The 127819-nt window shown below is 44.1% G+C and overlaps 3 protein-coding genes across 4 annotated transcripts; 2 read left to right on the plus strand and 1 right to left on the minus strand.

Annotated features, from left to right (window-relative positions):
- The first annotated feature begins 323 nt into the window (after positions 1-323).
- PHYH (phytanoyl-CoA 2-hydroxylase) lies at positions 324-21346 on the plus strand. The gene is made up of 9 exons (XM_066592036.1): positions 324-607; positions 5928-5983; positions 9334-9444; positions 10933-11101; positions 12391-12472; positions 14539-14720; positions 16237-16386; positions 16511-16642; positions 20461-21346. Exons 1-9 carry the CDS (start codon positions 539-541, stop codon positions 20512-20514), a joined length of 1005 nt encoding a protein of 334 aa, XP_066448133.1. The 5' UTR covers positions 324-538; the 3' UTR covers positions 20515-21346.
- A 12826-nt stretch (positions 21347-34172) lies between these two features.
- UCMA (upper zone of growth plate and cartilage matrix associated) lies at positions 34173-69250 on the plus strand. Its single transcript, XM_066589911.1, has 5 exons — positions 34173-34281; positions 35096-35161; positions 37960-38052; positions 64218-64316; positions 68826-69250. The coding sequence occupies exons 1-5, from the start codon at positions 34224-34226 to the stop codon at positions 68921-68923; spliced, it is 414 nt and encodes a 137-aa protein (XP_066446008.1). The 5' UTR covers positions 34173-34223; the 3' UTR covers positions 68924-69250.
- Positions 69251-79527: 10277 nt separating this feature from the next.
- On the minus strand, positions 79528-114667 carry MCM10 (minichromosome maintenance 10 replication initiation factor). 2 transcript variants are annotated; one of them, XM_066592038.1, is made up of 20 exons: positions 114556-114667; positions 113038-113078; positions 110009-110305; positions 109011-109136; positions 103029-103172; positions 102382-102535; positions 101816-101981; positions 101510-101677; positions 98979-99095; positions 98032-98228; positions 97359-97459; positions 97145-97258; positions 96931-97045; positions 94877-95096; positions 94665-94806; positions 91758-91876; positions 89357-89470; positions 87372-87517; positions 80413-80455; positions 79528-80108 (listed from the first exon to the last, which is right to left on the minus strand). In XM_066592038.1, exons 2-20 carry the CDS (start codon positions 113042-113044, stop codon positions 80031-80033), a joined length of 2568 nt encoding a protein of 855 aa, XP_066448135.1. In that variant the 5' UTR covers positions 113045-113078; positions 114556-114667; the 3' UTR covers positions 79528-80030. The 2 variants fall into 2 exon arrangements, with proteins under 2 accessions (XP_066448135.1, XP_066448134.1); XM_066592037.1 differs by having other exon boundaries at positions 110009-110308.
- Between the last annotated feature and the right edge of the window lie 13152 nt (positions 114668-127819).

Genomic DNA, 127819 nt, shown 5'->3' on the forward strand with positions numbered 1-127819 from the left:
TGAGGGCACTTGGACTGTGGGTTGTGCCCGCCTAGGGTGTTGCAGGATGGGGAGTGAGGTTACACTGACCCCCTGCATGTACCAGTGTGGCACCTGGGTCGTGGGTTGTGCCCGCTTAGGGTGTTGCCGGACGGGGTGTGAGGAGGTAACACTGACCCCCCGTATGTACAGGTATGGCAACCAGCCTGTGGGTTGTGCCCTTAGGGTGTTGCTGGACGGGGTGTGAGGTAACACTGACACCCTGTATGTACCCAGTGAGGGCACTAGGGCTGTGGGTTGTGCCTGCTTAGGGTGCTGCAGGACGGGGTGTGAGGTAACACTGCAGCCCTGCCCCGTGACTCCCGCCAGCTGACCCGGCAGGCACGCAGGCCGCACACCCTATCCCTGGCGGCCCAGTCGCTGTACTGCGCTCCTAGGACTTTGCCCGGGGGGCGGCGCACACTGCGGTCGGGAGGCGGCGGCTGCGGGACCGGGGATTTATCAGACGAGACGGGAGGCTCACGCAGTTCCACCCTGCCGAGCCGCGGACCCTGGAAGTATGCAGGCCCGGAGCCCCACTACCGCTCCCGGAGGAGGAGGCCGCCTGTCCGTCCTCCAGAGACATCTCGTATCCTTCTGTCAGCGGCGAGACATGGCAGGAAGAGCGCCGCGCGGGGCTGCTAGTACCGGGGGCGGCCGCGGGCACCTACCGCACAGTGTACTCTGTAGAGCCGTGCGGGGCTGCTAGTACCGGGGGCGGCCGCGGGCACCTACCGCACAGTGTACTCTGTAGAGCCGCATGCACCTCGGACATTGCTGTGTGCATAGGGACTGATCAACGGAACCATTAGTGCGGCTTCTGGGCTGATGCTGCTGGCCGTGTTGCCGGCCTGCTGCTTCTAGGGGCAGATCTGTGTTGTAGGGTGGTGTCATATCTGTATTCGGGGTTCCCCTTTCCTGCTCCGTTTGTGGAGTAGGAAAGGGGAATCCCCAGGGCCAAACAGAACTGACCAGCGTGAAGCAGACCCCATTAAGTATAATGTGGTCTCCACGCTTTCCGCCCGGCTGGCCTTCGGAAGGAAGATGAAGCGCAGCATGCCGCACTCTGTCTTCTGGTATTCTGAGCCGGATCTGCGTCAAAGTGGCTCCGGCGCCGATGTGCAGCGCCGTCACACAACCAGATTTCCATTTCGGAATCTGCTGACGGCCGGAGGAGCCGCAGCAAATGGCATGCATTGAAGGTATGGAAAAACTGCTTTTGCCTTCACACGCATGGAAACGAATTGCGATTCCCGCGAGCCGAGGGACTCCACGCAGACAGACGGCATTGAAGCCAATGGAGGCGTTTGGCCCATCTGCTATTGACATTGTGGATAGGCTGTGGGACCAGCATCATCGCCTAGTGACGGCGCAGGAATTACTGAACGTAGATCACCATTGGGTTCTGTGGGGACTCAGGTCTGCTTCCATAGAACCACAAAGAGTCAGGGCTGGAATATAATGTGGGCACCTTACAAATACATGGCACCCGTTTGTAGGAGATGGGCAGGGTCTTTTCACTAGTCTGGCATACAGCTGGGCCATTTGGCTGAAAACTAAAATCTCTACTTTTATTTTTTAATCTCTGATTTCTCTTGTGTTTTTGTTGCTAAAGAAGCTTGAATTACTAAGACACCTGTTTGTTTTTTTTTTTACATATGCAGAAATTCCTTAAAGAGGTTCTGTCAATAAAAAAAAAAATCAATACTCACCTATTCCTCCCCCATCAGTCTTCTTACCGCATCTTCTCCTCGCTGATCTTCTCCTGGCTCCCCGGGTCACCTCACCTCCAGCCGGTCGGATTCTCTTCCTCCTGTTTTGAAGCGTCCATTGGCTTGGCATTCTTCTTTGTTCATTGCCTAGGAAGGAATGCCGCTGTATTACTGAGACTGTGCATGCACGCTGTCTCACCGCGAGTGTTCATATACTATGGCAGAGAGGCGGTGCGCATGCGCAGTCTCTGCAATAGCTCGGCACTGCCTGTTAGGCTATGAACGCTACGTTACTAGTGACATAACATGCATTGCCCTGCAGGAAGGAGACTGCAGAGAATGGACGCTTCGTCATCGGAAGACGAAGAATCTGCCTACTGGAGGTAATGTGACCCAGGGGACTGCAGGAGCTAGGAGAAAATCAGCGAGGAGAAGATGCAGTAAGCAGTCTGACGGGAGAGGAATAGGTAAGTAAAGAATTTTTGTTTTCTAATGACAAAACCCGTTAAATGTATACTGATCAGAATTGAATGGTACAGTTATGATAATCCGTACTTATCAAGGAATTTCTGTGTATGCAATTCCCACATCTAAAAGAATGGGGTATTAACTTTATCTACACATGACGGATGGGACTCCACAACCCAAAGACATCCCAGCACCCAATGTATTATGCACACACCCCATCATAGCTTCTATATACTGTCATCACAACCCTGCTTCCCGACATCCTGTATACCAGAATTGAGCTTACTGCATAGATATGTTACCAATTTCACTACATACATACGATACCAGAACCAAGCTGAAAAACATATCCACTAGCAATTTTAAATAAATGCTTCCAACAGGCTGAACTACGGTAGATGGACACAGGCTGAATTAGTTGGACATCGTCTTCATTCAGCCTAACATACTATATTTCTATGTAATAGTGCAATTCACACATATCTTACTAAGTCCCGGTAGAGAAATAATAATGCAAAAAAAATAAATAAATGAATAAGTGCATCGAGTTTTCCTTCTCATGTATTTAGAAAGCCACATACTTGGTTTTCAGTATCAACTACATTCAAGTTGAAGGGGGGGGGGGGAGGGGGGCAGCACTGGTCAGCTGGTTTCTCTCATGAAGGTGCACAAGCTCAGCTCCTCCTCTCCTTTCAGAGGCTGTGTAGCATAAACACACCCACTCAGTACTACACAGCTATCTCATCCTCTCTCTGAATATCTACTTTCCTCTCCGTGCTCATAAGTGCAGAAAATTCACCCAGTGTGAATTACAGCCCTCTGTAATAGTAACTTTCTCTGCTCTCTGTTCTGATCTCCGCTATCACCTGGCACTGTCATACAGCCCTCTGTAATAGCCAGTGGAAAAGCAGTGATCCCACCTTCACAAAGGGGAGCAAACTAGAGTAGAAGCTGTCAGTTTACTCTGACTGATAGAATTTACTAAGATTTCTATCCTCCGGGCTGCAGTGCCTTGGAAAATAGTAGAAGCATAGAAAGCAAGGAAACTAAAATTTTAATGAAAATCGATTACAAGAATTCTTCATTTCCAAAAACATTGATTAAAAGAAAAAGGTGCAAAGGTGTACATAGCCTTTTAACCGCTTAACGACACAGGACGTAAGGTTATGTTCTACATGTTTGGGGTGTATATGGAGGGAGATCGCAGGATGATCTCCCTCCATACAATGTGGGCGCTGGCTGTTTCTTAGTCGTCACCTGCCTGCGACAGCGGTTCACACGGCTCATCAGAGCTGTTAGCCTTTTAAATGCCGCCGTCAATTCTGACAGGGGTATTTAAATCCCCTGACCAATGTTCCAGGATCCCATGTAGGTGTCATGGCAGCCAGGGGTCTATTGAAAGGCCCAGGGGCTGTCTTAGCAGAATGCCTATCAAGCCATGCCCGAGGCATAGCTTGATAGAGTGCCTGTTAGAATGTGTTATAATGTAATGCTGTGACATTACATCATATTGCAGGAGCGATCAAGGTATCACAAATTGTTGTCCCCCCGGGGAATAAAACAGAAGAAGTAAAAATTAAGTTTAAAAAAGTTCTACTAATTATTAAAAAAGAAAAAGGGAATAAAAGTTTAACCCCCCACCCACTGAAACAGTCACGGGTTTTGGAGCGTCTTACCCGCATGCTTTAACCCTTTCCAATCCACTGTCTGACCCCTGAAGACATTATGATTTAAGACTGTACAGCTCCGATGTTGGAAGACGTCCGTCGGGGTTCTCTTACTGTATATTGCCAGCCTCTCTGCTGTTGGAGCCTATCTAACGTGTCACCTCATGCAGTACTGGCTTTAGCCAGCAGATAGCGCCGTTGTATAATGGCCGAAAAAGAGTAAGCCCCCCCCCCCCCCTAGGAAAACCAGAATACAAATTGGATTGGAAAGGGTTAAGGTTGCGCCCAGTGCCTCCCATAGAGAGGAGCATGTCCGCAACAGAAAAAAAAATGCTGCCAGGGAATCTGTGCTGCAGCGCAAACTTTACCGCGATGGATTGGCCGCTAAAAACATCCCCTAAAAAGGCTGTACTGAGCCTCCACTTATTTCAACGGGGCTTGTCAGACGAGCTTTTTAGCATTTCTAACGCCGTGCTAATTGAACGCTGTTTGTTCTATTTTAGACCCAGCGTAATGCTGAGGTGCATTAAAAACGCTGTCAAATGCATTTAAAAATGTTGTAAAACGCCACGTTTGAAAACCGCCTGTGTGAGACCGGCCTTACTGGCCTTTTGGAGCGTTCTTCTAATCTTTTTATCACTGTTGTGTTACTAAAGTTAAACCATGAACTTCAGTCTCTACATGTTCGCTTGTACTTTACACAGCGCAGGCCGCTGATTTCAATGTGCAGAGAGAAATTGATTTGATATTGTAGCGCATCAATCCTGACTCAGGGCTCATTCATATGACTGTATCCGTAAAACGCGGCATGCTTTACCGGTCTGTGTATGGCGGCGGAGACTGCGTATGGCAGTGCGTTCACTGCGCATGACCGCGAATCTCAGTGGGACTCTGTCTATTTCTGTTACATTCCCCACTCTACTTCATAACTGAGTTGCGTATAAAACCGCTGCCCGTATGCAATGTATTGTGTATGAACAGCATTGCATATAATTTATAGGGCTAACGCTGCGTGGTATACAGAAAAATAGAGCATGCTGCGATCTATTTCCGAGGGTGTCTACACACTAATGTGCGCGGATCAATTAAAGTCCATTTACTTGCATTGATTCCATTCACCGCGGCCATGCATCATTGCTCTAATATGCGCCGATATCACAGCGTGTGAATGAGCCCTAAGGGCCCACAGAGGTGTATGTGTCCCACGTATTAGGCGGTGCTAAAATCCCATTGATTTCTATTAGACCACTCGCACCTTTTTTTTTTTTTCACATGCGTGAAAAACAACAGCATGTTGTATTTTGATGCGTGTTATATGCACCACTATAGGCTACTGGGATTTAACATATGCAATAAATACGCTTCTTACCCCACAGTGACATCAGAATGATTTGGGTGCTGGCCAAGCATGCATGGTTGGCACTCCAGTCATATCTATGGTGCTAAGGTAAATATTTGAGTGCTTGCCGCTGCAGATTTTGGAGCGGAACTCCGGGAAGAACGTTCTGCTGCAGCATTTTCCGCCTTGTGAAAAATCCACATTGAAAGCTGCATGTCTACCATGTGGATGCTGATGTGGAGTCGAGAAGGGAAGCATTCTGCCAGGTGTTCTGCATCAAAACCTACGTTTAGTCCTGTGGATTTCGGTGCAGATTTTGATAGCAGAATGTTCCGCATCATTTTACAGACTATTCTGGGGGTGCGGACGCACCCTAGCATGCTATGACAGTTCACCTAACCTTATTAGTGGATTACAATTGCCTCTACATGTAAGGACATCTAGGTTTGAGGTGTGCTGAACATTGTGATCATAATGCTGTTTGTAAATACAGTCGCTCAGGTGTTGTGTTATACCTCTCTGTCATGGCTGTGTGGAGCACTGAAGTATACACTTTATTTAGTGTAGAGCCAGTGTTTATACACGGCCATCTGTTAACCCCGCACCTTTCAAGTCCTGTTAGTGCTGCGTCTGGGCACATATATATTTTGGAATTTTTTTTTCTCCACTTATTTCTTTCTTTAATGTGAAAAAGAATTGTATTCACCTTACATAGAGATTCAGACTGCGGTTCCCTTATCAGGACAGGTTTCAAGTGCCACTTATGCACCAAACTTTTGGTAAGTTTATTTTTTATTTTTCCACTTTGCAGCATTTTATATTTGGAAGGGGAAAAAAAGCGGTAAGCCTGGGAAGCTCCCTTGGAATAATTAGTTGAAGTATGATGGAAGTAAAATAACTATTACTACACAGCAGCAGAAATAATGGCATTTACTTATTTTAAAGTCTGTCCGCCAATTATGCCTCATAAATACAGATGAGCGAGCACCGAAATGCTCAGGTGTTCGTCACTCGAGCCGAGCTTTTTGTAATGCTCGAGAGCTCGTTTCAAGTAATGAACCCCATTGAAGCCAATGGGAGCCTCGAGCATTTTTTAATAGACCTGCGGCTGCTGCCGGCGACTCCATTGAAGACAATGGTCTGCCGGCACCCCTGAATTGTTTTTCATGGAAGGGCTGTACATATAAGCCCTTCCCTGAAAAAGAATTTTAGTGTAAAAAAAATAATAAAAAAACATACCTGTCCGCTGCTGCCGTGACACCCGCGGGGATGCAGAACACATCTGCCACATGCGGCAGATGTTTCCTTCATCCCCGCTAGTAAAAAGAATTCCCTGCTGCTGCACCTGCCACATCTGTGACAGATGCAGCAGAGGAATTCTTCAGTTCCCTACCGCAGCTGTCACACATGACAGCTGCAGTAGAGGATCCTGTTGCCGGTTCCCTGTCATTGGATTTCAGGGAAGGGCTTTAAATATATGCCCTTCCCTGAAAAAACTGTAAAAGTAGTGTAAAAAACAAAAAAAATACATACTCTCCTCCCTTCCGCTGCCGGGGCTCAGCCGTGTCTTCTCTGCACTGTCCCCGTCTCTGTAGTGCTGTTCTATCAGCAGGTGGGGATTTAAAATCCCCGCCTGCTGAAATAGTTGATTTTGATTGGCTGAGGCGCTCAGCCAATCACAGGCAGCAGCCGCGGCTCCATTGAAAACTATTTAGGGTGTGTCCTGTTCATCCGCACTATATAACAAGACTGTACTCATTTTGCACAGTTTTTTTTTTTTTTTGCTAAAGTGTATGCAAAATACTATTTTGCATACACTTTAGCAAAAAATAAACATGTGGGGAGGAGAGTGTTAAATTTTCTCGAGCACCATTTGGTGGTCGCTCGAGTAATGAGTACTTTCGAGTATGCTAATGCTCGAATGAGCATCAAGCTCGGACAAGCATGCTCGCTCATCTCTACTCATAAAGTACTGCCAAAACTAGTTAGCCACCATGAAGAGATCCTCCCTCTAAATTATGTTTCCCTGAAAAAAGCAGGCATGAAGGAGATAGCGGCGCCTTCATGCCCCATGTGCTCTAACTCAATAAACTGCAATCCATCTGATGGGCTGTCTTGTAGTGGTCTAAGCTGTCTCCAAAGTATTACACAGCTCCTTCCATTGAAGGGAGCTATAGATGTTAATCACTAGGTATGGGGAGAGGATGTGTATTACTGACAACAAATACTGTTTCCCCGAAAATAAGACAGTGTTTTATATTAATTTTTACTCCAAACGATTTAACTTTTTTTACGTGTATAGCTGCCTGGATGCTATTTACATTGACTTTTTTATTAACTGTAACTAGGACTTAATTTTGAAGTAGGGTTTATAGTTCAAGCATCCTCAAAAATCATTCTGCATCCTCAAAAATCATGCTAGCTCTTATTTTTGGGGTAGGTCTTACTCTCAGGGAAACTGGGTAGTTTGGCCCACCATGAGCTGCAAAGCTGCAGACTGGACTTAAGGCCCATTTACACGCAAAGATGATCACTCAAAATTCCTTCAAAAGATAGGAAGATTGACAGTTTGAGCGATCATTTTGCATAAGCTGCTAATGGGCACTAATGCCTATTAGCAGCTTATTACCTTCATTTGCATGTAAATAAGCCTCCGGAGCTGTATCCATAGAACAGTAGGTGGTCTGTTCTCTGCATACAGCTCCTTTTGTTCTGCTGTGGGGCTGCCTGCTTAATACAATGTAATCAGCGCTCCCGTGGAAAAACGCAGCATGCGGTCCCTGCTATCAGCTCTCCGACTGAACTATGGATTTTATGCTCACCTAAACATCATCCTTCAGCTCAAGCGTGAAAGATGGGAGCATTTGCACACAACGATTATCGCTCAAACTATGGCTTTTGAGCGATAATCGTTCACTGTAAATTGGGCTTTATTGCATCTTATTTACATACAGCATATTGGGCATATAAACGCCGCTAACTAAGGTATGATTGAGCTTCTCTTCACAGTCACTAACTAGTTTTGGCAGTATCTTATGGGGCATATTTGGCTTGCAGACTTCCTTTAAACTTAAAGCAGTTTTCCAAGTTATATTGTTTTAAAAAACACAGCTGCCCATAGCCAAAATTAATAAGTAGTCTATACTCGCCCATCCCGGCTCCCTACGGTTTCAGTGCCACACCTCCGTCTTTCACACCGTGTCTGTAGTCAGCCTGTATGTATAAATGATATCAGAGGCTTCTGCAGCCAATCACAGGCCTCAGTGGTCAAACACAGAAGTCTCCGATTGGCTGCAGCAGCCTGTGATGTCTCATCAAAGGGCTAACTACAGCCTTTAAAAAGCACTGGAGTGGAGAACGGAGCAGAAGCTGCAGGTAGCGGGGATGGGGAGCGGGGACGGGTGAGTATGAGCTGTTTTTATTATTTTTGTCCATGGGCAGCTATTTTTAAAAAGAATAAACTATAACTTGGATGAAGCCTTCTTCATTGGTAACATCAGCTACAAGCTAGGGGGCAACAGTCATTAGAGGCAGAAAACATGAGGCTACATGCCTCCACAACACCATAACCTATGTACAAAGATCATCGTTAGGCCTGTTTCACACGAGCATTTTAGGGGTGTACATGTGTGTCAATAATATGGATGTTTGTCCTATCTTGACTGCAGGTCGACTGCTCCGCGCTTAAAGCACCGTAGATTCTTGTGATGCTCGGAGTTCGGATCAGGAGACCCCGTGGTCAGGATACTCCATCTATGTTATAGATGTATAAATGCATGTATGACATGCTCATGGGAACCTGGCCTTAGGGTGTGTTCACACAAAACAGAAAGTGGGGCAACATTTCCATAATGGAAAGTCCACACCAAAATCCGCATCAAAAATCTCTGCAAAATGTGTACTAGTAGCATGGATGTTGACACAGCTGTTGGTAGCATGGATGTTGACACAGCTGTTGGTAGCATGGATGTTGACACAGCTGTTGATGCAGATGTGCTGCAGATTTCACCCTTTCAGTTCACTGTGTGAATACAGCAGTAGACAACCTGTTACCTTTAGGTCCTTCTCTTGCCATTTGCATTTAACAACCGTCTGATGTTGGTTCTGCTACTTTGCTTCCTCCCAACAGCTACACCTTGGACAATGACCTCCTGACCACCGAGCAGAGACAGTTCTATGAGGAGAATGGATTCCTTGTAATAAAAAACCTGGTGTCACACAAGGACATAGATAAGTTTAGGTGGGAACATACATTTTATATAACTCTTCTTCTACAAGATACGTATGTGATTTAGTAGCTTGTGCTGTGGCTTAAAACTAGCTTGGCATCTATAGAAAAATATACTGTCTTTGTTTGATTTGGTTTTTTCCTTTGCAGTGGGGAAGGGTAGGAATAATATGGAATGAAGAAGTGATCCTCCATTGTTTTCAATGGGGAAACCACGCATCGTATCTAGCACGTGATGCGATGCTGCCGCCGGCCCCAATTGCACACAATGGGAGATAGAATGCGCCACGATGCAGGAAAACATCGTTCATGCATATGACCCCATTCCGAAAAATGGGGTTCATATTTGAGAATCTCGCCCGTGTGAAGCCGGCCTAATTGTAGATTGTAGGCTTTTATGAAGAGGTTGGTTTTCAGGTTGTTTTTGAAGCTTCCCAAGCTGGTGGAGAGTCTGATCTGTTGGGGTAGCGCATTCCACACCATAGGTGATACACTGAAAAAACCTTGAAAACAATTGTGTGGGGAACAGACCAGAGGGGAGCAGAGGAGGAGGTCTTGTGAGGACCAGAGATTATGTTTGGGGAGTTATCAGAATATTAGGTCAGAGATGTAAGGAGTGGATAGGTTGTGAACAGACGTGTGTTATTTATAATGTCTTAGGCTGGGTTTTCTAGATGATGTGTAGCCAGTGAAGGAATTGGCAGAGGAGAGAGGCAGGAGAGTACTGGGGGAGAGGTGGATTACCCAGGTAGGTAGAGTTGAAGATAGATTTGGGGTGGGAAGGGGGCCAGCATTGGATATGAGGCCGCAGAGAACGATGTTGTAGTAGTCTAGATGGGAAATGATGAGGGCATGGATGATAATGCATACTTTGGGATTCTGGATGGAAGAGAGGTAACACCGGGGCCAGAGATGGATTTGATTGTAGTCTGCATAAATGTGGTACTGAAAATCATGGGATTATATGAGCTGTCCTAGGCCAGAGGTGTAGATTGAGAAGAGTAGGGGTCCTTGGGTAGAGCCTTGAGTAACATTAACAGAGAGGCCGAAACGAAGATATGTTGTGTGAGTGGGGGACACAAGAGTTCGCTCAGTGAGATACAAGAAGATCTGTGAGAGGGACACGTTTGCAAGGGTTACAGGGACTGTAGGTTGAAGCTTATCTGATGATGTTGATTTTGTGTTTGCAGCAGTTAGTGAAGTCTTTGACCGAAATGAGAGACGTGGGAGTGTAGGGGGGGAGCATAGAAGGGAATTGAAGTTGTAAACTAATGATGTTCAACAGAGGCGAGTGCAGATTTGAAATCGAGGATGGGTTGTTTGTACGTTGTCAAGCCTTCTTTGGAGTGGATTTTCTTCCAATAGCTCTCTGCAACCCTGAAGGCAGATCTCAGTTTTTTTGTCAGTTCAGTGTGCTGAGATTGTCTGAATTATGATCTGTTTGTAGTTTTCATTATGCAAATTTTAAAAAAATTCACTGGAGATTACTATTCTTTCCAGGGAAGTATTTGAGAGAGTTTGCAAGAAAGAATTGACAGCACCTGGAATGGTTGTAATGCGAGATGTGGCCATTGCTAAGTCAGAGTTTGTTCCAGACCAAAAAGCCATTACAAAAGTCCAGGACTTCCAAGAGCTACCTGAGCTGTTCGAATACTGCAGCCTACCACAGGTATATTTCTAGAGACATGTGGATTAGGTCCCCTATTAATTTCAGACTATATCAGTTAATTGAGGTTATCTCAGCACATTAAAGATGAAATTTGTGTAAATGTACTTCCAACACTTTAAAGGCCATGGACACCTTGCACTGAATTTCTGTTTATTGTTCGTTTAGTTCATAGATGTAAAATTCCTACCGTTTTGTTGTTGTAGAGCCTGTGCAACGTCTTCACACATTTAGCGGTTGCTGCTGCTTTTGACATACACCGGATAGAATACGGCTCCTAGTTTTATTGGCTCTCTTCTTTCCCCTCCCTCCTTAGAAATAGCCACAGGGAGGGGTAGTAGGTTTTACTACTCAGTGTGAAGAGTGGAAAGCATCCATGTCTTTGGGATGGGAGGGAGCAGACTATAGATGGGTATGTAAGCACACACAATGCAGTCTATAGAAGGAGGAGGAGGGCGAATCATAGAGGCTGTGTAGAGCAGAGCACTAATGGAATCCCTCAGCATCAGTGTCTAGCAGCATGAGGGAGAAGAGATCCCTCATGGGCTCTAGTAGAAGAAATAAATCCTGGAATCTGACTGTGCTGATACATAAGAGCTAGTGAAGTCAGTAGCATCCTGGACACACAGAATTCACATCCAGCATGTATTGCTGAGAATACCACATCCTTTGGAAAAGCCTGAAACTAGGAGCAGGTTGCAAACTGTACATTAGGGAGTCTGAAAATAAGTGAAGGAATGAAAATTGCAGCCTGTAACTTAAGGGCCATTTACACGGGACGGGTTCTCTACACACACTGTACAAGCGCTAACGACTTTAGCAGTGACGTCAGCGCTCATTCAGTCGTTTAGACAACTCTCGTCCCATCTAAATGGGACATTAGTACAGCTTTTTAACTCAGCGTAACCTATAACGTATCTATAGCTTATTTCATGGTCTTAAAACTTGACGGGAGTTTGCATAATACGCTGAGGGTACAGTCCCACAGGGCTCATACTGTGCTTTGCTTCTTGGAGAGTATGCAGCACCTAACCTTTGATGCAGTGGAAACCTGAGTGTCTGTAGGTCTTTAGTATATTGAAATTTAGGTCGTTCCCAGCAGAAAAAGACCACTTGTTCCATCTAGTCTGCCCTTGCATCTTGTCATTTTTCCTCTTATATTAGAATAGGTATATCTTTAAAGCAATCTGTGCCCTTTTCATCGTTGCACGCTCAATATTTTCTTTAAATATTTGTATTTAAGAGATTGGCATGAAATATCTCTATTTTGAAATCTTGTTCTTTCCTCTTAGATTGTGCAGTATGTGAAGTGTTTCACCGGCCCCAACATCATGTCCATGCACACCATGCTGATAAATAAGCCTCCAGACGCAGGTAAGTGGCTTCTCAAATGCAGATATAATGGGAGTCATAGCAGATGGTTTTTTTGTTAAATCACGGAAGTTCTTATTTCTATTCCTTGTATTTGTTGCAAAATATTCAGTAATAGAACAAGAGAAAACAAATAAAAACTGATTGGCAGGTTTTTAGTATAATTTTCATATCTAACTGCAATTCCTGATTATTCACTGCATATAAATGCTATTTATTTCCTCTTATAAACGGCAAGTTAAGGTCATATCTCTTCTAAAATATGTCCCTTCTACTAAGGACTATATGTCAAGCGGTACTGTGTACAAAGTCCACTGCTACTATTAGACTTCCCCATAGCTCATCCCCCCGGTACTATACATTAAAAATGGAACCTGACAGGGCTGCCCATTATCTCTTTTATTTGTACTATGTATAGAACCACTAGTTTCATTGGTTCGGAGGAATCCAGATATACGTGGCATGATGGTAGAAACACTGAATTTAAGTGTTCTCTCTTGCCGACTATATTTTATTAACTTTAATCCACCTACATGTTAAACTTCCAAATCTACAGGCTTTGTCCACAGAGTTTGGTCATCTTTCAGGCTATAAGGTAAATACAGCGAAGACCGAGGCCTTGGCTCTTCACATCCTACAGAGCACTTGTTTTTTCTGAAAAGTAATTTTCATTACCAGAAGCAAGATTTGCCTTTGAGATATCTAGGTGTTAACCTAACTACAAGCCAAACCTCTGTATGCCAAAAACAATCTTATGAACTTTACAGACATCCGCAATATGCTTAATATAGGTCATAGTCTTCTATTATCCCTGTTTGGGAGAATCACAGCAGGAAAAGTAACTATTTTACCCAAATTGAGGCATCTATTTGAAGCACGTCCTATTCCAATCCATGGAGGAACTGAAATCTATACAGGCCTCAATGCTCCACTTTATCTGCAGGTAGAAGAGGCATAGCATCCCTAGACAGGGTATATAGCAGATAATCCACTGGAGGCCTGCAGTCCCTGATATACAAAAGTATTGTTATTGAAATCACAGTGTCCGTTTAAGGCTCATTTCATAGCACAGGTTTATAAAACAGGGAGATAATCAGTGGTTTAAGAAGACTTTCCAATGGATCTGATGAACAAGCCAATCAGGAGAATCCCTGCAGCTGGTGGGGTAGAAAATCTCCTTGCCAGGCCAAAATAATAGGTGATGGCTGTCAGAAGAGCTGTGGGGTAAACAGCAATGCCTTCTGTAAGCCTCTCTACGGGGTTTATCAAATTATTATTTACACTGGCTAGTTGTACACTTCTAATACTTGGTCTCATAGATCTTCTTAAGATGGAACATCAGTGTGATACCCTAATAGGGTATACCCACTTGTAAGTTTATTTGCTTCTTCTAAACAGTCATTGAAAATGCTGCTCAAGACCCCCTTTCCCTGTATGCCCCAGGGTAGAGTGCCACCTAACACAACCATGTATTACATAGTCACCTACTCTTTTGAATGGTCACTACTTGGGAGATGTGATATTACATGGTGTCAACTGGCTGCTTCCCTTGATAACTGCTGATGGTTGGGGACTGAGGAAACCAAACCTATGGCAATCAGCTATTCACTTAGGCAGTTTCATTCTATGGATGCTTTCACACTGGCAGAATTATGAGGTTCTAGGATTCCGCACCCAAATCTGCAGGGATAAATACAGATTTTAATGCAGAATTGCCAACATATTCTACTATTTTCAATTCTGCATCAAAATTTAATTTTGATGAATATTCTAAAATGTTGTCATGGAATAATTCCACCCGTGTGAAAGCGCCCTAAGAATGTACTGTCCAGTTGGGAAAACCCCTTTAGGTAAGTTGGTAAATATTTTGCCCTTACTAGCTGCTTGATGAGCAGAGAAAATTGGGTAAGTAACAAAATACGTCATATCCATTTCTCTAGATTTCAGTTTTTTATACAACTTGAATTTTTTGGTGTTCATATTCTCCAAAGTAAGAAATCCAGTGAACATTTAAGTAGACAGACTGATCAATGTAATTTCCATTTTTCTGTATATCCCTTTTATTCCAGGTAAAAAGACCTCTCGGCACCCGATGCATCAGGATCTGCACTACTTCCCATTCAGGCCTGCAGACCGCATTGTTTGTGCGTGGACAGCAATGGAGCGTATTGACCGAAGTAATGGATGTCTTGTGGTTCTTCCAGGAACTCACACGGGGGAACTCAAACAGCATGACTATCCAGAGTGGGAGGTACAGACCATTTATTTGGTTAATGAATATAGCAGAGTTTACCATTAGGGGAAATGTTGATGACTGTTCTCCTGCATGCTTTTTTTCCTACTTCAATATGTACACTTCCTCAAAAGTAGAAATTCTGAAATCTGTCTAAAAACCTCACTGCACTGAAATTCATTCCACTTTTCTGGACACTTTTGAAAAGTGGAGTGAGAGGTGTAACATCTGTTCTTTTTGGCACAAATCAATAGTAAATTCATTGAAATTGAATGGAGACCATAACAGTAAATGTGCCCGATGTGTATAAAACATCTAGTGATTGTTTTGATGAAACCTTTATAGACCGTAGGGCACATTTGGTGGATTAGGAGAGCCATGTACTGCACCAGGGAGAAAGGACATTGTAAGCTGCTGCCGGGCAGTCAAACAGTACTGCCCGTGGGGCATCTGATGGGTAAGGTTCTACTCACAATGGGGCAGATTTACTATTGCAAATACACATGTTATTTGATGCAGATTGTGCCATACAAATGTCTTACGTGCCTTCCACCAAATTTATTATGTTTTAGACACTTTTTATATCTCATGAAAATACAGGTGTTGCTTTGTTAGAAGGAGGCGTGGCTCAGCAGAAAAGAGGCGTGGCTTAAATATATCATCATGCTTTAAAAAAAAAAAAAATTTTGGTGCAAAAAGTGCTCTAATCTGAGCCAGCTAGTAGTTGATATAAGGATAGACAGAGGTGACTAAATATGGATTTGATTTATCGTCCATCGTTACTGTTTGTGTGCTTTTACATAGAGCGATTGCTGTTCGTGTCTGGGGGCATTAAAGCGCGCACACCCTGCAAAGTTAATGGGCGAGTTGTTGAAAAACAAATGATTGCCTGTTTACACCAGACGATGATAACCAATGACTATTTTTTTGGTGAGCTGAAATGAATCGACTAGTGAATGAATTCTCGCTCCTCACACTGTTGGCGGACATGTTTACATGCAACAACTATTACTTACATTTGCTTGGTTGAGCAATCATTTGGATGACAGTTGTCCCTTAACCAGTGGGACACATTTGGTGCATTTTACGACTGTGTAGTCTGGGTTTGCTCTGTCGAACTACTAGACAACTTTATACTTAAAGGTCCACAGCAATTCTGAATCTTGGAGTGCTGTGGACTTCTGAGCGGATTGAGGACTGTTTCGAAGTCCTCTTCTGGCACCCTATATTGTGGATTGCGGGAGCATTTATTATAACCGTGTTAGTAAATCTCCTACATGACTTTCTGAGTTGGGCGTGAGGCATGATCTGCAGCTCTTCCAAGTTATTGGGCTCAAATCTGTATAGGGGGAGCCCATGGCATTCTCTAGTAATATTTTAGGAGCATCTTATAAACGTTTATGTTTAATAAGCTCTTCCCTTATGACCAAAGCACTTCAAAGCCTTATTCATTTAAAGTAGCTAGGTGCATAGATGTATGATTTTAAACTTTCACTTGCAGTAATATGAATGAATTTCCTTTTTTTTTTTTTAGGGTGGGGTCAATAAGATGTACCACGGAGTTCGTGATTATGATCCAAGCCTTCCTAGAGTGCACCTGACCATGGAAAAGGGAGATACTGTGTTCTTTCACCCCATCCTTATACATGGATCTGGAATGAACAGGACAGCTGGGTTCAGGAAGGTAAAAAGACCGCACCACATAAATAATAACCACAATTGTTGATTAGTGGAGCTTTATATTTCATTATATTTGTATTCTCCATATGAAAATAGACAACTGCTTTTGTGTTTTCTTGTTATCACAGGCAATTTCCTGCCATTATGCCAGTTCAGATTGCTACTATATAGATGTCAAGGGAACAACTCAGGAAAATATTGAGAAAGAGGTTATAGAACTTGCATTGAAACGCTATGGAGTGGAGGAGATTCTCTTGAAGGTATGGTATTGCCATGTTGTATGAATTACACATCAGTTGTTTGTTTAAATGAGTTGATACTCTTAACCCTTTTCAAGCCACTGTCTGACATCTGAAGACATTCTGATTGAAGGCTGTACAGCTCCGACGTCGGAAGACGTCCGGCAGGGAATTCTTACTGTAGATTACTGGCCGCTCTGTTGTCGGGGGCCTCTCCAGCATGTCCCATACTGCAGTACTGGCTCTAGCCAGCAGATGGAGTCATTGTATAATGGCAGAAAGAGAAAGCCCCCTAGGAAACCCTGAATCGAAAATTGGATTGCAAAGGGTTAAGGAAGCACAAAAAGTATTTACAGTTTGTAAATATCATCCTGCCATAATGTAGTCCCTAAGGAATAAGCTCAGGGATCATCACAAGACTACTGTATTTGTACACTACAAGAGGCACTGTTTAGCAAGACAAAATCTTGCTAAAAAGTGTGTGTGTCCTATAGTGCAAAGTCAGACCCCCACCAACACCACCACCACTTCCTTACTGATCAGTCAGACCACTGATAAACCACCTACCAGATCATTCTTGTGTGCTGGATCTGTGTTGGTACCCCCGAACGGAGTCTACAGCACAGATGTGTTCTAGGTTTACCCAAAAAATAATAAAGCAGGACAAGCAGATGCTATAGAGCAATATGGAGGAATCACATGACACGAGAAACCTTTATGTACATAACTAAATGTAATGCGGTATCTACCTAAACCATTGCAATTTGTTACCATTGTCAAAAAATAAGGTCACATTAGTTTAACAGGGGTGGACTCTAAGACATTTAACCCTCTCATCTACCATAGAATATAAACCAAGGAGGAGCTACCTTAGATCACTACGGTTAGTGACAACACCTCCACTTTTTTAGATCACCAAGGAGGTTTTAATTTTATATAAAAATTTTTTGCTTCTAGCTTTTGTTGTCTATAGCAGGGGTGCGTCTTTTAGTCTGATGCATCTTATAGTCCAAAACATATGGTATGTTTTTTCCATGTGTTCTTATAGCTGCCTCTGGAGGTATTGTTAGAATTGGATTTGGATATAGGACCACAAACTTTTCTCATTTTTCACACACTTCACATATTTTGTCATTCATTTTCTAACTTTAGACCTCAGATGAGCAGTGCTCCTAGCCCTGCATGGAAAAGACCAATACTAGTTGCAGGCCAGTGAATACCTCTGTAAATTGTTTGCATCTTCTTTTGGTCTTTCCCCATGCAGTGCTAGGAACACTGCTCCGAAGATAAAATGTAAGATTATGTAATCATTGTAGTGCATTTTAATGTACACACGTTCTTCCTTCACGATTCATTTAATGCACTGTGTATTATCTTGGTCCTTCACAGGAAATTGAATTCTTTAAAAATCAGCAGTTTTTTTAAATTTTCCTTTTCGTTTTTTCATCCTAGCATGTCAACATCACTATCTGAGGGTGTGTCTTTTATGGGATGAGCTGTATTTGTAATAGTCTATATAATCTATTGAAAAACATTTAACCACAACTATGACATCATCATGATTGTGACATTATCACGATTATGACATCATTGTGACTGTGACACCATCGTGATCATGACATCTGCATGTCTATGACATCATTGTGATTGTGACATCACCGGGATTTTGACATAATCATGATTGTGAAATCATCATGTTTATGACAGTACCGTGATTGTGACATCATAATGATTATAGCATCCTCCTGATTGTGGCATAAGAAGTAAACAGTAGGACAGAACATACGAAGGTTTTTTCAAATGCTCATAAGGTTTATTTGAACAGTCTAGATGTTCACATTAAGTACACAATTTGCAACGTTTCGGGCTCAATGCCCTTTGTCAAGCATATGAAGAAACTTAAAAGTTATTGATTAAAAAATTCAGCCTGGATATAGGTAACATCTAACAGTAGGTCAGACTGTCAAAGAACTCCTGTGGTATGGTATGCAGAGGGGACCTCAGTCGCCAGTTAGGCTCCCTTCCACAGGTTGTTCCTGACATGCTGCGTCATTAGAGAGATGGGCTTTAACATGTCAGCATGGCCTTTTGTTAGTGTCTTAAGTGCAGCTATTGCACCTTCTTTATGAGACAGAGATGCAGAGTTTGTGATTTCAATTCTATAGGATGGTATTCCTTTTAAGTGGCAGGGATACTTGGGGAGGCTGATGTTTCCTGTGGGCAATTGATTAGGATCATGATAATTGTGACATCATCATGATTGTGAAAAATCACAGACCTGCTTTCCTAGGGAATTAAGATAGTTGCATCATCATGATTATGACCTCATTATGATTGTGACATCTCCATGTCTATGACATCATTGTGCTAGTGACATTGTTATAAGTATGAAATAATTGACAGTCGTCAATAACTAATGTTTAGGGGAAAACTTTTAAAAATCTTATTTCTCACGTTGAAGACAGGAATTGTACAGCCAAAACAGAACAAAATGATTCTTACACCACCATGATTATGACATAATTGTAATTATGATATAGTCATTGTGACACCATTGAGTTTATGACATCATTGTTGTAACATGATCATGATTGTGCCATTGCGATTATGGCATCATCTTGATTATAATATCATGACTATGACATCATTGTGATTGTGACATCTGCCTTTCTATGATATCATTATAACTGTGATATCATTGTGATTGTCACCAAGAAGAAAGAGACCCAATAATTAGAAACACCGGGCTCCGTTAGTCCACGGAGGGCAAAAGGAGACCAATAGCTGTAACCCTTCCTTAAAATGTAACGTTTGTTGTATAAATAATAAAATCTAATAAGACTAATTTAAAACTGAAGAATACATGCACCTATTAACCCCTTAATGACCAGGGTGTTTTGTTCTTAAAGGACCAGACATATTTTGGGGATTTTACCCATGTGGTGGTTTTACTGCCCTATTTTTTTTTTTTTACTTCAGCTACCAAAATTATTTTTGTGCTGTTTTTCTTTCCGTGACATATAGGGCTACTTTCAATTACTGTTTTTCAGGGGGGGGGGGGGGGGGTTTGTTTTATTGGGGGTAAAAAGCTATATATATTTTTTTATATTCATAGTTTATTTTTAAAATTATTATAGTTACGCTAAAATGAAGTACAGAAATGGGTTCCTCCATTTTGCTTTGGATGTTTTGATATATAATTTGTATAGTTGTTTATTAGAGGGCGCATACGGTGACTATTCTGGTTGAGGTCGGTGGTGGGTGATATTCTTATTTTTATATATATATTTTTATTTTATGTGTACAAGGGAACTGAATTAAAATGTACAGATCTATTCCCCCACCCAACATTAAGTATAGTGAGGTCTGGCGCGCTGCCAGCATGCCGTGTGGCATTTTCCCGATGGCATATCACCGCAGTATGCTGCACTCTTTTCTCCAGGTTTCTGTGCCACATCGTTGTCAGAGGAGTCTCCAACACAGATGTGAACATAGCCTAAGGGTGCATTCACAGGTTGCTGATTTGCTGCAGGTTCTGTTCCAGATTTTGGTGCAGATCTTGAATTCAATTGAAAGGGTAAAATCCATAGTAGTTCCGCACCTAAATCTCCATGAAGCAAATACATGTGCACGCCTCCTAACCTGTAAAACGGTGCTCAAGTGACAATATAATTTAGTCCTCAAATTGCAACTTCCTTTGCACATGTGACCACTTGCATCCATCAATATTGCATTCTTGATCCTCCTTTGTGTTTTCATTTGTCTTTTTTCTGCATGATAGATACACATGTATTGCAAGAGTTGTCATTTGTGTTGCTGACATTTTCTCTTTGCCTCAGGATGCTTGGATGGCAAAAGGGCGTCTTGTACAAGGAGAGAGAATCAACCTTTAACTGATGTCCTGCTTTCTTGTGCTACAAAGAACAACACAAGTCCCTCAGATGCTTCCATTGTACACATACTCTTTGATTGCTATTCAAGAACAGAAATGATGTCTTGTTTAATTAAGATAACTAGTACTCAGTGGAAGTAAATAAGATGTGTGTTCTAAATTCTGATAGTCATATGATGAATGGATTTGTTAATGGGCAAAACGTCAGAGCATCAAATTGATAACTACATGTATATGCAAAACAGCTGCATGATAAAGAATCCCATTTTTTTATTCTAATACTCAACTTATGCAAATATAACAATTTGCAAGAAACTTTACAGCACTTTTAAAGAGGTTTTACAGACAATTTCAGTAGTTGATCAGCTGTGGTCTGCCGCTCGAGACCTGCACTAATCATCTTTTCGGGCGGCCACTGTCACTGACAAAACACAGAGGGCATGGAGTAGAAGCAGATCGATCACACCCCTGTGTAGTGGCCAGCGCCGGTAACTGAAGGTGCAGATCTCATTGATTTTAATAAGAACTGGACCTGCAATTGCCAGCACTGCTCACTACACAGGGGTCAGAACAGTCCACTTCCACTCCGTACCCTGTTTATTCTGTTGGTGACAGCAAGCACCTGAACGTCTGATTGGCTGGGACCCTAAGTGGCCAACCCCAGCCAGTCAACTATTGATGACTCATCTTGGGAATTGCCTGGAAAATCCTTTTTAAGATCTTTATTAATTTTATAACCACTATTCTTTTGTTTTAATGTTCCAGCCAGTGAAGAATGTTTAATGTGTTTGATCTATTTTTGTATAATTTAAATAAAGCAGAATATATTGGCATAGGTCTGTCTGTCCTCTTATGTTCTCTTTTGTGATTGTAATAACCAATATTTATGATCTGTTCTCTTTCTGTATATTGAACTTCACAAATGTAGTTGGCTCTTGCCCGCCACCCCTTGTCTCAAGAATGATTTGTGTTTCTCATACTGGGCAGCAAATTGGGCAGTATCCACCGAGTTGCAGAATAGTTTCTCAGTAGCAGAACTCTATTGTGTGTGAAGACCGTAATTACAGCACTATCTTAGGGCCCATTTACATGGAAAGATGATCACTGAAAAATCGCTCAAATGGCAGTCTCAATTTTGAGTGATCACTTTGCATAAGCTCTTAAATAGCTAATTAGCTACTTAAGCGTTTACTAGCATGCAAATGAAGGCGGCTGCTGTATGCAGAAGACTGCAGGAGCGCTGTCATCTGCATACAGCTGCTTTGTTCTCGCAGCTATCAGCTGGTGTCCACTGAGCTGATGGCTCCGAGAACAGCAGAAGCACTGACAGCTGCTTTGTTCTTGGAGCTATCGCTGAGAGCTCTGAGCGGGATACGAGCTGAAAGAATATTATCAGCGGTATCCCACTGAAAACTCCACGTGCGGCGCTGATAAAAGTCATCGCTGACTTTTAGCTTGCTAAAAGTTAGTGATGAAGGAATAGTGCACGGTGGCCGCGCGTTTAGACACAATGATTATCGCTCAAAAGATGGCTTTTGAGTGATAATCATTGTGTCTAAATGGGCCTTTACACCTCGTGTTTAGGCCCTTTTACACACAAAGATAATCTTTCAAACGAATGAAGGATTGAAAGATTTACCGATCTATTTACATAAAGTGTCCATTACCACTTTATCATCTTCATTTGCATGTAAAAGAACCTCCATCAGTTGTTTGCAGAGCCCAGTGTGTTTAACCTCTTAGTGACCACCCATAGGTGTTTTCACAGCCTGGGTGTCCGGGCTTTAATACCCAGGGCCCTAAAAAACACGCCGCCTCTGTGGACTAACGCCTTCGGGTCTGTGTGTGTGATGGCTCCCTGCTACCGGCTGCCGGAGGTAGCCGATAGCCTGGAGCTGCCATGACGGGCTGTGGTGTGTGACCCTCGGTCACTCGATCGCCATTATCCAATGGATAATGGCAATCGCATAAAAGTTTAAAAAGTTAGTTTCATCTCTCCTCACGGATCAGTTCCATGAGGGGAGCTGTATTGCTTTAAGGAGCAAGACTTAAGTTCAGATTTAAAGAGCGTAAGATACTATGGAAGGTTTAACAATAAGAATTTATTCAAACTAAATGATAATCAAGCATAGTGGTGAATAATTGTCCTGCATTTGTAAACTATTAGATCTACAAAGAAATGCAGGCGGTGAAGCAGCTTCAAAACCAGTCCCAAACTGTGCAAGTTTTGAAGCTGCATTTCTGCTGAGGAAATCTCACGGTATTTTCATGTGGTCCCTTTGCGGTCATTCCGCGGGATTTAAGCCCGTGTGACCGCAGCCTAAAGGTTGCAGACGTCGCATCACAAAGTATAAAGCTAGCAAGTTACATTACATTATTAACTAAAAGGTTACAGATTACATCTACATATTACCATCACCAAAGGTTCCCCTCACCTCTAGAGGTTCAACAGAAGACATTCTTATTCTGTTTCTGAAGCATCCATACTACTCAGCGCTTCCAAACCTCCATCAGAGCTTCCAAGGCCTTCTAAAGGCCCATTTACATGGGACGAATGCCGGACAAATGATACCCGACACTCGTCCTCGTACATACTCTCTCCCGTGCTGCTGCACGGGAGCTAGTATCGCTGGCTCACAGCAGGGCAGCTGCAGGAGATTTCTCTCCTCGCTATCCCCCACCCCTCTCCATTGACTTAACATAGCGGCTGTCCAATTCTGAACGGCTGCTGTTTTTACTGAACGGCTGCTGTTTTTACTGAACAATCAGCTCATGGTATATCGTTTATGCTGCATAACATCCTGAATGATTATCGTTCAGTGTAAATAGCAGCCGTTCAATACTGAACAGCTGCTATGTTAAGTCAATTGAGAGGGACGGGGGAGAGCGAGGAGAGAAGTCTCCAGCCACCCGGCTGTGAGCCAGTGATACTAGCTCCTGTGCAGCAGCACAAGAGCGAGTATGTGCGGGGACGAGTGTTAGGCATTGTTTGTCCGGCATTCATCCCATCTAAATGGGCCTTTACTTGAGAAAATAGGACCTTTTTATGCCCATACAAATGACCATATGTCAGCATTCCAAACAGGTGCTAGCTTATTCCTGCTTGTAGTGGAGATCAAACATACTTGGTATGCATTGTAAATGCAATTAACATAGCCGCATATTGCTCTGTAAGTCATAAATACTGACTCTGCGTTGTCAGTATACAAACTTCATTGTAAAAAGTAATCATTAAGAGGGGGCATCTCTTTTGACATGCACATGTGAGTGGTTTAGACACGAACCTACTTACTTGGCTCTATCCTGAGTTCAGTATATTCTGGTAAAAGGCTCAAAATTGTAATTCAAATGGCTGGCTGAAATCTAAATAATCAGACATTTAGTATTTTCCTTACAAGAGCTGAAACTACTCACCTCCGTCCTCTGCAATGTCCCGCGGCATTCTGGTCCTGCAAGGACCTGATGCCATCTTATACGCATGTGCGTCAGACATAAAATGTCAGGCGTATGCACAGAAGGCCAGAGAGCCCAGGAAATTTAAGATCTTCCTGCTCCCAGCTGTTACACATAGCTGAGCGTAGGGAGATATCACCAGGGGCCGCGGTATTGGATAACTGCGGTCATGTAAAGTAGTTATAAAAGTTAAAGTTTCATCTCTCCTCACGGTTCGTATCCGTCAGGGGAGATTAAATTACGTACCTAAGGTCCCTGGATTTGTCCCGCGACTGGATCTTGATCCGTGGACCTTACCCAGGCTTTTGCGCATGCATCCATCGGCAAAATGGGTTGCCCGGGAAATTTAAAACTTCCCTACTCCTGGCTTCTGCAAGTAGCCAAGGGCCTCGAGATTTCACGGGGGGCCGCGGTATGTGCTCCCTGGTCATGTGATCACAGTTATACAATGGATAGCGAAGATCATGTTAAAGTATCACCCACCCCCGTCACAGAGAGCCTGGAGCAGTGACTGGAGGCCTTGATGAGCGGTCTCCGGTCACATGATAAAAAGGTAGCGATCTACCTTAGGCTGGTCTCACACAACCGGATAGGAATTGGGCACTCCGCATGCGTCTGATCCGCGGTAATACACGGATCAATCAAATGGATTGGCTACTTTTCTGGGCCTCAACTGCTCACAGCTTTCCTCAGGCTCAGGTCAGGCTACATTCACACGGGCGAGCACAATATCGGGCTCAGAAATTCTGCTTGACATCGCGCTTGGCAACGTGTGTTTTTTACAGCAATGGGAAGTGTTTTGATTACAATAATGCATCACTTCTGTGAGGGCTTATTTACTCAAGCAATATTCTGCTGCAAGTTATGTACGATGTGCACAAGTCTTGCGCAAATATGGAATCCATTCTTTTGAATGGATTCATTCACACTAGCTATTTTTTTCCTTGCAGCATTGCTGTGAGGAATAAAGAATCACAGCCCATCCAAACAAATGCATTGGATCCAATGCTTCACATGGCCGGCGGTTTATTGATAAGACGCTTGTGTGAAAGAAGCCTAAAGTTGTTAATTTTGTCATTTCTATTAGCTGGTGTTTTGAGCCACTTTGTCTTGTACATGTTTTAGCTTGAATATGTCACAAATTGGTGAGGTTTGGGTTGATACTTACCCGCTGTCCTGCAGCAGTAGTGCGCAATAGGTCAAGTTGATGTTACAGGCCAACTCTGTCCTTCAGGGGTGCCAAGGGCTCCTGGGCAAAGAAGGAGCATGCCCCACCCCCAAAAAATGTGTGCGTGTATATTTAAAAATATATACAAATTCATTGTAAGAGACAACTTTTATAACCCGCTGCGCTCAGCGCTAGTAATTCACGCACTATATAATAGATAGCAGCTCTAGACAGTGAGAGCGATTGTAGTGATTATAGTGCAGTTACCTGCAGTGAACACAGGTGACATCTCTGATTGGTTACATTTGTTTTGTTTTTTTTTAGTCTGGGCCGAAACTGCCAAGAAGATTTCTTCCAATTACAACTCTACAGTTTGTCTCCGCACTCTCTCCTGATTTTGCTGCTACTTTGTACTCTCTGTTGCCACAGAGTAATAGTGCCCACTCTTCTTGATGCCTTAACAGAGTAAGAGTGCTCTCTCTATGGCCGCACAAGCTAATAGTGCCAAGTCTCTGGCTCCACTTAGTAATATTGCCCTCTCTTTGGTCCCACTTGGTGATACTACCCCAGTCCCCACTAGGGTAGTGGTGGTACATATGTGGTTTCACCCCCAGCCATAGCACTGGTTTCTCTGTGGTTCCTTCCTGGCAACATTAGTGATGGCTCCTCCATGCCACTCTTTCCCCATCGACACAGTTACGGTTCCCTTGTGCTACTTTTTCCCCGAAGAGTTATGGTCCTTTAGTGCCACTAGCCTCCTTATTATTAGTGTTCCTTTTGTGGTCCCTCCAGCCCCTCTGTTGCACTGATTGCCCCCCCCCCCCCCCCCCCAGTAATATTCCTATGTGCCATTGCCCCCCTTCCTTAACAGTAGTGATCCCTCTGTAGTTCTCTTTCCTCCCAGCAGTAGTGATGGTCCCTCACTGCAACTGTCCAACTTCCTGCAGTAGGGCCTCGTGTGGTGCAGTGTGTTAAGGCGGCAGAAAGCTGAAGGTTGCGAGTTCAATCCCTGCGTGGTTCAGGTAGCCAGCTCAGCCTTCCATCCTTATGTTGGTAAAATGAGTACCCAAAAGGATACCTGAAATCGCTGCAGAATAAGTTGGCACTAACAAGTTCCTTCTCCCTTAATGGTCTCCCTGTGTCCCCAGTTTGTCTCCTTGTGTGCCTTCATGTCTTGTCTATATATATATATATATATATATATATATATTTATATATATATATATTTATTACACACACGGCAGTAACCGTGTCTGCATCCTCCGGCTCCTTACTCAGGGAGGGACGCAACCAAAGAGGATGAGGATACTATCATTGCTGGTAGTGTGTGCTAGTAATGTAATAGTAGACAAGCAGGAGGCAGTGCAGACAGTGTGTTGGGGGACAATGGGGACCATGCAGTATTCAAGTCTCTCTCTCTCTCTCCCTCTCCCTGCAGACGGCCGGGTTGGATCCTGCAGCAGGACCAGACCCGAGCCCCTGCAGGGACCAGCGCGGCACTCACTTCTCCTGCGGCTCCAGCTTTTTGATGTGCCGGCTGCCTGCCAGCCGGCGCATGTGCAGAGCGACCACTAGCGAAAAATTCTGCGGGAAATCCCACCGCGGAATTTCCGCCCGTGTGCAGGGGACCTTATATATAATTTTTTTTTTTTTCAAATAAGAAAACCAAAACATTCACATAACCATTGGGCTTAATCTATTCACTCACACCCACCGAGCAGCTGTACTGGTTGCGTAGCCGGTATGCCTACCTGTACGGTCTATGCATATATGTTTCATTTGTTTGCTACAGGAAACTATGGGCACGCCTTTGACACCCAAAAATGCCAAAATGTAGTTATTATTGGTGTATTTTGTGTACAAGATAGATGCTACCAACATGAGTCCTAAAATGCACTATCATAGTTAAAGGCCCATTTACACGGGATGAATGTTGGGCAAACGATGCCCAGCACTCGTCCCTGTGTGTCCTCGATCCCATGCTGATGCACGGGAGCTAGTATCGCTGGCTCGCTCACAGAGTGGCCAGCAGGAGGGCAGGGAGGCTGCAGGAGATTTCTCTCCTCTCACTCCCCCATCCGTCTCCATTGACATAACATAGTGGCTGTACAGTACTGAATGGCTGCTATTTACACTGTGTGAACAGCGATCTGCTTAGCGTTGGCGCGGATTCACTGGAAGCCATCCGCACTGAAATATAACATGCTGCGATTTTCTCTCTGCGATTGGAAAATCGCAATTGATTACCGCTCATGGACATGGAAAAGCGATTTTCAATAGCATGTCTATGGGCAGAATTTGCTGCGGAATCCGGAGGCGGATGCCCACTCTGGATTCCACTATGCAAATATACCTGTTTGCTTTCGGCCTTACGCATTCTTGATGTGAAAGGCTGAACGAGAAGTGTTTAAACGGAATGACAAGCGAACAAGCTAACAACGATTTTTATGCCTACAGAAACTGAACGACGAACGAGAAGCGCATGATCAGTCATCGGCTCACGTTTAGTTTGGACGATTATCATTCACTTTCCTTCATTTGTACAATTTTTTGAACAATAATCATTCCGTCTAAAGACACCATGAGCCTCCACCACTCCCAGAGCGATCTGAACGGTCATTGAGGTCTCCTTTACACAAGCATTTTATTGCGGCTATTTTGCCGTGATAAATCGTTGGCTGAAGACACTCTTTTCTAAAGCAATGGATTCCAATATATCTATTCATATATCGGCATAAAATCGTACGGATGGAAAAAAACAGCACATACAGTGCCAATTACGGTTGGCTGCTTTTACGCGGGGTTGGAAAAGATAGGTCTTGTCCTGTCTCTTGGCCGCGATCAGCCTATGGGAGCCGCCAGCAAGCAGAGGGGGAGGGAGTTTAGCAGAACTAGCTCTGCTAAGCTCCTGCCTCGTCCCTTTGCCAGGAAGGGGAGGGAGTTTAGCAGAGGTACTTGTGCTAAGCTTCCGTCCCCTTCTTTTGCAGCAGGCAAGGGGAAGGGCAGGGTGGAGAGTTTAACGGCCAATGGAATTTCGGACTGCGGTGTATATATGGTCTCGGCTGCCTCTTGTTTATGCGATTTTCAGCCATGTGTGAATGAGGCCTGAGAGAAGGAGACTAGGCTGGATTCACATAACTGTATCTGCATACCTATTTGCCTCCACAGTATGTGACGCAGGCGTCGGTGGGCGGGGAAGCGTTTTCACGCGATCTTCCGCTGTGCTACAGCGGAAGGTAGCGTGACGGACAGTTTCCATTGACTGCAATGGAAGCGGTCTGCGCGTACGCCTGCGGCAAATAGAGCATGCGGCGGGTGAGGACGGGAGATTTCACATTTTTATTTGTCCATCAATGGGGCTGTGTGCGCGCTCGTTATTATGTACTCTTATTTTCTAAGTCCTAAGGTTGCTTTCACAGAGCCAAGAAAATAGCTTGAGTATGTGAGTTGTGAGACGCTCAAATTGTGCACGAACATGAACCCCAATTTTTTTGACAGGTGTCCTATACATGAGCGAAAAATCGCTGCATGTCCTATATTGCGCATCCCTCAAAAAGCATCGCCCATGGTTTTCAATAGGGCAGGAAAACACATGAGTGTGATGTGAGGTTTCCCATGGAAAACAAGGATCGCAACCTCACATAAGTGATGAGAGGCATTTTTGACAGAAAAACGCCTTGCATCCACGGGTATATTGCATGGTCACTAGCGTGATCTCGAGCTGAGTCTCATGGCTCGAAATCACACTCGGCCGTGTGTAGGTAGCTTAAAAAGGGTGAACAAACTGGGGATAAAATATATGTTACTAAGGGGGACATAGAAGGGGATACAATGTGTGCTATATAATATGAATGTAAACATATATAATGTGTATATAATATAATACATTCATACTATTTAGGGCTTATTCAGATGTGCGTAAATCGGCCAGGTTTTCATGCCCGGCCAATATACGCTGTCCCTTTCTGCAGGACGAGCAGGGAGCAGTGCACTGAGCTCCCGCCCCCTCTCCACCCCTCGCCACTGTTTGCAATGGGGGGGGGGGGACTTAGTTCCGCCTCTCCCATTGCAAACAGTGGCGAGGGGTGAAGAGGGGGCGGGAGCTCAGTGCACTGCTCCCTGCTTGTCCTGCCTCCTCCCCCTGCAGAAAGGAACAGCGTATATCGGCCGGGTTTTCACGCACATCTAAATAAGCCCTTAATGTGTATATATGTGTGTGTGTGTGTGTGTGTGTGTGTGTGTGTGTGTATATATATATATATATATATATATATATATATATATTTATATATGCCGCCCTTAGGCTACTCTCACACAGGTGTTTTTTAACATTTCTAATGCCGCATTAATCGAATGCTGTCTGCTCTATTTTAGTGCATTGCAGTGCTTTTTAATGCATCACATCACCCATTACTCTGATGGGGTGCGTTAAAAACACATTTAAAAATGCTGTAAAACGCTGTGTTTAAAAACGCCTGTGTGAGACTGTCCTTAAGGATGTGCATTTACTATTTTTTAGACAAGACACATGCATTACACCTCATGTCCACAGGCGAGTTAGATTCCATGGGCAGAAGCTTGCAGCAGAATCCCACCCTGCCCGTGGCCGAGGACATCATTTTACCTGTTTCGGGTCTATACGAGTCTTCTGTGTTCTGGCCGGATCTTCTTTCTTCTGCACGGCGGATGTGTTTTGGCGCGCCGTAGGAGTTTTTCTTTTTCAAACTCCTGCTTTCGACTGCACTGATATCACCGCCAAGGTCGTCAGCGCTTGTGCAGAGCATTTATACTGAAGGACCTTCCGCGGGCTTCTCGTCCACTTCTCGCTCAGCGCGTCACATCCTATGGGAAGAGCATTAGCAGAGAGCATTTACAAAGGGTGAGAAGCCAGCGAGCCAAGAAGGTTTTTTAGGTTGACTTAAAAGTTAGGTTAACAAACTGCGAACGACAAGTGAGCGAGTTTTTTCGCATTCACACTGAGCGGTAATTGTTACGTGTAAATGGGCCTTTACAGTATTGTAAGAATGAGTTCTTTGCATACATGAGTAAAATGAAACAGCACATATAATTTTCATACGCTCATTTTAAATAGTCCTCCAGTGACGTTTGGGAGGTGGAGCTCCCCACTGATATTAATGAAGGATTTGTTTTTCATAAGGTAAGAACAGGAATGTCCTGACACGGGGATGATATGTCTTCAGAGGATATGGCCGTTTTCAGATGGATGAGTGATTCCTCAGTCTCATGTTCTTTGCTCAACAGTTCAGCCAACATTTGGAACACAGACCATACATTCAGAGCAGTGGAAGCCGGCCCGGGAGGACAGGCACACACAGACCAAGCATTAAGTCTGTCAGTATAAATAAACTCATTGATATTCCATCGCTCGACCTGTGAAGGGAGCACAACTTTCTAACAGTCACTTTCTTCTTAGAGACAATATTTCATAAATCGGACATACTGTAGATTAGAACGAGGGATGGGAGTGCTGCTTTGTGAAAGCATTCATGTTAAGGTTTATTATATTCAGCAGAGAATTACAACAACATTATTTTTATCAAAACTCAAGTAGAATAAACTACTTTTCTCTCACTGATTTCAGTAAAAAAACTAAAACTTCCTAGGAATTATTTTTGAAGATTTAAAAAAATAAGATTATCTTTCACTCTCTAGCGTTTTTCTGCATAGTAATGTAAAAGCAAGGGGGAGTTTTTTCACTGCAATTGACTGTGACTGCAAAATTAGTATTATGAGTATTACGGTTGGTAATGGTGACTGCTAGACAGCTACTTCCTGTGCCAGTAACATTTTTGCAGTCTTGCACACGACTGGGTCGGATTCCGCATTCTTGATCCCACAGTGGAATCCAACCCAGTACCCGGCCGGTGAGACCCTGCGTACCTGTCCGCAGTGTTCTTCATCTGTAATGCGGATGTGCTGGCTGGCGTATCCGTGCACATGCACAGTACAGATGACGCCACAACATTGCTAGGCGATGAAATGAATTCCGCAGCCTGTCCGCAGCTGTCGCTGCGAACAGGCTGTAGATCGGATGGCTTCCATTCAATGGAAGCCGTCCGCGCAGTAATCACGCTGTAATAGGACATGCTGCAATTTTCTCTCCGCGAATGGCAAAACGCTATTGATTTCCGCTCGTGGACATGGAAAAGCATTTTTGCATAGCCTGTCTATGGACAATATTTGCTGTGGAATCTGGAGGCGGACGCCCGCTCCAGATTCCACAATGCAAATACGCCCCTGTGCATTGGGACTTAGGCTACCTACACATGAGCAAGCGCGATATTGGGCCAAGAAACTCAGCCCGATATAGTGCTCTCCAACGTGCATTTTTTCACGGTTGCGAGGCGTTTTTCTGGCAAAAACGCCTCCTATTACTTATGTGAAGTAGCGATCCTCTGGTGTCGCTTTTAGGCATGTTAGAGGATCGGCAAGTGCCTTGCATTGTTTTCATCATAATCATGTGCACATCGCACTGTGTGTGATATGTTTTACTGTCCCATTGAAAAAATATGTTACTATTAAGAGAGGACTAGATACCTTTCTAGAGCACTATGATATTACAGAATAAAGACATTAAACAACCAGTGGGATTGTTGATCCGCATCTTACAGTCAGGTAGGAACTTTCAAACGTTGATCCAGGGATTATTGTGACTGCCATTATGGAGTCAGGAAGGAATTTTTTCCCCCGAGGGGGCTAATTGGCTTTGCCTCATTGTCTTTTTTGTCTCTTCCTCTGGACCAACAAGGGGAGGGTAGATACAGACTGAATTAGATGGACATTGTGTCCCTTCAGCCTAACATACTATGTTACTATGTAATTGGCAATGTGTTCTGAGGAACGCAAAAAAAGATAGGACATGCAGCGATTTTTTTCCTCATCGCATCGTTCATGTATTCATATGTATTCAAAAGAATGGAGTTCATATTCGTGCAAGTTTTGTGAGTCTCGCAACGCATCAAACTCGCACGTGATTCTCCTACCTTCAGTTACAGCACATAAAGTTTCAATAGCAAATGCTGTATCAATCTGCCTTAGGCTCCCAAGCTGCCGATCATACATATTGCACGAAATACACGCGCAATAAAGATCACAGCATGTTCTTTCTTAGCACGGATTACTCATGCATACACACCAAGATAGTGCATGGCTATCGGCGGCCCACAGCAACTACACAATGTCATTGCATATTTGCTGTGTGCCATGCGATTGTCACATGCAAGCGACACACAGGAAATTAGGACCCCTTCACTCAACTGTATGTGCATAAACACTCGCGCAGCACAAAGTATTTGCGCTATGAACAAGGTAGATTTGCACACGTATCAGCGTATAGTACTGTACTTTTCGCGCACGCAGAGCCAGTTCATATGAGCGCACAACACACCCCTTCCATGGTTTAAAAGGTTATTTAGCCTAATGAAGTCCAGATATGTTCTTTACCCCACGGTTTTGCGCTGTGTTACACCCAATCCAATTGCGTATTAGTGCACCTCCTATAGATTTCTATACAGTAAAGAGTAGTGAGACTGAACCCATTGAAATCAATGGGTTCTATTCTCTGCATGTTGCAAATACGCGCGCTAACACGGTTGTGTGAAGCTGCCTTCAACCTGACATTAAAAAGTGTCATATTAGAAATTGTGCCCAGTGAACTTCTGGGTGCTAGGTCTCCCACCAATCAGTGGTAGAAGCTGAACACAATGGTGTATGGGCTCAAAGAAAGTCTATGGCCTGTACACCAAGAAAAAGTCAATTAGCACCCAGATCTCTGATCACAATTTCTGACATGCCACAATACACTGGCAGCCCATATAGTGCCTACAGTTCAGTTTCTCAGGATACTTCTGGAAAACTAAACACATGATCAGTGGCCACAGATGTTTAACTCCATGCTCTTATGGAAATATTGTTTTATCACCCATATTCATGACGGATATTATTGATACGCAGCACCAACTCTTCTGGTCCAAGCCGATACAGCTGCTTATGAAACCCAGTAATAAGGGTGACATGGCATATATCTGTTTGTAAAACAAAAGAAAGGTTTGGTACCGTATTAGCCGGTAGAGCAAAATGTGATTGTTCTCAGTGAGAAAAACCAAGTAATCTTGTAGATATGATACCTTTCAATGGCTAACAAAGAGACATGATGTTACAGCGTGCTTTCGGATCTTCTTTTGATCCTTCATCAGGCTAGAATGGACACAGCAAGCTCTCGGGTCTTCCATCGATCCTTCATCAGGCTAGAAGACCTGAAAGCTTGCTATAACATCATGTATTTTTGCTAGTAATTAAAAGGTATTATATCTACAAGATTACTCGGTATCTCTTACTGAGAATAATCACACTTTATATCTGTTTGTGACACTGCAGCCAGTAAGGTATAAATTAGACAAGTAGTGACGACTTTACTGTGGAGCTTTACTGGAGATTGTATGTAGTTCAGTGATGATATCATCCAGGGAGGAGGATACAGCATGGTGGGAATTTGCACTCCTGCAGTTTTTGTGCAGCCTGCTGTTTTAGAGAAAAAGAGTAGGACGAGGGAGAGAAAAAAACAAATATAAAAAAACTGTAGAAAGTTTATTCTAGACCCCATGGCACAGGCCAGAATGGGCTCAGACACCACTCAGTATATTATTATGGAACATCTTGGGGAAAGTCTTTAATTCATTGATTTATTTAGAATTTGAAATAGGATCTGAGCTGGCATAAATTTTGTGCAGTTTGTTGTGTCGGCCTCATTGTGCGCCTGCTGGGATAAGAATGAACCAATCGCCAACATCATCATAGGCTGGCTATGGCATAAAAAACATTAGAATAACACAACGAGGATATAGTTGTTTCTAACGATTACACCCTCAAAATTGAGTAAATTACTTGTCCACGCTGGTTATATATTTATTATATCCGACTAACAGGGTCCTTAGATATCCAGTGACCATGCCCCTCCTCCTCCCTAGATTCCAGCTGCCTACCTCACTTTTCTATCTGACACATAAGCAATTTGTAACTTTTTCTCAGTCCCTTGCAGCCCCTAGACAAGACAAGAAATCTCTGAAAAGATGAACTGGAAACATGTTTTATTTCTAGCACTTGCAACAACACTGGTGCTTCTTGCAGGTAAAAAACATTTGCTACATTTGGAGTCTATGGGAAGTCTTATACCTATATATAAGGGGTCTGATTCTTTAGGTGATATCGCCCTAAATACGGGGTCTATCTGACATATTATATAATGTTCCTGTATATGTAAGATATATCCGATATACCTTCATATGTAGGAACAGTGCATGATATATATCTGATACATTATTTGTTGCATCTAACACTTTATCTGATATGTGTCATTGGGCTTATTCGATATGTTGTACAATTTGGGGTTCTATCTGATACATTGTGTGATCTTTCTGCATATGTGGGAATCCATCAGATACATTGTTATTTATAGACATGGGGTCTTTAATATTATGTATGATGTTCCTTGTTCCTGCATATACAAGTTTATCTGATACACTGTGTGATATGGATGATGTGATGGGCTCTATCCAATACATTGTGTACTGCTCCTGCATAGGAGGGGATATTATACATGGTGCATTACAATCTATATTCCAGATGTGGAGTGGTAGTTGGTCATTTCTGTTACGTGTTAAACAACACACCACATTATTGAATATGTAGCTCATGCGATCTTTATTGAAGTAAGCTTATTGATAAAAGTGTTAGGCTTTACACCAGTAATAATATGATGCGTAGTAGAATATTACACATGTATATAATACATATAATAATGCTTTTGAATTCTTTCTTTCCATTATGCTTGTAGTCATAAAACTAGACACATATTTATACAAAATATTAACTTGTTACATGCTTGCCCTTGATGATACAAGTTGTTTTCTCCTGTTTGATCTTTCTCATTGCTTGTATGTAGTTTTTCAGGTGACTGAAGGTGCTGCAGTAAGAAACAGTGATGATGGGGCAGCAGACAAGAAAGAAAGTAAGTCATGAATTCACACTCTCTCTGCAGACTGTAAGGGTACACTGCCAGATAAAATGCACTCAAATTTAGAAATATCCTGCCACTGCATTCAATTACATAGGAGTATACGGTATTCTGCATAGTTCCTCAAATAAAAAACACGATTCAGAAAAATACAGCTTATATTACCCATGTTAGTTGCTTGTTAATGGAGTATAATTTCTAGGTCACAGCACCCACATTTAGCATTGGTTTCAAGATATAGGGAAAATGTGGCACATACATTACAGTTACTGCACCAGGATTCTGGTGTAAATTGTACCTTTTTGTAGACAGATTTACTATTAATTTGCCTGAAAATGAACAGCTGTTACGCCTCTCAGTCCTCTTCAAAAGTGTGTAGAAAAGTGAGCGTGGCTTGCTCGTTGGCCAGGATTTACAGACATTTTTCAAATGACGCAGGTAGGAACTATTAGGGCTTGATCCAGGGATTAGTCTGATTGCCATTGGGGAGTCAGGAAGAAATTTTTCCCCCAAAAGGGCTATTTGGGTTCTGCTCTTGGTTTTTTTTTGCCTTCCTCTGGATCAACAAAACAGGAGGATAAACAGGCCGGACTAGATGGACATTGTCTTCATTCTGCCTTACAAACTATGTTACTACCGTATGTATGTTGCTATATTTCTCACATCTTTAACTAAACCTATAGAGATCTGGAGTTACTTTGCACACTACCCAGCTACTGGAGTGAGATTGTGCTAATATTTTGCAACTTTTTAAAAACTTGCACATCTTACGGGGATGTCTGGTTGCTATAAGAAATTTTAATGACAAGTGTACAGATGCTAAAAGAACAAATCCACCGGTACTATCCTCTTCTCAGTCCCAGCGATCCAGTGCTGTATCCTCACTGTCCTAATGGGTTTTCGTTGTGAAATGCAAACCATGTGACTGCTGCAGCCAATCAGAGACTGCACCATCAGCGCTCACACCCTGGGCACCATGGTGCCAGGAGTTTGGAACGGTGATACTGTGGCTTCTGATTGGCTGCAGAGGTCACATCATGTCTGTTGCACAACAAAGACTAGGAGTACAGCTATCCTGCAGTACTGGATCACCGGGGCTGAGGACAGGTAAGTACCATTGGATTTGTTATTTTAGTGGCTGTGCACTTGTCGGTAAAATTTCTTGTAGAAATCAGACAACCCCTTCAAGATGTGCAACTTTTTAAAAAGTTGCAAAATATTTGTGCCCCCTCACTCCAGTAGCAGCTGGGTAGTGTACAGACTGACTCTATATCTCTAAAGGTATTTAAAGATGTGACAAATTTATAACCATTGTGCAACATTTATAAAATGTGTTGCATTTTAAACTGGAGATGGGAACAAAAGTATGCCAGAAAACTGGTGTACAAAGTTTTCCTAAATATAAATTCTTCTGATGACTTTGTGAAGTGAAGGTAACCAGTGATTTTTTTTGCCCTATACAAGTAACTGAAAGTATTACTACGATATTGTTGTCTATACCTGAAAATAAATCTTAAGTGGGATGTATCACCTTTTTTAATGATTAAAACCAGAGAGTGAAACATTTTTCATTTTTCTAACCTATTCTTATTTTCTGATTGTGAAAACTATTTCATGCTGTCAAACGTACATGACTGCAATGTTGTACAAATATTCTCTACAGCAGCCTCATGGGGAGAGGCGTAGCTTGAAGTTCCTGGGCCCCAATACAATACCAACTATAATACTTTATTCATAGCACTGGGCTCCCTATATGAAGAAGAGAAGCCTTATGAGCCCCCTCCTGGGCCCAGGTGCAACGCCATTCTCTGCATCTCCTGTAGTTACGCCTCATGGGCCATTCACACAATGGACAGGAGTTGACCCAATGACTTATATAAGAGACTGTTTTAGGCATGCTCTGTGATTTGTGCAGAGACCATTGTGCAGGAAGGGGCAGTGGATAAGCTGTGACCATCACCTATTGTCAGTGCTGGATCCGGTGTTATCTACATAGAGGTGTTTTTCCTTTCATTGTAATCCTGCCTGTGATGATAATAAGATGACTGCTGCAAAGTTTTCCCTGCAGAACAGGACATGTCAGACTATTATTAGACTTAAGCCCCATTTACACAGGACGAGCATCAGGCAAACGATGCCCGACACTCGTCCCTGTGTCTTCGCGCTCCCGTGCTCCTGCATGGGAGCTAACAGGGCTGGCTGGCACACAGAGCGGTCAGCAGGGGGGCAGTGCAGGTAATTTCTCTCCTCTCGCTTCTCCGCCCCCCTCCATTCACATAACACAGGTGCCGTTCACTACTGAATGGCAGCTGTTTAAGCTGAATGATGAGCAATGAGCTTCATCACTGATCTTTCATGCTGCATAAATGATCAGCAAAGAAGTTTATTGCTTATCGTTCAGCTTAAACAGCTGCCGTTCAGTAATGTACGGCGGCGGTGTTATGTGAATGGAGAGGGGTGGGGGAGCGAGAGGAGAGAAACCTCTTGCACTGCCCTGCCCCACTGCTGGCCACTCCATGAACCAGCCTGGTCTGCTAGTTTCCGTGCAGGAGCGCGGAGACACAGGGACGAGTGTCGGGCAAATCCTGTGTAAATGGGGCTTTAGTTGTCAGTGTGAAAACAGCAGGATTTTAGGATGTTTTTTATAGCATAAATTGGAGAGAAAATTAAAAAATTACCAAAAATTCTTAAAAAGTATGTTCAACATAAAAACGTGAATAAAGCAATAAGTCATTTTTCAATGATACATCCCCTTTTACACCTATTAAGCACATTCCATCCACAATCCATAGGTTTGAAGAAGATTTTTATGCAGGAATCTGAGGCCTCAAACTTCTTCAAGAGACGTGGCAAGAGATCAACTAAATCTCAGGATGAAATAAACGGTAAGGCTGTTTACTTTGTGGATACAAGTTTATTTTTCTGCTCCACAGTTTTCTTGAAATTGTTCAGGGTTCCTGCTGTCACCGTATTGGTATATATTGCTGGTCTGAATCTGTTTGTTGCCTTTGGATTTAAATGCTCACTGCACTTTCAACAAACACTGCATACATCAATAGTGCAGGCGAATATAAGAAACTTTATAAATATAATCTCTCTTATCAGAGAAAAATGCTTCTTTCTCCCCTTCTCAGGCTCCTTTCCTCCTCTCCCCCTCTCCCCATCACTCCTAAACTGTTCACTGACTCTGAAATACTGCTAATGTTCATCTTGGTAGTCAAGATGGACTAACAGGTCACTGAGAGATCATATTACATGCTGCCCATGGAAGTCTATGAAAGGGGAAAGGAATGAGAAGCCTAGGGAGAGAGAGGTTGTTGCAACTAACAGTGTTTTACTATGCGTACAGTTCCTGGAATGACATATACACGTCTCAGAACTTCTCTGTATTTGAAAGAAAGTGATAGAGAAGCAGAATCTTCTGTACTTTTTGTGTGTACAGTGGTGTATAGGAGACATATAAAACCTGCAAAGGGGAAACTGCTAAAAAATGCTATACACAAGTCACATAATAGCATGACATAGTGTTATTTCTCCTGTACACATGACAGCTTTCTTGTGAAAAGTTATCTGGAAGTACAGGTATGCTTTAAAGATGATTCTAACTAAATGTGGTTGAAGACCAAAGCACTAGCAGGGTTTATTCTAGAACTGATGACTAAGAGTGCTGATCATCAAATATTAACTGCACAAAGCATTACAAATTTGAGATGATTTATTTTGAGCCATAGGCCTTTTTCACACAGGAGATTTGTGTCCATGGAGGCCGTGCAGAAACACATTCAGTCTCTACAGCCTTCTGGTGCCTCCTTACATGCTTCTAGGGCTGAATATGTCAGTGGCATGATTTTTGTTTCCTCATGATTCATTTGGAAATTGACAGAAACCTCCACATGTCTGTATAATTTTGGATGCATATGTAGGAAGGATAGTGCCAAAACATATGTATGGGTGGTTCTTATAGTTCTGTACAACTTGCAGCTTGAACGGAGCCACACCACAATTGTCTCCATAAACTCTTTGAACTCCCCAATCCCATTGATTCTCTCCAGTTTGCCCATTTATACATATTTTGACCCACTATACAAAGTGTTATATTACACTCTTCGTTAAAAAAATAAAGCACTTAGAAGGAGGAGTTGTTTTGCTGCAAAACTCGGCATGCAGTTACATCTCAGGCAGATATGCAAATGATTAGAGTTGTGGCTTGATAACATGAACGGTCTTGCCACTCCAGGCCCTAAAAATAATTCCACCCTTGTCCTATAAAAAGGCTCTCAGGGGCTACTTGTGTGTAGCGGACCTCTTATTACACTCGTATCGGGCTTGTTGAGCACAAGATGTGCCTTTCAACGAAATCAAAGAGATTTTGCCCAGTTAGCCGAGTTTGAAATGGGGTGCTCTATTGGAATGCCAGAAGCTGGATGGTCATTCTGACAAGACTGTTATGAGGTGTTGAGATCAATGGATGCAAGAGGACACACACACAAGGCAACTGAGCTCAGGGCGCCCTTGACAGGCCACCAGTTAAGAGGATTGTCTGATAAGTTTGAGCAGCACCATCCAGAGACAGGTGACACCACCATTACAGGTCGCTGTCTCCATTAGAACCATTTCAGGTCACTTGGCTGAAGGACATTTGGTCACACGGTGCCCATTATTTGTGCTGCCTTTGACACCATCGCCTCCGTTTCCAGTAGTGTCATGAATGTCAAAACTGAACCGCTACAGAGTGGGCTGGAGTTGTCTTCCGTGACGAATACAGATTTGGTATGGGCACTAACAACAGCCGTATTCGTGTCTGGAGACCTAGGGATGACCTAGTGCCCCCACTGCTGGTGTGATGGTCTGGGGGGCCATCGCATATGACAGTCTGTCACCCCTAGTAGTGATAGGGACAATGACAGCTCAGAGATATGTTCAGGACATCCTGCAGCCACATGTGTTCCTCTCATGGCGGCTTCCAACAAGCGTATTCCAACAGGCTAATGCTTGGCTGTACATAGCAAAGGTGTCACAGAAATGCCTCCATAACATTGCCACACTTCATCAGATTCATACCAATAGAGCATGTATGGGACCATCTAGGATGCCAGCTTGACAGCTTAGGACTTTACTATAACTGAGGCTCTAGACCCTGCAAATGTGGACCAATCTCTTACAGGATACCATATAGAATCTGTACGCCTTCATGCCCGCCTGTATCACATCTTGTATCCAAGCTAGAGGCGGTACAACAGAGTACTAGAGCCTTCATGCCCGCCTGCATCACATCTTGTATCCAAGCTAGACGCAGTACAACAGGGTACTAGAGCCTCCGTGCCCATCCGTATCACATCTTGTATCCAAGCTAGAGGTGGTACAACAGGGTACTAGAGCCTCTCTTCAAATGTTCAGTCTTCTGCAATATATGTTCCTTTTGCTCTGATATTGTAATCACATACTTATATCAACATTACAATGACATACGGAAAGTTTAATTTTATTCCTGAATAGTTCAGGTAGCCGGCTCAAGGTTGACTCAGCCTTCCACCCTTTCGAGGTCGGTAAAATGAGCACCCAGTTTGGTGGGAGGTAATAAATAAATTACCTGAAAGTGCTGCGAAATAAGTTGATTTTTTTTCATTCTGACAACTCCTCCTTGTTTCTGACAATGAGTGTAGTTTAATTGGATGAGCTTGTTAATGTTTGGCTATATGGCTAGCTTCTCTACTAGCCAGGGAACTCATTTTCATTATATACTAATGGATACGTTACTTATAATTTGTGTAATTGCCAGAAAAACTGCCAGATTAAGAACAGGATTAATGCATAAACCTATTGATGTTACATCTTTCTTTAGTGGTTACTCAGGAAATATTGGTGTCTGCTCATAGTTTATACAGACATGTCATAAGTGATCCTACACACATTCAGGCTTTTTCCCCTTAACTGTCAGGTATTCCACCTACGTATCTGTTTTCCTTACTCTGTATAATGAAGGACTCTTTTTTACTCATGCAGTAGACTAGCCAGAGAAGTGAAAAGTGTCTAGTATGTGCTGGGCAGCATCAAGCAACTGCAGGAGGTGCAGGGCAGAGTGGAGAAAATACTGAGGCTTCTAGTATTCTCACCTTCAGCTCACATTACACTCATAGGAACAGCTGGCTGGCTTAGTAGAGAAACCTTTATGTGAAATGAGTTGTGCATTGCATCTATTAAGTGTTCTTTCATTTTAACAGATTTTTTTGCAATATTTCCTGAAATATATAGAATAAGCATCAACTATTTCATAGAAAGTTGATTTTCCCAATCTGCTGTATTTATAAGGAATATAGTGGCATCAACGGAAGTCAACATGTATAGATGCTTGTCATAACAGTCAAAAATCACCATGAAGTTGCATAGTGTAGTAGAGAATAGCACACATTTCTGGACAGTGCAACAAGGAACCTCAGCCCTACATGACAACTTAATCAACGCTGCCAACCATCCAGAAATTCCTGGAAAATAGGAGGGATAATTTTTCCAGTGTTCATCAAACAAAAATAGATGTACCCACCCATATATATTTTTAAGGGTTGTGATACTTGAGCAGGTTATTATGACTGTAATTATTGTCATTTTACAGCTCACAATAAATGGTAGTATCTAGTTCCTATCAGTATGTGTTATGTATCACTTATCTTCATCATTCATTAAAGTTTTCAAATTTGCCCTAAAAAAAATGTAAAAAAATGTTGGTTGTCTGTTATTTTTGGGAAAAAAAATCATGTTGGCAACTTTGAGTTCAATGTTATAAGGACATCAGATGTGTACAGCCCCTGTGCTACTGATCTTACATTCATCTTGAGGGATCTCTCTTCAGGACCATAACCTTCCCAGTCCTCTATAAAGAAGAGCTTGCCTCTTATCGGCTTAACATTCAGAATCACTTGAACCTCATATTCCTCTTCGGCGGCTTAAGAGAGTGAAGGAGACACAGACGAGTGGGAATAACAGTTAAAAAGCAATGACTTGAGGAGAGGAATGTGGAAAGGGTTCAGAATTCTCCAGGTATATGGCCGGCAGAGTTTATATTAGACAAGATGTAAATCAAAACTTGGAAGGGACCTAGGAAGTGGGACGTGAATTTGAATGAAGGCATTTTGAGTTGGATATTCTTCAAACTCTGTCCGCAGGAGAGGACTTGGGAGGATTTCTTCTTTTTTTTGTCAGCGGACTGCTTCACACCAGTAGTGGGTAAATCTTTAGTAGAGATGAGCGAACACCAAAATGTTCGGGTGTTCGTTATTCGGAACGAACTTCCCGTGATGCTCGAGGGTTCGTTTCGAACAACGAACCCCATTGAAGTCAATGGGCGACCAGAACATTTTTGTATTTCGCCGATGCTCGCTAAGGTTTTCATGTGTGAAAATCTGGGCAATTCAAGAAAGTGATGGGAATGACACAGAAACGGATAGGGCAGGCGAGGGGCTACGTGTTGGGCTGCATCTCAAGTTCACAGGTCCCACTATTAAGCCACAATACCGGCAAGAGTGGGCCCCCCCCCCTCCCAACAACTTTTACTTCTGAAAAGCCCTCATTAGCATGGCATACCTTTGCTAAGCACCACACTACCTCCAACAAAGCACAATCACTGCCTGCATGACACTCCACTGACACTTCTCCTGGGTTACATGCTGCCCAACCGCCCCCCCTCCCCCCCCACAGCGCACACCAAAGTGTCCCTGGGCAGCCTTCAGCTGCCCTCATGCCACACCACGCTCATGTCTATTTAGAATTGCGTCTGCCATGACGAGGGACCGCAGGCACACACTGCAGAGGTTGGCACGGCTAGGCAGCGACCCTCTTTAAAAGTGGCGGAGCGATAGCCCACAATGCTGTACAGAAGCAATGAGAAATAGAATCCTGTGCCACCGCCATCAGGAGCTGCACACGTGGGCATAGCAATGGGGAACCTATGTGCCACACACTATTCATTCTGTCAAGGTGTCTGCATGCCCCAGTCAGACCGGGCTTTTTAATTCATAGACACAGGCAGGTACAACTCCCTATTGTGAAGTCCCTGTCGACCCACAGCATGGGTGGCTCCCTGGAACCCACCGGCGGTACACAGAAATATCCCATTGCATTGCCCAACACAGCTGAGGTAGTAATGTCGTGCTTAATGCAGGTGGGCTTCGGCCCACACTGCATGCCCCAGTCTGACTGGGGTTCTTTATAAGCGTACAGATGTAGTAAAAAGTCCGTGTGCACCTACAGCATGGGTGGGTGCCAGGAAGCCACCGGCGGTACATAGAAATATCCCATTGCATTGCCCAACACAGCTGAGGTAGTAATGTTGTGCTTAACCCTTTCCAATCCAATTTGTATATGGTTTTCCTAGGGGGCTTACTCTTTTTCTGCTGTTATACAACGGCGCTATATGCTGGCTAAAGCCAGTACTGCATGAGCTGACACGTAGGATAGGCTCCGACAGCAGAGAGGCTGGCAATATACAGTAAGAGAACCCCGACGGACGTCTACCAACAACGGAGCTGTACAGCCTTAAACCCTAATGTCTTCACAGGTCACACAGTGGACTGGAAAGGGTTAATGCAGGTGGGTTTCGGCCCACACTGCATGCCCCAGTCAGACTGGGGTTCTTTACAAGTGGACACATGTAGGTTAAACTCCCTGTGGACCCACTGCCTGGGTGGGTGCCAGGAAGCCACCGGCGGTACATACAAATATCCCATTGCATTGCCCAACACAGCTGAGGTAGTAATGTCGTGCGTAATACAGGTGGGCTTCGGCCCACACTGCATGCCCCAGTCAGACGGGTTCTTTAGAAGTGTACAGATGTATTAAAAACTCAGTGTGCACCTACAGCATGGGTGGCTCCCTGGAACCCACCGGCGGTACATAAAAATATCCCATTGCATTGCCCAACACAGCTGAGGTAGTAATGTCGTGCTTAATGCAGGTGGGCTTCGGCCCACACTGCATGCCCCAGTCTGACTGGGGTTCTTTACAAGTGGACACATGTAGGTTAAACTCCCTGTGGACCCACTGCCTGGGTGGGTGCCAGGAAGCCACCGGCGGTACATAAAAATATCCCATTGCATTGCCCAACACAGCTGAGGTAGTAATGTCGTGCTTAATGCAGGTGGGCTTCGGCCCACACTGCATGCCCCAGTCTGACTGGGGTTCTTTACAAGTGGACACATGTAGGTTAAACTCCCTGTGGACCCACTGCCTGGGTGGGTGCCAGGAAGCCACCGGCGGTACATAGAAATATCCCATTGCATTGCCCAACACAGCTGAGGTAGTAATGTCGTGCGTAATACAGGTGGGCTTCGGCCCACACTGCATGCCCCAGTCAGACGGGTTCTTTAGAAGTGTACAGATGTATTAAAAACTCAGTGTGCACCTACAGCATGGGTGGCTCCCTGGAACCCACCGGCGGTACATAAAAATATCCCATTGCATTGCCCAACACAGCTGAGGTAACGTCAGCTGTAATGCAGGTGGGCTAAAAATTAATTTGATTACACTGTAGGCGAGGGCCCACAAAAATTGCTGTATCAACAGTACTAATGTACATCCCAAAAATTGGCCATGGCCAGCCAAGAGGGCAGGTGAAACCCATTAATCGCTTTGGTTAATGTGGCTTAAGTGGTAACTAGGCCTGGAGGCAGCCCAGTGTAACGAAAAATTGGTTCAAGTTAAAGTTCCAACGCTTTTAAGCGCATTGAAACTTATAAAAATTGTTCTGAAAAATTATTTGAGTGAGCCTTGTGGCCCTAAGAAAAATTGCCCGTTCAGCGTGATTACGTGAGGTTTCAGGAGGAGGAGCAGGAGGAGGAGGAGGAGGAATATTAGACACAGATTGATGAAGCAGAAATGTCCCCGTTTTGGATGGTGAGAGAGAACGTAGCTTCCATCCGCGGGTGCAGCCTACGTATTGCTTACGTATCGCTGCTGTCCGCTGGTGGAGAACAGAAGTCTGGGGAAATCCAGCCTTTGTTCATCTTGATGAGTGTTAGCCTGTCGGCACTGTCGGTTGACAAGCGGCTACGCTTATCTGTGATGATTCCCCCAGCCGCACTAAACACCCTCTCCGACAAGACGCTAGCCGCAGGACAAGCAAGCACCTCCAGGGCATACAGAGCTAGTTCAGGCCACATGTCCAGCTTCGACACCCAGTAGTTGTAGGGGGCAGAGGCGTCACCAAGGATGGTCGTGCGATCCGCTACGTACTCCCTCACCATCCTTTTACAGTGCTCCCGCCGACTCAGCCGTGACTGGGGAGCGGTGACACAGTCTTGGTGGGGAGACATAAAGCTGGCCAGGCCCTTAAAGACTGTTGCACTACCTGGGATGTACATGCTGCTCGATCTACGCACATCCCCTGCTACCTTGCCCTCGGTACTGCGCCTTCTGCCACTAGCGCTGTCGGCTGGGAATTTTACCATCAGCTTGTCCGCAAGGGTCCTGTGGTATAGCAACACTCTCGAACCCCTTTCCTCTTCGGGAATCAGAGTGGGCAGGTTCTCCTTATACCGTGGATCGAGCAGTGTGTACACCCAGTAATCCGTCGTGGCCAGAATGCGTGCAACGCGAGGGTCACGAGAAAGGCATCCTAACATGAAGTCAGCCATGTGTGCCAGGGTACCTGTACGCAACACATGGCTGTCTTCACTAGGAAGATCACTATCAGGATCCTCCTCCTCCTCCTCCTCCTCAGCCCATACACGCTGAAAGGATGACAGGCAATCAGCCGGTGTACCGTCAGCAGCGGCCCAAGCTGTCTCTTCCCCCTCCTCCTCATCCTCCTCATGCTCCTCCTCCTCCTCCTGTATGCGCTGAGAAATAGACAGGAGGGTGCCCTGACTATCCAGCGGCATACTGTCTTCCCCCACCCCCGTTTCCGAGCGCAAAGCAGCTGCCTTTATGGTTTGCAGGGAATTTCTCAAGATGCATAGCAGAGGAATGGTGACGCTAATGATTGTAGCATCGCCGCTCACCACCTGGGTAGACTCCTCAAAATTACCAAGGACATGGCAGATGTCTGCCAACCAGGCCCACTCTTCTGAAAGGAATTGAGGAGGCTGACTCCCACTGCGCCTCCCATGTTGGAGTTGGTATTCGACTATAGCTCTACGTTGTTCATAGAGCCTGGCCAACATGTGGAGCGTAGAGTTCCACCGTGTGGGCACGTCGCACAGCAGTCGGTGCACTGGCAGCTTAAAGTGATGTTGCAGGGTGCGCAGGGTGGCAGCGTCCGTGTGGGACTTGCGGAAATGTGCGCAGAGCCGGCGCGCCTTTACGAGCAGGTCTGACAAGCGTGGGTAGCTTTTCAGAAAGCGCTGAACCACCAAATTAAAGACATGGGCCAGGCATGGCACGTGCGTGAGGCTGCCGAGCTGCAGAGCCGCCACCAGGTTACGGCCGTTGTCACACACGACCATGCCCGGTTGGAGGCTCAGCGGCGCAAGCCAGCGGTCGGTCTGCTGTGTCAGACCCTGCAGCAGTTCGTGGGCCGTGTGCCTCTTATCTCCTAAGCTGAGTAGTTTCAGCACGGCCTGCTGACGCTTGCCCACCGCTGTGCTGCCACACCGCGCGACACCGACTGCTGGCGACATGCTGCTGCTAACACATCTTGATTGCGAGACAGAGGAGGAGGAGGAGGAGGAGGAGGAGGGTGCTTTAGTGGAGGAAGCATACACCTCCGCAGATACCAGCACCGAGCTGGGGCCCGCAATTCTGGGGGTGGGTAGGACGTGAGCGGTCCCAGGCTCTGACTCTGTCCCAGCCTCCACTAAATTCACCCAATGTGCCGTCAGGGAGATGTAGTGGCCCTGCCCGCCTGGGCTTGTCCACGTGTCCGTAGTTAAGTGGACCGTGGCAGTAACCGCGTTGGTGAGGGCGCGCACAATGTTGCGGGAGACGTGGTCGTGCAGGGCTGGGACGGCACATCGGGAAAAGTAGTGGCGACTGGGAACTGAGTAGCGCGGGGCCGCCGCCTCCATGATACTTTTGAAGGACTCAGTTTCCACAACCCTATACGGCAGCATCTCAAGGCTGATGAATTTTGCTATGCGGACGGTTAACGTTTGAGCGTGCGGGTGCGTGGCGGCGTACTTGCGCTTGCGCTCGAACACTTGCGCAAGCGACGGCTGAACGGTGCGCTGAACTACACTGCTGGATGGGGCCGAGGACAGCGGAGATGAGGGTGTGGGTGCAGGCCATGAGGCGGTAGTGCCTGTGTCCTGAGAGGGGGGTTGCATCTCAGTGGCAGGTTGGGGCACAGGGGGAGAGGCAGGGGTGCAAACCGGAGGCGGTGAACGGCCTTCGTCCCACCTTGCGGGGTGCTTGGCCATCATATGTCTGCGCATGGTGGTGGTGGTGGTGAGGCTGTTGGTGTTGGCTCCCCGGCTGAGCTTTGCGCGACAAAGGTTGCACACCACTGTTCGTCGGTCGTCAGGCGTCTCTGTGAAAAACTGCCAGACCTTAGAGCACCTCGGCCTCCGCAGGGTGGCATGGCGCGAGGGGGTGCTTTGGGAAACACTTGGTGGATTATTCGGTCTGGCCCTGCCTCTACCCCTGGCCACTGCACTGCCTCTTGCAACCTGCCCTGCTGATGCCCTTGACTCCCCCTCTGAAGACCTGTCCTCCTGAGTAAGCGTTGCACACCAGGTGGGGTCAGTCACCTCATCGTCCTGCTGCTCTTCCTCGGAATCCTCTGTGCGCTGCTCCCTGGGACTTACTGCCCTTACTACTACCTCACTGCAAGACAACTGTGTCTGATCGTCATCGTCCTCCTCACCCACAGAAAGTTGTTGAGACAGTTGGCGGAAGTCCCCAGCCTCTTCCCCCGGACCCCGGGAACTTTCGAATGGTTGGGCATCAGTGACGATAAACTCTTCTGGTGGGAGAGGAACCGCTGCTGCCCAATCTAAGCAGGGGCCCGAGAACAGTTCCTGGGAGTGTTCCCGCTCCTGAGCAGGTGTTATTGTAGTGGAGTGAGGAGGCTGGGAGGAAGGAGGAGCAGCAGACAGAGGATTCGGATTGGCAGCAGTGGACGGCGCAGAACTGCGGGTAGACGATAGGTTGCTCGAAGCACTTTCTGCCATCCAGGACAGGACCTGCTCACACTGCTCATTTTCTAATAACCGTCTCCCGCGTGGACCCATTAATTGGGCGATGAATGTGGGGACGCCAGAAACGTGCCTCTCTCCTAATCGCGCAGCAGTCGGCTGCGACACACCGGGATCAGGAGCTCGGGCTGTGCCCACACCCTGACTTGGCCCTCCGCGTCCTCGGCCGCGTCCACGTCCTCTAGGCCTACCCCTACCCCTCAGCATGCTGTATTACCAGTGATTTGATTTCACAGGCAGGAAATAAATTGGCGCAAGACTGCAGGCCAAATATAATTTTTGCCCTTTTTGGAAAACGAAAGGCCCCACTGCCTCTAGTGAATGAATTATCTAAGTTTAATAACTGTGCTGTGTCCCTGCTTATGTGTCACAGAACGTGAGGGTAGCAGAGTTATTATAACTCTTGGAGAGCAGGTATTTTTTTCCCAATTAAGGAAAGCAAATGGCGAAGCCAGCAGTAAAGCGTAGCTGGGTGCGTCTGATTTAGCAATGTTGTTCAAGCAGCTCACACGTGTCCACCGCCCTTAGGACGGACAGAGGCTGGACAAATAGATTTGTTTTCAGTTTTTTTCCACCAAAAGGCAGCACTGCGTATATTCAATGAACATGAGAAGTTTAATAACTGTGCTGTGTCCCTGCTTATGTGTCACAGAACGTGAGGGTAGCAGAGTTATTATAACTCTTGGAGAGCAGGTATTTTTTTCCCAATTAAGGAAAGCAAATGGCGAAGCCAGCAGTAAAGCGTAGCTGGGTGCGTCTGATTTAGCAATGTTGTTCAAGCAGCTCACACGTGTCCACCACCCTTAGGACGGACAGAGGCTGGACAAATAGATTTGTTTTCAGTTTTTTTCCACCAAAAGGCAGCACTGCGTATATTCAATGAACATGAGAAGTTTAATAACTGTGCTGTGTCCCTGCTTATGTGTCACAGAACGTGAGGGTAGCAGAGTTATTATAACTCTTGGAGAGCAGGTATTTTTTTCCCAATTAAGGAAAGCAAATGGCGAAGCCAGCAGTAAAGCGTAGCTGGGTGCGTCTGATTTAGCAATGTTGTTCAAGCAGCTCACACGTGTCCACCGCCCTTAGGACGGACAGAGGCTGGACAAATAGATTTGTTTTCAGTTTTTTTCCACCAAAAGGCAGCACTGCGTATATTCAATGAACATGAGAAGTTTAATAACTGTGCTGTGTCCCTGCTTATGTGTCACAGAACGTGAGGGTAGCAGAGTTATTATAACTCTTGGAGAGCAGGTATTTTTTTCCCAATTAAGGAAAGCAAATGGCGAAGCCAGCAGTAAAGCGTAGCTGGGTGCGTCTGATTTAGCAATGTTGTTCAAGCAGCTCACACGTGTCCACCGCCCTTAGGACGGACAGAGGCTGGACAAATAGATTTGTTTTCAGTTTTTTTCCACCAAAAGGCAGCACTGCGTATATTCAATGAACATGAGAAGTTTAATAACTGTGCTGTGTCCCTGCTTATGTGTCACAGAACGTGAGGGTAGCAGAGTTATTATAACTCTTGGAGAGCAGGTATTTTTTTCCCAATTAAGGAAAGCAAATGGCGAAGCCAGCAGTAAAGCGTAGCTGGGTGCGTCTGATTTAGCAATGTTGTTCAAGCAGCTCACACGTGTCCACAGGCGTTAGGACGGACAGAGGCTGGACAAATAGATTTGTTTTCAGTTTTTTTCCACCAAAAGGCAGCACTGCGTATATTCAATGAACATGAGAAGTTTAATAACTGTGCTGTGTCCCTGCTTATGTGTCACAGAACGTGAGGGTAGCAGAGTTATTATAACTCTTGGAGAGCAGGTATTTTTTTCCCAATTAAGGAAAGCAAATGGCGAAGCCAGCAGTAAAGCGTAGCTGGGTGCGTCTGATTTAGCAATGTTGTTCACGCAGCTCACACGTGTCCACCGCCCTTAGGACGGACAGAGGCTGGACAAATAGATTTGTTTTCAGTTTTTTTCCACCAAAAGGCAGCACTGCGTATATTCAATGAACATGAGAAGTTTAATAACTGTGCTGTGTCCCTGCTTATGTGTCACAGAACGTGAGGGTAGCAGAGTTATTATAACTCTTGGAGAGCAGGTATTTTTTTCCCAATTAAGGAAAGCAAATGGCGAAGCCAGCAGTAAAGCGTAGCTGGGTGCGTCTGATTTAGCAATGTTGTTCAAGCAGCTCACACGTGTCCACCGCCCTTAGGACGGACAGAGGCTGGACAAATAGATTTGTTTTCAGTTTTTTTCCACCAAAAGGCAGCACTGCGTATATTCTATGAATAACAACTGTGTTGTCGCCCTGCCTATACAATTCTTTCCCTGCAGTATCAATGGAGGCTGCAATGGTCTGCAGAGGCGATTTTGAGAAGCAAAAAAAAATGCAGCACAGCTAACAGCAGCCTGGACAGTACTGCACACGGATAAATATGGCCCTAGAAAGGACCGTTGAGGTTCTTGAAGGCTACACTCACTCCTAACACTCTCCCTGCCTATGCAGCACTTCTGTCCCTAATGCCAGGTGCAACGCTCTGCAGAGGCGATTTTGAGAAAAAAAAATTTGCCACTGCTAACAGCAGCCAACACACAGCTATCAGTGGCCCTAATAAGGACCTTTGGGGGGTCTTGAAGCCTACACTAACTACCAATTCTTTCCCTACAGCAGCTCCGGTACAAACAGCACTGTCCCTCATCTAACTCACACCGCATCTGAGGCGAACCGCGGGAGGGGCCGACTTTTATGTTCGGGTGACACCTGATCTCCCCAGCCACTCACAGCAGGGGGGTGGTATAGGGCTTGAACGTCACAGGGGGAAGTTGTAATGCCTTCCCTGTCTTTCAATTGGCCAGAAAAGCGCGCTGTCTCAGGGAAGGAAGTGAAAGTAACCAGAACACCGCATGGTGTTCGTTACGAATAACGAACATCCCGAACACCCTAATATTCGCACGAATATCAAGCTCGGACGAACGCGTTCGCTCATCTCTAATCTTTAGTCATTTTCCAGATTTTCAAAAATTCTCTGTGACACTGATTCGCAGCTGGCACATCTGAGGTGGAGGAGACTGGCAGAGGAACACGAGCATGCTGACCATAGGCTACAGTATAAAGAATGGCATAGTTTCTGCGGATTAATTGATATGGTTGTTGTGAGAGAATGAATTGAGTCATCTTTGAATACCTGTCTACTACCACCCAGATTACAGTGTTATGTGAAGAATTTGGAAGATCAGTAATGAAGTCCATAGCAATGTGTAACCAGGGTGATTGTGGGAGTGGTAGTAGGTGAAATAGTCCAACTGGGCGCTGAAATTATGGCTTTTTCCTGGCGCAGGTTTTGCAGGCGGAAACATACTTGAAAAAACTTTAAATGGTAGGCCCACAGTAATGCAGAAGAATGTCCTGCCAGTTTAGAGTCATGCCCCTAAGCTGGTATACAGGAACTCTGTGCAGGAGGAACAAAGGTCTTTCCCAGGAGTATTTCATGTAGACATGTGGCATCAGCAGAGATGATCTTCTTAGGGTCGATAATGAATTGGAGTTCAGGACTGTCATTAGATGCATCAAAGGACCTGGAGAGAACATCAGCCCTGGTGTTCTCAGCAGGGAAGAAATGCAGCAAGAAGTTGAACCTGGTAAAGAATAACGACCTAAGAGCTTGATAAAGGTTCAGACATTGTATAGATTGGATACAAGTTCCATTTTTATGCTTAGTATAGATGTGAAAAGGGTGAGCAGATCCCTCCAACTGGTGCCTCCATTCTTCCAATTTTTCTCAGCAGAAGTGATCAACTTGAAGAAGAAGCTGCAAGTGATATGTTTGTCCTTGAAGTTTTTTTGATACAAGAGGGCTCTTGCCTCCAGGGAGGAGGTGTCGACTTTCAGATAAAATGGTCTTAAAGGAGATGTCTCGAGGAAGCAGTGAATTTTTTTTTTTGCCCAGTCCCCCCCATTAAGTACACATTACTAAGCCCCCCTGTAAATGACATTTCTAGCTGGTTCGTACTTACCGTTCCAGCGTTTCAGCAACTTATAAAAGTTTCCCCAAGATGGCCGCCGGCTCTTTTCCTGTCGCTCGCTGCAGCCCGACGTGCGCGCTCCCGAGACGCTGCCAGCTGTGTCTCCATGGCAACCAGACGCCCCGCAGCCGCCGACCGGACCCACCGCAGCCGCCGACCAGTCACCCACCGCCAGGCAGCAGGTAACCGGCGCACCCCCCCCCAACCCCCCCCCCCCATCACAGCGGCAGCCCCCCCCTGGCGCAGCGACAGCCCCCCCGGCCCAGCGCTAGTTCCCCCGGCGCAGCGACAGCCCCCCCCATCGCAGCGACAGCCCCCCATCGCAGCGGCAGCCCCCCCATCGCAGCGGCAGCCCCCCCCGGCCCATCACTTACCAGGACAGCTGGACGGCGGGACAGCTGGGCGGCTTCTCCGGACAGCTCGGCAGCTCTGCACCTTCCTCTAACAGAGGAAGGTGCAGAATGGCCGCTGCAGCGCGCTCCTGAGCAGTGACAGCTCGTCTGCGCATGCGCAGAAGAGCTGTAGCGGGGAGCACACTGAAGCGGCTCGTGCTGAATGGAGAAGACCGGACTGCGCAAGCGCGTCTAAAAAAGCAAGCTGCCGGCGAATTTAGACGGAACCATGGAGACGAGGACGCTAGCAACGGAGCAGGTAAGTGGAATAACTTCTGTATGGCTCATATTTAATGCACGATGTATATTACAAAGTGCATTAATATGGCCATACGGAAGTGTATAACCCCACTTTGTTTCGCGAGACCACCCCTTTAAAGTGTCGGGATGGTGCAGAATGGGGGCGCTGACAAACATCTGCTTGGAAGTTTAACAAAGGCCTTTTCAGCCTCACAAAACCAATTCTTGGGGTTAGCACCCCAACATGTCATAGCAGATAATGGGGCTGCCAGGGAGGGAAAATGTGGGATGAACTGCCAGCAATAGTTAACAAATCCTAGGAACTGCTAGATCACCATCAGACTTAGCAATTTTGAATAGTTGAGAACAGCAGACAACTTTCTTTGGTCCATGCTAAGACCCTGGGCAGAAATTATGTAAGTCAGGAAGGGCAGACTGGTTTGCTCAAACAGGCATTTCTCTAGCTTGACGTACACATGATTTTGGCGCAGATGCAAGACTGTCTTTACATATCTGGTCCGAGTGGTGATCACATGAGAAAAATTCTTGAAATACAGCTGAAGCGTTATACAGGCCACGGGACATGACAAGATATTCATAATGCCCAACTCTGATATTGAATGCGGTTTTTCCTATCGTCTCTTTCATGCCTCCCATTAAGGTTGCATGCTCCACAGTGATCAAGTTTGGTGAAGTTGGTAGCCTCCTGTATTTTGTCAGACTACTTAGAAATTAAAGGTAATGGGTATTTGTTCTTTACAGTGACAGCATTGAGACCTCTATAATCGATGCATTTCCGTAGTGCACAATTTTTCTTTTTCACAAAGAACTCTGCGCCAGCTGGTGTGGCAGAGGTGTCTATGCCACCTTTTTACAGAACTTAGCATACAAAGCATATTGTATAGGAAGGCCTGGAAGCTCTTGAGGAAGTTGTGGTCTCAGGTCTGAAGCAACAGAACATAGAAAGCAGGTGTAGTATGGTGCCCCAACAGAAGATTTGCACAGTATGCCAGTCAATGACTGGAAAATGCAGGCAGAGCCAAGAAAGTCCCAATAACACCAAGTTTATGGAGTTGGGTAGAAGCAGTTTTCTCTATGCAAAATTCAAATTTGCAGATTCAGAGGAACATTAAAAAAACTTGATATCATCAGACAGGGGCTCCCCATCAACATAACTGTTATGGAAACTGGCTTCTTCAAGGGTAGTATAGATATCCTCTGCTCGACAAACAAGGCCTGGTGGAGGAAATTTCCAACAAGAGTCCGGGTATGACTCCGTAAAGGACTGGGTGTCACCACAGGTCAGGGATGCAAGAAGCAGAAACTTTGGAGAGGACTTTTGTCACCTAGAGCAGCAGTAATTCTCTGACTTTATTGGGCAAAATTGCAGAAAGTGTCCATTTCCACTACTGTACAAAATTAAATTTTACGTTCACTTTCTCAGTTGTTCCTCAGACGATAGCTTGGTACTTTCTATTTCCTTAGATTTTTAATCAGAAGGAGCAGGAGAAGACTGAAGTGGACTGGAGAAGCTGGGAACCAGACGTATTTTCATTTTATCACAGGCAGTGTAGACATTCAAGAAATTGTATATCAATTCTGGAGGCCAGAGAGTACTTCCAGGGACTAAGGTAGATATCTGCCGGCTCGCTCATCTTTGATGCTGCTAGATAGCACCTCCCAGAAGGCTGCCTGAAGAGCTTGGAAGCTACAGTTAGGGCCAGAAATATTTGGACAGTAACACAATTTTCGCGAGTTGGGCTCTGCATGCCACCGCATTGGATTTGAAATGAAGCCTCTACAACAGAATTCAAGTGCAGATTGTAACGTTTAATTTAAAGGGTTGAACAAAAATATCTGATAGAAAATTTAGGAATTGTACACATTTCTTTACAAACACTCCACATTTTAGGAGCTCAAAAGTAATTGGACAAATAAACATAACCCAAACAAAATATTTTTTTTTCAATATTTTGTTGCGAATCCTTTGGAGGCAATCACTGCCTTAAGTCTGGAACCCATGGACATCACCAAACGCTGGGTTTCCTCCTTCTTAATGCTTTGCCAGGCCTTTACAGCCGCAGCCTTCAGGTCTTGCTTGTTTGTGGGTCTTTCCGTCTGAAGTCTGGATTTGAGCAAGTGAAATGCATGCTCAATTGGGTTAAGATCTGGTGATTGACTTGGCCATTGCAGAATGTTCCACTTTTTTGCACTCATGAACTCCTGGGTAGCTTTGGCTGTATGCTTGGGGTCATTGTCCATCTGTACTGTGAAGCGCTGTCCGATCAACTTTGCAGCATTTGGCTGAATCTGGGCTGAAAGTATATCCCGGTACACTTCAGAATTCATCCGGCTACTCTTGTCTGCTGTTATGTCATCAATAAACACAAGTGACCCAGTGCCATTGAAAGCCATGCATGCCCATGCCATCACGTTGCCTCCACCATGTTTTACAGAGGATGTGGTGTGCCTTGGATCATGTGCCGTTCCCTTTCTTCTCCAAACTTTTTTCTTCCCATCATTCTGGTACAGGTTGATCTTTGTCTCATCTGTCCATAGAATACTTTTCCAGAACTGGGCTGGCTTCTTGAGGTGTTTTTCGGCAAATTTAACTCTGGCCTGTCTATTTTTGGAATTGATGAATGGTTTGCATCTAGATGTGAACCCTTTGTATTTACTTTCATGGAGTCTTCTCTTTACTGTTGACTTAGAGACAGATACACCTACTTCCCTGAGAGTGTTCTGGACTTCAGTTGATGTTGTGAACGGGTTCTTCTTCACCAAAGAAAGTATGCGGCGATCATCCACCACCGTTGTCTTCCGTGGACGCCCAGACCTTTTTGAGTTCCCAAGCTCACCAGTGAATTCCTTTTTTCTCAGAATGTACCCGACTGTTGATTTTGCTACTCCAAGCATGTCTGCTATCTCTCTGATGGATTTTTTCTTTTTTTTCAGCCTCAGGATGTTCTGCTTCACCTCAATTGAGAGTTCCTTTGACCGCATGTTGTCTGGTCACAGCAACAGCTTCCAAATCCAAACCCACACACCTGGAATCAACCCCAGACCTTTTAACTACTTAATTGATTACAGGTTAACGAGGGAGACGCCTTCTGAGTTAATTGCAGCCCTTAGAGTCCATTGTCCAATTACTTTTGGTCCCTTGAAAAAGAGGAGGCTATGCATTACAGAGCTATGATTCCTAAACCCTTTCTCCGATTTAGGATGTGGAAACTCTCATATTGCAGCTGGGAGTGTGCACTTTCAGCCCATATTATATATATAATTGTATTTCTGAACATGTTTTTGTAAACAGCTAAAATAACAAAACTTGTGTCACTGTCCAAATATTTCTGGCCCTAACTGTACATTCTAGTTCTGTGGCCAATGTACAGAATTGTATAGCATACTGGTCAATTGTCTTAGATTCTTGGCATAAATGCAAGAGTGCAGAAGCAGCTGATAAAACGTGGTCTGGTTCCTTAAATACAGTACAAAATATAAACAGGAAGGTCTGGATAGCAGAAGAAGTGGCACTATATAACTCCCATAATGGTATTACCAAGGCTAGAGCTTCGCCAGACAATAATGAGATAATAAATGCTACTCTTACTGCGGTCAGCAGGAAACTGTGCAGGTTTGAGTTCAAAATGTATCTGGCACTAGTTCAAGAATCATTGGCAGGGCTGGGGGTCTCCATTATAGTGTGACAGTAATGGTAGCTGTGGCCTATTGGCAGGATCTGGTGCAGAAGTACAACAGATTAACAGAGTGACCACTTGTGTAGCAGCTTGAAAAACAGCATGAATAGCAATCTGTTCAGGCTGTGTTTTCCAGGGAGTTCAGACAAGTTGCAACATCTTGAATGATCCGTGAAACCTGATCCTGGAATATGCAATTATGTGTGGCTGAATCGAATGCTGAATCTTCCCCTTGCTATTGGGGTCCCCCAGGGCTCGGTCATCGGCCCCCTTCCTTTCTTAATCTACACAGCTCCTATTGGACAAACCATCAGGAGATTTGGCCTCCAATACACTCTCTCTGCTGACGACACCCAGTTATATACCTCTTTCCCTGACATCTCTACACCAGTCCTTCAGAACGCCACCGACTGTCTGTCCGCTCTCTCTAACACTATGTCCTCTCTCTACCTAAAACTAAACCTCTCTAAAACTGACCTACTGGTATTTCTGCCCTCTACTAACCGACCTCATCCTGACATCTCCATCTCAGTGTGTGGCACCACCATAACTCCCAGACAGCACGCCCGCTGCCTTGAGGTCATGTTTGACTCTGATCTCTCCTTTACCCACCAAATCCAATCTCTTGCCTGAACATGCCACTTGCCCCTCAAGAATCGCAAGAATCCACCCCTTTCTCACCATGGACACGCTAAAAATGCTCACTATTGCCCTCATCCACTCTTGACTTGATTATTGCAACTCACTGTTGATTGGCCTTCCCTGCGCTAGACTCGCCCCTCTCCAATCCATCCTGAAAGTGGCAGCCAGGCTCATCTTCCTGTCCAGCCGCTTTTCAGATGCCTCTGCCCTGTGCTGGTCACTGCACTGACTGCCCGTCAAATATAGAATTCAATTCAAACTCATTACCCTCATTCGTAAAGCTCTCCCTAGCACCGCATCGTCCTATATTGCATCCCTCATCTCAATCCACCTAATTAAATCAAAGTCGGACTATTGTCTATGTGTATAGCACCCCTCACTCTCCACCTTGCCATACCGTGCACATCTCCAGCCCCTTTTACTTCTGTATCACCCCATGACTTGTAGTATGTAGGCTTGTTGGAGCAGGACCCTCACCCCTACTGTTTCCATCAAATGATTACTATATGTAACCGTCTTTTTTGTATTTTGGTACTTTTGTCATTCTGTATCCCCCTGATTTTGTAAGCGCTGGAGAATATGTTGGCGCTATATAAATATTATAATTAGATTATTATTATAATGCAGGTAAGTAGGTTGAGAAAAGTGAGCCTGGAGATGAATTCTGTTATTGGCTCAAATGTTGACAGTGAACTAGAGGAGGTGCGGGATTAGGGGATCAAAGCTACTAGGAGATTATTTACTGGCAGATGTTGTCAATTTTCTCTTTGAAATATGTGACCAGGTCTTCAGCAATGAGTTTGCAATGAAAAAAAATGTATTTGAAGCATGTGCCAAGTTTGCCACAGTGTGTGTGTGTGTGGGGGGGGGGGGGGGTCGTAGTGTCGGGGGTGTTGCATTGTCCTGGGCACTTTTGAGACTTTTATTATTATAGTGTTCAGCAGTCAGATCAGGACAAGAGAAGGAAGAGATTGGGAACAATGAAAACTGTAAGGAATATATAAATCGCAGCCTCAGCTGTAGATTTGTGTGTGGGATAGGTAGGAATGTCCTAAAAATGACAAGAATACTTGATTGTAAAGGAAAGAAAGTTGTAGACAGTGAGCGAAAGAGAACAGAGCCAGAAGACCAAACAAAATTAATGAATTGCCATCTTTGTGTGACAGAAGCTGTTAAGGGGGTTAAACCAGACTTTTAAGTTGTTCCCTATCCACAGGCACAAGCACACCAGCACTCCATTCACTTTGAATGAGACTGCCAAGACACCTAAGCAGCACACATTCTGGTATTTCCATCAGTGCCAATGAAATTAATGGAGTGCTGATCGTGTATTTGCAGTTGGAGCTCCATTCAGAGTGACGTCACTGTGGGGGAAGAAGTGACTACTGCAGTGACAGAGCGAGACATTAAAGTCCCATTCTCAAGATCAGCGAGGGTCTCAGTGGTGAGACTCCCACTGATCAGCAAGTTATCCCCCCCCCCCCCCCCCCCATCCGATGGATAACTTCAAATTCTTGCACAACCCCATAACACTCCATGACGTACAGTTACATCATGGAGGTTTGGGGTTTGTATGGAGGGGGATCAGGTACCCATCCCATTCCATACAGTGCGGGTGTCATCTATTTCTTACAGCTGATACCCGCCTGCAACAGCTGCAATCAGCACTCTCGCTCATTGTGGCTGTTAACCCTTTAAATGCCCCAATTGGAGTTCAAGGGTCCCAAATGGCCCACAGCAATGAAATATCTATGGCAGCCATGGACCTTCTGAAAGCCCCTAGAGATACCATTGCAAATTGCCTATAAAGGCATGCCTGTGACCTGGCTTGATAGATTTGAGATCAAATCCCAGTATAATTTAATACTAGGTAGGTATAAGGTATTACATCATATTGCAGGAGCAATCAAACCACGGCAAGTTCATGTTGCTTCTGGGGACTAAAAAAATGTTTAAAAAAAACTGTGGAAAAGTTTTATTAGTTATTAAAAAAATATATCCTTTTGCCATATTTGTAAAAAAAAACAAACAAAAACATATTTGGTATCACTGCATCCATAAAAGTTTGATCTATCAAAGTAACGCATTATTTATTAAGCACTGTGAATGTCGTCAGAAAAAAAAATACACATCAAAATTGTGCTTTTTTGGTCAGCCCCGTCTCCAAGAAAATAATATAATAAAAAGTGATCAAAAAGTCAAATACACTCCAAAGTGGTACCAATAGAAACTACAGGACATAGCAAAAAGTTGCCCTCACACATTTGTGTTGAAAAAGTAAAGTAGTACTCCGAGAAAAAAAAAAACTATATAAATTTGGTATCATAGTAATTGTACTAACCCATTTAATAAAGTTATCATGTCATTTTTTTAAGCAGTGTGTACACTGTAGAAACAAGACCCACCCCCACACCCCCTCCTCATCCCCCCTTTTACCCTTCAAGGTGGTGAAACTGCACTTTTTTTCCATTTCACTCTACTAATAATCTTGAAGAAGTTTTTATATGGTACATAGTACCACTGAAAAATACAACCTAGGGAGGTTAATGATAGAAACTAAGAGGGAGATGGGGTTGTCAGTGGGAATGTTAAAGTCACCAAAAATGAGAGTATTTCACAGGATAAAAAGTGGGGAGGTCATGTAGCAAAGTGATCCAAAAACTGTCCCTGAGGGCCTAGTTGACTATCATTCTTTATTACTTGCCAATGTTTATTCATGATTTTTTTCAATGTTCATGTGGTCTCGATTATATCTTTCCAGCTGATTACTCAGCGTCTTTACTATGTTATTTTACCCATTAAATTCAATGGTAGGAGTCATAAGAAATTGATCTCAAATTGTGACTTAAAAAGGAATCTGCCAGCTGGACATGCTGTCCAAACTGCAAGCATCATGTTATAGAGCGGGAGGAGCTGAGCAGATAGGTACATAGTTTTATGGGAAAAGATTCAGTTTAACTTGTGTTTTATTCATCTATATCTCTGCTCATTCTGAGCTAAACAGTCCAGTGGGTGGTCCTGTCAGTGATTGACAGCTACGTCTATATCTATATACATAAAGTCGAAAGCCCTCACTGACTCACTCACTGACTGACTCCCCACTAATTCTGTTGCGTCCTATGAACGTGCAACCTCGTGCCAAGCTGGTGTGACAAAACCTCAAGGGGATTCATAGTAACAGCACAGAATCTCCCTGAGTAGGTAAGGGCTGGTCAATCTGTTGCGTCCTATGAACGTGAAACCTCAATAACATAAATCAGAGGCACAACTGTGCAAAGAAAACACAAAATAAATGGGGGAATTCTCTCCCTATACTCCCCTAGCCTGGGAGGGGGCCCTGCCTGCTCGGCAGACCGACTGCGCTGATAAGTGCGAGCCTGCACTCGTGCCTGGTCCACTGACCACACCCTATCTGGGAGCCCTAGCACAAAATAAAAGAGAAACAAAACCAAACCAAACAGCAAAGAACTTAGCTTATAATGAAGAGCTTCCACCAGTCTGTGTTGCTCCGTCGCTGTCCAACATGCCACTGAAGTGATTGACCAGCACAGGAGAAAGTGCTGTCCCAGTTTAAATAGAAGCCAGGCCATTGACCACCAGGTGCTGACTGACCTTCCTCCAGTGGCTACCACACCCCTCAGCTCCTGGAAGCAAGGACACACCTAAAACCTGGTCTGGCCTGCGGGCAAGGTGCAAGCCTCAGCACGGCTGCAACAAATTCTCCAACTTCCCGATGTCGTAGAAACATGAAATTTGGCACAAGCATAGATTATGTCATAAATAGGAAAAGTAAAGTGGTCCCAACTCGATTATTCAATTATAGCGCAAAAGAATTAGCGTCCAAATTTTACGTACGTAATCTAATTCTCTCACTTGAAATTTGGCACCAGCATTGATTACTATGTCATAAATAGGAAAACCTAATGGGTCCCAAATGATTATTCAATTCTAAACGCAAAAGAATTAGCGTCCAAATTTTACGTACAGAATCTAATTCTCTCACTTCCTGATGTCATTTTATATAAAGGAAATGTCGCATGGTTACCTCCACGTGGTGTTTCCTGGGTGACGCAAAGAACCATGCAAAATGGTGAACATATGTTTTTCCTCAGTATCTCTAAAGTAACCACGACTTCATAAGATTTTTTGTGTGAACACCAGATAAACACCAGTACCAAATTAACTCGGGCGAAGCCGGGTATATCAGCTAGTATATAAATATAGTCATACACAGATAACTGTCAATCACCGATAGGACTGCCCATTGGACTGATTGCCATTATAACATGATTCCTGCAGTTTGGACAGCAAGTTCCAACTGACAGATTCCCTTTTACTTCCCTAGTAACGGAAATAATGTCTGGATGACCGTGTATACTTTAGCCAGTTAGCTAAATACATTACTACTCAGGGATGCTAGTAATGACAGGGTTGGTTTACTAAAATGTGACTTTTCCAATTACAAGTCAAGCACAGTGGATTGCAGTGTTTATATAATTATGGTTAAAATAAATACTGTTGGATGTTTCTGTCAACCGAGCTATTCAGTTCTTGTAAGTACCTGAAAACTAGATAGAATTATTCAGTCATACCTCTTGACTCATTTGTACATAGGGCTGAATTCACTCCCTTCACAGGTAACCTGTGAACTTTGCTGCAATACCTAGCCTGGCCAGAAGGGAGCTGTCTGCTTCCTGCAGAAATCAGCTCTGTGCACGCACAAGTGCACTCGTTGGCCGGACCTGATTGTGGGGTCTTGAGTGGCAGACCTCCACTTATCTACTGTACTATTGAAAGCCTATCGTAAGGTTAGGCCATCAATAGTTTACACCTGGGAAATCTCTTCAAAGGTTTTTATAATAAAAGCTGATGTTTGTGGGCTACGTCTGTCGTTTTTCTTATTTCTTTTTTCAAATAGATCAATGTTTATGTGGCTTTTTACAAACCTGTTAGACATATCCTTAATTTACTACAGGATTCTGTATGAATGATCTTGCTGAATGTACATTAGCTTATGATCTTGATACAGTAATTCACAATACATTTAACAAGTGTACTAATTTGTTAGGTCTTTGTGCTTCATCTTCCATCCTGTTTGAAAATGAAAGATCTTAACCCCTTTCCAGCCCAGGGCATAAATATACGCCCTGGCTGCATATATCTATATTACACTCAAGTTCAGCACTATGGAGCAATTCCAGCAACCTCATTGGTTCTGATTCACAATTCCAGCAACCTCATTGGTTGTTTGGGTTCCCCGATTCAACTTGATTGGTTGTTAGTGCCGAACTTGAGTGTAATATAGATATATGCGCCCTGGCTGGGAAGCAGTTCCCTCCCCAGGGCGAACACTTATGTCCAATGGATGCAACAGCAGGGATCTGTGTACTACCTGTCGCAATCAATGTGGATCTGAATATTTACCCCTTTCCAATCCACTGTCTGACGTCTTCCTACATTCTGATTGAAGCTTGTACCCGACAGGGTATTCTTGCCATCTTTGCTGTCAGAGTCTCTCTGGCGCGCGCACACACTGGCTTTAGCCAGCAGATGGCACCATTGTATAACAGCAAAAAGAGAAAGCCTTTTAGGAAACCCTGAATCCAAAATTGGATTGGAAATATTTAAGGGGTCACAGTAGTAGAGGCCTTCCTCTGTGATTTCATCGGCTTTCAGTTATACAATTGCCGAATGCTGATGGGTTGCCAGACAATGAATCCAGGTCTGCCATGGACTATGGTCACTATTATTAGAAGTACTGCAATGTGTTATAGCATCACAAGTTCCTGCAGGGACATAAAAAATGAATTGAACTCACTTTTTATCCTGCATGGCAAACGCTGTAGGGTATAAAAAAAAAAAAAAGCTAAAATAAACCCCGGAGCCTAAATGCTGTTTTCATTCATTCCGTCTCCCAAAAAAGCATAATAAAAAGGGATCAAAAAGCCATTTGTACCCCAAAAGGGTCTTGATAAAAACTACAGCTCGTCACACAAAAAAAGGCCTCACAAACTGCCTTCCCCCGCTCAACGGCATTGCGGCCTTTGCTTATATGCGCCGGGCTCAGGCCTTCTGGATGGGCGCACAAACGTTAGATTTGTGTGCCCGTTCACGCGTTTTTACTTCACCAGCGAGCGCACATAAAAACGCCGATGCCCATGTGTATAACCCCTTATCCTCACAAAATTCAGGATATCAGAAATAACATACAAATATCTATACATGGTTTTGCCTTTCTCTTTTCCAGCCTACGTTGCAACGTAGTAAATAGAAAAAGCAGCAGTGTTGTTTCCTCTATTGGCACTATTTCTCCCTGCGATCACATGAACTCCACTAGTAACTAATGTCACAGTAGGGGGCTCCTATGTACAGTGGAAATTCGTAAAATAAAAAAAAAATATATTGTGAATGACCCACAGAGATCTTTTGACATCATGATGGAGATATGGGTAAAAAAAAAAATTATATATATTACATATACACACACACACACACAAAAGTAGAATAGAATGAAACACAAGTACATTAAAAAACACAGCCTACACCAATATAAACCACCAACATAGCCACCCTGTAATAGGAGACTATACAAGTTATATATCAAAACGTCCAAAATAAAGAAGGAAACCATCTGTATACTTTATTTTAGCATTAATGTACCAAATAAAAAAATAAATAATTGATAAATGGATAAACAATTTAAATGATGCAAAACCGTGGTGTGAACCTAGCCTTAATGAGTACCGAACTTTGGATCTAGTTAGACAAATACTGCAAAATGATTTCCTCTTTTGGCTCGAAATTTAGTTCTACGAAAGCTATATGTTTAAGATACTCATGAAGTTTCAAAGAACTGTTCTTAAATACTGTAGATCCCTCTGCAGATCCAAGTCATTCTGCTTGTATCTTACAATATCTTCGATTTTGTCCTTGTTTTGCAGCTGAGAACCGCCAAAGTCTAGCCGCGGATGAACGCAGGAGAGAGTACTATGAGGAACAGAGGAATGAGTATGAGAACTTTGTTGAAGAGGAGCAGGATGGTGAGTTTCTTAGATTAGGGAATTACTACTTACATAAGTTTTTAGTCTGAGAACTAACCTTAAGAGGCTCAATCACACAAGCATGTTTAGCCTGCGTATTTTTTGAAATTTACATTGGGTAATTCAGACCTATGAATTACGCACGTGAAACAAATGCAGCATGTCCTATTTTGGCGCTTAATACACTATATTATTGTAATCTGGTGCATACAATATCCAGTAAATATGCCTGTTACATGCACATCTGCTGTGTACTACATATTATGTACATGAAAAAATGTGCACGTAATACATAGGCTAAATATGCTCATCTGAGTGAGCCTATAAGAAAAATAAAACCTGTGTACAGATTTTGTCCTAGAATCTACATAAAGACATAGTATTTAATATTTTGTTCATAAAAAATCTGAGAACAAAAAAATATGTTAATTTAGAGGGTCCTGTACAACTTATGTAAAGGTGCATCTAGACACAATGATGATCGCTCATTTCGCATAAGACTACTACTTGGTACTAATGCCTATTAGTACGTCACAGATATAGAGTTAAAAAGAATAAATTTTATTAGTAATTAATTTAAAAAGTCAAAGCCTACCAACAAAAAAACAGTCACATAGAACATATAGTGACAGGACAAACAGTTAACATAAAAAGGGAGGATCTTATGGGGGGTAAGGGAGGGGGGAGTATATCTACAGTTCCCGTGTAGCCCTCCAGAGGTCCTCAGGAGTCACTTATATAAGATGGTTCACTATCAAGGTAAGTATTTAGTACTTGAGCTGTTATGATTCGCATCCCCTTGAGATGGCGATTGTTTTTTAGTGCGAACCAGACAGCCCTTTTATTTATAAGGACTCGTATGATTTTTAGTATGGTATTCAAATCAGTGTCGTTTGGTGTATTGTTTACACTGTATCATTTCGTGCATTGTTTACACTGTATTCATATTATTTTTGACTCTCATTTGTTTTTGCTCACCATCAGAGCTGCAGGTGCTGCTGGAGATTACTCCTGGCACTCCTCTTGCCCTGCTCTATACCTTCTGTCTCGCTCTATAAGCTATTACAGCTAATTCTGCCTTACTGAATGCAAGCCTTATAGCCAGTTTAAAATGCTTTTTGCCATTGTGGCAGTTACTAGTAGGTCTTAGCCTGAAGTGGGGCTGTATATCCTGCATGCTATCATTGTGCTGGGCTAATAGGTGTTTAACCTGACAGTCATTTTTCCAAGAGCCAAGGTCTCTTGGTGTTAACCCTACGAAAATCACCAAGGATCTTGAGACACGATTGGAGGTGGACAAAATTCTGGCTATTTTGCACATGCATCGTCGCCGTGTATAATACACGATGCACAGTTACTTTACTCTATCTTAGAGTTACACTATCTAATGCGAATACGGCATTCAGTTGCGAGGCAATAGGATCCAGTTGAATAGCTTTCTGGACCTTATAGGTTTCAAGCATACGTAGGATTCACTCTACAGATAGAATCCAAGCGCAATTTATAAATGAGGCAATTTTGAGGAATCTAGGAATCTCTTTATTGAAAAGTGACAGGCACATTTTAGCCATCGTTTTGGTGATCATTTCTGATAGAAAACTCTCTCCTACTTCTCTAGGGGCGTATTGTTGCCCAGCTCCTGACGAACTATCGGCTATCCCGATAGGGAAACGCGTAGAGCAAAAACAAATGAGAGTCAAAAATAATATGAATACAGTGTAAACAATGCACGAAATGATACAGTGTAAACAATACACCAAACGACACTGATTTGAATACCATACTAAAAATCATACGAGTCCTTATAAATAAAAGGGCTGTCTGGTTCGCACTAAAAAACAATCGCCATCTCAAGGGGATGCGAATCATAACAGCTCAAGTACTAAATACTTACCTTGATAGTGAACCATCTTATATAAGTGACTCCTGAGGACCTCTGGAGGGCTACACGGGAACTGTAGATATACTCCCCCCTCCCTTACCCCCCATAAGATCCTCCCTTTTTATGTTAACTGTTTGTCCTGTCACTATATGTTCTATGTGACTGTTTTTTTGTTGGTAGGCTTTGACTTTTTAAATTAATTACTAATAAAATTTATTCTTTTTAACTCTATATCTGTGACGGCCTCAACCTATAAAAAATATAGATACTTCATACCACTGTGATTTGTAATGCCTATTAGTACCAATTAGTAGAGTGTGAGCCGCCAGGAGCTGTATTCAGAGAACAGACCACCCGCTGTTCTCTGAATCAATTCCCTGTGTTCTGCCAGGGGGCTGAGACAATGTAATCAGCGCTCCCCGGGCAGAACACAGAGTGTTCCCTCTTATCAGCTCTTCTGCCGAACTGAAATTCATTGTTCATTGAAAACTGAAAGATGGACACATTTACATTCAAAGATTATCACTCAAAAGATGGCTTTTGAGCGATAATCGTTGTGTCTAAATGGGCCTTAAGGTAATTATCTTCAGTTACTCACAGATACTTGTTACCTTTATGAAAACCGCAGGTTTCGGCCTCCCAATTTATATCCATATAGTTGAAGTCCCAGATAATTACCTCTTTGTGATTTGCCGCTTCATTTATTTGCTTCAGTAATAGATTTTCAGCAGCTTTTGTTATATTTGGAGATCTATAAAAAGCCCTCATAAGGATTTTATCATTGTTTTTCTTTCCATACCCATAGACACACCACATGTTCATCTCCCTCACATATATCCTCCCATGCAGGCCTTAAACAGGATTTTACAAAAGACAAACCCCTCCCCCTTTCTAGTTTTTACGATCCCTTCTGAACAGACTGTAACCCTGTAAGTTCACCGCCTAGTCGCAGCTTTCATCCAACCAGGTCTTAGTTATTCCCACTATGTCATAGTCTTCCTTAGAAATTATTACTTGCAGTTCCTCAATTTATTGGTGCCCATATAGTTTAGAAGGTTTTAGTTATTTTACTTTTTTGTATTTTTTACGGGAAACATCCCAGCTGGTGGACAATTCATTGATACGACCATCCAGCTTCTTCCATTCCAATCATGCGTCCCTCTCAGACTCTGTTACTGGACAAAATCTCTTCAATTGTGTCAGAGGCATGTTTAGTGTTCAACAAGCTCTACCCACAAGTAGGCGATGAGAACCTTTTTATAGGCCAAGGGTGGAACCACTTTTAGGGCCTCAGGTGACAAGACTGTTCATCTAATCACACAATTCTAATAATTTGTATATCTACCTAAGCTGTAACTGCATGCAGAGTTTTGTAGCAAAATATCAAATCCTTCTAGGTGCTTGATTTTTTTTCCCCACAAAGTGCATAATGTTGATGTTGCCCTTTGTGAGATTTGAAGGGTTGCAGCATAGCAAGGCAACAATGCTAACCACTGAGCCACAGTCATTGAATTTTCTGATTTCTGTTTTAAGTAAAACTAGATCAATGTTAAAAAAAAAACGCTACTGGGAACAAGCCCTTATTTGTTCCAGTGTAAAAACTGAAATATAACAGAACTGAATTAAACTGAAAGCAGTTTTTTGAAAAACCCAATTTAGTCAACGGGGATTTAAATGAGACGTTACAGTTTTTATTCCATTTTTCTTACCCGCCTCCCTGTCACCTCACCTAACAGCAGCATAACTTACTTTATGGTTCCTTAGTTTATGGCTCTTTTACTATAAAAAAAAAAGTAGGATGAAATAGGGGAATAAATGTATTTCCAACATTTTTGGGGTTTTTATTTTTACATCATTCACTGTGCTGTAAAAATTACATTAGCTGTATCCCGCTGGTCAGTACAAATACAAAGATGCTAAATTTATACCGTTTTGAATTACTATTAATTTTAAAAACTGCATTAAGTCAGATTTTATAGTAGCACATTGAGGGCTCATGTCCACGGGCAAAAGAAGAATTAATCCGCAGCGGATTTTAACTCTGCTCCTGCCCGCGGATCCGCACCCCATAGGGATGCATTTGACCACCCGCCGGTAGATAAATACCTGCGGATGGTCAATAAAAGTGATTTTTTTTAAAATGGAGCATAAAAAAATCTGGACCATGCTCCATTTTCGTGCGGGTCTCCCGCGGGGACGGCTCCCGCGGGCTTCTATTGAAGCCTATGGAAGCCGTCCAGATCCGCGGGAGACTTAAAATAAGAATTAACTCACCCGCAGCGGGCCGGGAGGGTCTTCTCTTCCTCACGGCCGGATCTTTCTTGCTTCGGCTCGGCGGATGTGCCCGGCGCATGCGCGTGGCACGCCGGCGACGTGGCGCCGGCGTTCCGAGTTCATCTGCCGGCCGAAAAAGATCCGGCCGTGAGGAAGAGAAGACCCTCCCGGCCCGCTGCGGGTGAGTTAATTCTGTTAAATTCCTATTTTCAGCGCTCATGTCCGTGGGGCAGGAGGGACCCGCTGCAGATTCTCCATGTAGAATCCGTAGCGGGCCTGATTTTCCCCGTGGACATGAGGCCTAATACAGTAGGAAGTACAAGCTCAATAATGCTTTTCCCATTTGTCTACAGAACAAGAAGAGCGCACCCGTGAACAAGTCGAACAGTGGCGCCAGTGGCATTATGATGGACTGTCTCCATCCTACCTTTACCAACGTCACAACATTTAAGAACTATAGAATAAATGTATATACAATTTTTATTCAATAACTCACTAATAAAATTCTGCTATAGCTCAGCAGTATTAGTAGCCAAAAAGGATAGGTTGTATAATCTTTGCTGGTTTGTTGCTTACATGCAGATTGTCTTGTTGTAAATTTGTTCCTTTACCAGTGCTCCTGCATGAAAACGTTTGCCAACAGTTCAACGCTTTCTATCATATCATAATGGAACATAGTTGGGGAAGTCATAGCATCTGTGTGGGTGGGTGTTTAGAAGCAATGTTTAAATGTAAAGAGTTCAAAAACGGTCAACTCAAATAAAAGTTGTAAATACAATATTCAGCGATATGTTATTACCATTCAGTAGATTTTTCGCACCTTAGTTACAAATATAAGCCAGAGAAAACACGTCACATGAGATCAAACCTGGTCATGGTAACGCACAAAGAAAAAAAAAAGCTTAAAGGGGTTGTCCCGCGCCGAAACGGGTTTTTTTTTTTTTTCAACCCCCCCCCCCCCCCCCCCCCCGTTCGGCGCGAGACAACCCCGATGCAGGGACTTAAAAAAAAACCAGCACAGCGCTTACCTGAATCCCCGCGCTCCGGTGACTTCTATACTTACCGGTGAAGATGGCCGCCGGGATCTTCTTCCTCCGTGGACCGCAGCTCTTCTGTGCGGTCCATTGCCGATTCCAGCCTCCTGATTGGCTGGAATCGGCACGTGACGGGGCGGAGCTACACGGAGCCCCATTGAGAAGAGCAGAAGACCCGGACTGCGCAAGCACGTCTAATTTGGCCATTAGACGGCGAAAATTAGACGGCAACCATGGAGACGAGGACGCCAGCAACGGAGCAGGTAAGTGAAAAACTTTTTATAACTTCTGTATGGCTCATAATTAATGCACAATGTACATTACAAAGTGCATTATTATGGCCATACAGAAGTGTATAGACCCACTTGCTGCCGCGGGACAACCCCTTTAAGAACCTCAAACACTTTCTCGCAAAGCCTGCAGCATTACACTAGAAGGACGTGATCTCATGAAATAGTCGTGCATCACAAGAATCACTGTAAAGATGTTAGAGGTCTTCTGCATTGTCAAGGTAATAAAATTCTAAGTACAGCACCAATCGGGCCCACCCCACTTGCCCCGTTGCCGGCGGTAAGAAGAGACACCACACGGAGGTCTGGTATAGTTTCTCACACGGGACATGGCTCTCTGCCGTGCTTTATTACAGATTACATGAGATCTTATACCCTTTGTCCCATCACCAGCAAGGGGTGATGGGCTCATAACCATATATGGGAAGTCCAGATTTCCGGCCTGAGACAGTGAAAACAGCCGTTATCTTGATATGGCGCCTCTGGCTTATGTACAGAAAATCACGTATTCAATTAACTCCAGTGCAAAGAATCACCCACTCAATTCTAAGAAAACGGCCAAGCATGCATTCTCCATATATGGGAAGTCCGGATTTCCGGCCTGGGACAGTGAAAGTTATGTACATTTGAACATCTTGATATTGCGCTTCTGGGAAAACAGCCAAGTACGTGTCCTTCGTCCGATTCTTCTTTGCTGTGTTTAAAGATACATTTTGTCTTCGCCTGGCAAGGCCTCTTGGCATATCTGATGTAAGGCGACATATAAGTTTTTTCTCATTTGGAATTGAATAGAACTTGCATATAGGTATAAAGCATAAAAAACATATGGCAATATATACATATACCCTCACAAACCCCCCTAAAAAACTTAATATGGAGATCAAGTACCAGGCCTTGCACTCTTCCTCGGTCGCCTCTCCCTTGCGTCAGGGTTTCTCCACTGCCCGTAAGTTCCTACTCCTAAAAGGGGAGGATCCCTACCTCACCTCAGAAGGAGGCCATGGATTCCCTGGGCTTATTTCCGGGCATCCATACCCTCTATCTGTACGAGTTAACACCCCGCAGGGTGTGCCCTCGCCGGAACCTAAGGTCTTCTGCACTGTCCCTAGGCATATGGGAATTCCACTGACAGTCCATCTTAGGAGACCGGGGCAGGCATAGTACTAGTGCATTTCTCCATTCTTCTGGTAACGTATCTGGTTGGCATTATCGGAACTGGCTCTTCATCTTTTTCAAACAAGGGAAATTTTGGTGTCACATTGTCCAGTCCCTTACTCATACTCTTTTTGATCAAAGGGATAATACACATACAGGAAGTTACATACCCCACCTCTTTCTGCTAAAATCATATCCAGGGCCACTCTATTTTGGAACGCGATAGATGCAATGGGCCCTAATTGGTCAGCTAACCCTTGTAAAGCATCTCTGGTGTAGTTTACAAACCTCTGCTGATTGTAATAGATATAATTCATCCAATCTACATTATTATTAACAGTGACAATAGCAAAAAAGGACTCAAAACCTGCTTTAACCTGATCTCTAGAATTAAATTAATCTGGCACCCCCCTTGGCACTCCTATTGCATCTATGTGTACATGTGGATTAAAGTTACCACCTGGAGCGTCAACTTCTCTCTTAGCACGATGCGGTGTTGGATTCTCACCCTCAGTGTAGTCTTCATATTGCACTTTTGATTGTATTAATTTGTTCTGAAACAGGGGGCTAGTGTACAGTAGTCAAAGGTGTGTGTTAGAGGAATTGTACCACATTATAGCATGTAAAGGATATGCAGGATCATTAGTTTTTTCAGTGCGAAGTGTGGATCCAAGTGGGCTTTCCTTCGAGCTTGACTGCAGTTGGGGTGGTGAGCAACATCTGGTAGGGACATTCAAACAGGGTTTCTCTCTCAAACTTTTTTACATAGACCCTGTCACCTGGTTTCAGATTGTGACACTCATCTGTAGGACCTGGGAGAAAAGCAGAGACTGCAGAATACATTATTGACAATTCCTTGGAGAGGCCTATGACAAAATTAACAAGAAAATCATTTCCCAAACTCGGCCACTGTGGCATGTATCCTCCTAAGAAAAAGAAAAACTAATGGAAGACACTCAATTCAAAATTTGACCCAAAGCAGAGATGATGTGTTGCATTATTTCACCTGTGAAGTTTGTACCTTTGTTTGACTCAATCACTTCCGGTGCCCCGTATCTGCGGATTATCTCATTCATGAGCTTCTGTGCGGTTACCTGCCTATTTACTTTGGTAACAGAGTAGGCCTCCAACCTGAAAAACATCAACAACAACAAGCACATATTCATGCTTCCCAACAAGTAGGAGCTGAGTGTAGCCAATTTTCAATCCCTGAAATGGGTAGAGTGGTCTAGGCAAGTGTGATGTGGCAAATTTACTTCTGCCCTGTTGCTTTACGGCAAAGATCATGCAAAATTGGACAAATGATGATGCAGCAGCTACAGAAAACCAAGGAGCCACCCGTCCTCGTTCAAGCATCGACATCATTGCTGCTTTGAGAGGTGCGTCTTTCTGTGCGTCAGCTGGGCCATCATGGGGCACAGGGACTATGGTAAGCAAGTTCTGTTGACTGTTCACCATATGCCGTCCCTTTTTAGTCCATTTTTCCTTTTCTTCCTTGCTGGCTCGTAACTGTAAAGTCTTTAGCATATCAAAGTCCAAATTTTTATCGAAGTCCAAGTTTTTATCAAAGTCCAAAGTTATTATCAAAGTCCAAATTTATTATCAAAGTCCAAGTTTTGTCAAATTCTTCTTTTCTTCCACGGCTTGAGGGCCGCTGCTTTTGCTGTGTGGTCTGTGATGGCGTTGCCTCTCGCTTCTCTGGTGTAGGAATTGGTGTGAGCTTTCCACCTTGTCAGGTAGAAGTAGGGTCTCCATGAGACCCTGCACTGTTGCATCATTCTTAATTGGCTGTCCTGCTGAGGTAAAAAACTGTCTGGCCTTCTACCACTCTACACGCCTCAGCGAGTGCCTTTAGTTCCGCTTCTTGTACTGCGACATGCGGAGGCATTCTGCTTTTAGGACATCTTGTTGTGTAACCACTGCATATCCAGTGTGGAGTCGTCAATCACTCTGGTATCATCTATAAAAAACAACTCAAAATATGCATTGTTAATAAGGGCTTTCAGTAACTTTTTTTTTAAACTTAAATTTTCTTGTTGCATCACTGCTGGACAATCAGGCTGGTATTTTATTTCAAAAAGATCAGAACCTTGTTGCAAAAAATTTAAAAAATGGCTTGCAAAAAATTTAAAAATGGCTGACTTGCAATACCTAGATCACCTATGCCTTCTCCTCCCCCCCTTTGAAACAGGGCACTCAATTGGAACAAGAGTACTCGGTTTCAAGGTAGTATAATATTGTAAAATGATTTGATGGAAGCAGATAAGGCCTGTAAAATGTTAGCACCAATAACAGACATGAGTTACATCGGGGCAGAATAATCTACAAAACATCTACTAATATTGGAAATGTGAGATCCCTTTAAGTGAATTCATTATTAGTCTGTTCCTGCCTGCAATGTCTTATCAAATCTGAGACAGGAGAAAAAACAAAACAAAAACTTTTACTAGCTGCTCAAGCTCCTCACCCCCTCCCTTGTCGAGAAGAGGGATGAAACATTACGTACTATTACATCATCTAGCTCCACCCCTTCGATATTGGCTCCGTGCGTCTTTTTTCAGAACTCATTTCAGCTTAACAGTCCAAGCATCCACATCACAACCAAGCAAAGTCCCATGCATGGGGAGGACTTTTATCCCCAGTCATTACCTGCATCACACATTCCACACAGCCCGAACACGGGTCACTAACTCTCATCCATCCATGCGCTCAAGTCTGCTCCGTCACCCCCTTTGAAGGTGTACCAGTACATACAGATGCACAGACAAAAAAAAGTTTGACAAACAAACATACATCAGTTGAAAAACATTGAGGTGAGTGCTATAATGTACATGATTCTACTGAGATGAGATTGTGAATGAGCGCTATTTATGACAAATTATGTGAAAAAAGTTTGCTGAGTGACTGAGACATTCTATCTTTCTTATCTACTGAAGCTATTATATGTTATATTAAACGCTGAAGTGTTTTAGAATCTGTGGGTATTTTTCAGCCCCCCCTTGTCTCTCTTTCTCTGTATTTGACCCTGAGCTGAGAGTCAAGTCTGAAAGCCCCCACCTTTTTAAAACAAACTGTTATCTCTCTACGAATATGAAACAGACTGAATTGTTTTAGCGTAAACTATTGCCTGCATTTGAACTCATAATTAACACATATCCTGAGACCTTGCAACATTCATTTTCAACCCCTGTATAAGTAAGAATATACCTTAGAAATTGCTATATTTCCTGTCTACTAAGACTATAATTAATTAAATTCATTTCAATTCATTTTAAGCAAGCAGAGATATTTTCCAGGGTCAGTATTTCATTTTCTCTCGCTGTTATCTTCCGACCTTGAAAACTAAACACAAGCTCGCAGCTACATGTCAACAAACCCTTCTCCCCTGAAAGCAAGCTCAGTTAACTATTTGCACATACAGTATATACATATATACACACATATATATCTCTATTATCTATCTTGTATTATACACCTTTTCTTCTTTCTCTCTACCAACAAATCACATGCATTGTAACTTTCTTCTCGACTTGCTTGTTCCTCATACTTCTCTCCCCTACCTAACTGCCAATATAACCTTCAATAGACACTCTCCTGACGCCCTCTTGATCACTTACTGTACTTTTCAACATTTCACTTACGGATACTTTCTTAAACAAATAATGTGTACATACCTAACTTTCTCTGACTGTCTCTCTCTCCTTGCCAACAAATCACATGTTTTATAACCTTCTGCTCGCCTTTGCTTGTTACTTCAGCACTTTCTAGCAACCCTTGGTCTTCCAAGGCACCTCTCGGTCCTAAAGACCTCCCTCCCAGACACCATTTTTTGTAATCTACCGTGCGGGTCGATGTCACACATTTTCATAAGTTTTCTTACAGTTTACAGATTGGAACTCTCCTCCACCAATTCATCCGCACGGCGGCAGCCCTTGAGGGGCTCTATCTTCTTTAATAAGATTTTACGCATATTAGAACATCAACAACAATAATAACACGCTCCATAGAGTGCATCCCTCTTAATTTTCAAATTGTCAGCCCCTTATATACCGGCGAAACAACCGAGGGTCCCTTCTCTTTATGGAACCAGCCTCATAAAATGCATCTCTCTGAAATCAAATCGTTAGCCCCATATATAAGGCAAAACAACCGAGAGTCCCTTTTTCTATGAGACTTATCTCATAGAGTGCATCTCCTCCTCAGCTAAACCATTAACTAACTAAACTAAAACCGAGGGTCCCTTCTTCTATGAGACAAAATAAAAAGTAAGAGGAAAAAAAATTCTGCAGATACAACAATCTCCACTATTATTAAAACGTTAAAACTTCAAAGTACAAATAGACTACAGACTAGTTTCTGGGTGACCGATTGGTGCGCATATCACGGTCAGTGGTCCATGACGGCAAACCCGGAGCCCACACGAGTTACCGTGTAGAACTCTTAACCCAACCCGTCTGGTCACAAACCACAGATAGTCAGTCCTGCTGCAAAACTCTCAGCGTAAAACACAACATAAATATATGCCGGTCTTACCTGGAGTTGTGAGTTGATCAGGCTCGGTTTGCAGCAGGACGGTTTCTCCGCGGCATGGATCCGGGTGGAATGCGTTGTAAGCTCCGGTTTTACCGTCCCTGTTCGGGCGCCATTTGTCAAGGTAATAAAATTCTAAGTACAGCACCAATCGGGCCCACCCCACTTGCCCCGTTGCCGGCGGTAAGAAGAGACACCACACGGAGGTCTGGTATAGTTTCTCACACGGGACATGGCTCTCTGCCGTGCTTTATTACAGATTACATGAGATCTTATACCCTTTGTCCCATCACCAGCAAGGGGTGATGGGCTCATAATCATATATGGGAAGTCCGGATTTTCGGCCTGAGACAGTGAAAACAGCCGTTATCTTGATATGGCGCCTCTGGCTTATGTACAGAAAATCACGTATTCAATTAACTCCAGTGCAAAGAATCACCCACTCAATTCTAAGAAAACGGCCAAGCATGCATTCTCCATATATGGGAAGTCCGGATTTCCGGCCTGGGACAGTGAAAGTTATGTACATTTGAACATCTTGATATTGCGCTTCTGGGAAAACAGCCAAGTACGTGTCCTTCGTCCGATTCTTCTTTGCTGTGTTTAAAGATACATTTTGTCTTCGCCTGGCAAGGCCTCTTGGCATATCTGATGTAAGGCGACATATAAGTTTTTTCTCATTTGGAATTGAATAGAACTTGCATATAGGTATAAAGCATAAAAAACATATGGCAATATATACATATACCCTCACAGCATGACTTGATAGAAGATCCAAATACTTCACACACCATGCAGATCCTGTGCTTTTAAGAGTTTGAATTGGAGCATTTCTGGAACAGTTCTCAAATCATAAAATTTACAAGAGAGATTTTTAATTTTTTTTAAAGAAATATAAAACGTGTGATACATTATACACTGAACGAACACTATTGGGAACAGACAGACGGTCTGACATCTTGTGATCAGTAACATGGCGGTACCATATAATGGCCATGTCACCATCTGTTCTCAGATAATGTGCTGCCCTCTCCGCTGTGTAGCAGATGGCAACATTTGGCAGTTATGGGTAAACATGATGACTTTAATCCTGGGCAGATTGCTGGTGCCCTGAGGTGAGGTGCCAGTATTTCTTAAACAGTCGCACTTGTTTGCTGTTCCTGACTCACAGTATCAAGTACCAAGAGTTGTTAAACCATGGACAGACATCCAACAAAAGATCACACAATGCCAATCCACATGTGGTTGACTCTAGAGGCGATCAGGTGGCACATCTGGTATCTCAAAAACAACATGCCACAGTTGACCAACTGACCCAGCAGTACAACAGTGGGGAAGTTAGACAAAATTTCCACAATGACTATGCAACATACCTTGTGTCGACTGGGATTCAATAGCTGAAGGCTGACAAGCGTGCCCCTGATGACCATGCATCATAGCCACCACCACCTCAGGCAAGCCGAGGAACGACATCAATGGGCCTTGGATACAGGATAGACGCTCGTCTGGAGTGACAAGTCCTGTTTTCTGCTGAACCATATGGATGGTCAAATCCGCATCTAGCGTAAACAGCATGAAGCTGTATCCCATGAGGGTAACGTTTAGGTTCAACAGGCCAGTGCTGGCAGTGTGATGGTCTGGGGAATGCTTTCCTGGCATAGTCAAGAAACGTACAGAAGAACAGTAAAAAACAAAGTCCCTCTATAGGTGTAAAGGAGTAGATGTAATGGACAATTACCAGCTGCTGGCGATACTGCCTTCTCTAAGCACTGAGATCCTATCTCTGATAAGGTTCAAATGGAGCAAAGCCCAGTCCGTCCAGCCAAGACGACAGCAATGCCTCATTTGTGAATGACTCAATGTTTTAAATATCTTGGTTTTTCCATTGCTATGCACCAGTTTACTTTTGCAATAAAAAGTCCTGTCAAGTCAGCAGAGTCTTGCAGCCATCTTTGTGCAATCACTTGCCTAGCAAGCAATAGCATATGTGCTATGGCTAATTTAAAGGGTTCATCCGTAGGTAAATCAACATACCATAAGTCATACATAAAAAGGTATCAGGCTAAGGCTGGGCTCACAAGACCATATGGTAAAACACTGCGTTTTACCATGGTAGGAAACTATGTATCCCTGCGTATTGTTGGGTTTTGACTCACATATGCTTGCACATGCACAGCGTATTTTACACGCACTGTCCTGAACTGGTTTCCTGTTTTTTTTTTCAATTTCCTTCTCATGTCTCTGAGCAACATACATAAAAACCACCACAGACATGCTATGTAATTGCATGTACACTGCGTTTCAAATGCATCCATCGAGAATAGGGTTCTTACACCCACTACACGGTTGACTACAACATGCTTTAAGTGCATAACACTCAAATATACGCAAGTGTGAGTAGAACTATGAAAAATCAATGTACTTTCATTGACGCAATTTACCGCATATTATGCAATACAAATATGTTCATGTGAGCCGGCATAAGACATATGCCATACTCAGATCCCACCAATTCCGCAATCCCCCCCCCCCCCAAAAAAAAAAACGCTCAAATTTGTGGACACAACCACATCATATGTAGTAAGCCCACACTATGTATCCTACAACAATGGCACATAGGAGGAGCTCATATGCCTATGTTGTGTAAGAACAGAGGGATACGATCTACCCTGAGGAGCATATAGATATATGATAACCTATGAGTCTTGCTATTTGACAATTGTGGAACCTTATGTAGAAGGTAATTTCACTGTCGCTCCTGTAAATGGCCCAGGTCTGTCTCCCACCTCCCTCAACGGTGCTAGTTCATGCACTTTAGTACTGATAGAGTTTAGAAAGCAGCCCTGCTGAAGATTCCACGTACCCTAGATTTTATAGTACAGCATTGTTCACCACATTAAAAGTGAAGCTGGATCTCTTTACACGTTCCTTATCCAAGGCGTACCGCAGTTGTAGATACTGGTAAAGCTGAGCAAGAGGCAGATCGAATTCCAAGCATAAATCTGAGAATTGCCTCGGCACACCCCTCAACAAAGAATATAATTGAAGTGGCGTATGCCCTTGAATTTCCAATGCCCAAATCCCTCTAAAAGTGTCTGCTTCCTGCATCCAGGGGGTCTCCAAGATCGATGTAAATGGAACAGACCTTGTGGAAATTGTTCCCCAATTTCTGAAAGCTGTGTTCACCCAAAAATGTAAACCAACCAGTTATTGAGCAGGTGCGCCCCACGCACGCCGTCATACGCAGTCTTGCTGTGTTTTCTGTTTATATTTCCTGCAGTGGCGCTTCCCAATGGCGGGTATACATGCCGCCCATGCACAATGTAATTGCGTATGCAAGTAGTTGATTATGCACCCACGGAGAACGGCCTCTCATGTGCAGTATGAGGCAAAATAGAACACACTTTTAGGCTCGCGTTTTACACAATACCTTCATGCAAATGTGGGAAATGTGAGAGGAACTGTGCAAGGCGAATTACAGCGTATTACACGCACAGTGCACACACAAATACTTGGCAATCTTACACTTCTGTGAGTCTGGCCTAAGAGTGGAGTTGGCAGTTACAAGCTTTTCATAAATAGATCGTACTTTGTTCTCAGTAAGATACCAAGTAATCTTGTAGATATGATACCTTTTAATGGCTAACAAAAATACATCAATGCTAAAGCGAGCTTTCAGTGATATCTCGTCCCCTTCCTCAGGCTAATGAATGAAACTAGTTAGGATGGCACATAATTCTAACATACAGATGCAGAGGGGAGGGGAACACACTACTCGATCTAAATAAATGTTCACACACAGAGATTTGAAAACACACAAGACAGTCTGAGCAGAGAGACAAACACTAAATTAGTTTACTACACTGACTTGAAGTTGCCCTTCAGTATGATAACTCACCTGCTCTCACCTTTTCAAACCTTTTTTCATATTACTTTGGAATAAGAATTGGTTGACCCTATTATGGTAATAAATGGAAGTTTTCCCATAAATAAAGCTACTACATCCATCTGTTGAATTTGACAAGAATCTCAGACACTTCAACACCTTATTTAAAATAATTTATTACATACAGAAGTACTTGTCCGACTACAGACCTACTTCATATGCATTACAGGTCTGTATACAAACACAATCAGCTAAAACAGTATAAAATATTTACAGATTAATTTGTTGTTTGCACATGTAGAGATCAGAGATTGCTCGTCTTCACCCGGTGAAGACCCTGAATACTGATCATGGGTAGTCAGTATGCCATCTAACATCAGGACTCCAACTAATAGAGTATATGATCCCAATGTCAAAACAGCTAACGTGTCCATTCTGAGGGAATCCCTTTAAAAACATTTCACGAGTTTTCTGGGTTGGAAAGTGACCAATGTCATTTTTTTCCTCATACTGTAAAGAGTATACGCCGTCCATGTAATACAGTCCTGTACATTATTTCACACCATGATAAGTGGTGTACAGTACAGTCTGTCTAAAACACACGTATTGAGAGAACTAGTGTTGCCGTAGTCCAGGATTTGATGCTGTAGAGTCCTTTATTATTTAAGACTTGAGAAATTCGCCATGCTCTTCTCCTCTTGGCAGAAGTGTTTCACCTCCAATTTTGGGCCCAGTTTTTTCCTGTTTAGGAAAAACAAACAAGTGTAAACACAAAATTAATGTAAAATTCACCAAAATTTGAAGACATGCCCCCCCCCCCCCCCCCTCCAATGCCCTAGCGCCTCTTAGGGCCTGTTTTAATCTCATTATTTGCTCCAACCAGGGTTCCGTCAGGTTCTGGTTTCAGGATTTTAAGCATGCATGGGACTCCTGGACAGGGCCAATAATGAGATGCAGAAGCCCTTATTGATGTAACTAGCCAAGTTAGGGAAGACGCCCCCTTATCCCACAACACTCAAACTCCATAAATCTGTTCAAACCATACCTTAAGCATGCCATCTCGCTCCCATTTGAATGCTCCACATGTACTACAAAGAAGAAGAAACAGGAAATTTACAACAATGTTTTATATTAAACCCTGTAAAATTGATATGGTTAGTACTTTAACCCTTTAATAACGGCTCTAAAGTTTTTTACGTCCTGCAGATACGGGACATGTATGACGGACGATTACGGGGCGACCTCCCTTCATACATCCCAGATGTCAGCTGTTTATTACAGCCGACACCCAGCAGCAACAGCTGTGATTAGCTACGCGGCTCATCTGGGCTATTAACACTTTAAATGCCTCTGTCAATTCTGAATCGCAGAAAGCAGTGCGGGTGAAATCACAGGGATGAGATCACAGGGAGCCGTGAGGGTGTCATGGCAGCCGGGGGCTTTCTGAAGGGCCCCAGGGCTGTCATGGCAGAATGCCCACCAAGCCGTCCTTGTGGGATGGCTTGATAGACTGACTACTGATCGCAGTATGATGTAATGCTATGGAATTAGATCAAACTGCAGGAGCGATCAAGGCTTCGCAAGTTGTGGTCCTCTAGTTAGCCTAAAAAAAAAAAAAAAAAAAAAGACCCCCCCCCCCAAACAAAAAGCACAAGTTCAATAGAGTTTTACTAATTGCAAAAAAAAAAGTTTAAAATCACCCCTCTTGCCATATTTACAATAAGAGATTTGTAAAAGTGCAATCTAACATTATTTACCCTGCACGATGAACGTAATCAGAAAAAAAAGACCGCCAGAAATGCACTTTTTTGGTCACCCTGTCTCCAAGTAAAAAATTCAATAAAAAGCAAATCAAAAAGTCGTATGTATTCCAAAATGGTATCAACACAAACTACGTCCTGAAAAAAATGAGCCCCCGCACAACTATATCAATGGAAAAATAAAAAGCAATTGCGCGCAAATGATGGCTTCAGAAAATGAAAGAAAAAGTAAAACTTTGGGAGAAAAAAAAATACAAGTTATACAGCAACAAAAACATATGTTTGCTATCGTAGCAATCGTACCGACACATAGAACAAATGTATGTCATTTTCGTTGCATAAGTTTGTGCACAGTAGCAACAAGACACACCGAAAGATGGCGGAATTTCATTTTTTCCCCCCATTTCTCTGCTTAGAATTTTTTTTTTTTTAAGTTTTTTCATAAATTATATGGTACATTAAATAGTATCATTGAAAAATACAACTCATTTTGCAAAAAACAAGCCCTCAGACAGCTACACCGATGGATAAAGGAGTTACAAATTTATTTTTTTTTTTAAAGAGGGGAGGTAAAAACTAAAATAGTCCGTCATTAAGGGGTTAATGTTCAGTCACAGGTAAAGCTACGGATAAAAATAAATAAAAGTTCCTTAGTCACTAGTGGCTCCCGAACTGAAAAAAGTAGTGGCCAAACTTAACTACTTGTTGAAATCACATTTTAAGACTTCCTGTACTATACATTATATACCCATCCAGAGGACTGGCCCCATTTAATCCACGCAAGTCATCAGCCAGACATCCAAACTTCATAATATACAGTGCCACATCCTGATGCCCTGCATAATATACTGACCACGTTATCCCAATGTCACAGAGGCCAATGGTTGCATGATTATTCTAAATAAATAAATCACATTAACAGGCGCCAGGTCCCTCAGTCATCCATAGTAATGACAAACAGGTTGGAACTAATTAATGTCTCCATGGTCTATAGTAGTGACAAGCAAAAAGTTTTTGTTTTGTTTTTTTTTAATTCCTGCAAAGACCATGGATATGGGCTACTGCCACTAAGTATGTATTAGTTCCTCCTACCAGCTATAACCCTCCTCCAAACTAATCAGTTTTTAGCTTAGTGGCAGACCTCTTAAATTTGTGTCATTCTCCCCCCACTCCTTTACATACTCACATGTTACTTTACATGTCAGAAAAAAAGGGCCGGCGATAAATCATCCTCCCCACCAAGGAGGCAGAATCCAGTGATGTTAATCACTCAGTTGCCTGCCCTGCATCCAGAAGAATTGGGCCTTAACTCAACTGTGACCCGACAGCGACAGTGTTCTCCTGCCCATAGAACTGAGCTCCAGGATGAAGTGCCATCTTCCCCACCAAGGGAAGAAGAGTTTAAGAGGGCACTCGTCTGGATTCTTCATGCTCCAGGCCATTTATGGCGAGGCAAATATTCCAGGACTAAATAAGCATGTCACTTCCTTGACCTCACCTCCCAGTGGCCAGCAAGGGGTTGTGTGAGACCGATACTGTTGTCCCCTCCCCACTGCATACCTTAGTACTTTGCCTGCTCTTCCATCTTGGCTTTTTGGCTTCCAGGGTCCTGTCTGCACTCTCTGGTGGGAGGGGGATCTCTGCAGAGGGATAACTTTTTTGCCTCCATCGCTCTCTAGCACCCTTAACCCCACCCTACCTCAGCAGCATGTGGTTTTTGACTCTGGCCTGTTCCTTTCGCTGGAAAGTGGCTGCTGCTTCTTACCAATATAGGTCCCAAGCTTCCAAGTCTTATATCGCAACGCGTGCACCACTCTGGCTGCAGACCTGCAGGCGCCACTCTGGTGCCCCACGTTCTGCCAAGCCACTTTACTAATTTAGGTCCCTGCCTACATAAGCTGTACCACTGCAGGTGGGCTTGTGAAACTGCAGACCAATCAGACTCTCTCATAGAGGGGACAGGCTCCTTTCGTCTCCTGGAATCACTGTCCTTCTCACCCTCCTGCACACTGCTCATTGGGACCTTTTAGTCCAACCACAGCTTTCTGTCCTCTAAATTCCTGGGCGCCAATAGTTACTTCACCAGCCTGCCAGTGCAGATACCCTGCATGCGCCACTCCCCTGCTAAACCCAGTATCCAAAACAGTTTATTTTTCTTTCCCACCTGTACAGACAGACTTTGCAGCACCTCCTCTTGGGCCAACATGTGACCAGTTAAGATCTGCCTGGTGGCACTCCTCCCTCCCAGTTACCCCTCTTGCAGCCCCCTGGCAGTCAGGTCTGGGAAGAAGCCCCGTGTCCCTGCTTAGCAGACCTGCTGCAGTAACGCCTGACAGTAATGTTTGACCCAAGAGGTTAATACTCCAGGCAGGAACAACCAGAGCCACTCATTTTCCTGGTTCCAGCTGTAATACATAATTCTCATGCCGACAGACAGATGCTTTAAAATAAAAATTAAAAAAACTTGTGTAACACAGAGACAGGCAGATAGCAAATCTTAGGTAGGGCCTTCCCCTACCCAGCCCTCAATGTCTGCTGAACCAAAATGGGTTTTCTCCCCGTCTCTAGCAGTCCTGGACCTTACTGAGGCATCCAGATCCATTGCAGACATGTTGGCCAAGGACTCCCTTCAGTCATCCAATAGCATATCTGATGGCGAGCAATCCTCCCCCGACATAGACCAGATACGGTAGGCCTCAGAAAAAGGGCTACACTCATGACAGTCCTTTAAATCTCCTGCCTAATCCTCCTCCCATCTTCTGGCGGGGATACGTTTTGATCTTTCCTCTACGAAACATGGTCGCTCAGAGGGCGAAGTTTCTGAGTCCCACACAGACTCGGGCCTTGATTAGGAGCCGTCGTTTAAACTTTCCTCATTGGTTGATAGCCTGCTTATAGCGGTTAAACCTTCAGGTTAAGAATCCAGAACCTTCTGTGGGAGGTGTTTCCTTTAGATGCCCAAATTTATCCCTCTCATGTTGAAATTGAAGAGGTCCTTGCTAGGGGACGTGCGCTGCGTGATTTTTTTTTTTTTCAGAGTGGGGATGCGTATCAAACCGCTGCCTGTACGCAGTGCACTGTACTCAGACAGGACAGCATATCATACGCTGCCCATAAAAGGGATGCGTATCATACATAGAGCATGCTGCGATTTATTTTTCATGTATGGATGCGCTGTGTCCATTGACTTTCATTGCCTCCATTCACCGCGCATCACGTGCAACACGCAGTGAAAAAGACGCGCATGGACATGAGCTTTAACCCCTTCGTGACGGAGCCAAATTTTGGAAATCTGACGTGTTATTTTAACGTAGAATAACTCTGTAAAGGTTTTGCATATCCAAGTAATTCTGACAGTTTTTTCATCACATATTGTACTTCATTTAGGCGGTACAAATAGACCAATAGAATTTATGTATATTAAAAGCTCCAAAATTGGGAAAATGTTGAAAAAAACTTATCATTTTTCCTACACCAAGCCAAGATTGCAAAGGCTCATAGGTGTTAGAATCATAGATACCCCCACAAATGACCCCATTTTAAAAACCACACCCCTTAATGTATTTACTGAGGGGTGTCATGAGTATTTTTACCCCACAGTTTTTTTTTTCTTTTCAGGGATTAATGCAATTTAGAGGAGAATAAATAAAATTTCATATCTTTGCAAATATGTAATTTTATAGCCAGGATTTTTTTCTATAGTGCACATGAAAATGAGGATTTACACCGCACAATGAATACCCGTTTGTCCTGTGTTCAGAAACACACTTATTGTGGCCCTAATATTATGTCCGTATGCACAACGGCCCCAAACCGAAAGGAGCAGCCAGTAGCTTTCAGATCAGACATTTTGCTTGAAGGTGATTTAGGCCCCATCGCCCACTTGTAGAGCCCTTGAGCAACCAAAACGACAGGAAACCCCCACAAATGACCCCATTTGAAAACTAGACCCCCTAACTAATTCATCTAGGGGTGTACTGTGTATTTTGACCCCACATTTTTTGAATCAATCTAAGCAATGCAGAAGGAAAATAACTAACAATTTTCATTCTTTTGGCAAATGTGTCATTTTAAAAAGTTTTTTTTGTACAGCACACATATAAATGAAGACTTGTGCCTCAAAATGGATCCTCGTTTGTTCCGTGTTCAGAAACATACCCATTGAAGCCCCAATCTACTTATAGGACACATCGCTAGGCTTATAATGGAGGCCCCATTGCTCACTTGTGAGGATAAAAAAATAAATAAGTCCCTAAAGATAATCCCTCCCCCCACCAGCGCCTTTTTTGACATTCCCTAAATCTTAGATAAAAGTAATATAAACTGTTTGGTTTGTCCGAAGCCAGGTGGAATTACGGAGGCTGGCTGCGATGAGCACATGGGGCAATAAAACCGGGTATCCCTCCTCCCCCCCCCCCCATGCTTTTTTGGGGGGGATTTCTTGACCTCAGCGGTAGGGATGGGGTGTAAAAAGTGGAGCTCTGTGAGCCTTGGTAATCTTGCTGAGGTGCGGCGGTCTCACACAGAAGGCGCTCAACAAGCTGCTCCGGGAAACTGCATGAAGGCGAGCATTCCGGGGGCTTCTTGTAAATTACGGATTACAGGTAGCGATCTGAATAATACTGGGCTCACACGACCGTATGTGGAATCGGCTTGCGGAGGCCCAAAGCGGATCCCAGCTGTGAGCCTGGCCGTGGCGTTGCGTAATCTACTTGGCATAACTCTGTGCTCACACAGGCGGTCATGCGCAGCACACTTTTTGTTTGCATTTCCCGCACTGTTGCTTAGCGATGACGCGGGTACCCGCAGCCCGTACACAATGTAGTTACATCCGGACTGCGGGAATATCCACAACCACAGAGCAGGATGGGCTCTATGTTGCAGATATCCACGGTAAAATAGAACCTGCTGCGTTCTGTTTCCTACAAGTGGATTACGCAATTTCAACCCGCTAATGTGAGTGGAATTGTGCAATCCAGTGCATTTGATTGATCTGCGGATCACCGCGGTTTAGACGCATGCGAAGTCCGTAATTCCTATCAGATAGTGAGAGACCGGCCTAAGGTAGAACGCTACCTTTTTAGCACATGGCTGGGGACCGCTTTACAGGCCACTGGTCACTGCTCCAGGCTCTCTGCGACCGTTGGTAGCAAGGAGATTTTAAAAGGTCCCAGAACCTTCCCGACTCCTGCGAATGTGTCTGGCATTTTGCTGGCAGGCGCATGCGCAGAATCCGGGTACGGTACGTGGAGGAGAATCATGTCGGGGTTCAAATACGGAGGCCTCCGGTAAAAAGTTTCATCTCCTCTCACCGATCGCATCGTGAGGGGAGATGAAACTTCATAATTTTTCCTTTTTAATTTTACGTGATCGCCATTCTCCATTGGAATACGGCAATCACGTGACCAGGAACCGCTCACCGCAACCCCCAGTGACATCTCCAGGCTCTCTGCTACATCAGGCCCAGGGAACGCTCAGTGCGGTCCACAGTGACATCTACCTCCTGGCTACCTTCTAAAAGCCGTGAGCCAAAAGATTTCAAGTTTCACATTTTCCGGGGCTCCGGGCCTTCTGCACATGCAGCTGACCATGCAGACCACTGGCGTCAGGTCCTGGAGGACCAGATTATCATGGGACATCACAGAGGACCGGGGTGAATACTCTCAGCTGCCCTGATGGAGCCGATCCATCAGGGCAGCTGAATCTAACATTTTATTGACTTTAATGCGATCGGCACTATCCACCAGATAGCGCCGATCGCATTACAGGGGAGGGGGCTTCCCGCGGCCCCTGATGACAGCTCCATGGTGTGGCTATCTCTGGTAACCGACAGCGTGGAGCCGTCACGTCCACAGCCCACAGGGATTTAATCCTCAGAGGATGCATGTTTTTACGTCCTCTAGGATTAAAGCCCACTTTGCTAAGATGTAAAAACACTGTGGGGCGGTCACTAAGGGGTTAAGAGACTGATCCATCTGTCTGATGCCACGTGCAGCTTTTCCTCTTCCATACACAGAGTAAGGTAGTAAAAAACTTTTCTGCGGCTTCCTGACAAACACAAATGCTGCACCTAGAGCTTTCATATTATACCAAAATCTCGGTATTATACTCCAGTCACAACAAGCATAAAAATCCATGACTTATTACATGCATCCTTGGGAAAGACAGGTTTAAAATACAGTAAAAACAACCTGCCTTAGATGGTGCTAATTGTATCTTAAGTCACATTAATCTGATACGATACCTGCAGGGCTTCTTAGGGAGTCGATCTAGTGCAATTGTCCTGTTTCCACATGGACACTTGAAAAAGCGTTTTATAGCATCATGCCATTGGAAATCATGATTTTCACTCACACACGTGTCAAGCGGCTTGTAATAAGTGTACTTGCACTGTTAAGGACAGAAAACAACCGTTAATATTGAAATGCCACATGTATATAACAGACATTCATAATACTATTATGTGGAATGCAAGTTCCATTTTGCTCTACTGGCTAATACAGGACCAAACGTTTTTCATTACTACCACCGGTATTATGTGGGTAATGCTATTGTCCCAGTTATGCATGCTTCACTTTTTTTCTCCTACATCAGTTTATAACTTACTGCATGTTTGAGGCAAACCAGGACCTGCCTACATTTTTTTACTTTCATGGTAGAGGCAAATCAAAGTCTACTTAAGGCCGCCTGCACACGGGCGGAAATCCCGCGGGGTTTCCGCCACTGAAAGTTTGCATAGGAGTGCATTACAATACGCACTCCTATGCAGACGGCCGCGGTTTGGCCGCGCGAAATCTCGCGCGGCAAACAAACCGCGGCATGTCCTATTTTTGTGCGGGGCTCGCACTCACCCAGCCGCCGGCTCCGGTCTGCGCATGCGCTGGCTGCGCGGCAGCCGGCACATGAAAGAGCCGGGGCCGCCAGGTGCGGGTGAGTACGCGCTCGTCCCTGCAGGCTCTCGGGTTGGGTCCTGCGGCGAGAATTCTCGCTGCCGGATCCGACCCGCTCGTCTGCAGGCGGCCTAAGTAAGCAAAATACATTTGAAGAGGACAATGGGGAAAAAAAAAGGCCTTAAGGCCACATTTAGTTAGCTGTATGAGCTGTGCCCAAGAATCTCGGGCGCAACTCATAACTTACGTTGAACACATGGACACCTGTCAGTGTGCCGTCTAATCTGTGGGGGCAGTGGACACTGGATATCATACTTTCGTCTGTGATTTGGACCAGAATGGGATATGCAGGGATTTTTTTCCTCCAACACAGACTAGTATTTTTTAATACTCATCTTTCCTCACTGGACAGGCTCTTAACAGATCCATTTCCTGGCACTCAATAGGTCAAATGGGCAGTACCTACAGCTATTAACAGAAGCTATTCTAGATCGGATCCCATAGATAGCACTAAAGAGGCTGTTTACTACCCATAATAAATAAATCCCATAATGCCTTGTGTGTGCCTCCCCCTGATTGGTCCTCCCCAGGCCTATCATTACTCCAGGCAATCTCCATTCCCACTTGCTGCTTAGGGTCTATGATATAATCCATAAAATAAGTGAATCGCAATTGAGGTACATTTTTACTGGAAGACTATGGACAATTACTTCTTTCATACGATAAAAGAGCTGGAGGGGAGACAATCCAGCACTTCTGCAAGTCCCTGTCTCCTTTACTGCAGGTGATCTTACAGGTCCCCAGCTTTCCAGCGGTGGATACTCCACTAATAAGTACATTCCCACAGGCCCCCGCTCTCCTACTACATGTGCCTAGCTCCCTTGCCAGTGGGAAGGCTAAGCAGAATAGACAGTCTGTAGTATCATGGCACAACTCCCATAAGCTCATACAGGATGGGACTGGCAGCTGTCTGTCATTAAATGCGCATCCTCTCTGAAAGCCTCATTAGATGGATGTGCAGAGACCTATACTGAGCAAACCAGCAGGGGGCACTAAATGGAAGTTGTAAATGCAATAAACAGGGATGCGTTCAGTTTAAATGCTTCCAGTACAGAACTTCAAGTAAAGAGTGTATGTTGGGATACTTTCAGTCGCAGGACAACCCTTTAGAGTTATTAGTAGCATGGAGGAACAGAAGTTCTAGGATAAAATACTTATTCACTGTCAGAAGAAAAAAAAAAGGTGGCAAACAACAATAATACATGTAATCAAAGACTCTCATTGCACTTCAATGTCCAGAAACTCACTGTCCGTGCATACAGCAGATCAACACACTCACCGTTTTACAGGTCACCACGCGGCATTTCTGTTCCCTTATACTCTTCATCTTCTCTTCCATCTGTTCTTTTTTCACAAGTGGTTCAAAATATCTTTCTTGAATCTCTGCTTCAGCCTAAATCACCAAGAGAGAAATAAGACCATTACGTTCTAAGCATACAAAACTCAGCTACATTCTTGTGTGTGTAGGCCCTGTTCACAGTGAAATGATGTGTGCATGCAAAATCAGGAATGCTAGTCTAATTAAAATAAAATAGCTATAAAGAAAAAATAAGTTCTCAGGCGATGTGCATCCCTCTCCCATACAGAGTGACTATTTTATTAGTGTTCCCACATACAGATCTCCTCTTTGGCTTTCCATCTCTCAGTTCCGTTTTTAGAGCAGACAGACAGAATTAAGGAAATCCATTTTACCATAATTTATGTCAATGGGGTTTTTAAAGATTGGAAGCAAACAAAAAATTTTCCACTTTGTTCATTAACCCCTTCACGACCAAGGACGTACCGGTACGTCCTGTGGCCGCGGGGTATGTATGAAAAGAGGTTGCGATGCACACAGTGCGGGCGTCAGCTTTTTATAACAGCTGACACCCGCGGGCCGATCGCGGCTATTAACCATTTAAATGCCGCTGTCAGTTCTGACAGCGGCATTTAAATCCCCCGAACGATGTTCGGGGGTCCCGCACGGCCCCCCCGCGGTGAGATCGGGGGAGCCGTGCAGGTGTCATGGCAGCCGGGGGCCTAATGAAAGGCCCCAGGGCTGCCTTAACAGACTGCCTATAAAGCCATCCCTGTGCGGTGGCTTGATAGGCTGCCTGTCAAAAAGCAGTATGACGTAATGCTATTGCATTACGTCATACTGCAGGAGCGATCAAAGCATTGCATGTTAAAGTCCCCCAGGGGGACTTCAAAGTAATGTAAAAAAAAAAAAAAAAAAAAAAAAAAAAAAATCAATAAAGTTTTTTTTAATTGAAAAAAAAAAAAGTTGTAAAAGTTTAAATCACCCCCCTTTTGCCATATCAATTACTAAAAAGTCTAAATAATAAATTAAAAATATGTATTTGGTATCGCCGCGTCCGTAAAAGTCCGAACTATCAAAGTAGCGCATTATTTTCCCCGCACAGTGAACGTCGTCCGAAAAAGAAAAAAAAAAAACCCAGAAATGCACTTTAGTTAACCTGTCTCCAAGAAAAAAACGCAATAAAAAGCGATCAAAAAGTCGTATGCATTCCAAAATGGTACTATCAGAAACTACAGGACATCCTGCAAAAAATGAGACCTTGCTCAACTACGTCGATGGAAAAATAAAAAAAAGTTAGCGCGCGCACAAAATGACCGCAGAAAATAATTGAAAAAAATTTAATGTCTTTGAAGAAGAAAAAACACGAGTATAGTAAAAAAATAAATAAATACACAAGTTTGGTATCGTAGTAATCGTACCGACCCATAGAATAAAGTTATCATGTCGTTTTTTTTTGCTGTTTGTGCGCCGTAAAAGCAAGACGCACTAAAAGATAGCGAAAGGTCGTTTTTTTTTTTCATTTTACTCCACTTAGAATTTTTTTAAAGTTTTTCAGTACATTATATGGTACATTAAATAGCACCATTGAAAAATACAACTTGTCCCGCAAAAAACAAGCCCTCATACCGCGACATCGATGGATAAATAAAGGAGTTACGATTTTTTTTAAAGGGGGGAGGAAAAAACGAAAATGGAAAAAGAAAAATGGCCGCGTCACTAAGGGGTTAAACGTTAATACTGAAGACTGCGTGGCTCCATTTAAAAAAACGAAAACCTAACAGAAGCTACCAGGGAAAGCTTTTCAATTTTTAAAAATCAATTCCATCTCTCTGCTCCAAAAACAGAACTGAGAGATGGAAAGCCAAAACACTATTGTGAATCCACACTAATCTGCAACCATTGAGATTTATTGTGGATTTTGACTTCCTCATTGACCTAAATTGGGAAAATCCAAAACGAATCCACATCATAAACAGACATGCTGTAGGATTTACCCACTACAGGGTTTTTTCCTCTCCAAAGAGTATGGACTACATTTCATCCCCCTGGCTTGTACAATAATAATCGATTATTTCCTGCACACAAGTGTGCAGCAGAAGTGATACCAATGCCTTGTGTAAAACAGTGCAAACCACTGAGTGTTGTCTGCTAGCATGGGCGTCCTCCAGGGGTTCAAATCCAACAAAGGACAAAATCTACATGCAACCCACCCACACCCACACTAAAAAAAAAAAATAATATCCATCTCACCAAACACATATGTATACATATATAATAGTTAGCAGTTCGGCTTTGAAACAGCTCATTTTGTGTCCGTCTGATATATGGAATAGTTATGGTCAGCAATCAAAATTCACGTGATATTAAAATAGTTCCACACCTCCTTGAGAACACCAGTATGCTTAGATTTGGCTTTCAGAATATTCTGGAACTCTTCAGACTGCATGTAAGCAAGTTGATCTTTATGTCTTTTCATTGTTGGTTCATTTTCATCTGCAGCTATGGAAACAGAGGATTTACACAGTGGTCATTTCTTAGGGCTCATGTCCACGGGCAAAATGAGATTTAAAATCCGCAGCGGATCTCCCGCGCGCAGATCCGCACCCCATAGGGATGCATTGACCACCCGCGGGTAGATAAATACCCGCGGATCGTCAATAAAAGTGATTTAAAAAAAAATGGAGCATGAAAAAATCTGGACCATGCTCCATTTTCATGCGGGTCTCCCGCGGGGACGGCTCCCGCGGGCTTCTATTGAAGCCTATGGAAGCCGTCCGGATCCGCGGGAGACCTAAAATAGGAATTTAAAGCATTTACTCACCCGCAGCGGGCCGCGAAGCTCTGCTCTTCCTCACGGCCGCATCTCCCTTGCTTCGGCTCGGCGGATGTGCCCGGCGCATGCGCGCGGCACGTCGACGACGTGCCGGCGATGTGCCGCCGGCGTCAGGAATTCATCCGCCGGCCGAAAATGAAGATCCGGCCGTGAGGAAGAGCAGAGCTTCGCCGCCCGCTACGGAAAGGTAAATGCTTTTAAATTGCTATTTTCAGCGCTCATGTCCGCGGGGCAGGAGGGACCCGCTGCAGATTCTCCATGGAGAATCTGCAGCGGATCTGATTTTCCCCGTGGACATGAGGCCTTAATGTTATTAGCAAAAGTAGTCGCCAGGCATCATATTAGAAAGTGTGTCCATCTTAAAAATATGTCCAGACAAGAAAAAAAAAAAAAAAAAAGCAGAACTAGTGGTAAATTAACAGTCAATTTACAGTACTTGTGGCAGACAGTATTACAATACTGAATAGAGATGAGCGAGCACCAAAATGCTCGGGTGCTCGTTACTCGAGTCGAACTTTCAGTGATGCTCGAGAGTTCGTTTCGAGTAACGAACCCCATTGAAGTCAATGGGCGACTCGAGCATTTTTGTATATGACTGGTGCTCCGCTAAGGTTTTCATTTGTGAAAATCTTAGCAAATCAGCAAAGTCATGTAAAAAACACAGAAATGGATAGGGCAGGCGAGGAGCAACATGCAGGGCTGCATTTCGGGCTCTGAGGTCTCACTATTAAGCCAGAACAGTGGCAAGAGTGAGACCCCCCCCCTCCCACACTGTCAGCATAAAGATCGTTCTCTTCTGCCACAGCTGTAACAGCTGTGGCAGAGAAGAACAATGTTTGCCCATTGAATTCAATGGAGCCGGCAATACAGCCGGCTCCATTGAAAGCAATGGGCTGCCGGCGAGTGCAGGATGAATTTTCGGGAAGGGCTTAAAAATACAAGCCCTTCCCTGAAAATCATCCAAAACTGTAAAAAGTAAAAAAAAATATATACTCACCTTGTCCCGGCAGACGGAGTTCAGCCGCGGCCTGGCGGCAGTTCTCCTGAACTGCTGTGAGTAGTATTCAGCTGAGAGCTGCCCCTGATTGGTCCCTGCGCTGAGCCAATCAGAGGCAGCACTCACTCACCCATTCATGAATGGGTGTGAGTGAGAGCTGCCTCTGATTGGTGAGGCTGTGAGCAATCAGAGGCAGCTCATTCAGCGGGCGGGGATTTTAAATCCCCAGCTGCTGAATACTACTCACAGCAGTTCAGGAGAACTGCCGCCAGGCCGCGGCTGAACTCCGTCTGCCGGGACAAGGTGAGTATATTTTTTATTTTTACACATTTTAGGATGATTTTCAGGTAAGGGCTTATATTTTTAAGCCCTTCCCGAAAATTCATCCCGCGCTCGCCGGCAGCCCATTGCTTTCAATGGAGCCGGCTGTAATGCCGGCTCCATTGAATTCAATGGTCAGTGCTCGTTTAATCGAGACGAGTACCGCGTGGTGCTCGTCTCGAGTAACGAGCATCTCGAGCACCCTAATACTCGAACGAGCATCAAGCTCGGACAAGTATGCTCGCTCATCTCTAAAACTGAACCCAAAATGGTAAATGGTTCAGATCACCTCATGTATAGGTTTGAAAAATGGACCGGTGAATTTTAACAGGATTCACTGAGAAACTGGACTCCACATGCAGAGGTGAAAAAAATTGTATCCAGCATCCCCCCCCCCCCCCCCCCCCCCAAAAAAATAGGATAAAACTTGACATTTATTGCATCCTAATAAAAACCGCAGCCTGTGTGCACACAGGTACCTCAACATTTCTGATGCATTTCGGCAGAACATCTGTCTTAGTCAGAGCCATGACTAAAGCAGACGTTCTGCGGAAACGAGTCAGTAATTTTGAGGTACCCATATGCACACAGGCTGCGGGTTTTATTAGGATGCAATAAATTTCAAGTTTTATCCTATTTTTTTGGATGCTGGATACAATTTTTTCACCTCAGTATTACAATACTACATGCATCCTGCAGGTAAAGACGGACCAAAATTAACAGTGAACATGAATGGAAAAAGTTAGATTCAGGGTTCTGTCAAATATCTCTGGTGTCATTTCCTTTTCATTTGCATGTAATTTTTTTAACATTTTCCCAGATGGCCCAATTCTCAAAACACACAAAAAGCGAACTATCCACATTGGGGGCACTAGAGGCTGACAAAATGACTTCTAATGTGCAAATATCTGCTCCTTCCCTTTTATGAATAAAAAGCGGTAATGAGGGTCCAATGAAGGAAGAGGTTAGGTAACAACCAACAGCATGTTATTTGCTTGTGTGTGGGCATTTTCACCAGTGCAATGTTTTAAACCTACCACACTGCATATGAACTTGCATGATATTCAAACAAATCTAAGATGTCAGACAACTAAAAAGCCCAAAAAACTTATAAACCGTGTTATCCAGTGCAATACCTTCAGGAGAGGACACATCTCTATCTGCTCTTTGAACCACCTGATCAATTTCTGTGGAGCTGGATCGTTTCCGTTTGATACTGTTCGGATCAGCTTTTGTAAGAATCTGCCCTTTGGCTTGTAGCTTTCTTATAGCAGCCAGCTGTTAAAGAACAAGAGCCATGATTTAGTATAAGCCACAGTACAGCATAACTAAGTAAGGTTCTCTCTACCTTTCTGGCTTCAGAAGAAGGGCTTAACTTTTTGACAGGTAGATGAGAAGAATCAAAAAACAGAACGTCTTCTCCTTCAGCAAAACCACGGGCTAACTTGGGAGTTGAAAAGTTCTGGGCCACTGGGAACTCAGAAGCTTGCTTTGGAGATTGAAAGGTGGCTTGTCCTACAGAGGTTGCTGCGCTTGATACTTCAGATTTATCTGTACTCTCAAGAAATCTAAAAACGTAAACATGAATTTAACACCCATGACAAGTAATGCATCTAAAATCAATCTACCAGGTTCAAGAACTGCTACATAAAGAGTTAAAACCATGCTCAGTACTAAACATCTTCCACTGCTCCTCAACCACCCTGGAGAGCCTGTTCTGTTTAGCAACATACCCTGCAAGATGGAACCAAAAGGTGCACAATCTATGCAGAGGATGCAAAGCTGGAATGTGCACCTAATATGGGGACCCCAAGAAAGTTTTTTGAAAATAAGTATCTGCAACGTATACCATGAAATGCAGGCAAGTATGGATCTTAGAGGAAGAAACCTCACCTTTTGAGAGAACATGGGTTTTTGGATGTTCAATGGAAACTACGGTGGTCATGAAATGTCAAACAGGGTGGGAAAAATGCCGTCAGCAAAATACAATTTCCTGGAAGGACAAGAGTCCCACAGATGGCAATACCCATTCAAAAAGTGCCCATAGGAGTCTGCAATTTGTCCCGTTATATACAGCAAAGCTGAGAAAAGCGAGCTGCAGAAAGAATGAAAATTAGATTTTTGTACTTGCTGTAAAACTCTCTAGTCATGTTCATTGGGGACACAACTGAAGACCTTGCATATAGCTGCTGCCACTAGGAGGCATACACCAAGCAATAAAAAGTGCTATGTCCTCCTGCCAGCTATACCCCTCCTGCAGGCACCAAGCGAAGCAGTTTCTATGCAAGCAGTGGGAGCATTCAGTAGGATCGAAAAGGCTAAAACCGTTCACATGAAAAATTAAAAACATTAAAAGAACTGTAAAACAGTTTAAAACCATCCAGGGAGAACACTCCAAAAAAGGTCGATTTCAGAATGTTGTTAAGATTGCTTTGGGTGGGTGCTGTCCCACCCCAATGGGAACTCAGGACGGATAGAGAGGTCCTGGGGAAGAGTGCGAGTGGGGTGAAGAGAGTTGTAGTGCCAGTGGGAATAAGAGGAAAGGGGCAGAAAACAAAGGAAGGAGGGAGAATACTTGACCCGGATGAGAAAATATTCTTTCTGCTGTAGACCCCATAACTCCAGCAGTGTGCACCTCTGTGTTCACCTGTCTTTGAGTAAGAAGGGGGTGCCGCAATACAGGGGTCAACTATGGGTGGTGGGTCAGGGTCAAACTGACGGTTGACCATGCCATCTCATCTTCTAAGATTCGGACGGGCAACAGACTGATTAACACCAGTCTGCTGTTCCCTCCTCAGTGGGGTAACAAGGAGAGTCCAGTGCCAGCCCTGTATACTCCTATCCAGAAGGATACCAGCAGAAGACCGGTGAATGAAGTGGTCTGCCTTCTACAGACACCAAGCTAAAACTAGTTAAGCTCGGTGCCTGCAAGTAGGGTATAGAGGGTAGGAGGAACTAAAACTTTTCATTTGTATCCGCTAGTGGATAGAAGCCCTTAAAGTGTTGAATACTACTGTTTTAAATAGGTACTTTATCTGATAATCTACTCTCCAAGAGGTGTTACCCAGCATTAAACTGGTGAATTCAACAGGAACACGTAATCAGCAGGGGTGCAGAGCAGCAGACCTCTGCTGATCAACTATTGACCACTTACCCTGGGGCTAGGCCATCAATAAGTTCAAAGCTGGTCTTTAGGAGCAACTTTTTTATTCTTTTCTACATCTTCATGAACTTGTGATAATACCTTTACCAAGATGCCCAGAAATCAACTCTATACAGTATTGTCAGATGCCTTTATTGTATAAAGTAATCTGATCCATGTTTAATTGCATGTGACAAGGTGATAACGTGTAATATGTATAACCACAACTAGGTCAATTGTGAAGTTTTGTGCAGAACTACCTTTTTTGGATTGCCTCTGTCCTTTTCTTTCTTGCATCCAACATCTGCTGTTTCTGCTGTTTCAAAAGTTCTGATGCAGATATAGATACAATAGGAGAACCATTCTTGACAGAAGCTGCAATACAGCAAGAGATAGTAACATCTGAAAAGTCATTTTCAACTGAAAGGCAAAAACCTAAAGGGTCATAAACTAAATTGTTTAAAATGAACCTACCGTGTGCACTGACGCCAGACATATGTTTCTTTAAATTAAGTGCCCCTGGAGTTGGTAGTGATAAGAGCTCTTTAAACTCATCTGAACACGGTACAGTGCCTTTCCTAGCAGCCGCTGCAAGAAATAAATTAGCCAATTACTAATGACTGCAGAGGGATAAGCAAGCTTAGGAAGGTCACCTGATCAAAACCCAATACCATAGTTGCTTAAATACCTATTTTCTTTCTTGCTTCCAATGCAATGGCATCTGCTCCTCTCACCACCATCTTAGAAAGTGTTGTCTGAACAGTTTTCTTTGGTGCCGAGGCTGCTGCACTACAAACAGAAATAAGGTGGGTAATGAATTTTTGGATAATATAGATAGTATCACTGCAACAACTATATAGAGCATATTTATGTAGAACCTACTGCATTAATATTACTTAATCACGTTATTCATCATGTATAAAAAACCTCTACAAGTGACAGCAATACCAAATACTGCAGTCACTAAACATAACGGTCCTGCAAAAACACCACAACCCCCCAGTTTCTCATGGCATGCTTTACAAGCAATATATAGTTCACCTTTGAGAAACTAGAGGTGAGCTGCAAAAGGGATTGGCTGCTTTAGGAAAGTTAAGAAAAGCATGATTTTAGATAAACCTACTAATAAGACTACTAGTCACTAAGCATTCTCTATTCTAACAGACTGCGCCTATAATAATCTTCTGAATGCAGAGTGTTAGGATATGTTCACATGTAGCAGAAATGCTGCAGAATTTCCACATAAACAGTTGTTGTAAGGAGTCATGACTTCTGAAAGAACGAAAAAGGTGCAGAACCAATTAAAAAATATATATTCATTTACTAAAACCATGTTTAATATTAAGAACTTTAATACTTACATGGAAGCAGCATATGCCATCGATGATACACCTCCATAGTGGAAACCATCCTGGCATAGTTTCTCTTTGAGGCCATTCCCCCCCCTTGCCATCTTCTTAGGAACATGACCAGAATAGCTGGACTGCAGATCTGCTCGTTTGGCGCTCACCTTCTTGTACTGGGCTTGTACGTGATACTGACAGAATTCACAATCATTCTTTTTAAAGGGAAAAAGAACAAAACAGATTAGTCACTTTTTTTTATTACTCCTAATTTTTTTTTTAAGTATCTACAGTAAAAAAGGTACCAAAATATAGTTTAAAATAGCAGCCATCTAAAAGGCTGTAGACCTTGATGCAGGTCCCACTATCACTCGTGTCAATACTTTTTTTTTTAATATTAATCTTTTATAAACATGAGAAATGGTTATATAAACTATTACAATGATACGCTACCACTATCACTTAAGCGTTCAAATGAGTGCACCTATATAATAAAATGTTCTATTGTCACAATGTAATAATTTGGACTTCATAAAACTTGAGACATCATTATAACAGATACTTCTATGCAGTGGTGACCTCTAAAATACTGTAAGCGAGGGTTCACACGACAGAATACAACACAGAATCTTACATGCAGCTGCAACAACTCGCATGCAGATCTTGCCCAGCTCAATAGCACAGGTCCACATACAGGCGTTGTGATGTGGAATCCCTGACAAGTGACATCACTTTTACGGCAATGTAAATTTAAAAAGCAGGCCACGGGTGCGGATTTCAATTAAAAGCAATGGGGCACTTCTGCACACCAATGATTTGATGGAGATTCCACAATAAAATCATCCACCTGAACATAGGTTATATACACCAGCCCCAGCAGTTATATGTAATATTATAGCTACTTCCACATCATCTGTGAATACGTAATATAATAAAAGGAGTTTAAGAGAACATAGATCACTCACCAAGTTAACCATTTGTGTGCATGGATCTCCATTTTTCTTCCGAGCTTTACATGTTCCCAAATCCACAGATTCTCCCATGAGTAAAATCTTTTGAGCATTGTCAACAGACAGGCACACCTAGTCAGAGAGCAGAAACATTACCAGAAATTCTTGGCAATTATTTTTCCTTCCCAAAGTAGTACTCTCACTTTCAACCAGCATAAAAACCAAAGTCTCTGGATCGCGTGTAAACGCTCTCCGCTCAGCGAGAAGTCAGCGATACTCAGTGGTGATCTGCCTCTCTAAATGTTCTGCATGAGTGCGAACAATTTAGTGGTGACGTCCGCGCTCATGTGGTCATTTAGTCGACAGTCAATGGGGTCAATGTGGAATGGAAGTCATGATGCAGATGTGAATACTATGATACAATTAGGCTATTAAATCGTTAATAACTTCATAAAGTGATCAAGCTTCATCAGCTACATCAGTTTGCAAAAAACCCACCAATAACGATGCAGTGAAAGATAGATCTATGTAAAAGACAAGAGGCTTATTTCAAGTCAACAGAGAACAGTCTACAATGTTGCATTACACATAACATTAAACTTGAAAAATATAATGATCTGAAGACTATTGGGGTCTTATTGAACACTTAATTACTGAAGTAGTTGAAAGGATCTTGGCATAGATCTTCTAAAGAAGCGAGCCCCTGGTTTGCCAAAACGAGAGGGACGTTTAAACCAGGTCTCTAGTGTAAAATTGATTAGCTATGGATGAATAAACAGAAAGAAGCGAAAAAGAGCCTAAACACAGCACAAGCAAGGACAGAAATTGTCAAATTGTGTTTTGTTTTTTTCTTTTAAAGGATTGCTTTTGGGCACAGTTCAAAAAATAAATGGCATGCAAAAATCAAAGAATGGTAATTGGGAAAGAAAATAAAACCTGAATTTCCATCAGAAAATCAATGCAGCACAATAAAGCTATGCATATATTCTTCTGTAATACAAAGGCCCTTTTTTATGTAAAATATAAAACAAACAAACAAAAAAAATGTATTCCCAATTGGGAAGCCATTAAAAAAAGCAATAACCACTAACAAAGAAACCCCACCCACAGCGCACCTGCAAGTCAGAGCAAGCAGTTGATATTCCAGTGATAAAAGGTCATCAACATTTCTGAACAGATGCACATAGGTCCGTATTAGGGCCATCAACCCGTATTAGGGCCATCAACCCGATGGTCACAGACCTTAACGAATTTGTCAAGACAACGTCGAGCCACAAGTCAGTATGTACACGGGTACAACATTGTTAATTTCACATAACCACGCAGCTCTGGTATGTTTCTTGTGATGCTTCCAAGTAAGCAGTATTATCTATTTATCATAGAACAGTTTATAGAGAGTTCAGGTTGCTACGTTAACCAGGATGTCACCTACAAGACCAAAGAGGCACACCTTAAGATGCAAGGTTTACTCCCAGGTGGTACTCCATGAACTCAAAGACATCACGTCAGTGATACCGCGTCATGCAGTTTTCGTTATGCTATCGCTCATCGACCAGAACAACAAGCCTGTGATCCTGTCATGACTTATGCTGACTGAAAATGAGCGATAAGAAGCTGTGAACGAATAGTGAGTGATTTTTTTGCACTTACACTGCATGATTATCACTCAAATGTGTTCATTTGAACGAATTTTGAGTGATAATCATCCCCTGTAAATGGCCCATTAGTCTCCATGGTAGCCAACTCCCTCGATTCCAAAATCAAGGACCAACTGAAGTGGTAAATAATCCAAAATGCCCCAAGGCAAATATAAAACATCACACACCAGGGGAAGACATTCTGGAGATCCAAAACATATCTGGGAAAAGTTAGAAACCAAGTGACAGGAATAAGCAGTATCCGGTAGGTGCCTTACACGTCACAAGTCCTGCAACAGGTAGGAGAAAACCCAGGCAGGCAATGGAGATACTATAGGAGGAATCTGTGCAATACGGTCACGTACCGGGTCCATAAGCAAGGTTAAAAATCACCCATCAATATCAGCGGGATGGATCCAGAAGTACTGCTTTGGCCATTATATCATGGAGAAACCAAATATCAGCAGGGGGGCGGTAAATAGATATTAACTGTAGTGAGAATGCACCAATTAAAAATCTCTTGGAATATAAGAAATAGACCACGAGTCAAAATAAATCTGCTTAACCTGTTAACACTACAGGACATACATTTACATCCTGCTGGTTTAGGGTATGTATAGAGGGGGGTTGTGGGTCGACCTGCTGCAGGTGTCGGCTGTTTCTTACAGCAGACACTTGCCTGCAACAGCTTCAATAAGCCTCGCCTCTCATTGGAGCCTTTAAACCTTTTAAATGCCACTGTCAATTCTGACAGCGGCATTTAAATGCCCCCGATCGATATTTGGGGGTCCCGCAGTAGACACATGAGACTTCAGCCCCTTTAAACAGCTGAAACAGCCAAAGTTTTGGAAGTCAGCCCCCCACCGTTTAGGACAGGTTATCAATATGGTTGCAGAAGTTGTAACTTACATCATCCGACCCCTCTTTTGGTTTCATTGGGTTAGCATTCAGGATACCAATAACAGTTCCTTGGTCTGTTTTCCAGTGTTCCTTGTGTACATCACCGAACAAAAACAAAGACACACTTGCATCCAAATTCTTCAAATCATTCAGTCTCCAAATACTGAAAGTTTTGCCCTAGAAGAGACAAGATAATACAGCTAAAAATTAAAGAAAAAAAAAAAGGTACAAACTTTGTACACCACCACGGTGGAATATATGACATTCTACATTAATGACCAACTAAAAGGGAGCAGACCTCTGCAATTCACTTACATTATTAGAACTTTGTGGAGTAATCTTCTTCACAATTACACCAAAGGTCACCCAATCTTGATCCTCCAGCTTTTCAGTAGCAATTTTATTCTGCAGCTGAAATAGTCGAATCAGCTTCCTCCCACTCATTTTTTTTTCCATTTCAGTGGATGAAACCCTAGGTTTTCTTCAAGTTAAAGAAATATATAGTTACCCGCCCACTCTAAATCAGAGTGACTTTAACCACTTTTACAATTACCATTTTGTAAAAAGGATGATCAGTGATTCTTAATAACAAAACCTCAATGATTTCTGATAAGCTCTGCGCAGTACAGTGAAAAGCAAATACGGAACAGTATAAATACGATAAAACTGTGCTCCGTCAAAGAATTGGAAAAGTCCATCACTTCTATATTTTTCCTTTTCCCTTTGCATTCACTCCTAGGTTGGGCCAAAACAACTGCACCAAAACTAGGAATGTGAACGCAGCCTGAAGCTTTGTGTGACAATACTGAGAATTACCATATTAATATGAAATCATGTGTAATCCCCAGCAAATAAACTTTACAGCAGTATCCAACTATTACCTTAGCCGCAGACCAGAGAACTTGTCAAAAGAAACATTGTGATTCAGAGGAGATCCACTAGAACTCAGCGATGCCGGGACAGGGTTTGGCTGGGAACACTTTCCTGGCTGGGATGAAATACTGGGCATTTTTTTCAGATGCGGACTTTTATTTTCTGCAAAAAAGGATAACAGAACTTAGTGAGAAATATATTACAATAATCTAATTTAAGATAAAAGCTCAGAAGACGATTATCGTTGGCAGTTGTTAAAAACCTTGCGCTCCGGCAGGGTTTTTAATGGTAATCATCTTGTGCAAGTGCATGCAGAAACTTAATGAGAGTCATTCAGTTTCAGCATGCTTGAAAAACCTAGAAGTATTGAACGACTGCTGCTTACAGTGAATGGAGGTGGACGAGAGAACTCTCCTCCAGCCGCCCCGACACTCATCCCGTGTAAATGGGCCTTAAGAGCATGTGCCCTCTACAGTATAACTGGAAAGATCTCATCAGATAACCTACTGCTGGCTCTAGACTGTGCTCAGTCGTTCCATCAAACAAAGGCTCTCAAATTACAAAGTTTAATATTTTCAAGTCTAACAGGGTGTAGAATAATTACCCCAACAATTACATTTAAACTAGCATTATCAGATATAATTTTTGCCCTTACCCGACATGTGCAACTTTCCCTTAGGAACTTCCGCAAGCTTTCCATTTGATGTCTCTGGGGCTCCCAGCTGAGCTGCAAAGTCAATGGATTCAAGCAATAGTGGGCGGCTCCGCTCCTTTAAAGGACTACATTTTGACTTTTTTACTATGAAGACAAAAATGGGTAAAAACAGAAAATTTATACAGGTTATCTGCCTCTTACGTAAAAATAAACTCCTTTTGGAAGGGATTCCCATGTAAATGCAGATCACAGCTGGGGGTCCCAGCATTGGGAAAATCTGTGAGAAGCTGAGGTATCTGGTATCAGGTCCCTAATAGCCATTTACCACGGGCCGACATTGGGGTAAACGACTGCATGAGTGCTGGCATCACCACTAAGGTAGTCAGCGCTCGTGCAGAGCGTTTACACTGCAAGACTTGACCGTTGGACCGCGAGCTTCTCGCTCAGCTCATCACCTTCTATATGAAGTGCTGAGTCTTTACACGGAATTTCAAGCCCGCGATCCAGCGATGGGTTTTATGCTAACTGAAAGTCAGCGATAAAAAAAAACAAAACACCTGTGAATGAAAAGTGATCAATTTTTGTGCATTTACACTGCACGATTATCGCTCAAATTTGTTAGTTTGAACGAATTTTGAGCGATAATTGTCCCGTGTAAATGCCCCCTTACAGTGCCACCCCAAGCAAAATTAAAGGGAACCTGTCACATTGAACATAGTGACCGCTATTAATTACCGAGGAGATAAAGCCCTCTGGGCTCCTAATGCCCCTTTTACACAAGCAGATTTTCATTTGAACAAGCGAGTGATGTCACCGCTAATTCGTTCGCAGCTGTTCGCCCTTAGGCAAAACGTTTAGACCTGCAGATCACTGTTAAGAATTCACTAGTAGTCCAGTGCTTCATATTCTATGTTCAACACAGAGTGGGGAGCGTTTCAATGTAACGAGGAATCGGAGATGATTTTTATGCAGGCTGAAACGGAGCGACAAAAAAGAAAAAAAGGGAACGAAAAGTGAGCGATAATCATTACGTCTAAACAGGTTGAGCAACAATAGTTACGTGTAAATGGGACTTAAGAATAGAAAAAAACAGGGATTTATACTAATGAGATACAAGTTATACTGAATATTGCAGGAAAAAAAAAAAAAAAAAGACTAACACATCAGTCTGCTCAGCTCCTGCGCTCTATAACATGCTGCTGGTAAATCCGAAAGCTTGTTCAATCTGACAGGCTTCATTAAAGGGAATGTGTCATCAGAAAAACACCCAATTGTATAAATCATGTTTTTATGTTACATATTTAAGAATATTTACCTACTTTAATTTTTGATGCCATAATCTACATTATAAAAAGAAAAATTGCAGTTCTGTCAATGACCAGACTTGAAATTGTATGAAATAGCTAGAGGGAAAAGCCAGAGACATTTCCTGTATTAATTCAGGCTACTCTAATTCGGTATTTGGAGGTGGGCTTTCTATTTCCAACATTTTATCGATTTTAACAAGATAACAAGTGTAGCTTTACACAAAATTGATTGGGTTTATCCAGAAGGATACTGAATAACGTCTTCAGAGAAATCTGTCCATCCTGGTCTTGACCTCTCTGGTAAGAGAATTATTTTTAACCTCCTTAACCCTAACCAATTTTGGATTCAGGGTTTCCTAGGGGGTTTTCTCTTTCTGTCATTATACAATGGCACCATCTGCTGGCTAGAGCCAATATTGCGGTATATGACATGCTGGAGAGGCCCCCTGACAACAGAGCGGCTAGTAATCTACAGTAAGAATACCCTGCCGAACGTCTTCCAACATCGGAGCTGTACAGCCTTCAATCAGAATGTCTTTAGGCGTCAGACAGTGGATTAGAAAGGGTTAAGAGTGGGCTATGGTTTGTTTTGCTGACAAAAGGAGGAAAGTAAGGAGGTGGCGTTGGGAGCAAGATAGAGCTGTGTGTCATAATATAGCAAGGCTACCCACGAATCACAACGGAGGAGAACATTAAAACAGGCTATGGGGCAGAATGTAGATCCTGGACCAAATGCAGACTACCCTAAGGCATGTCCACCATATATGGAGGATTGTACCTAGGACAGCACATCCTCTGAAGCAGGAGGCCAAGTAGTTAGGTACATAATGTGATATCCTTGCAGGCACCAGATAGCACCTTGTTTGCAGATTTAGGAAAGTGGACCATACTATGTTTCAGGCAGCAGGGTCTCTACCGTGAGCTACATCTTGCTCCCATGCCCGCACATAGGAATGTTGAGAGCAGCGTGTTAACTAATACTAATAATAATTTTACCTTGAATAAGTAAACAGAATTGAAGAGTTCGGGGAGTAAACACAAACACGCACATAGGACATAAGTTTGTGAAAGTCTTCTCAACCTCACACAGGGGTGGACGCCCAATGTTTAAGTTGGAGATACCAAAAATGTTCTTAACTAGAGATGGCATAAGGAGTGCAAGGATTGGAACAAAACAATCTCCTTGTTTGTAAGCAGGCGATTTTGTTTGAAGAAACCATTAGAACACCACCAGTGGAACAAGGAGGGGGTGACGTATCCCCAGGGGAAAAAAAAGGATTGTTCCAAATGTGGGTAGGAGGCATATGCGGGGATTGTAGATTCTGAATCCCAGACAAAAAGAATGGCACACAAAGGGGTAAGAAGAGGAGGTCTGAATTTTGGGAGTATCCAGAGAAGTGAGTCAATAGAGACTGCATCAGCGTTTGGAAGTTCTAGCAAGACCCAAAAAGGAGCTGACTTGGTAAGAGTGCAAGAAAGTGAGCTGGACAATAGCAGTCACCGGATAATGCTTTGAAAGGATAGGTACTTCCCTCCCCCCAATCCTCCATCTAGCTTATAAGCATACATTGTGAACTTTGATATTCTTGATCTAGAAGCCCAAATAAAGGAGAGTATCTTCCTCTGGAGAATCCTAAAAATGTGAACTGGGACAGGCACTGGGAGAACCCTAAATAAATAGAGTAAGTATTACAAGCATGTCATTTTGATTGCATGGATGCACCCAATTCAGGATATTGAAAGGGATCCCTAGGTGTCCATCAAAGCCATAAAGGCCCTAATAGAACAGGGATAGTTAGTAGTATAAAGGTTAGAGTAACGGGGGCAAATTTAAGCTAAAAGGTACAATAGGAATGATCCACCCAACAGAAAGTGTAGTTTGACTTCAAAAAGGTCAGATTCTTGACTAGAAAGGGATACACTAAGGGTGACAGACGTATCTGGGTTTATGGCAAGATCAGAAGTTTGCGATTAGGGAGAGATGGGTCTGAGTTATGAACAGAACAAAGTTATCTGTGAAGTTGAAGCTTGTGTTGGACTCTGGCAACCACCATGCCGCCTATGATGTTCAGTAGAGATCAGCGAACGTACTTGGTAAGGCCAATTTCGCAATCGAGCACCGCGATTTTCGAGTACTTCACTACTCGGGTGAAAAGATTCGGGGGTCGCCGGGGGGCGGGGCGGAGCGAGGGGTAGCAGCGCGGAACACGGGGGAGCTCTCTCTCTCCCCCCCACTCCCCTCTGCAACCCCCCGGCTTCTTTTCACCCGAGTAGTGAAGTACTCGAAAATCACGATGCTCGATTGCAAAATCGGCCTTACCGAGTACGTTCGCTCATCTCTAATGTTCAGGTTATCACGCATTAGCATGGCCAGGGGTTCAATTGCTGGTACAGCAAGGGGCTACATAAACTGGGTCTTTAATTCGCCTCTAAAATCCCAACTGCCTTCCTAGGCAAGAAAAAACTAAAGCCACATCATGATCATTCTTTCTATGTAGTACTAGCATTAGAATTAAACGAAGAGAAATCTATACAAAAGGGGAAGAGAAAATGGTAAATAAAGAGGTCAATAAAATCTTTCTAAAGGGGGGGGTGTGGCTTGGCGAACGGCAGGAAAGTCGCAGGAGAAGGAGCTCCGCTGCAGCCTAACACAACGGAGATCATACCTGTGAGAGAAGCCACCCGGGAGACTTGAGAGGCGGCCGATCGGCATCCCCGAGACCTGAGGAGCAATTTGAGCCGTCCTGCGTCCAGATCGGCCGCGGAGCACGGTGCGGCCTGCTTGCCGAGCAGAAGCCGCGGGCTGGAGTACCGGGACCCGTATACCGGAAGTAAGCGCAGAGCGGACCGGAAGTGAGCACGGCCGAGGGGGAAGAGAGAGGAGCTCCCCGCAGCGGCTGAAGAGGATCCTCCAACCCAGCGATCCCGAAGAGGCAGCGGACGGCAGTCCCTGTGAGACGGGAGGTAGGACACTGCTGAGAGGGGAGAAGTCGGGTGCTGAGCAGCAGTGGTAGCCTGAGGGAAGGGAGGAGACCCGCGGCTGCGGGATACAGCACCAGAGAGACCTGGTTACACCCGCTCTCCCCTCCCCCAAGCACAGAAGAAGCCTCCCCAGGCAGCCATATAAGCCTGGGAAACTAATAAGGGACACTGAAGCCTGGGGGTATTGGGCCCCTGCACAGACCAAGGCCTGTAAAAGCGGAGGACATAGAGGAAGCGACAGAGAGCTTCTCCCCCTCCACTCCTTCACCCTCCCTGTAAAAGGGTGACTAGAAAAAGACTAACAGGGAGGATCCACCTCCAAGGCCCTGTGGAGGAGTCCCATAGGCAGATAACAAGCAAAGAACTTCAACTAATCTGCCACACAGAATTTGCCACGGCTACACGAAAATAGACGTAGCGCCAAACGTTTCTGACACAGAACGCTGCTTGCCCGCCTCGGCATCGCACAGACACGTCTGAATAGAGGGGGAAAAAAAAAAAAAAAAAAAGAGTACTCCTCTAAATCGGAACCCGTCTCCCTACAGGCGCCTACCCGCACCTAGTCTGAGTAGCTCTAAACCTAGATCACGCTAAAGAAAAGACCCTCATCAGGCAAAGCCATACTTAACTAACTTTTTAGAACTCCGTAGGAGCGCTGCTCCACGGCATTCAAGATGGAATAGTATGACCGCATGTCGTAACCTGACCCACTACATGTGGCTCCAAAGCAGCACATAAGACCACCCAGCACCAATGAGTCCCTGAAGAACGTCACACAACTTAACTAGGCCTTCCAACGACTCCCATAAACAACACTTCCTCTGGCGGATTAGTAGATACACAAGAGACAGCTAATTTACAACGCCTATTCAGACACTAACTGCACTGGATGGTTAAGAGACGCATCAAAACAACTGTCCCCAGGAGACTCTCAGAATACTTCCCCCCTGGTCCGCGAAGCAATAGAAACAAACCCTTTACGCCTCATCCAAGCAACCTTGAAACCGAAGAAACATCCATCACTCAAAGCCCTGTGGCTCTGTCCCAAAATTCCTCTCCGGGATCCCTTCCGCATACCCCGGGCAGCCCCAACATCCCCCCCCAGCAGACAGATCCTATCAACAACCTACAAGCTTACCCGGACTCTGAAAGCCCGTTAACCGTAAATGCTCTAAAGAATATGCTAATCTCGCTACAAAAAGACATCTCCAAAGATATCAAATCTCTCCGGTCAACTAAAGGCTAACAGACCACCGAGCCACTAGAACTGACCACATGGAGCATAAAATGGGAGAATTCACCAAAGCCCACAATGAACTAGTAGACGCCCATGGTAGTCTAGAAGAAGTTGCATATTTGAGAGAAAAGGTCACAGATCTGCAAGACCAATCCAGAAGGAATAATCTCAAACTCAGGGGAGTTATGGAGGACGTATCACCTTCAGACATTCCACAATATATACTCAAACTACTCCAAACGCTCCTCCCAGACCTCCCTGAGCTAGAATACGTGGTTGACAGAGCTCACAGAATCCCAAAATCTTTCTAAAGTTTGGATTACACTTGTTGCCATTACCGTAAGTGAACTTTTATAACAAGAAGCTTTACAACTAAACTGTAGGAAGGCTTCCAAAAAGTGTGAAGATTCAAGTAGGAGAACCTTTGTCATAGTAAATATATGCAAAACATCTTACCTGAAGTCTTGATTGCATTCTTTGGCGACTTCTGTTCTGGTACAGAGCTCGTGGTCTGGACTATAGCTGCCTGCTGAAGCTTTTCCTGCAACTTCTTAATTTGCTCCTGCATTTTTCCAAGTTCATCTAGTGAGTAATTAGGGACAATGTGAGCTGACTAAAGGCCAATTTAGACAATTATCGCTCAAAAGCCATCTTTTGAACAATAGTCATTGCGTGTAAATGTGCCCATCTTTCAGTTTTCTGCCAAACAATGGACTTCAGTTCGGCTTGAAATCCGTTGTTCAGCAGAACAGCTGATAAGACAGCTGTGTTGTGCCCGGGGAGCGCTGGTTACAGCTGATCATATTGTCTCAGCTGTCAGAACCAAGAATTTATTCAGGGAACAGTGGGTGGTCCTCTGAATAAATTCAGCTCCAGGCGGCTCACACACTACTAATTGGTACTAGAAGGCATTAGTACCAATTAGTAGATTATGCAAAATGATGGCTTTTGAGCGATCATCTTTGTGTCTAATGCACCTTAACAAATGCTAGGCATATATAAGGTTGGGTTTCACTACATGTAAAAAACACACCTTGAAGGCGGAAATAAATCTAGGAGGATTCATTTTGGTTGGATTTGTTAACATGACATTTTGACATGGGAGTGGACATTTTATATCCACTTCAGTTCTTGGTGGGCAGGAAAGAATAAGAAAAAAACAAAACAAAAGATTAAAAAAAAGGAGACTCAGGAGTGAAGGGGTTAAGATTCCAAACATTTAAAAGGGTAAACCTATCAAAATGATCTGAAGAGCCAGTTATATGTTAGGTTACAATAAAAGTCTGATCTCGGACTGCACCGAGGTTGAAGGCTGTGATACATAAAGACCCAATTGTTATATTGTTTAGTTTTCTGCATCTCCATAGAAAGCAGTTTGTGATTTGGAGCTGTGAACCTGGCACAGGCTCATCTAAAGGGCTACAGAAAACACATAGGAGTATACCACATATTACCTTCCAACTCTTTTTTGGATTTATCTTGGCTAGAGGAAGGCGACTGGTTTTCGGACTCCTGTACAGTTGTATTTTCTTCTAGATCGTCAATATCTCCAAACAACGTGGTGAAGTCTTCTTGCACCCCTTTAATGTCCGGCCCTTCACCCGCACTGTCACTTTCATGGTAAGATCCTGCTTCATCTCCATCAAAAAGGTCATCATAAGCATCAGGCTCACTTGAAGAGTCAGCGTAGCCCGCACAGCCGCCCGCACTCTCTTCTAGCAGGGAGGTCAGAAGCTCCAAGTCAGCATCACCTGCTGAAACACAACAAATACAAGACAAAGCGGTCAGCTTTATGTAAGGGGGCTGTTCAGATCCCGATTTAGCCAGCCGTTAAATGTGTCTAATATGAAAACAAGGGAAAAAATACTTTGTGTCCAGGGACAATAATTGGTCACAAATGTAGTTCAAAAATGCAGACACCTGACCTTGTTGTGTACTTTGTGAAGAGAGGGTCAAAAATAGTGTACGGAAAGAGTAGCAGAACAAAGTAGTAGTAGATGCCTGAACAAACTTCCAGCAGATGTGATTGGAAAGTCAGCAATAAAAGAATTCAAGCATGTCAGGGATAAGCCCATCCCAAGAGCAATGATATAAAGCAGATTAGATGGACCATGTGGTCGGTTTCTGCCAGCAAGTGTAGTATGCACTATTGTCAAACAAAAAAATAAAAACCCTCTACATGTATACATGTTTACACATTCCAGTCAGGAGGAAACAAAGACTTGCATTTCTATATCTATATGTTTTTTGTTCTCAAATGCCAAAAAAGTGCACATAATCTTTAAAGAAACTTTGTTCAAAGGTGTCTATTTTTGACTACAATTGACTTCTGTTATGTTTGCATGTTTTTCTGTGGGATAAAAAAAAACAAAACACAACAGCATATCACCTCCTGTCCCACAAAGCAAAACACAGGTGCTCGGTGTATACAGTATATCCTTGGCACAGTACATTCAAAAAATGTAATATACGTTTAAAAGGAACCCGTCTTGTCCTCACAACACCATAAACCAAGTCATGGTGCGTTTAGGTGTTTGCAACAGGGAGCCAAGTGGGGTGCTATATTCACCCGCTGCTGAAGATCGCGCAGGGCGCTGCCACACACTCCATTGTCCGGCTGGTGTAAACATCTCGGGAGAGAACAGCGTGCGGTCTATTGAAAATAAATGTATTTTGCTTTATGTCTCAGCGGCTGAACTATGACTTTAAATGAACCTTAACCCCTTAAGGACCAGGCTGTTTTGTACCTTAGGGACCAGACACTTTTTAGAGATTTTACCCATGTGGTGGTTTTACTTCCCTATTTTTTTCTTCCTTCAGCTACCAAAATTATTTTGCTGTGTTTTTTTCCCCATGACATATAGGGCTTTTTTTTACATTTCTTTTTCACTGACTTTACCCCGTTTTTTAGTTTTATTGGTGGTAAAAAGCTAGAAAAATTATTTTTTTTAACCTTTTTTTAATTAGTAGTATATTTACGCTAAAATAAAGTACGGGAACAAGGGTACTGGTGTACCTTGACGTCACCGGAAGTGGTGGGTGTACACCACTGTTAGACTGCTTGACAGCCAGGTGACGTCCCCACTTCCTCATTGGCTGGGCGCCAACCACATTGAGAGGGGGGTATGGAGAGGAACAGGGGAGAAGGCACAGCAGCAGCAGCGTAGGAGAGCATCAGAGCGGGGCATCCAAAAGCGGCAGAGCATCAGGGGACAAGGCAGAGCAGTGGCCCAACAGCAGAGGCTCCTGTGGTGCACAGGGACCTTCACCGCAGGGGAACTACACAGCCGGAGCAGAAGGGGAGAAAGCACAGCAGCGGGCCAACAGCTGAGGCTCCACCGCCGCAGGGGAGCGTGACAGCAGCGGACGGAGAGTGACGCCGAAGAGCGGAGGATCAGCAGGGCAGATGGGCCAGCATTGCAGGTGATCCGCGGCAGCTGGGGCTGTGGCGGTAGCGCTGCCAGCCAGGGGGTTAACACACAGGCACCTAACGTGATTGCTTCGTGGCCTAGCAGCATAATGGATGGCAGGTTAGGGGTTGTTTCAGTTAGGCGTAAGTTATCAGCTGAACATGCATCCATGTTTTAATGTGCATAATGTATGCCTACCTGTTAAACTACCCCTAACCCGCCATCCATTACAATACTCCTTCCACACTCCTAGTAGGTTGCAGCAGCCAGGAGCTTTTCAGCCAATCACGAAGTGGGGGCGTCACCTGGCTGTCAAACAGGCTAGCACTGGTGTACACCCATCACTTCCGGTGGCATCAAGGTACACCAGTACCAGGAATGGGTTCCTCATTTTGATATAGAATATGTATGGTTTTGGTTTACAGGGCGCATACGGCGACAGTTTTGGTTGGTGTCAACTTTGGGTCATTTACTTTCTTATGTATATTTTGTTTTATTCTGTACTTTTTATTTACTTATTTATGCAATTATGTTTTTTAACTATCTATGTCCCCCATGATGTCAAATAAGACCTCTGGGGGGACATGCACATGTTTTCTATTTTTTTTTTTTTTATTTGACATTTTTCCATTGTGATTAAGGCATCCATAGGAGCCCCAGTTACAAGGGTAAAACATCCCCTAGTGACATTAGTCACTGGCAGAGCTGGCCAGGTTCTTGTACGACTCTGCAGCTCTGCTATAGCAGGTAATCCCGACTCCTTATACAAAGGAGTTTGAGTCTGAGGCAATTAAGGAGCCAGAGGTTTGGCTTACAGACCGCACAGCCCTGCCTTCTGGCTGTGGAGTCACATGGTCCATCACATGGTTCATCTCAGCCAGTCAGCAGCTTTGAAAAGGCTCATATGACCTACCCCACATCAAGAGTAGTCCAGATCCCATGACCCTTCTGAAAGCTGCGGACTGGCTGAGAGATCATGGGCTTACTTTTCTTTACCCACGTTTGCACTTTTGGGGATACAATGGTACCCCATTATGGCATCATGTGATCTGTATTAATAGGTCTGGACTTACCTTCCATATTAGGAGGTGGTGATAAAGTTACCCACTTGTATCTGCAACAACAAAGAAAGAAATCATCAAAATTAAAGACTGCAAAAGCCGAAGATCTACTCCATTGGCGAGTCGGATAAAACATGGTTTCTGTTTTGATTTAGCACAGAGGCTGAGAAATCGTTCTTCAGCCACACAATCAGCGCCTTCTGTCCAGAGCTCTTCCCCCACCAGGACCACCACACGGTAGGCGCTACAAGGCTACCGGGCGCAGATGCCACCGAACTAAGGTTTGCTGCGTCTCGCACTCTGTGCTAGTTTTGTGTTGCCTTGTGCGCCATTTACATGAGGAGCTGTGGGGCGAGCGATGCCCCGTCTTCGCTGCTCCTCAGGAGCGGGTATCGTCAGCACCTCACAGCGTGGCCGGCACGGGGGTGGAGCGCTCCTGTCTGCATTCACTGTAAGCAGGCGGTATGTTTTTGCCCGTTTACACAGGATAAATATCGTTCAGAGTCCCGCAGGAACGCCGTAATCAGAGATAAATGTCCCGTGTAAACGGGCCCTAAGTCGCATGTAAAGACCCATCCACACAGACGATGTCCAGAGTTCACAAAAAGCACTTGGACCCATTACAGCCAACTAGGCCATTCACATTAGCCCCCATCCCCCATACACAAAGAACCAGCGCCGGGCCGGGCACTTAGAGAAACATGAGCCTCAGTCTGCATAAGGCCTCGTGTCCACGGGCGGGAGCCCGCAGTGGAATCACACCCTGCCCGCTGCAAGAGGGCACTGCTTACCCATCCGGGTTCTCTGCGTGGCAGTGTGGCTATTCCATCGTCAGCGGAAGCCGTCTGTGCGGGAGCCGCAGGGAAATGGAGCATGCTGCGATTTGTCTTCCAAACCTGAAGGTCCACAAAACAAATCGGCATGCTGTAAGTCAGCTGCAGACGCCCATGACTGGAAACGGGCGGCTTGAACGGCAGATCGTTCGCGCAGGGTCCGCAATGCCATCCGTGGACACTGGGCCTAAAAGGGGCATTATGTCCCCACAACATGGAAGGTTCTTGTATGAATGAGCGGGTGCCGCTGGCACTCCTGCAGAGGGTTAGACGGGCGGACCTCCGCTCACATACACCCGGAGCGGGCGCTTACACGTAACGTGACGCCAGTGAACCAGCGATGATTTGTATGCCAGCTGAAGCTGAGCGACAGACGAGCAGCGGACGGGGCAATTACTGCGCACTTTCATTTGAAGGAGTGTTGAGTGGCAATCATTAGCTGTAAGTGGGTGCCGTGCCTGCAGCGCCCCCGCAGGACCGGCTGTCCTACAGCCCACTAGTTAACAGGCTCCTCCTCAGCTACCTGCACGGCGGGCTCCGAGGAACAAGGCGGCCATGTCTGCGCTGGGCACTCGCACGGCCCGAGATACACGTAACACCGCGATACAGCTAACCGCGGTGGGTACTGCGGACCTACGGAGTGCCGGACCTCTGCACGTTCGCCTCCGGCCGGACAGCTGTGCTATAGGAGACCTACCTGTAGGAAGGGCCTCGGAGATAACCCTCTGCTGTGTGAGGACGGCAGCTGGGAAGGCGAAGCACTGACGAACAGTCCACAAAAGTCGCGCCAAGCGTTCAACCAGAGCCCCGCCCCCTGTAAGGAGCGTCATGACGTCACCTCTAGAAAGACGCATACGTGCCACATCCCTCTACCAGGACGCTATAGAGCGGCGCTGTGGATGAACTCCATGGTAAGTCGTCATCAGTCCCTCGTTTACTATTCGTTGACACCATAGACGTCACGAGCGCCATATTTAATACTGGAAGGAAATGGAAGAGGCTGCCGTGTTTGGGCAAGTTGCCCTCCTTGTATGTGGTGTGCGGCGGCCATCTTTTGGTTGGTAAACGGTGCAGCTTCTGCTCAGGTTTGTAGTGCAGTATGTAGCGGCTGTGGAGTGGAGATATAGCGGTGTGTTAGGCGCGCCGCGCTCTACTATCCGTGGAGGGTATTGGGGTGATTGTCCGCTCAGTGGAAGCAGGCGCTCAGCTCTCACCAAGTCACCGAAACCCTGCGGTGCGCGGAGCAAAGCCAGAGTGCTGCGGGACCCCGCAGATTACCCGGGGTGTCACCCCAGCATCGGCTGTCATGGGGACCGGCAGCTTAGAATGGGCTGAAATGATACAAATAGCTGATGAGACCTGCAGATACAGTCGGTCACACAACAAGTGAAGCGCGGACGGGGCTGCTGCAACAATGTAACAGTTTCTATAGGAACACATACTGCAGGATGCTCCATATGTAACTCAGGCCCGGGACTCACTGTGTGCCTGGCTGCAGTGCCACTCATCCGTGTGCCCAGCTGTATTATTCATAGTGTGCCCAGTTGTACCACTAAACTGTGTGCCCTTTTATACCAATGTGTGTGCCCAGCTGTATTATTCGTAGTGTGCCCAGCTGTACCCCTAAACTCTGTGCCCAGCTGTATTATTTGTAGTGTGCCCAGCTGTAGCACTCATTGTGCGCCCATTTGTGCCAGCTGTATGACTCAGTATGTGCCCTGATTTACCACATTCTCTTTAGTCTATGTGGACAGACTTGTTTCCACCCATTTCCTGCAGTGTGACATGAAGGGTCTTTCTAGCTGCTTCTCCTAATGGTAATCCTCTTCATGTGGAATGACCACTATTTGTACTGCCCGTCTGCGCCCACGACAGATATCTTATATGTATTTCAGAGGACGCCACTAAGATGCCAGTGTCATGTGCCGCATCAGGGTGCAAATCACGGTACACTCTGGAGGCCAGAGAGAAAGGAATAACATTTCACAGGTAACTGGGATCTTCTGCTGAGTTTTATGTAGAATCCTGATGGTCAATGAGTGGGGATCCCCCTCGATCAATTGATCGCTGCCCCGTACGGAGCTGATGTGTTGCTGGAAACATGCAGTTCTATACACAATGCAGTAGCTTACAATGGTATTTTAGGCACAGCTCATATTCCAGTGAGCACAAAAAATAAGAGAGAACAGGCTGGCGCTCCAAAGGACCCAATGGTAGAAATCAAATCAATAATGCATTCACCCGGGGTGTACAAGAGAACGAAGGTGGTTGAACCCCTGCACAGCTATGGGCCTGAAAGGCACTACAAATATCCAGGAGGTCCCACAGGCGTCCATCAGGAGGACAGCGCTCACCCAGAATCTAGTGTTCAGTTCAGACACGGTTAAGCAGAAGACAACAGAATACATTTTTTTCTTTTGTTATGTCAGGAATTGTGCCTGCAAACCATTGGGGAGCAGTGCAATGTGTAGAGCCGTGTGCTTCCTGAGACACATTGTTTTCATACACTGTCAGAGGTGTAACAGCTAATGATGGGGCTCTAGTGTAACACTTTGAATGGGGCACCATTACACCATATCTGCAGAAATATCTGCTATCCTGGTAGTTGCACCCTTGGGTGGTCAGCTCATACTTGCCTGTATGAGGAGTAAGGTGCATCCATCGAATTTCTAAGTCTCAGTGCAGATGATATGTTCTACCTGGGAGCTATAACCTATTTTGCATTTTATGTGGTATCATTATTAATTCTTTATTGGATTGTTCAGTATTTTGCTACACAGGTAGTCTGTTTCCCAGGCTTGAACCAAGTTAGGACCCATGAATGTGTTATTCACTAGAGCATACAGCATCACCAGTTGGTGTAGCAATCCTGTGCCCTGAACAATATGCAATACTCTGTGACACTATTACATGTGCTCAAAACATTATATCAAATGGGAGGAAAATACACAAACGTTGCAGGTTAGATACAACATACCTGGCTACAATACAACTGATACATATTCAGTGGCCTAAAAAATGATTGTGATTTTTCGGTACTTGCAGGGTTATCTGTCAGCACTTTTTTAATTCGTCGCTATCTTGTAGGCTATTGCCGTGTTTATACCACCTGGATAATATTATAAATATCTATGTTTTGGAGAAATAAAGAGTTTAAGAAAGGCCGCCTGCACACGGGCGGAAATCCCGCCGCGGGATTTCCCGCGGGACTTCCGCCACTCAAAGCCTGCATAGGAGTGCATTACAATACGCACTCCTATGCAGACGGCCGCAGTTTGGCCACGCGAAATCTCGCGCGGCAAACCGCGACATGTCCTATTTTTGTGCGGGGCTCGCAGAGCCTCGCACAGAAACGTCACTCATCCGGCCGCCGGCTCCGGTCTGTGCATGCGCCGGCTGCCCGGCAGCCGGCACATGAAAGAGCCGGGGCCGCCGGGCGCAGATGAGTATGCGCCCGTCTCTGCAGGCGCTCAGGCCGGGTCTCGCGGCGAGAATTCTCGCCGCCGGATCCGACCCGCTCGTCTGCAGGCGGCCAAAGTGGGGTTTTTTTATGCGTACATATTGGTGAAACATTTGTGAAGTTAGTCTAAAAAGTGGTGACAGATAACCCACAAGTACCGTTTTTTGTTTGTTTGTTTTTTTGGCCCCCTTTTAATTGGTATTATTTGGGGAAGAAAATCAAACCTTTTCTTTGTTCTAGTCTGTTATTTTGGTTCTAATCTATTGAAGGTTTCCAAGGTCAAATCCTGCCTTGTTGGACAAATGGTGCCGTGCAATGAAAAGAGCAACAAGCACGGGTGAGTTATGGATGCCTTCCAGATACCAGCGACTGTGCAGCCTCCATTTTCAGCAAAGTTGCTTTGATACAACTGGTCAGACAAAGCGGTTAAGAGATGATGTCATACCCAGCATTTTCAATTTTCCAGAAGACACACAGGTAAACGTACCATTCTTCTTTTTGCACACAGACGTCTTAAAGGGGATTTCCCATAAACAAAATTTATCACCAGTGTGCTCAAGGTTTTTTTTATATAGCCACAAGTCTTTTCTGTCTTGTCGTCATTTGTGACCCAGGCATGACATTGCGCAGCTGCACACAGTTTTTGAAGGAACTTGGGAGGGAGCTTGTTCCGAGCAATTTGGAGAACTAATTACAGATCTTCTGTGGATGTAGACTTGCTCAAATCCTTCTGTGCCTTCATATAATATCAAACAGACTAGATAATATTGAAATCGGGGCTCTGTGGGAGCCATATCATCACTTCAAGGACTGGTTATTCTTCTTTATGCTGAAGATAGTTCCTAATGTCCAAGAAGGACTTGTCTTCACTCCATTTCCCAGTTTGAGAACTCCTGAGGGTGCGTTCACACGAACGTATATCTGCTCGGTTTTCATGCCGAGCCGATATACGTTGTCCTCATGTGCAGGGGGGGGGGGAGGCTGGAAGAGCCCAGGAGCAGAAACTCAGCTCCCGCCCCCTCTCTGCCTCCTCTCCACCCCTCTGCACTATTTGCAATGGGGAGAGGCGGAACGGGGGCGGGGCTAATCCCTGGAATTTAGCCCCGCCCCGTTCTGCCTCCTCTCATTGCAACTAGTGCAGAGGGGCGGAGAGGGGGCGGGAGCTCAGTTCCTGCTCCTGGGCTCTTCCAGCCTCCCCCCCCCCCCCCCCCTGCACATGAGGACAACGTATATCGGCTCGGCGTGAAAACCGAGCCGATATACGTTCGTGTGAATGCACCCTCAGGGTTAGGAAAACGTTGAGTACTGGATGACACTGATTTTAGTTGTTACAGGGGTGTGTGCATTTGTACAAGTATGTAATTCATTTGTTCTGAATTCCACTAATTCAGTATCGCTGCTGCAGTGTCACTTTCTGAATGACTGATCTAACGGAACTTCCCTAAAGTCTTTTAATCCGTTAGTCCAGAGTCCCAGACTCCGGTTGCAGCAGTCTTGTAGCTGGGTAGCCCTTAGACTGAATAAACACAAAACTACAAATATGAGACTGAAACCTTTAACACAATGTACCTATATTTAGCACAGATCAATCTCACATGTTCCATTCATTTGTACAGTTTATTCGCGTGCACTCGGCTTTGATTACAAACAAGTCTAGTTATCCAAGCTGCAGCACATTATCTATTTCTTATAACCTAGATTCACCAGACAAGAGATTTCTCCCTATTCTAGAAGTCTGTCGGGGTATCCAGGGTCACCGAGAATAGCCACTACATTCCAGCTGAAATCTAGTTATCTCTGTTTCATAGCCTCATACTGCAAACAAACTTAAATATCCTATTGTCTTAGAGAGGGGAAGAGTAACAATTGTAGGGTAACAATCCTAAATTCTTTGTTCTGTTTATCTGTGAATCTTCTAACAGGGTGTTATAAACACACAGAAGTCCACAAGTCTTACTGTCTCCGCCTTATTAGAACATATACACTCAAAACAACATGATCAATAGAGAAATGACTTGAGTCTGTGGCTTGTGCTGAGACAAACTAAAAGCAGAGTAAACCGTTGTAGCAAACAAAGGTTGTTACTTCCTGCAGCTTTTAACCTTGCTGGTGCTTAGCCTTCATCCATATTTTTGACTTTACTGGTCTTCTTAAGGCCCATTTACATGTAACGATAATCGGTGAAAATTGAACGAATTTGAGCAATAATTGTTTAGTGCGAATGTGAAAAAAAAATTGTTCACGTGTCGTTTGTGGTTGTTTAACCCCTTCGTGACGAACCTGTTTGCTCCTTAGTGACGGAGCCACATTTTGGAAATCTGTCTCTTTAACATAGATTAACTCCATACAGGTTTTACATATGCCAGTGATTCTGACATTGTTTTTTTTGCCATATATTGTATTTCATTTAGGTGGTAAAATAGACTGATAGAATTTGTAAATATTTATTAAAAGTGCCAAAATTGGGAGCGTTTTGGAAAAATGTTTTTTCGGATTTTTGTCTGTAATATCTCAAATATGTGCAAACATACTGCACACATTTTTGCTAAGCTATATATATTCATCTGTTTACTTTATTCTGGCACACATTTTTTTAACCATTTAGGCCAGCTGCACACGGCCGTGACGGGCTCCGCCGTGAAATTCCGCGGCGGAGCCCGTCACTGCGCCCCCCCAGGAGACCCCATACTTACCTGCGGATCCGGCGTTCTCGCTCCCGCATGACGCTTTCCCGCCCACCTCCGCCGCGTCATGTGATACAGCGGAAGATTGCGTGAACGGACGGCTTCCATTGACTGCAATGGAGGCCGTCCACACGTGAGCATGCCGCGGGTGAGGACGGGTGAATTCACGGTGCGGAATTCCGCGGTGAAATTCCGCACCGTGAGCACTGAGCTATTAGGTTCAATAGAACCTAATAGCTGCGGGCAACGCAGAGGAAATCCGTTCGTGGGAAGGAGGCCTTAGGAGACGTACAAATTTAATATTAATTACTAACATTTTGAGGAACACTTTGTTTTCCTGCACCGAGCCAAGATTGCAAAGGCTCATAGGTATCAGAATCATAGATACCCCCACAAATGACCCCATTTTAAAAAATACACCCCTAATATATTCACTGAGCGGTGTCAGGAGTATTTTGACCCCACAATCTTTTTTTAGGAATTAATGCAATTTAGAGGAGAAAAAATAAAATTTGATATTTTTTGCAAATATGTCATTTAAGATACAAATTTTTTTCTATAGTGCACATGAAAACGAAAATTTACATCCCAAATGGATACCCCTGTTTGTCATGTGTTCAGAAACATAACCGTTGTGGCCCTAATATTATGTCCGTATGCACAACGAAGCCCGAACCAAAAGGAGCAGCCTGTAGCTTTCAGAACAAACATTTTGCTTGGAGGTGATTTAGTCCTTATTGCCCACTTGTAGAGCCCTTGAGCAGCCAAAATGACAAAGACCCCCCCCCCCCCACACACACACACACACACAAATGATCCAATTTTAACCCCTTAATGACACGGCCCCTTTTTCTTTCGCTATTTTCGTTCCCCCCCCCCCCCCCCCTTCAAAAGAATCGTAACTCCTTTATCCATCGACGTCGCTTTAAAGAGCTTGTTTTTTGCAGGACGAGTTGTATTTTTCAATGGTGCTATTTAAAGTACCATATAATGTACTGAAAAACGTAAAAAAAAATTCTAAGTGGAGTAAAATGAAAAAAAAACAACATTTCGCCATCTTTTAGTGCGTCTTGTTTCTACGGTGCACAAACGGCAACAAAAGCAACATGATAACTTTATTCTATGGGTCGGTATGATTACTACGATACCAAACTTGTATAGGTTTTTTTTTTTTTTTTCTGACTCTACAACTTTTTTTTTTTCCAAAGACATTTAATTTTTTTCAATTATTTTCTGAGGTCATATTGTGCGCGCAATAACTTTTTTTTATTTTTCCGTCGACGTAGTTGAGCAAGGGCTGTTTTTTTGCGGTATGTCCTGTAGTTTCCGATAGTATCCATTTGGAATACATGCGACTTTTTGATCGCTTTTTATTGCATTTTTTCTGGGAGACAGGGTAACTAAAAAAATGCGTTTCTGGCATTCTTTATTTTTTTTTTTTTTCGGATGACTTTCATCGTGCGGGAAAAATAATGCGCTACTTTGATAGATCGGACTTTTACGGACGCGGCGATACCAAATACATATTTTTATATTATGATTTAGATTTGTTAATAATAGATATGGCAAAGGGGGGTGATTTAAACTTTTGTAACGTGTTTTGTTTTTTTTTTACTATTAAAAAAACTTTTTTTTTTTCTTCTTTACTTTACTTTGAAGTCCCCCTGGGGGACTACTACCAGCGATGCTTTGATTGCTCCTGCAGTATGATGTAATGCTGTAGCATTACGTCCTACTGCAGTTTAACAGGGAGTCTATCAAGCCACCCCGCAGGGATGGCTTGATAGGCAGCCCTGGGGCCTTTCATTGGGCCCCCGGCTGCCATGACACCTGCACGGCTCCTCTGATCTCACTGCGGGGGGGGGGGGGGGCCGTGCAGAGATTTAAATGCCGCTGTCATAATTGACAACGGCATTTAAATGGTTAATATCCGCAAACGGCCGATAGCGGCTATTGCCCGCGGGTGTCAGCTGTTATAAACAGCTGACGCCCGCACTGTATGAAGAGAGGTTGCCCTGCAACCTCTCTTTATACATACCCCGCCGCTTCATGATGTACCGATACATCATGAAGCGGGAAGGGGTTAAAAACTAGACCCCTAATGAATTAATCTAGAGCTGTACTGCGTATTTTTACCCCACCATTTTTGGATAAATCTGAGCAAAGCAGAAGGAAAAAATTAAGATTTTCATTTTTTTGGCAATCGTGTCATTTAAAAAAAACAAAAACTATTTTTCTTTGTACAGCACCTATATGAATGAAGACTTGCACCCCAAAATGGAAACCCCTGTTTGTCCCGTGTTCAGAAACCATTGTGGCCCTATTCTTATATCTATATGCGGGGCTCATACCGAAGGCAGCAGCGGGTAAGCTTTCAGAACAGTCATTTTGCTTGAAGGTGATTTAGGCCCCATTGCCCACTTATAGAGCCCTTGAGCGGCCAAAACAATGGAGAACCCCCCCCCCCCCACACACACACACACAAATGACCCCATTTTGAAAACTAGACCCCCTTAACGAAATTATCTAGGGGTCTACTGCATATTTTTACCCCACAGTTTTTGAATAAACCTGAGCCAAGCAGAAGAAATTGTTCATTTTTTGGGGGGGGCAAATTTTAAAAAACTTTTTTTTTTTTTTTGTACAACACACATATGAATGACGACTTTCACCCTAAAATGGATACCACTGTTTGTCCTGTATTCAGAAACATACCCAATGTGGCCCTTTTTTACTTACATGACACATGGTTAGGCCTATAATGGAAGGAGCACCCGTTGGATTTCAGGGAACAACTGAATAAATTCCAGGCCCCATTGCCCACTTGTAGAGCTATTGAGCGGCCAAAATGATAGAGAACTCCCACAAATGACCCCATTTTGAAAACTAGACCCCTTAACGAATTCATCTAGGGGTGTACTGCTTATTTTGACCTTGCAGTTTTCTGATAAATATCAGCAAAGCAGAAGGAAAAAAATACCCTTTTTCTTTTTTTTTTTTTGGGCAATCCTGTTATTTAAAAAAAAAAAAAATTTTTGTACAGCACACACATGAATGAAGACTTGCATCCCAAAATGGATAACCCTGTTTGTCCCATGTTCAGAAACATACCCATTGTGGCCCTACTCTTGTATCTATATGCGGGGCTCAAACCGAAAGCAGCAGCCAGTGGCTTTCAGAACAGACATTTTGCTTGAAGGTGATTTAGGCCCCATAGAATAGTTGTAGAGCCCTTGAGCAGCCAAAACAATGGAGAACTGATACAAACTACCCCATTTCGAAAACTAGACCCCCTTAACAAATTCATCTAGTGGTGTACTGCGTATTTTAACCCCACAGTTTTTCAATGAATCTAAGCAAAGCGGAAGGAAAAAATTACGATTTTCATTTTTTTGGCAATTGTGTCATTTAAAAAAACAAACGTTTTTTTTGTACAGCACACAAATAAATGAAGATTTTCATCCCAAAATGGATACCCCTGTTCGTCCTGTGTTCAGAAATGTACCCATTGTGACCCTAATCTTATGTCTGTATGCACAACGGGGCCCAAACCAAAAGGAGCATTGAAGTTCAACTGTCAACTTTTACGTGATCGGCATTATCCGTTGGATAACGGCAATCATGTGACTGGGCAGCGATCACCGCGGTCACTGCTCCAGGCTCTCGGCTACCTTTAGTAGCCAGGAGCAAGGAGATTTAAAATTTTCTAGATCCTCCTCAGCTTCTGCGCTAGCGTACGCCATTTTGATAAAGATTCCCTCTGAGAACATCGCAGGAGGCCTTAGGCCTCTTGCACACAGGTGGGTCAGACACCGCATGCGGGATTCCCGCAGCGGCGTTCGACCCGGTGACCCCAAAATACCCGTCCGGCGGCTTCTGCACAAACTGCGGATGTGCCAGCCAGCACTGGGGGGGAGTGACTCGTATCCCGCGATACTTCTGCCGTGCTCACTGCAGAAGTGCTGCGGGACGGATGGCTTCCATTAACTTCAATGGAAAACAGCCGTGCGAAACACACACAAAATTGATTTTATTCTCTGAGAGCGGAAAATCGCAATCTATTTCCGCTCGTGGAGATGAAATGGCATTTTGCCATTGAATACTATGGGTTGTGTTTGCTGCGAAGTCCACAATGCAGGTACGCCCATGTGCAAAAAGCCTTAGGTAAGTAATTTCACCTTCCCCCGTGGATCGGATTTAAAATTTCCTGGGGCGAGAGCTCTTCTGTGCATGCGCCCGATGGAAACATTGGGCATGCATGCGCAGAAGGTGATGTGAGGTCCTGGAAGGGCCATATCTCCGTGGGACATTTTGGAGGACAGGGGTAAATATTTTCACCTCCCCCTCATGGATCCAATCCATAAGGGGAGGTAAAACTTTAACTTTTTTCTACTTTTCCGTGATTGCTGTTAACCATTGGTTAACGGCGATCACGAGCCCGGGGACTGGTCATCGCAGTCCCCGGTGACATCTCCTGTCTCCCGGCTACCTACAGGCCGATCCGGGCTTCTGCACATGCACCGCCAGTTCTTCCTTGGCACGCATGCGCAGAAGACGGCGGAGAGTCTGTTTCTGAGCAGGACATCACGGAGGACCTGGGTGAGAAGTTTCAGCTCCCCTCATGGATGCGATCATCTATCGATGAAACGCTATCATTTTTAGCTTTTTATTTACTTTAATGCGATCGGTGCGATCCACTGGGTAGCACCGATCACATTGCCGGGGAGGGGGGGCCCGGGAGGACAGCTCCTGGTTGTTAGCTACCTCCGATAACCGACAGCATGGAGCTGTCACGTCCAGAGCCTGCACGGCTTTTATCCTCCGATGATGCATGTTTTTACGTCCTCTAGGATTATAGCCCACTTTGACATGACGTAAAAAGACAATGGGGCCGTCACTAAGGGGTTAAGCTGACTTTTCAAGAAGCTTAAAAAACCTTGTTGACTCACTGCCGTGTAATTCTGTGTAAATGCTTCTCATAGGAGGTAAAGCGAGAATATCTATTAATGAATGAATAGCTAAGGGCTATCTGTCATTGGCTGAGCGCTCAGCCAATAACTAAGCACTAGCTGCTATTGGCTGAGCCCTCATCCAATCAGCACAGCCCTTTCAGGAGGCGGGGATTTTTAAATTCCCCACCTGCTGAAATAGCTTAACAGCAGTGCAGGGGAGGCAGCCAGAGAACGCGTCTGAGCGGCGGAGAGGTGAGTAATTAAAAAAATTTTTTTTAACCACTTATTGATGATTATCGGGTAAGGGCTTATATTTCAAGTCCTTCCCCAATAATCATACTGCGGGGCTTGCCAGAAAGCAGTGCTGCCGATCCCATTGAAAGCAATGGGATAGCATGCCGCGGACTTCTGCCACAGCTGTGACAGCTGTGGCAGAAGTCCGCGGCATTCTCCATCTCTTTTCAATGGGGCTAGCGCTGCTGCCGCTGGCCCCATTGAAAAGACTGGCGATATCCCGGCATGATGCCTTTTTTTTTTTTTCTCGCACTGCGCTGCGAGACTTTTCCTTTACTCTCGCAGCGCAGTGGAGAAAAAAACGCCAGTGGGTGTGCCCTCATACAACTTTTTTATACTAACGTGAGGGCATGTGTCACGGTGAATGGCGGTTGTTCTGAACCTTTTATGCTTAACAAAGGAACAAGACTGGACTGTCCGCTCTCGCCGCTCCTGTTTGCGCTAGTAATTGTGCTCCTAGCTAGTGGTTTAAGAGCTTGTCCAGAGATAGGGGGGTTTAAGAGAAAACAGGTGGAAGAGAAAGTGGCATTATATGCTGATTATCTGTTGCTATTTCTGAGAGACGCTGGCGAATCCTTAGATGCGGCAATGTCATTGATTAAACGATACAGTGTATTCTCGGGCCTCACTATAAATTGGATTAAATCGAGCATACTGCCAATAAATAACCCTGGTCTCGCGGCAAGAGAAAATACAACGCCAATGCAGTGCAAGCCAGTAATTACATACCTGGGAGTTAGGGTCTCCAAGAATGCTTTGGATTACGGGAAGTTGAACCTAGACCCCATGTTTTAGGAAAAATGGGATATTTGGTGTAAGCTTTCCCTAACGATTATAGGAAGGGTGAACCTCATTAAAATGATCTGTATGCCTCAATTACTATACCTACTCCATAATTAACCCCATTGGATTGCGCGGGGCTCCTTTTACAGGATTAATCAACTGTTTAGAAACTTGATATGGAGAGAGAAAGGACCTAGAATTAGGTTGGAGATGCTGTGTAACTCTAAGGCTGCATTCAGACGAACGTATATCGGCTCGGTTTTCACGCCGAGCCGATATACGTTGTCCTTGTGTGAGGGGGGGGGAGGATGGAAGAGCCAGGAGGAGGAACTGAGCTCCCGCCCCCTCTCTGTCTCCTCTCCGTCCCTCTGCACTATTTGCAATGGGGAGAGGCAGGCCGGGGGCGGGACTAATTTCTGAGAATTAGCCCCGCCTCGGCCCGCCTCTCCTCATTGCAAATAGTGCAGAGGGGCGGAGAGGGGGCGGGAACCCCCCTCCCCTGCACACGAGGAAAACGTATATTGGCTCGGCATGAAAACCGAGACGATATACGTTCGTCTGAATGCAGCCTTAGGGGGATGGAGGACTTGCATTGCCTAATCCCATGTCATTTTTTTTCTAGCATCACAAATACAACCTTTTAGAGGATGGGAATTGGAAAACACGCGAGATGGGAGTTTTCGTCTTCTAAAAATTCATTTTCACGGTGCGCACCTGTTTGAGGCCCTGGAGAGCTTTAGGTTCCGCTGCAGTCCCCACAGTCTCCCAACTTTGGCCCTCGTGCATAGGGTTTGGTGAAAGGTCAGAGAAATAATAGGGATTAAGATCTTTACGCACTAATAGCACTCAGTCGTTCGCGGCTATTGCCTGCGGGTGTCAGCTGTAATAAACAGCTGACGCCCGCGCTGTATGGAGGGAGATAGCGGCGCTACCTCCCTCCATACACATCCTGCAACAGCAGGACGTAGTTTTACGATAGGGCTGTCACTAAGGGGTTAAACTTTGGTGGTTTAAAAATTTCATTTGGCTCTTAAGTTTTTCAGTTTGACAGGCAATCCACGCCACCACACATAGATGCGATATATCTTAGATTGAACTCACCTGGTCCATAGCGGGGCCCCTAAAGGATAGGAGGCAACCCGCTTGCACCGAAGGTCCCGGCGTGCTTGTAATAAATAATGTGGGTCTTCAGCAATCCTAAAACGATAGGAGAGCAGCGGAAGGAAAAGACCCCAAAACTGGATGACCAAATGGGGAAAGTGAATGAAGAAATAAAAAACAAATCTTCTGCGCTCCTGTTGTAGATCCCTCGGTAAAATAGATGTATAAGGGCTCTCAAACCCCAATTTCACCAAAATATATTTATTAAAAATATAAATAAAAATTGACAAAGTTGCAAAAGAGTATGCAACGTGTTTCGACGTCCTAACCGACGCCCTTCCCAAGCATAATATAGATTGTGCTTACCTTGTGGAGCAGAGGACCGAGCTGCATGTCGTTGAATTCGACCACTCAGATGACTACTAAGCTCATAATGAGCAAAAGTGTAACTATCATCCAATTTTTTTAAAAATGTACAGAATAGATGATTCCAAGCATTTTTTTCAATGTTTGATCAGTGCATTCTGTAAATTTTTGTAGAAAAGCCTCTTGAATTGCTGCCCATTAGGCCGGTTTCACAGATTTTCTCATGATGCGACAGTGCTACAAATCGCATGTATGTGAAGCCAATGCTTTCCAATGGGTTCTTTCACATTAGCCATGTTTTGTAGCCTGCTAAATTGCGAG

Source organism: Eleutherodactylus coqui, chromosome 2, assembly GCF_035609145.1.
Source record: "Eleutherodactylus coqui strain aEleCoq1 chromosome 2, aEleCoq1.hap1, whole genome shotgun sequence".
NCBI classification, from domain to species: Eukaryota; Metazoa; Chordata; class Amphibia; order Anura; family Eleutherodactylidae; genus Eleutherodactylus; species Eleutherodactylus coqui.

Excerpts from the sequence above, each read along its gene's own strand:
- PHYH (XM_066592036.1), top strand. The coding sequence starts at position 539 with ATGCAGGCCCGGAGCCCCACTACCGCTCCCGGAGGAGGAGGCCGCCTG. Across the intron at positions 608-5,927 it reads CCGTCCTCCAGAGACATCTC|ACTGCGGTTCCCTTATCAGG; the intron begins GTATCCTTCTGT and ends ATAGAGATTCAG. Across the intron at positions 14,721-16,236 it reads ATGACTATCCAGAGTGGGAG|GGTGGGGTCAATAAGATGTA; the intron begins GTACAGACCATT and ends TTTTTTTTTTAG.
- UCMA (XM_066589911.1), top strand. The coding sequence starts at position 34,224 with ATGAACTGGAAACATGTTTTATTTCTAGCACTTGCAACAACACTGGTG. Across the intron at positions 35,162-37,959 it reads GGCAGCAGACAAGAAAGAAA|GTTTGAAGAAGATTTTTATG; the intron begins GTAAGTCATGAA and ends CACAATCCATAG. Across the intron at positions 64,317-68,825 it reads TGTTGAAGAGGAGCAGGATG|AACAAGAAGAGCGCACCCGT; the intron begins GTGAGTTTCTTA and ends ATTTGTCTACAG.
- MCM10 (XM_066592037.1), bottom strand. Across the intron at positions 94,807-94,876 it reads CTTCTTCTGAAGCCAGAAAG|CTGGCTGCTATAAGAAAGCT; the intron begins GTAGAGAGAACC and ends GTTCTTTAACAG. Across the intron at positions 80,109-80,412 it reads AGCGAGATGGCATGCTTAAG|GAAAAAACTGGGCCCAAAAT; the intron begins GTATGGTTTGAA and ends TTTCCTAAACAG.